The sequence below is a fragment of the Lycium ferocissimum genome, chromosome 9 (assembly GCF_029784015.1).
Source record: "Lycium ferocissimum isolate CSIRO_LF1 chromosome 9, AGI_CSIRO_Lferr_CH_V1, whole genome shotgun sequence".
Classification (NCBI taxonomy): Eukaryota; Viridiplantae; Streptophyta; class Magnoliopsida; order Solanales; family Solanaceae; genus Lycium; species Lycium ferocissimum.
Window position 1 is genome coordinate 28,316,070 of NC_081350.1, and position 135,878 is coordinate 28,451,947.

At 36.0% G+C, this 135,878-nt stretch overlaps 10 protein-coding genes, 1 long non-coding RNA gene and 1 pseudogene across 23 annotated transcripts; 7 read left to right on the forward strand and 5 right to left on the reverse strand.

The window, feature by feature from the left end:
* Positions 1-2,798: 2,798 nt before the first annotated feature.
* On the reverse strand, positions 2,799-10,757 carry LOC132030135 (inactive poly [ADP-ribose] polymerase RCD1). 3 transcript variants are annotated; one of them, XM_059419635.1, is made up of 8 exons: positions 10,445-10,756; positions 8,921-9,039; positions 7,291-8,534; positions 6,834-7,075; positions 5,426-5,523; positions 4,207-4,386; positions 4,026-4,121; positions 2,799-3,109 (listed from the first exon to the last, which is right to left on the reverse strand). In XM_059419635.1, the coding sequence occupies exons 3-8, from the start codon at positions 8,409-8,411 to the stop codon at positions 3,053-3,055; spliced, it is 1,794 nt and encodes a 597-aa protein (XP_059275618.1). In that variant the 5' UTR covers positions 8,412-8,534; positions 8,921-9,039; positions 10,445-10,756; the 3' UTR covers positions 2,799-3,052. The 3 variants fall into 3 exon arrangements, with proteins under 3 accessions (XP_059275618.1, XP_059275619.1, XP_059275620.1); XM_059419636.1 differs by lacking the exon at positions 8,921-9,039; XM_059419637.1 differs by lacking the exons at positions 4,026-4,121; positions 4,207-4,386 and having other exon boundaries at positions 10,445-10,757.
* LOC132030136 (uncharacterized) lies at positions 4,883-5,419 on the reverse strand. Its single transcript, XR_009407992.1, has 2 exons — positions 5,029-5,419; positions 4,883-4,964 (listed from the first exon to the last, which is right to left on the reverse strand). It is a non-coding gene; the product is annotated as an uncharacterized LOC132030136 (long non-coding RNA).
* Positions 10,758-14,684: 3,927 nt separating the features above from the next.
* Positions 14,685-20,896, forward strand: LOC132030137 (uncharacterized). Its single transcript, XM_059419638.1, has 5 exons — positions 14,685-14,913; positions 16,796-16,878; positions 17,746-18,338; positions 19,857-19,965; positions 20,579-20,896. Exons 1-5 carry the CDS (start codon positions 14,842-14,844, stop codon positions 20,613-20,615), a joined length of 894 nt encoding a protein of 297 aa, XP_059275621.1. The 5' UTR covers positions 14,685-14,841; the 3' UTR covers positions 20,616-20,896.
* Positions 20,897-24,674: 3,778 nt separating this feature from the next.
* LOC132030138 (uncharacterized) lies at positions 24,675-28,577 on the forward strand. Its single transcript, XM_059419639.1, is given in 11 exon segments — positions 24,675-24,789; positions 25,182-25,432; positions 25,547-25,630; positions 26,612-26,745; positions 26,833-26,930; positions 27,125-27,213; positions 27,290-27,393; positions 27,498-27,642; positions 27,717-27,788; positions 27,879-27,992; positions 28,168-28,577. Coding segments are annotated over 10 exon segments (1,308 nt in total). The 5' UTR covers positions 24,675-24,789; positions 25,182-25,192; the 3' UTR covers positions 28,396-28,577.
* A 518-nt stretch (positions 28,578-29,095) lies between these two features.
* On the reverse strand, positions 29,096-35,411 carry LOC132030139 (uncharacterized protein At1g32220, chloroplastic). The gene is made up of 7 exons (XM_059419640.1): positions 35,172-35,411; positions 33,183-33,282; positions 32,990-33,078; positions 32,771-32,826; positions 31,645-31,791; positions 29,935-30,060; positions 29,096-29,515 (listed from the first exon to the last, which is right to left on the reverse strand). Exons 1-7 carry the CDS (start codon positions 35,288-35,290, stop codon positions 29,235-29,237), a joined length of 918 nt encoding a protein of 305 aa, XP_059275623.1. The 5' UTR covers positions 35,291-35,411; the 3' UTR covers positions 29,096-29,234.
* Positions 35,412-37,713: 2,302 nt separating this feature from the next.
* LOC132031749 (dolichyl-diphosphooligosaccharide--protein glycosyltransferase subunit DAD1) lies at positions 37,714-45,053 on the forward strand. The gene is made up of 6 exons (XM_059421665.1): positions 37,714-37,727; positions 38,304-38,379; positions 38,479-38,526; positions 44,296-44,383; positions 44,466-44,509; positions 44,786-45,053. Exons 1-6 carry the CDS (start codon positions 37,714-37,716, stop codon positions 44,867-44,869), a joined length of 354 nt encoding a protein of 117 aa, XP_059277648.1. The 3' UTR covers positions 44,870-45,053.
* Positions 45,054-54,040: 8,987 nt separating this feature from the next.
* On the forward strand, positions 54,041-101,499 carry LOC132030143 (glycerol-3-phosphate acyltransferase, chloroplastic). Of its 6 annotated transcripts, none has more exons than XM_059419645.1 (13): positions 54,041-54,436; positions 58,890-58,987; positions 59,870-59,956; positions 60,066-60,163; positions 62,708-62,765; positions 63,482-63,583; positions 63,672-63,733; positions 63,816-63,926; positions 64,551-64,629; positions 98,652-98,771; positions 98,848-98,958; positions 100,228-100,406; positions 100,512-100,808. In XM_059419645.1, the coding sequence occupies exons 1-12, from the start codon at positions 54,130-54,132 to the stop codon at positions 100,360-100,362; spliced, it is 1,368 nt and encodes a 455-aa protein (XP_059275628.1). In that variant the 5' UTR covers positions 54,041-54,129; the 3' UTR covers positions 100,363-100,406; positions 100,512-100,808. The 6 variants fall into 6 exon arrangements, with proteins under 6 accessions (XP_059275628.1, XP_059275627.1, XP_059275629.1 ...); XM_059419644.1 differs by having other exon boundaries at positions 100,505-100,807; XM_059419642.1 differs by lacking the exons at positions 98,652-98,771; positions 98,848-98,958; positions 100,228-100,406; positions 100,512-100,808 and adding exons at positions 65,834-65,953; positions 66,030-66,140; positions 67,394-67,572; positions 67,671-68,053 and having other exon boundaries at positions 54,046-54,436.
* On the reverse strand, positions 72,958-83,465 carry LOC132030141 (uncharacterized). Of its 3 annotated transcripts, XR_009407994.1 has the most exons (7): positions 83,097-83,465; positions 78,578-78,671; positions 78,422-78,498; positions 76,268-77,975; positions 75,376-75,473; positions 73,676-73,753; positions 72,958-73,263 (listed from the first exon to the last, which is right to left on the reverse strand). XR_009407994.1 is itself a non-coding variant. In XM_059419641.1 (2 exons), the coding sequence occupies exon 2, from the start codon at positions 82,116-82,118 to the stop codon at positions 79,812-79,814; it is 2,307 nt and encodes a 768-aa protein (XP_059275624.1). In that variant the 5' UTR covers positions 82,119-82,145; positions 83,097-83,442; the 3' UTR covers positions 79,534-79,811. The 3 variants fall into 3 exon arrangements, 1 of the variants encoding a protein (XP_059275624.1); XR_009407993.1 differs by lacking the exons at positions 75,376-75,473; positions 76,268-77,975; positions 78,422-78,498 and having other exon boundaries at positions 73,676-73,808; XM_059419641.1 differs by lacking the exons at positions 72,958-73,263; positions 73,676-73,753; positions 75,376-75,473; ... (1 more) ...; positions 78,422-78,498; positions 78,578-78,671 and adding an exon at positions 79,534-82,145 and having other exon boundaries at positions 83,097-83,442.
* Positions 84,945-86,439, forward strand: LOC132030142 (cysteine desulfurase, mitochondrial-like; annotated as a pseudogene).
* A 6,560-nt stretch (positions 101,500-108,059) lies between the features above and the next one.
* Positions 108,060-114,319, forward strand: LOC132030145 (plastoglobulin-1, chloroplastic-like). 4 transcript variants are annotated; one of them, XM_059419649.1, is made up of 5 exons: positions 108,060-108,519; positions 108,910-109,117; positions 112,890-113,085; positions 113,294-113,607; positions 113,835-114,319. In XM_059419649.1, exons 1-4 carry the CDS (start codon positions 108,204-108,206, stop codon positions 113,600-113,602), a joined length of 1,029 nt encoding a protein of 342 aa, XP_059275632.1. In that variant the 5' UTR covers positions 108,060-108,203; the 3' UTR covers positions 113,603-113,607; positions 113,835-114,319. The 4 variants fall into 4 exon arrangements, with proteins under 4 accessions (XP_059275632.1, XP_059275631.1, XP_059275633.1 ...); XM_059419648.1 differs by having other exon boundaries at positions 113,909-114,319; XM_059419650.1 differs by having other exon boundaries at positions 113,759-113,887.
* Positions 114,320-119,024: 4,705 nt separating this feature from the next.
* LOC132030146 (probable calcium-binding protein CML18) lies at positions 119,025-121,352 on the forward strand. Its single transcript, XM_059419652.1, has 2 exons — positions 119,025-119,944; positions 121,027-121,352. The coding sequence occupies exon 1, from the start codon at positions 119,434-119,436 to the stop codon at positions 119,923-119,925; it is 492 nt and encodes a 163-aa protein (XP_059275635.1). The 5' UTR covers positions 119,025-119,433; the 3' UTR covers positions 119,926-119,944; positions 121,027-121,352.
* A 353-nt stretch (positions 121,353-121,705) lies between these two features.
* LOC132069361 (mitogen-activated protein kinase kinase kinase 20-like) lies at positions 121,706-122,930 on the reverse strand. The gene has a single exon (XM_059462728.1). The coding sequence runs from the start codon at positions 122,713-122,715 to the stop codon at positions 121,750-121,752; it is 966 nt and encodes a 321-aa protein (XP_059318711.1). The 5' UTR covers positions 122,716-122,930; the 3' UTR covers positions 121,706-121,749.
* Between the last annotated feature and the right edge of the window lie 12,948 nt (positions 122,931-135,878).

Consider the following 135,878-nt stretch of genomic DNA (forward strand, 5'->3'; position numbering starts at 1 on the left):
GGTGGTTATGGTAGGATGAAAAAGAAAGAAGAAAGAAAAAAATAAAAATGAAGGGTGAAGAAGATGGTGGGGGGCGGGGTGGGGTGAAGAAGGGCGGGGCGGGGGCGGTGGGTGGTGGAGAGAAAAAATAATTAATTATTTTTTAATTATATATTATTTATATTTTATTTTTTAATTATATATATATATCAGCGGGCCCACCTTTTTATATTTTTCACTCTCTTAATTTTTTTTACTTTTTTTTTTTTGCCACGCTACCTCTCGGTGGTAAATAATTGGGATGAAAGTTGTTAAGGGGGGTAAATAACATAAGTTGTTTAGTTCTTCAAACCTAGCTTTTCGCTTGCTTCGAGGTACAAATGATGTTTTTTCTCATTAAAAAATAAGACTTTGGCTTTGCTCCGACAAAGACCGATTGATTATCTAGAATGCCCTCAGAAAACTGTGGTTCACACAAAGGCCGTTCATTTGAAACCAGTTTCCATTGAACGGTGTAATTGCTATGGAGAAAAGAAAATCTTTCTCAATATGTTTGGTTAGCTCAAGTGTTAAGAAATTATCTTTTCCTCGTTCCCTAGCATATCTAGGGAAGTCATTTTTGGTATTTTGTTAGTTCTTTCAATTTATCTGTATTAGCTATTTACTCGTAACATTAAGTCCCCGTGGTTAACTTTTCTTTTTAGGCGTCAATTTGATGTTTCTTTTTGTTCACATATTTAAAAGGGAAATTGGAAAGAAAAAGAAAAAAAACTCAATTGAATAGATGCTACTGAAGTTTAGAAAAGCAGCATTACAGTCTGAATTGTAACTTTTTGGACATTGACGGACTGTCATTTGTTTGCACGGATTGCCCTTCTTTTGGGATGGTCTTTAAATTTTGCCCCTCATATTTGTGATCTTTAAATTACGCTCTCATATCATTTCTGGCCTAGTTTTTGCCCTTCACGTTGTAACCCTGAGCTTTCACGCAGAAATCATGAGGTTCAAGCATAAATTAAAAAAAAAAAATTGCAAGGCAAGATTTGGGTCGCGTGTATGCCGAACCCGGCATACTCATGCCTTATGGGCAGATTTGGCAGGTCCGCATAACTTTGGTAAATCCTTAATAAGTTTATACCGGGTCCGGCATACTTATGGGCAAACTTTTAGTTGTCTTAACTAAAAGTCTTTTCCTTAATATGCCTTATGGGGCGTACTTTTAGTTAAGACACAACTAAAAGATGCCTATAAGCGCATAACTAAAAGTATGCTCCATAAGGCGGAATTTTTCCTTAAGGCATAACTAAAAATTTGTCTTATAAGACAAAGTCTATGTCTTAAAAAAAAAGTTATGCCTTATGAGACATACTTTTAGTTATGCCTTAACTAAAAGTCTGCCCCCATACAAGCATAATTCAGAAAAAAGACTTTTAGTTGGGCTTAACTAAAAAATTTCTCAAAGTACGACCGCATAAACTTGTGAAGGATTAACAAAGTTATGCGGACCCCGTGACCAAGATACTTATGCCAAGTCCGTAGGCTATAAGGCATAAGTCCGCATAACTTTGGTAATTCCTGCTGTTCGTATCGCCAAGATAGCGAAATTTAAATTTCGCCCTCGCGAATTTTTTTTTTTTTAAAATTTTTGACTGAGTGGGAGTTCGAACCTGGAACCCATGGGTTTTAGTCGAAGGGTAAAATTTAAAGATTTCAAATATGAGAGGCAAAATTTAAAGACCACCCCAAAAGAAGGGCAATTCGCTGCACGGAGGCTTTTTTCTTTTTGCCCTTATTTTGAGCTATCTCTATGGCTCATCAATATTTTTCCGTTGAAATGGAATTTGCAGGATTGGCCTTCGCTGGGGGTGGTCTTTAATTTTTGGCCCTCAAATTAGTGGTCTTTAACTTCCCCTTTTTTAATTGAGCTAAGGTTCGAATCTACAGCCTCGGAGTGTTAGGCGTTGGGCAAAACTTAAAGACCACGAATTTGAAGGGCAAAAATTAAAGACCGCCCCAAATGAAGGGCAATCCGCGCTAAAGAAAAAAAAAAGACATTATTTGGCTCATCATTTTAAAATTTAATCCAATATAGCATAGACACGTACAGAATTTATGGGATAAAATGAATTACCTCCACGATAACATTACAAAGCATTTTGCGTACCTGTGCTAAAAGCTTTGATGGAAACATGAAGAATGATCAATACTTGATATACATTTAACTGGTAAAGGAAAAGCTAATACCAAAAAGCATAACACAAGGGGTGCAAGAGTAAAGATACTAAAGTGGTTTGGCACTCCTAGTCAACTTTCATTCTAAATGATATGCACAATTGAGCGGTTGTATGAGTGTCCAACTGTCCGAGGGAGTACAAAACGAGTTTGTCAATTTTGCACTTTCAATTCATACAATATTCGTTCAAACTACTACACCCCTAGTTGTATCATTCATTTGGGAAATAGCCCGTTCCTTCAAAAGAGAATTAGCCCAAAATTACCACCTCATTACTGAATCTCCAAGATTTAAAAGTTTTTTTTTTTTTTTTTTTTGAGGAAGTGAACTATAAGAATGTGACGCCGCAAGTAAAACAAACACCATGGAGGCAAGGTCAGATTATGCATCACGAATCCCAAAGGACAAATTGCAACCTCAAGCCTAACGCCCCTCTCCTTTTTTATACAATGTCTTATGTTTTACTATAATTTTATTCTCTTCAGGGCTAGGGAGGAGATAACTAGCGCTCTTGTAATTTCTGCCACCTAAAATCAATCTTATGCTCTTGAAACTTCTGCCATGCACCAATTATTGTCATCACAAATAGGAGAGAATGAAAGTCGCACATAGAAGAGCAGAAAGGGTAAGTTTTGACACCACTGCATCTAATGACCATATGTTCAACGAAATTCAACCTACATTAACACCCAAGAACAAATAAAAGACAAGCCAAAGAGAAGACGACGACAATGCATTGATCGTTAAAGATGGAACTCTTGGCTACCAAGTAGCAGACCACCTTTCTGGTACAGCCTCAACAAAAACTCTCGCCGCTCGGCACACCTTCCTGGTACAGCCTCAACAAAAACTCTCACCGCTCGGCACACTCGAAGAGCACGGAGATGTGGAAGGCACCTGCAAACAAAAGGACAGACTTTTTACACCTCAAAACCCATTCTATACAATTCATTCAGTAGCCTAGGCAGTCTAGGCATATGTATAGGCACTGATCCTTTTTTTTTTTGGCTGTCCTTATCTTTTGTAATACTCGCATCTTGTTGATGCCATTAGTGAAACTACTTCACTAAAATGGATTTTCTTAGGAAGAGGAGAGTACCACAAATTCTTTCCTCCAATAGGATATCTGGAAAAATAGGCCCAACATTATCCCCTCAAGTGGGTTAACATGGGATAAGACATAAAACTTTACATGACATCCCTTGTAGCGACGCAAGATTAGAGTTTATCATCAGAAGAAATGTTTGTTCAATACATGGACATGACATGCATGTCCTACATAAATGCAATCACATTAAGGTGCTGTAATCTAGCGTTTAGATTCTAAATTATCTAAAGATTTTTTAAAATGACCACACTTGTTTTGATGTTAAGATAATTTCATCCATTAGCAAATAGTGGATCAGTACTAATACAAGAAAAGAATTCCATCATGCCTTTCTGTAATCCACCCCTGTACTTATGAGCTTTCCTGTTATGATGATATCACATCAGTATGAAGTTCACTTCTTGAAAGAAAAAAAAGTGAAACATAATGGAGACCAAAATAATAGTTCAGCCACAACAAGGGTATTTTAAAATTTAGAGGATAGATTCCTGGACCAAAATGAAATATAAAACAAACAAATACATGTGCCACCTAAACTTTTTTGAGAGAAGTATGTTGCTTACTAAGAGCAAACCATTTTGTCCCACTTCTCTTAAACCCAAAATTAATAGATCAATTTGAGACAAGTGCACTTGTCAACAAACGCCCCCATCTAAGTACCAAACTACCGAATTATATATGGATCAAAGCACATTCCTATCATACCTTGCATTGAAGATTGGTCACGGTAGACTTCAATAATTGATCACCCACTATCAATCTCAGCTTTTTAATGAAATCGTTCCGGGAAATTTTCTTGCTCTAAGAAAAAGACGGAGGAGAGAGATTCAGGGAGCAGGAACAAAGTTAAAAAGAATTGTTACACACAACTGACAACACAACATACCCTGAACAAGTCATAGTGTGCATGAACCAATTTCATATCTTGGGGAGAGACTTTAGCTGAAATAGCTCCAAATAACATAGAGAAAGGCATCCAGGGCGATTTGGGGGCTTTATTTCTACTCATACCAACATCATGGGATTGCTGTAGGTTGCTTACAAACTGATATTGCTGACAATTTCCCTAATCGCATAAAACAAGAAGTGTTAAAGAAAGACTATTAACTTAATAGGCCAAAATCCAAGGAAATTCCCATGCTTCTTTGCACGTGAATGATAAAATTATTAAACTAAATGACAAAAATCAAGCAAACATGAAATGACTTGTTTTCCCCAAAACCTCTAACACTAAAAGAAGGCGGAGGCTGAAAATAGAGAACATCTTTTGACTAGGTTGTTTGTTATAAACACGCAAAAATGCCTTGCCACCTAATAGTTTCTGCACGTAGATATGCTATGCAAAGCAATTGCATCGACAATTTCATTAACATGTCCACATCAACGTATGTCACAAGCCAAGAGAGAAATTTATCACCCAGATTGCTTCTTATTTTGTCAAGATATCTTCATGCCAAATGCTCCTTTAGCTAAAACTTGCGAACAGTCCCTCACTGGGAACTACACCCTTCGTTTATTAATCCAGACTCTGAACAATCAACTGAAAGAACGGAACAGGAGACTAGATCATTCTCTTTCTTCCTATAATTAAGATTACCGTAAGCGAGGAAATCAAGTGCAACCATGCTTGACATCCAAACATTTCTGCTGACAAAATGATCAAAACTTTAGAATTCAGACATTCTCTAAGAAGCTAACTTTAATCCACCTCTTACAAGTTCGCCAGGGTCTGTCTGTGTATGAACATTCATATATATAGGCGAAAATCTGTGATGCTGCAAAGCCTTCAAACATCATATTGCAACTTCTTGTGCGGACCCGCGGCAAAATATACAATCTCAAGTTAAAGCTCAGTTTCTGAAGAGGAGAGCACAGAAGGTACCCACTGAAGCAATCAACTTGTGCCAAGAGAAGCACTTCATGTTGCTCCATATTGATGTAGTAAGGCAAATAGGACACATGTTAGTTACTTTTCCCTCAAAATATTTTTTGTTCACCTATCATATTAGCAAAAACAATAACAAAGACAATTTCTCTTTTCTATTTTCATCACGCTACTGTGGGAGGGGATCGGGTGGAATGAGGGGAGTCGAATGAAGGATTACCAATTCTATAGGCAATTTATTCAAGTCCAACTGCTCTTCATATCCCTGAGAAGTAACTCCGGAGACATCAAGCCTACTTTCTTCCTTTATTGGAGCCCCTGGGGAAACAAAATGCAAACTCAGAGCCACTTCTGAAATTAGATTGGCTAAACAAACACTACCAGAAGTAAAATGTATTTGAACCTGAAGATTACTCATTCAGCACGCCAACCATCAGTAAGTGGTAGAAAAGCATAATTATGATCGGCACATTAAACTGACATAAATTGTTCTGTGACTAATTTTTTTTTTTTTTGCCTAGGATAAATAAAACAAAATGTTATGCTGTAAAAGAGGTTGAAAATCTTATCTATCCACTTCAGATGCCTTTAAGCGGTGAATAATATGATTGCAAGTTTCTGTCTCTTCTAATCATTGATAAGCTATTCCTACTCGAGAACCTTCTCCACAATGATATAAAAGTTTATAGGTATCAAAATAATGCGTCATGCTTAACGTCCTGAAGAGCCCATCAAATATCAATGACGTATGCCAAAAGCCCCACAGACATTTTAACAACGGGATATCACAACCCAATTATCCAAAAAAGACACCAAACAGGTTAATCTGTGGTTTCCAAGCGATGTTCCATCAAATGCTGTCTTCAGCAGTTACAATATTTTTTAAAAATTTATTAAAAAATAAAAAATAAAAATAAAAAAATAAGCTAAACATTGTAAGGATGATCCTCAGAGCATAAATAGTTTAGAATCAAGATCATTCAATGTGAGGCACTAGAAATAGAACAACTACATAACAAGTCCAAGAAATATATGTCATTGTCATATTGACCCCAATCCTTCAACTTTAAATGTGGGGAAAGTGGCAACAACCTGATAATTGTTATGAAAGTACAGAGTGATTTACTTTACAAAAAACAAAATTATAGAGTTGCACCTCATGTTTTTTTGATAAAGGAGAGTTGCACCTCATGATAATCATTACAAGGATTCAAATATGTGTTCAGAACCTTTCTCAAGGAGCAAATATCTCAAAACCCCATCTTTATATAGCAGGTAAAGTTAGAGTAACCCATAACATGATCGCCAAAGCAGTGCAAATCCAATTTTAATATGTTAGTTGATAAAGCATAGTAATTGTATTTATAATGTAAGTTTTAATAGGTCCCCAAATGTAGAATTCACAGATACTTTTTAAGTGATTTCACAGCTAAAATGAGAACTGAAAATTCTGTTACTTTGAAGTCTGAAGAACCGGAATATTCAAAATAACAGGAAATGGTGTAGTTTCTCTTTAAGGAAAGGTGCGACATACTTAGAGTAATTAACAGTTAATACATTCTTTAGTTTCATACTAATCATGATACTCTGACAATTAAATGTACCGAGAAAAGGAGATAAATAGAGACCTTCTGCTCCTGAAGACATCCTGAAGCTCACAACATACTCTGGATATATGTGTGTATTCATATTCATATTCCAAACAGTATAATAAGTAGGACTCTCCAGATCATCAACACCACTATCATATTTCTCATTGCTCGGATGAGATTGCTTAGAGCCAAAATGCAAAAGTTCTTCATTGCCCAAAATGACACGACAAAGAACCATGTAACGAACTCCATTTTCGTCAATATCACAGCCAGCAGCACTGAGAGGCAAAGAAAAAAAGAAAATAACCACAAAGATTAATGAACTCCATGAAGCTACTGCATAAATTTCAAAACAGTTCTAAAAGCATGATTTTTTTTTATTATTATTTTTTTTAAAAACTGGTAACATTCTAAGTGTATGATATTGAAACTCCAAACACTAATGAAGAAATCATCAATAAAAATGATGTCACAATACAAAGTATTATCCAACCTTTTAGAGGCACAGTCCTGTGCAAAGAGATGCACTCCAACTCCAAGATTAGTCTTCTGTCTAGGTACCCCAAGCGCAAGGCCATAGTTCATAATTGTGGATATTACCTCTTTGGAAGCGGCAAACCAAGCATAACGGACATTGGAATTTCCGCGATACTTTTGGGTTATCTCAACCTGCTTCTCGAACAGTTCCAAGCGGTTTTTCATATATTTACTTGAGCATTGACTAATTTCGACTATATCCACCTTATGAATGGTATTCATTCCCTTAACAAACATAATTTTAACAGATTCTCCATCCACCAACTTTAGAGTATCTTCTAATTTAGGAGACCGACTTTCCTGATTCTGTTGATTTTCTGCAACTATTTCCATTTTAGTATCTGATTTTTTATCAACAGCAAATTCTTGATTATCTTTAAAAGGATAAACTTTAATCCTTTTAAAATTAACATTCGACTCTTCCACGCATTCTTCCAAATTGCAATTGTTCTGTCCATTAAAGTCTATGTCAAGATGCAACTTGATTTTAGTTGCCCTATCCGGCTCAGCAGCACTGAATTCTTCAGTTCTCTGTGAGTGGATTGCAAAGTTGTCATGCGTTTTACAACTGACGAGACATAAATCGGGGAAGAAACAGCCACCTGCTTCGTCTATCCAGGCAATAGGCTTCTCTAAACCAGTTACCAGATTTACCTGAACCATATATAGAATATCAAGTATTACATGAAAGCCACCAAAGTTCACCTCAATCACAGCCTTCTTTGCACGGAAGTCCTCTTTAACTATACGAACAATATCTTGAGGGAAATCATTCCATTCACCACTCTGATGAAATAAAACACGTTGGGGCAGTCCACTTTTCATGAAATTTGAGTAGTTCTTAAGTATCGACTTCCTGAGATGTGATCGGCAATCAGACTCACCATCTACAGTCCTTTTCCTCTTCCCAAGCTTGTTATAAAATGAGCTACAGTTTGATTGAAATGATAGCTCGTCAAGCTTCTCAGTGCCAGCTCCAACTATATGTGCCACAAGCTGAGATGCTACTTTATTTCTTGAGTAGACTGCTGCTGTCCTACGGCCACTATCTAAAACTTTAACCCAGTTTGACTCCATTTATCTACAGGCAACTACTATTTACAAATCACTAACTGAAAGACTAAATCCTAGACTAGTATAGCACGGGTCTGCCATAATAAATTTCTGAGAAGCCATGTCATGGAGAACAAAATGCAAAACCTGGCAAGAAAAAGAAGGCAAATAGAAACTCACTCATACGAGATAAAATGGACAAGAAATCTTTTCATACGAACATCACGATACTCAGCAAATAACAGAACATGTCATAGTTCATAAGCTACAAAGCTAAAGTAATCTAAATAGACTAATACCAACTGAACGATCCTGAACTACTCAAGCAATAGAGGTAAATTTCATACTTTTTGTGAAATAGAAGTAAATTACATATTAATTTGTGAAATAAAGGTAAGTTTCACACTCCTTAATGCATCTGATTTGGTGTCAGATTTATTTACTTCCCGTCAGTGTGAACATCTCTCCCTAAAAAGCCAGTAAATTATTTATTGTAATGCATATGGCATGCCAGCTAACTTTTAGAAACCTACCAAATTCTGCAATGAGTGGCCATCTCGGCAGAAGCTCGTTGTCGCCATAATGTTTGTGTAAAGTCAACAAATTTTCCTTTATACAAAGGTCACTTAGAAGCTAATCAAATTCACCTCCGCTGAAAACATAAATTTTGTTAGTATTGGTAGATCAAAAAATATGACATATAAATGCTGAAACATAAATTTCCGGATATAAAGAAATAAATAAGGAAAACAGAATTAAGGGCTATCATTAGCTTTCTAACAAGAAAATCAAGATTAGCATTAGCATTACCCTTCAAATCTCTCACTTACATTCAGCTAATATTAAACAATGAACAGTCACCCAGAGAAACAGCTACATGACCACTCCGTTTTTTTTTGTTTTGTTTTCAAAACCTTCTGGAATGGACCTTTAATTAAGCAAACGTGTAACCACAAAAATTGAACTACGAGATGCGTGCACGCACTAGGACACACACATACACATATATATACATACATATACATTTATGTATATGTACATATATACACACATACACACACATAAATGTATACATATACATGTATATGTGTGTGTGTGTATATATATATATATACACACACAAATATATATACAGAGAGAGACGACGAGGGAGACTATGAGGGACCAAGGTTCAAATCCCAAAAGCTAGGTAATTTCTTCACATTTTATGTAACAATAGACACTATACAAGCTTTTGTGGAGCTACGGCATTGCTAAACTAGGTTAGCATCATTGTCATTTAATTCTTAAAAATGCATATTAACAATTTGGTGAAGTAACTCTTTCAGTGGTCAAATGCCTCTATATAAAAACATTCTTCTCTCTTCCTTACTCGTACTACTCCCCCCGTCCCAATTGTAAGTGTCTTTACTTTTTGATATGTCGCAAAAAGAGTGCCTCTTTCTATATTCAATAGGTTACAATCAAAACCCCAACATGGCAAGTTTAAAACCAAAAAGTCAAAGGGCATTTTAGTACATTGCACACATCTTTAATTTAAAAGCACAAGATTGAAAAGTATCCCTCACTTCTTAAACTCCATATCCAGTTAAACTAAAACACTTAAATTAGAATGAAGCAACAGTACTTCCTTTCCTCAACAAATTGGACACACAATCCACATGTCACACAAACAAGTGTCTTCAAAGTTAACTATTTGGCTCAAATTTACAAATCCAACCCTCAATTAATTAAAACGAAATGGTTTAAAAGCAAATTTCAACTTTAAAAAATCAAAACAACGCTAACCTTCTCTCCAATGATTTATCATGCCACAAATAAAAATCCAGCAAAAATTCAATTCAATTTATCATAAATTATCTAACAACCAAAAAGTACAAAAAAATCCATAAATTAACAATAAAATCGGAAAAAAAATTATCACAAATTAATTCCAGGGAAAAAAAAACAAAATCCGAACAGATCTACCCAAAACAAAGCAAATCGAAACAAATCAGTTCAGATCCAAACAGTAAACAGTAAAAAAAATAGTTTTACCGTGTTTTTAACAGATATACCTTTCATTGATTAAACGCCGTCGTCTTTGTTGGATGAAGAAGTAAACGATAGAAGAGATAACTGAGGAGAGGAAAACAAAGCGGCGTAGATCACGAGACGACGGCGTTTAAACGGAGATAAGGGTTTACTCGATTGCTTGTGAAATTCATCAAACTAACTTATTAGAGAAAACATTTATAGTTTCTGAGAAAATAAATTCAACGCGTTGAATATTTAGAATTGTAAGTTACTTGGGGAGAAAGAAAGAGAAAATAAATAAAATATATTTGGAAGGAAAGAGAGAAAAATCGGCGACATTACCTTGTAGCTTCCATTATTGAAAACCTACTACCTATGTAACGGGTGTTTAGGTGTAGGGTAAAAGCAAACGATGTCGTTTTGATATTGAATACATGCAAACGATGTCGTTGTATATGTGTTTGTCGTGTTGTATACTTTTTGACCTTTTATTAGACTGTTGAAAGGTCTTTTCACATAATTTCATTGTTTGATTGAGCCAAAAGATATTTCCAACAACAGCCCGTGAGTAGTATAAATAGTAGCTTCCTAACAAAACCTAGCAATATTACCAAATACTTTTCTTTATTTCACTAAAGTCCCCTAAAGTACTTAAAAATTAACCGCATAGTATTAGAATGGTAATGCATAAATTGAATAATGCTTTGAACAAAAAAAAAAAAAACAAATTAGAGCCTTAATAAAAATAGAGAACATATATATATAGCAATGAGCAGAGATAAAAATATTTGATACTACTAAGTTACTTGTTAAACAGGTCTTAGGATATGGTAGAATTTGTACCGGGAATTTGCTTTTATATGTTATACTGAAAGTTTAATCACATTTCTCAAAATATTTAAGCTTTAGTCTAAAGAAGCGAACTTCAAATAACTACAATTTATTCTTTTCACATACTATGACTAATTTTCAATGGCAGACAAGATGAAGAGCGAGGCTGAGGTGGTTCGAGCATGTGAAGAGGAGGTGCGAGAATGCACCAGTAAGGACGTGTGAGAAGTTGGCTATACCAGAAGTTAGGAGGGGTGGAGGTAGGCCGAGGAAGAACTGGGGGAGGTGATTAGGCAAAACATGGCACAACTTTAGCTAACTGAGGACATGATTCTAGATTGGGAGGGATGGAGGTCGAGAAATTAGGGTAGAAGGTCAGTAGGTAACTAAGTGTTGTCGTTTCTGTATGGGGAGGGAGGGGACTGAATCCGGAGAGTTCGATCCCCTCCCCCTCCCATTTATCCTTTAGTAGTAATATTCAGCCATTGCATAGTTTTCTATTCCTTGAGGTTTATTACCGTCTATTGCCAGTAGTAGTTTGTATCTTGTTATTATGTATCTTGATATTTTGCTTCTTTTTTTTTTTAAACATTACTGTGCAAGGTATCTTTTCTGAGTCGAGGGTCTATCAAAAACAGTCTCTCTAACCCCACAAAGGTAAGGGTAAGGTCTGCGTACATCTTACCCTCCCCAAACCCATTTGTGAGATGATCTTTGGGTTTGTTATTGTTGTTGTTGTATACTATGACTACTTCTATCACATTTCTTTCTTTTTCTTAGCATATTTAACTTTCCTATCACCCACTTTTGAATTGAACACAAAGCAAACTGATTAATAAAGATGGTCAAGAATATATAAAATGCAATAATATATTGAATGAACTTTTCAGCAACATTCATTTTACGATAACGATACCGAAAACACGATAACAATAAAGGTTATTTTGAATGGCGTTATTGGAGTCAATCGCTCATTTGCTAACTTTAAAAGCATAATTGAGGGATTTGATCTTGTCGATTCTTTTGGGAAGGGTATTTGGATTGGCTTATTTCAAGTGCTTATTGACTTTTAAACCTTTTTCTACTTTTTGTGGTGTTAGAAAAAGATTAAAAAATGCTTTACTTTCTTTTAGGTCAAAAAGTACAAAAATAAGTCAAAAGCGTAAATTGCATATTTCAACTTATGGCTTTTAGCAAGGGTCAAATTTACCCCTCGTACTTTGAACTAGGGGCAAATTTACCCTGTACTTTGAACTAAGGGGCAATTTGCCCCTACTACTCTAAACTTTTTACCTCCTACCCTACCGTTATCAAACTTTGCAAAATATCTTCCCTAACAAGATGCATCTTGGCCCAAAGTGAGGTGGCACATGTCATGTTAGCCACTCCGGGTAGCCAATCGCATGCCGCGTGGATTTTTTTTTAAAATAAAAAAATATTTTCTTAAAAAAATAAAAAAAACTGATTTTTTTAAAGAAACAAAAAAATAAAAAAAAAGTATTTGTATAATTCTTTTTTAAAAAGTATGTTTTGTATAGGGACCTATCACCATTTTGTGAGTTACTCACAATCTTTAGCCCAAGGGGCCTATCATCATTTTGTCTTCTTTATACCATGATTTTTTTGTGCAAATTTATTATGTTTTCTTCATTTTTATAGTAGAATGAATTAAAATGTAGGGAAAAAAATTAATGCCTAATAACTAAATATTTGATAAATAATTGAATTCCCTATGATGAGATAATGAATTTTCGAAAGGATAAAGTACGTATATATACATATTAAGGAGGGAGAAATATTTACTTAAACATGAAGATAGTTTTCTATTTACAAAACATAACATTAAAAATCCTATAAAAACATACTTTTTTAAAAAGAATTATATAAATACTTTTTTTTATTTTTTTATTTCTTTAAAAAATCAGTTTTTTTTATTTTTAAAAAATAATTTTTTAAAAAAATTTCACGACAAGCATCTTGACCTACGGGTGGCCTAACGTAAACCACCGCGCAGCCAAAAAGCATGCCGTTAGTATCGGGGCTATTTTTGCAAAGTTTGATAACGGTAGGGATTGGAGTGAAAAGTTTAAAGTATTAGGAGTAAAAAGTTTAAAGTATTAGGAGTAATTTTACCCCTTAGTTCAAAGTACAGTGATAAATTTGATCCTTTTCTTTAACTTTTAACTTATAAACTATTTTTATAAAGCTAATCCAAACACCATAGTTAGCGGAAGTCTTTAATCACATCAAAATACCGTCACATGTGATGAACCTGTGCAACCCACTAAAATTCTCAGAGCATGAGTCATGACCATTGGACTTCATGCCAGTAAAAAAATCTATATTATATTGAAGCAAATGAAAAATCAACATCAGTCTTTTATAGCGAGGATTTTATTATAATGGGTTGGAATTTTAAACTTTTAATTTGAAATTCATTTTAGCCAATTCACAACTTAAGACCTTTGGTTTAAAGTAATTTTTTTTTTTTTTTTTTATGAAAGATTAAAGTTGTGAACTAGCAAAGTCTAATTTCAAACTCAAATATCGTTCAGTAGGTTTGAAGTTAAACTTTGACAGAGTCTAACTACAAAACTCTAAGATGTCGTTTGGTATGATTGATAAGGAAAAATAGGCTTGAAATAAAATTTTAGTACCACCTTATCCCTTATTGGTTACTAATCCTGGAATAAGTTATCTCGAGATTAAAAATTGTATCGGGATAAGTTACCTCTGGCGGGGTGAAATAACAATCCAACGATAAAACAATGAAAATGACAAAAATAGCCTTAAGGTCCCCAAAACATTTTTCTACTAAATAAGGTGGAGGACCCTTTTATAAGCAAACAAGTTTTTCTTAGAAATTTTACAATGCATGTTACTTTTAATACAACAAACAAAACAATCAATAAAAAATGATACAGTATAACTAATACAAATATAACTTGTCTTCAAAAAAACGACCCCAAAAGCTTGAGATTTAAAACTGCGGCTTTCAACTTCAATCTTGCAAGTTTGAATTTATTTAAGGCGTTAAACTTTACATATTTTGTAAACTTCGAATTATTTTTTAAACAGAAAAGGGTCAAATATACCCCTATCTTTGTCAAAATATGTTCCTGCCGGGTCTTGAAAACTACAATTTGTGCATTTCCCGTAGGACGTATGGTGGAGTAAGAGACTTGAAAATAACACTATAAATTTTAAATCGAAATGTCTAAGCTCAGAAATACTAATCTCTCTATTTCAATCTATGTGAATCTATTTGATTGGCCATGATATTTAAGAAAGAGGGAAGACTTTTGAAACTTGTGGTTTAAAATAAGTCTTGAAAATTTGTGTGGCTGTAAATAATTTATAAAGTAAATTTATTTTTAAATTAGGAAAGAAATTATTTATTTTAGTACGAATTAAAAAGAAAATAGGTTCAAACAAATTAGAGAGTATTATTTATGTGCAAAAAGTTCAAAAGCCTTTAATCCTTATTTTCAGGTGCTAATATAGTTAAATTCATGCTTGATATAGGCCAAGAGAGTAACAAAGTTAAACCCTTGCAAAACGCAGCTTAAACCCTTTTGCTGCAACACTCATCGAGTAGAAAGCGAAAATGGGTAAAGATGATCTATGGGATGATTCAGTCCTCATCAACGCCTTCAACGATGCTGTATCCAAGTACAAGGTATTCTATATATGCATGTGACCTCTATTTTCATTTTTCTATCTTTGGTTTTCAACACTTCTGCTCTTCTACTGAACCCGAACCCGTAATTTCTAGGTGGATTAGTGATCTAATTATTCGCATTCTTTCTCTACTTGGCCATAATTTTGGACTTTCTTCCTATATTTTTGGCAAATGAATCCCAAATGGAGCGGAATAGAGGATTCATTTAAACTACTACCAGTTTTTGAATTGAGGGTAATTGTTGTTGTAGTATTACATATACAATTGCCTGATTTTTCTTTCTTCCCCACATATCCTTTCACCATCATGAAACAGCACAATACTTGCTTTTTTCTGTTTACGAGAATTATGCTTCAATTCATGGCATTATGGAAGAACATTAAGAAAACCCCCTTTTTGGTTTTCCTTGTTAGTATGGACTACCAACAAGAAATTCCTAAGGGCTAGAGTGTTGATCCCATTGTATGTGGGAAAAAAAAGGAACATGGTATGTGATACTGAAGGAGGTTTACTTATGTAAGACTGCCATTTGGTCTTGATGACGGTTGTTTTCGGGTCATCTCGTGCATGCTTCGACTATTCCATTAAGTACCTGCTAACACCTACTAACACTGTAGCACAAATACCAGGTAACTTCCCATCAAGGCTTAGGCAGATGGAAGGAAATCCCTTAGCATTTTCAGGTTAGGTTTGTGTTGTTAGCAACGTGGTTAATTTATTTTAGGAAGGAAACTTTTTTTGCTTGACAACTTTTTGGTATTGACCTTTAGTCTAGCGCAAAGATCTGTGCAATTGGATATTGTGACGAGATTGGAAGCATTAAGTTGGACAAGGAAATGATATTTGCATGAGGACCCATTGTATATAACTTGTAATCGTGCTTTCATTTATTCGACTTTGGTTTCTAGTATATCAAGTGGTTAGGGGCTGAGTTATGGTGCTCTCTGCTGCTCATGTTACTGAAATTATCGTTCTCAAGTGATCAGTGTATAAGATATGACGGGGTAGATAAAATAATAGAAGCGATGTGGCTTCCGTTATATTGTGTGTAGGAGTAGCACTAGAGAATTGTGTAGTGCTGGAATAAGGAAAAGAAGAAGGAGGGATGAAGAGGGGGAAAATGCTGCTTTCTGTAACCAAAGTGAAGAAAGCATTTCCTACAAGATATGTACTAGAGAGCAACGCTCAGTGATGAAGTTCTTTTAAAGTACTTTTTGGGGAATAGGGAACTACTCCGACAAATAGTCCCGTTAAAAGAAACTATCAAGGATGTAGTTCATTCTATTTACTATGTACTAGGTGTGAGGATGTTATGAGAGATGGTGTCTTTATCTGAGCTTAAGTAGAAGTTTCCAGGGTGCATCTTCCATTTTGCAGGCTGTTTTCACATGTGTAGTTGGTATACTAGTTTCTGTTCTGTCATTCGTACTTAAAATCGTGTTGAGCCCGAATTTCGAATTTCGTTTGTTTTTATCTCTGGGATGCTGGATGCGACAGTTGAATAAAGTATCTTGGCTCCCCTTTATCCCCCCTTTTCTGTTCCTTCTCCTTCATGATCATCATCCGAGACATCCTTTTGACTCCACTGCTGTTTTGCATCTGCCATAATCTTTTGACTCCTCCTAACTTCCGTAGCTTCCATACAGCCTGCTTTCTCTCAATCTTTCCAAATCAATCTTCATTCCGACCCCTTCCATAAAGAGAGTCAAATTTAAGTGACAACTGCTATTGCAAAGAGCCTAGAGGCAAACACAATACTTGTTTACTGATTGTTTTCATTTCTTTTACTTGTTTACTGATTGTTTTCATTTCTTACTCGTTTTTGCTTTCTAAGAAAATTTTGTATATTTCTCTTGATGTTCTTCTTTCTAATTTCCAGATTATGCATAGTAAAGGAGCCAAACTTAGCAGCAAAGAGGAGAATTTGGCAGCTCTTGATGACCGAAGCAATGAGCTTAAAAGGTTCATTCATGATTTGAATAGAGTGATATATCTTTTTATTTCCTCTTCGAGCTATTTTAGTGGCTAAAAAATTAATATAAAGGAAAATGCTACTAGCTGCGAAGACTTGCACATCTAGCCAATTGGAAAAGCTTGTTGTTTTTTTCGTAACTCTTTTTATATCATTATTCTTTTATAAATTGATGCATCTTGATTTGTCTGTTAGGAGTTAATGCTTTCTGCTAGGATGTCAACTTAGAGCTATGTTAAGTACTTTTTACTCTGCCTTCCTATTGGTGGCTGATTAAAGTTCTCACATGTCTGCTTGGTAGACTTATAGGTCAGGTATCGATCTTTCTGATGATTTATTATAGCAATAAGTTGCTTCATATGCCACAACGTCCCCTGTTTATTGCTTTATTATTAAACGTTATCGTCCTCCCTGTAGCCATTTTGTTTCTTTTGGTTTGCTTCGCATGTGCCAACCTGGGTAGTAAATATACAGAGCTATCTGTCTGACCCAATTTATGTCAAGGAGTTCGGAGTACGAGGGTCAAAACACTTAATTTACAGTATGAATTCGAGTACGGATTCTTCAAATTTTTAAAGTAAATTTTACATATTTGAAAACTACTAGAAAAATACTACAAGTTAACATAGCTAATGATTCAAAGTATTAAAAAAAAAAAAAATTGAAGAAAATTGTATTCAAAAGAAAAAACTATTTGACTCACCCAACTGTAACACCTTCACATAAAATGGTACGGGGGGAGTACTTCTTTTGATAAACCTTTTCAAGTTACATCAGGAAAACAATCATTTAATTGTTTGGAGACTGACATTCTCCATGATTCCTCTGTGTTTTGTTTCTTTCATGTGTGGATGAAGCAATGGGGAGGGAGATGATAACAGCAAAGTTGCACCAGATACCACTACAGAAACGGGGGATGCAAGCAACCTTCCATCAGTAAAAGAAAATTCCTCTTTTGAGGCAGTTCCTCCTGAAAACCATACTGGTCAACTGAATGAGCAAAACACCCAGGATAAGGGCTTAAAGAGCGTCAGTTCACAGAGTTTAGAAGATTACAACCAGTTACTGTACAAATATTATGAACTTGAGGATCAAAGGCAAAAGATTTTGCAGCAACTTAACCAGTTTGGCATCTGGGGTGATCAAAATTCTGGTTCTGCTTCGCAAGAACATCAAGCTTATGCAGCCCAGACTTCATATCCAGCAGAATCTTCTTTTTACTGCCCATATGGATGCCAAAGTTGGGTGTCTCCATGCACCACATCACCTTGTTGTATGGGTGGAAATCAGGATGACAAACCATGCGATGCTTCTTTACAAAGTGTTCAAGAAAAGAAATCTCCTCAAAACCCTAATCTGGTTAATATAGCAATGGGAGCTGCAGAAAAAGCACTCTCCTCTTTAAAGCAAGCTTCTAACACGGCTTCACTGAATTCATTTGCAAAGCAAGGTGAGTAGCTCTCTGGATATTTGAGTGCATGCCTGTTTCTTTTTATGTCTAGGGTGTGATGTGGTAGTGACTGGAAGATCCTTGCATTGTATATAGCATAATGAGATGAAATGAAATACGGACAAGAAGAAGACAAAGGTGGATTACACAGTAAGAGATTTGCTTTAGGAAGTTCACAATGAAAAACCTTCTATCAGTAGAAGGCAATATTTCAGTATCTCAGGGTAGCAGGGCAATCGAGAAACACTAAGTTCATTGATGCGAGGTCCTGCTATACTGAATATCATCTATCCTCATCCCGTGAGGTTGGCATGCGTGTTGACGACTTACTTTGGGAGAGAACAAAAGAAATTATGAGACTGAGATATACACATACATCCCAATAAATCATGTTAAGATTAAGTTGATTTCACATACAAAAATGTGTCAAACTTTTTGGGACTAATTAGAAAGGGAAGAATGTCACATATGATGGGGCGGAGAGAGTATTTTTTCCATCTTAGCTCGCAAATATAACACTACTTGAGCTGCAGCCGACAGATTTCTGACATCAGCACTAAAGCTTTTTCCTTTCTTAGTTGTTCCACAACTAGGAAATATAGTTCACAAGTTGATAGCACTCCTTTCTTGAATTTCTTGTTGGTCATAACTATATTTTACTTCAATAGGCTTGTGAAACTGGTTTATACACAGCTAGACTGCAGTTCGAATTGTGACTCCAAGGTTCAAAACAAATTTTCTCTGTCCATTCTTAGTTCCTTTAGATGAACGGAATGAACTCCTACCTAGATACTTTGGTTTGGAGACCTTTTGGTAAACAATGTCTATGGGAAACAAATTTGTTCTCAACTCTTACATTTATAAGGAATCAGGGAAAGAGCAGACCCTGCTATAGTTTGAGGCTTTGAGCTGAAGTCATTGATCTTCTTTCTACCTGCAAGTAGAATTCACTGCAAATTTATGAGGTCAGGATCATCTTCCGTTTATGCAAATGAAAAATAACTTTACTGAATGTGGTGAAATTGATAACCGACTTAGCTGGTAGCATAGGTATCAGGACGGAAAAATCACCTAAAGAAATATCCTAATTTTTCTCTCGCTTTGTTGATATTCTGGGACTTTTTCTCTAATAAATATTAAGTTTGATGCTCTGGGCCATAATTTAGCTGGCATGACAGATTTCTTAGATTTGTTTACACTTGTTTAATTTGAAAGCCACCTTTTATCATTTGCATAGGAGATAGTAGTTTATTTTATTTGAGCAAGTAAATAGTTTATTAATGACCAAAAAAAGAAAAGGGAAACACCTCATATACGAGAGATGTGAAATTGAAGAGATGAGAAAAAATATGAGGACTGCTAGGAGCACCGGTATCATATTATAAATGAGGATCTCAAATGTGATACAGAATTTGAGAAAACAACAAAAAGTCCAATATGATGTGAGAAAGAACTTTCAATCTCTAAAATGTCCTTCTATTCCTTAAAAAACTTTTGTTTTACTTATTCTAATTTCAGGAAAACAAATAGAGATGAACCCTGTTGCAGCAGAGAAAACTGAAGGGTTGGAGACGGATCTAACGGAAGTGCTGAATGCATGGTACTCTGCAGGCTTTTCCACTGGAAAGTAAGTTTATGTGAAGTGCGATTCTTAAATGGATGATCTGATTTGCTCCAGTGTTCCTTTTTGTCGGAACTGGTAGTTAATGCCCCGAACTCTTGCAGATGTAGTAACTCAATGAAAACCTAAATTTTCTGGTTGAAGTTAAAAAGGATCCATATCATCTCTTCGGTTTAGTCTGATAAAGATTAGCTGCATGTAGTGTTCACTTTGCTGGCCAGTAGAGACAAAATATGGTGGGTGATATCTTCTCATCTGCCTAAGATTTAGTGGGTAGAATTACCTCGTACATCTGCTGGTCGGAGGTAGTGGAATAGTCGAGGCGTGTCCAAGCTGGTCAGAACACCAGTGTTATCAAAAGAAAAAGAAAAGTGTTCGCTTGATGGAACCTTTAAATGCACCAGTGTAAAAATTCCAGGTGTAGGTTAAAGTTAGACGATAACTGCTATTGTAAAATCTTTTAATACTAGTATATCTTTTCTGGCGTGAGTATTTGAAGTGCTCCCATAGCAGGTTTGGGATAATGTTCATTAGAAGATAACATATATTAGATCATATTAGTGTTTCCTTTTTAGTTAAGATTTCTAGCTCAGCCCCCGACTTTTTGGATCTGATGCAGGTATCTTTCTGAGCAATCCAACAAGAAAGATGGTTAACTTTGAACTCTTTGAAATGGAAATCAAATGTTGCTGCTCTGCAGTTACCATGAAATATTGTTCACTTGTCACTGGCTCTTGTAACTTGGAAGCGATACCGAGTGTGCTGCTGTCAAATTGACAGATATGTTTAGCCAAGAAAAGAAATCATGCATTAATGTTACCGAGACCTTTCGTATAGATGTTGTATGTACAGCACTTCTGGTAGGTCGATATTTAGAAATATTGACATGACGGTTCTTTTTTGGGATCATCTCAAGTATTAGAAAATTTTGCCTATCGATTTTAGCTTATCACATAAGATAATATCATAATATATAGTTATATGATTTTATTGCTGCGTGATCTTTACAAAAAAGGTGTCGTAAAATACTTTATCAATTAAACGTTCCTGGTTCAATGATGAATATTTGATACAGTTATATAGCTATCTGGAAAGATACATTTGAAGTTCACATTGGAACGATGGACTTCTATAACTAATAGACTTCTATAACTAGCATGACTTGTTTTTTTTATTTAATTCTTTTAAAATTCTCTTTCTAATTTGATAATACTGTACAGTTTGAAAGATATAAATAAAACATTTTAAGAAATAAGACCTAAGCTGTAAAAGGTATGCGGCTGGCGTATAAACCCTTTTCACAAATAGGGACAATAAAAAAGTGTCATATAGATCTAAATGGAAAAAGTAACAGATGTTACAATCATCCTACTCTGTGTGACCTTTAACAATTCAACAACAATAACATACTAGTGTAATCTCACGAGTGAGGTTTGAGATGATAGAATGTACGCAGATTTTATCTCTATCTTTGCGGAAATTTTATTTTCGATGAGCTCTTGCTCGAAAGAGATGTCAAACAGCGACCGTTTACTCTTCATAGAATCAAATTAGTTAGAAAATTTGATGATTTGTATTTTTTAGTTCGTTTCAAATAATTAATGCTCTAAGAAATAGATTATGATAAGGGTAATCCAGTGTACGAAGCATATCAATAGATGATTATCAAAATTTGATGGTTTGTATTTTTCAGTTCGTTTCAAAATATTCAGGCTCTCAGAAATAGATTATAATAAGTCACATAAAGACATTTTTACCTTTGTTCCAATGCTCTCATTCAGGAATTAAATAATTATATAAGATAAGAATTAATCAAGTCAAAATTCTCATAAATAGAAGTTGTACTTTTCTTTTATGGAAATTGAACTAGGTCATAAATTATAGAGGAACGTAACATGATACTCATGGCGCATGCATCATTTTCCTGTTTTGAAAAACAGTTTTTTGTGTTAAGTATAAATTGCTAAAATTCGAAAAATATTGAACTTTTAGGGATTATAAATTTATGTGAGAAGTAGCATCTAAAAATCTGTCTATGAAAAGACAATCCAGTGAAGATCCAAATTCGAAATACATTCTTGTTAACTACAACTAAATTGGGTTAACCGCATGGACTCTTAACATATTTGGCTGCTCGGTTAAAATAGTTTCAGTCGCTAACCAATTATATAAAAAGAGATATGCTAATTATGTATATAACATATTATATTTTATGTTTTATATTACTATATTATATAAGGGCCAATCCAACTTTTTTGTAGTACTTAGTTGGGGACTTTAGTTACATTACAACTAAGCCTTACCAACTAAGAGGTTCCTTCTTCCAAATTTGCCCCCCATAATTGTCTTTTATTACTTCATTACTATATTTTATAAGGGTCAATCCAACTTTTTTATAGTACTTAGTTGGGGACTTTAGTTACATTACAACTAAGCCTTACCAACTAAGAGGTTTCTTCTTCCAATTTGCCCCCATATTTGTCTTTTATTACTTCATTTACTATGTTATATAAATATTAAGCAATTTCAAGTCTTTTTTGGTAATACAAAATTCCTTAGACTAACTTTTTTGAAGATGATGTAACATGTACTTGAACTTTTTCATATGCCACATCTTTACTCCTATATTTCTTTATTACTTAGGGTGTCACACTCAATTTTGATAAATTTAGAAAATTTCAAGCTCCTTTTGAAACACTTATAAGAAATTGTGGAACTGTGGTGATGTCAATTAAAAAAAAAAAAAACGTCAGTGCGTATAACTTGAATGGGAAAATGCACCACATTTGCAGTTACCTTAATTTAAACATGTATTGCACACAAGAATTGAATTTAATTGTCCAATGCGAAACTTTAAAATTTAACGAGATAAAATTGATCTTCGTTTGAATTAGATATTGTTATCTAATTTGTTTATTTTATCTAAATTATTTGTTAACAATATTGAAATTTGAATCTTTTCATCAACGTGTTGTCTTTGGTTTGTACGTTGATTAGCTATATCGTTCATGTTTAACAAAATTAACTTTTTTCAATATTATTTGGTATATTCTAATATTTTTTTTGAAATGCATGCGTACTTAAATATTACATAGTTTCTAAAATGATAACATAATGAACAATGTATGTTGTAGCTTATACTATAGTTCAAAGAAAAAAAAAATAGTGTCACGCACTACGCTGTATGATGTGAAAACAGATTTTCACTAAGGGTGTTAAAATATGAAAAAGTAAACACACAAAGAAGCTAAATGGGGTTCAAAGTCTAATATATATACATAAAAAATAATTTTAATCATATATAAACAATGTAATTTTCAGCTGAAAGGGGTTCAGATGAACCCTCTTGACCCTTCCTCCCTCCGCCTCTGACTACGCGGTATGAATTCATAAATATATTCCTTAATATAAATTTACACTTTAAAAGTTACATAAAAAGAAACTATAATCCAAACTTGATGGATAGGTAAAAATGTTGAGAACATCTTTGAAAATATGTAGTTAATGAAATAATTTTTTAATTTTTCAAGAAGTAGTAATGTCAAACAACTTGTGATAAAAGGGAGTAAGTTTTTTTTTTTTTTTTTTTGTGATTTTGATTATCATTTTTTTGGGGGTGTGGGGGTGTGGGAGGGGGTAATAAATGTTAGGCAGTGTTTGCTAGCATAGTGAAACATGGTTAAATGAATCATGCAACATTGAAGCTTCATTTGTGTTTGAGAAAATAATCAAAATATATATTTTATAAAATAATATTCCACTTAAACTAACAAAAGGAGAAAATGTCATTTTCTTATTACATAACTTTAGAAAGTCAAAGGAAAGTTTAATTATATTGAGAAAAAGAATTAATTTTCTTCATATTTTCAACATACTTTGTATAATTTAAATGAATTGACATCTACAGCTATTGTAAAGTATAAAATTTTATCTAAAAGTTATCTTTGTTTTATAAGTAACCTCATCAAAATCTCAGTAAAGAATAAATATAGCATATAACTGATGTTTCTAGAATCAAATTATTTTTCTTCTTTTTGGAAGAAAACGTTATAGTTCATAATGAATGTTGTTAATCACACATATGCTATAACTAAGTTGGATTTCCAGAAATTATCAAAATCTAAAATTTAAATAAAATTCAACAAATAACAAAAAATAAGAGAATTGATGAAGGTAAAAAGAAAGTCCAAAGTAAGGACAAAATAAATCTATTTTCAATTTTTAAGTACTTTTTTTCAATTTAAATATTAAGTCTTTTGTTTTTAAAAGTTTGCAAAGACTGTCGAACTAATTTTTCAATAACTTAATATAAAAAAAAAAAAGAGAAAAAAATAATTATAAGTAATTAAAAATATAACTTTTAATTTTAGTAAGCCCGGGCCAAATGCCACTAGTATACACATACACACACATTAATATACAATAAAAAATATATATATTTCTCAGTTATTATATAGTATAAAAATAGCCAATTCTCAGTGCCAATTGGGTCATTTTGTCCATGAATTGGGCTAATTTCTAATGACAGGCCACAAGTATTTAAGCCCAAATATAAACGAGGTTTATGTCTCTGCCTTTAACCCTTCACATTCCTCTGTTCTTGCTGTTTGCTGTTTCAGGTCTGCACACTCACTCCATCTCTGTTAAATATAATTCAAAGCTAAAAAGGAACAAAAGAAACATTTACTTCAGGTATTTTCCTTCACTTTTCTTTGTTTTTTTTTTTTCCATGTTTATATAAACTGGTTCTCTGTTAAAAATTGAGTCTTGGTGATGGAGTTCTTTTACTTCACTTGTTGTTAATTTTCCCAGTTGGTTCTTCAACATGAAGTTTTCTTTCACCCCTTTTCTTTGTTTTCTTTCATTTTGATATCAACTTGTCCTCTGTAAAAATTGAGTCTTGGTGGTGGAGTTTTAGTATTTTTGCTTCTTGTAAATTCCCTTAGTTTCATAGTTGGTCCTTTTTGTTTCCCAAGAAATTGACATAAATAGCCGCCCACCGAGATAATAGCGAGAAAATGTATATCTTTCTGTATATTAATTTATAATATACATGAAATATACATGTTTTATACATAATAGTGTATTTTTTTTTGTATATTTGGCTAGCGAATGTAATTATTTTTTGGCCGACAGGCCAAATGTGTAACTTTCTCTTTATTTTTCTGGGGTTGTGATTTTTTTCTGATATTTATTTATTTTTCAATCATTTACGAGCATAGTTTAAGACAAAATGGAGGAAGAAATTTATGCTGAAAGAAGCGGAGGCTCTTCAAAGTTGAAAATTACACTCCTTGATGAGGAAGATCAAGAAGAGGCTCAAATTGATGACAACCGAGATGTTGATTCATATGATGATGATGAGGATGAGGATGAAGACAAAGAACCTGTGGGGTTAGGGGTTCTCGAAAAGCCTGAGAATTCATGGTCACTGCGACGTGAGTTATTTCCAAGCAAAGCTGGGGGTACTCCTGTATGTTTAAAAAAGTTTTCTTGTTGATTCGTATGTGCTATTTTCCATATTTATTAGGGTGAGAGGTGCTTTCCAATGTTGATTGAGTTATAGTTTTTATTTCTGTAAATGTAGGCTTGGTTGGATCCAATTAACTTGCCAACAGGGAGATCGTGTCTTTGCGATTTCTGTGGCGAGCCTTTGCAGTTCATGCTTCAGGTATATCTCTTTTCTGTTCCTGTGGCTTGTGAAAGTTACATTTTGTTGTATGTTATATCTAGATCCTTTAGCCTTGAATTTTGTGTCATGGATAGAAGAACACTGTCTGATACAAAATGGAGCTAGAAGTGGAAGTCATAGGATTTTCTTTTTTGAAATTAGGGAATAATATTGATTGTTCTAGGAACATATTTCATTAATTCATATCACAACTCACAACATGCATAAACACTGAATTAATTACCCAAATAGCAGAACGGTTAACACAATCCAAGTTAAAAGTCTCATTCTAATTTAGAGAAGACAATGTTTCCAATCTATCCTGACGTTACACGGCATAAAAAAGTCTAAATCTAACTGTAGAACATACAATTAGAGGAGATACAGTTCTTTTTTCTTATAAACCTTTTGGAGTTGGTCAAATTGTACTTTAGTTCTTTCTGTAGGTTTAGGATCTTAATTGATAACTACTTCTAAATACATAAGGTGGGTACTCTTTGCCTTCTATTATAAGGCAAAATTTGTTTATCCCTCAAAAAAATTAAAGAAATGACGTCTGACTTGTGTCCACTAAATGAACCTCTCCACCAAAAGTGCATTTTCCTCAGTGTTGAATCTCAAATGCCATTTCTTCAAGAGGCATTCTTTAACTTAACTCTTTAGGTTTTTTATTCCTAGTCCCCCATTATTTTTGTCTCTGTTCACTGTTTTTCAATTTGCAAACCACACTGGCATTGTTTGTTCATTGCCTTGCCATAGAAAGTCTCTCCTTAGTTTGTCCATGCGCTAACCCTATTGGTTCCATTGCTGCCTATTTTTCAATTGTGTATTAGTTATTTCTGCATCACATGGGCTCTGCATCTACTTATAGGCTCTCGTTTCTACCATTTCTCCTCTTTTTATTTTTTCATTGTGGTAAAAAAGAGAGTGGAAAGAGGAAACTGAATTAGTGTTTTTTCTTTCTGTTAATTTCACTTCAAGGTTTACGCACCACTCACAGAGAAGGATTCGACTTTTCACCGCATTTTATTTCTCTTCATGTGTACATCAATGACCTGTCTCCTTAAAGATCAACATGAGCAGTGGAAAAGGAACCAAGACAAGCCATCCAGGAGGTACTTATTCGCAACTGAATGTTGTGACTACAAAATACCCTGCTTATGTTTCCCTTCTAACTCTGGTAGCTGAATGTGTTTTTCCAGTGTGAAGGTCTTCTGGTGCCAATTGCCCCGTCATAACTCTTTTTACTCCAGTGAGCCCCCGAGAAACAATGGGAAAGATAAACCTTCTAGTGCTGGAGGTAATTCTTAGGAAAGATCTACTTTTTCCATTTGGTCAATGACTCAAGTTGACAGTTGATTTCGATTAAGTATTTGTGATTATTTCTCCAAACCTTTGTCCTTTCCTTTTCTTTCAACTTCATATTAATAGATCACCCAAAAATATTCACATTGTCCTGGATTTTCGCAATATAACTTGTCTTGCATTTCTCAGCTGTTCTTTGAGGCTGGTGTGGTACCTGGAAAGGAGATAAAGTTTGTGGTGGTTGCCGAAGAGCACATTACTGCTCTGAGAAACACCAGGTGAGCATTGTATACTGTGCTTCCTTTTCTCCTTTCTGTTAGGAAGGGAATTTTCCTAATTGAATCCAATTTGCAGGCCGTTCATTGGAAATCGGGTCATAAAAGACGCTGCTTACCCTCGAGCATTTCTCAGGAAGCATCTGAACCTAGTAATAATAGAACTGTTGGAGTCTTGGAGAGGTGCAAGAAGATAAGGGTAATAGATGTGGTGTTCATATATTAAGAAAAACAGTAAGAATGTTATATATATTTAGAATAACACTGCATGAGAAATCCTCGAACAGTTGCAAGCGTCTCTGGCCAGAATATGAGATTGCAATTACTGATGAATGTGAGGATAAGGCTTGTGATGATAATGGACAAGCGAACTCATTGATTTCTTCAAGCCGAGTGGATGATTCAATTGAGTCACTTATAGCCAGCTTTGAGGTATGGAAGGCTATTCTAGTGATTGATGGATATATCGATTATTATTTTCAGCTCAAGTAATTGTTTCTACACAGGGGGAAGATGACAAGAAGAGTTGGACATCTTTCCAGGAGAGGATATCCCGTACCCCTGAGCAAGTGTTAAGGTGATTGAAACACTTGCACTTCTTTTTGCTATATTACTTTTGAAAACAGCCGCCTTCTTTGCTATCCCCTAATAATTACGGTCACATGACTTGTTATTGAGATTCGATCATGTTCTTGTGGTGGCCAACATCAACTGGCCAGCCATCAAAGGCTGACATCCCTAAGCGCACCTATTGTGGTGGCCGTAGGGCTTTTGAATTTCAGGTCTAATGAAAGCTTTTGCTCTGCTTACAAGTCTAGCTAGTTTCTACCTTCAAACGAATTAAATTAGTTTTATGTCTCTGGTTGTGTTGTAAAAATTGCCTCCAAATTTGTTGGTTGCCTAGCAGGTATTTTAAATTAGCTTTCGAATGATGCTCTTTTTATCTGCTGCTTCCAGGTTTTACCACAAATACTATATTATTTTGGTGTGAAAAATGATGTGCATTCTCTTGACTGGGCTACTATTGCTGTGTACACCTGTGAATCCTCGTGTGATGAACATGTAGCTTACAAGGAGGAGTTTGCTTGGGTTCAAATTGCATCTCAATCAAGCACAATGCACAAGATGACATATAGCGCGTGGTTTGAATCAAAGATGGATAATGGACCCGCTCTCTACCCTTAACTTTAAACACAAGACTTCTGGCTTCCCGCAAGGTTTGACTCGTGACGTGTGCCTAACGTGCACACCACGCGTTGCTCTAAAATTTTGTTTCCCTTTTATTTTTTTTCTCAAATTATTTGAAATCTCCTTGTTAATTTGCAGACATTTTGCATTACTACGTCAGTTGTGAATGTCTTGTTGTAGTAGTATGCTTTTCTCACCAATCAAGAGGTGTTCAGCGCGATATTGGGATCTTGTGATTTCAAAAGTTCTTGCAATAGGTGTTAAACCTCTTTTTAGGAAGAAAAATATTTTGGAGGTTTATGCAGATAACAGCTCAAGAAATATCTAAATAACGACATGCATGCACTCAAAAGATGCGCAAAACTCAGATATATATACTAAAATTATAGGTCCTCTTTCAACCAAACAACTAAACATTGTAAAGTTACTCTTCTGCTGGTTCATTAGCTGCAATCAAAAGAACGCGCGCTTACCTTAAGAGGTCTCTCTTCGACAAGGTTTGATGAATCGTTAATACACGAATACACATCTATTTAAATATGGTAATGTATATTCAATTATGCTATAATTTCAATCTCCAATACATGGTGTTTTGCAAGACGCAGTGTTGCTTTGCTCCTCCTACAATTCAGAATACATAGGAAAATAAGGTAGATTAACAAGATGAAAGTACGGTAATACTCTGCCTTCACAGCTATTTTGGCATCAAAAGGTCCAATATCTGCACTGTATATACTTTACACTGCTCTGGATAGCATAAGCCAGAGATTTTACATATTCTACACAAACACTTCCGTTACAAGACGTATATCGTTTTTCTTTTAAATGTAAACCTCTTACACCTTAGCTCCTTTTGCTGCTTCTTTGATTTGGTCAATGGTGAAAATGCCAAAACAGTCATCATCCTTAACAGCATTTATCACTGCATAAGCAACATCATCCACACTAACAGGAGGGGTTAAAACTAAATCGGATGCTGGCAGCGAACTCAATGGCTTAGTGAAGCTTTCTGTTGCACGTAACAATTTCTCAAGAGGTTCTCCAATCAAATCTAGAGGGATCTCAAAGCCGTTAACCTTCCTCTTCCCATATATAAAGCCAGGTCTAAGAACAACACCTGTTAAATTTAAGTGAGAAATGTAAGTATCTAACCAACAAAAAATTGTGGTTGCCCTAGTTTAGAGTAAGCAACAAGCTTTGTTTTTTTCTTTTTCTTAGTAACAGTTGAAAGCACATAACTAAACTTGTCATATGGCACATAAGTTTAATCCCGTAACTTCAAGTTCTTGAGTGCTTTGAGATACTTGCTAGGAGATAAAACTCTTGAACAATGAAGAGGAGCAGGACTGATCTATTGTCCATGATTAATTGATATTCTTTCCTTTTTATTAACAAACTTGCTGCATACATGGTATTGTTGTACGCAATAATTTCAAAGAACTACACTAGGTTTCTGCAATTTAGAACAATTTGTGGAACCGTAAGCTTCAAACTTCCACGGTGCCACCAAAAAGAAGTAAACATCTTATGGAGTACCTGAGTTAGGGAATTTGGAACAAATTTCTGATTCTGCTTTTCTTTTCCCTGTGAAGTAGCCTGATTGAAGGAGGAATGATGGTAGATTGTAATCATGCACAGAAATAAATATGAACTTAGGAGTCCCTGCAAGAGTAACAAAATAAATATTGTAAGTCACATTGAACAGCTATAAATCCGACACTTGGCATGAGTAGTTATGGAGAAACAAGGGGACAATGACAAAACGATCTTGCAAATTATGCACGAAAAATAAGGTGTAAGATGAAGTGGCAAAACCTTGAGTGGGAGAGATGACAATAAGCATTGCACTTGTCTCAAATAAATGAAATTGCTTTCCTATTAGGACTGTCGGTCCATGCCACCCAATACCAGAGTAATCAACCTCGAGTTGATTCTCAAAATGGAGGATTAGCCAAAGTTAAATAGCTTTTGAGGTAATATTTTCCAAAAAAAAAAATTGGTCGGGAAGAGCACCAAAGGAGGTGAATCAATTATGAAACACTTATTTACCAATCTACAAGTACCAAAAAACTAAAAGACCCAAGAATTAAAGACTTACCAGCTTATCCTTTCTCTGTAATAGCAGCAGACTCAAAAAAATACAGAATTGACATCATACAAAAATCCTACTTTCCTTTTTTTGTTCTAATATCTGTATTTTTGCGACACTCAGGTTGGCCACTTTTTTTCCCTACATTGCCGCATTTAATGTGCGGTAATATAAGATTAGACAAGATTTGAAATGTTAACATTCTTCAGAAAATGCAAAAACACAACGATAAAATGAGAGGTCTCTTTGGTTTTATCTGTTTTATGTATACCCCCAAATGCACCGCTTCATAGGTGTGAAGCATAGTCACTGAAGGTAAAAAAGAGGACGAAGTAGACCTAAAATAACATGAAAAAAAGTTGTCTCGAAAGACATACAATCTCTAGAAATCTATGCGGGCTTAGTGAGAAAAAAAAAAGAAAAAAAAGATGGAAGCTAAACATCCATGTAGATGACGATACCAACTAGTTGGGATTAATAATTGGTCGAGATGGTAAGTTTACATTAGTTCCAACTTTTGCTGGGTCATTTTAATTTTTGTAGGTATTTGCATGTTAGTACAAAATGTAGAGAGCCTCTGTTTGAGACAATCCCATATTATTGAATATTGGAAAGAAACAAGTATAAGTGAAGCGAAATAGATCATGAAGACATAGCCAATCCCAATTAGTTTGAGATTTAGGCATCGTAATAGTTGTTTGATAGGTAAGGTAAGTTTTATTAATAAAAATAAACAGACCAACACCAAGCCAATGCAAGAGAAATGCAAAATATCTATAATAGCATTTACTTCAGCTGGTAATTGTCAGTAAGTTAGAAGCGACATGAGCGGAATTTTCTCTCTTTAATGCTTAGAAAACAAGAAATAACTTTTTAGCATCAATTTTCTCTAGCAACATATATCTGTAGCTCTGACCTAAAGTAAATAGTGGAGTCAGCCATGCCTCACACTTCATCACAGGGATGCATGACTTATCTGATTCATTATATGTTTGCAAGTTGAAGTAAAAACGAAACAGAGAAGATAAGCCCTGGAAAAATTATCAGCCACAAAAAATTTATCACTTTGACATTAAATCAAAAGCTTATGTTTATACTTTTAAAGGTCTCTTCAGCTTTACAGATTTCTTCATATAAATAAAATGAAAGCTACTGACCATATTCTTTAGCAGCATTGACAGCTACAATATTAGCTTCACCATTGATCCTCTGCATTTGTTCGTCAGAACCAAAACCTCCCAAACTTGAAACAACTGCAGTAGCCCCAACAAGTACTTCATCCCAGTTTGCATAGAAAACATCTCCTGTAGGATATCAAGATCAGATGAGTAATCTGGATTGGGTGGAAAACTATCTCATTGATATGCAAGATTTTTTTTTAGCCAAAAGTCAAAACTAGACCAAACACAGATACATCTGTTAGTTTTATTCTTTTTGTGTGTGTGTGTGTGTGGATAAAATAAAGTAATTTTAACTGGGATCCTCTTAGGAACCAAATGCAATACCTGGAAATTTAGTTTGTCAGTCTCGATTGTCAAGGTGTCTATGTTAGCTATAACATCTACTGAATTACGGTAATACCAAACTTCAAGTAGATATGACTTCAATAGGAGAGAGAGGGAAGGGGACACTGCAACAGTGTTTTGTTTGACAGGAATTCCGTAACGACCAGACGGGGCAAAACAATCCAGTACTTCTAGATTCTTGGCACTTCTTTGCTCTTGTTTGGTCCAGGATTCAGATTGTTTGAAGGAACTTTAAAACTTGGTTCTTTTGTAAATTTTCACCTATGGGCTTTGGCAAAGATTGAATATCCAGTTTTGGAAAACATGTTTTGACTTTTAGGCTAGAAAGGCATTATTCTATTCCTCTTTTTTCTGCCATCACTAGTTAATCCTCTATGTCCAAATTGTAATGCCGGATTTGATCATAGCATGAATAATAGACTATTAGATTTGTCTTTTAAATGGTGGCAAAATCAAACTCTGCTTGCCATTCATCTTTAAGGGCAAATCAATTTTTTCCTGGTGACTAGAATTTTCAAGTGACAGAGTTACTTTTTAGGAAGGTTTCTTGATTATCCTTCAGGTTCTCTTCTCTGGCCTGCCAAAAATGATCATTCACATTGTCTCGTTTCCCATTATTCATTCAAGAATAACATTGTTATCCATTCTCAATAAACTCAATGGCATTCAGCAGAGGAAGGGCTTTTCACCGATGTGACATTTTCACTTGATTTCATTGTCATTCTTCATTAAGGGTATGATGAAGAGATGAACCTGCCTGTCATCCAATTGACTTGATCCACCCATGAGCCTGTGTAAGAGGGACGACCCGACCTGTGTAGGAAATACTAAAATTTGAGAACCCATTATAGGTAAAAACAAAATAGAAGGATAGGGCAATTGTTTGGATCCTTATGAATTAACAGAAAATGTCTGTAAATAGTCAATTTAGAAATTGAAATCCCTATTGAACTGCTCAGTCAGATATTGAAAACACCTGCTCAGACTTGTGACCTCTATACCCTCTGATACTGCAGCCTTGCATATTGCAGAGCCAACAAAGCCGCTGCCTCCTATAACTACAATCTGTTGAAAAACAAAAAGAGTGAATTACATCTAGTTGCTGAAATTGAGAAAGTTGTAAATGGATTTTTATCTAAAAAGAAGATGCTTAGGTCATGAAGTAATACTCGTTCACTCTTCACATCTGCTTCAACATCAATTGCACCCGAGTTAGTATTCTCTCTAACAGCTTCAGCGTAACTGCTTTTGATACCAAATCTGCAAGAACTAAAACGAAGAGAAACATCGCTAACATATCAGGCTAGATATCTGATCAGCCAAAAGAAAATCTCAACAGTTAAAAACGCAGCAAATGTGGGGAAATCGCAAGTACAGAGAACCTTAATCCAGCTCTCAGAAAACTAGCTTAGACTTCAAAGAGTATAGTTTTTTTGTGCAGGTGTACATATCTCACTTGTGCTGTGGAAAAAAAATTAAAAAAATCAATCATGCCTAACAAGGAACTAAACATTCAAAAAATTCATCCTGAAAATGATATGCCAACATTTTGCTATGCTAAGTAATTAACAATCTGAATGATCACTCTTTTATTTCCACATTTACTTACGATATAAAGTCTTAGTTTTCTTTGTATTATTATTTTTTAAATCTGTAATTCTAACGGTATTATTTGCATTTTTCAACTTTGTTAAAATTTAGAAAACCAACTCCACATATGTGAATTTCTTTTTTTGAAACAGAACTCCACATATGCAAGTCTTGCAAAGCCTCAAAACCAGATAAAGGAAGAAGGTTATTGTATGTTTGACGGCCAGCCAAAAAGTAGTAACTATGATGAATCTTCTTAAATGAAATGGACCTTTAGAGAGCGAAATGTCTATCCCAAACTAATTTGAGATTGAACGATAGTTTGGTTCAGTGATTGGTTGATTTGGAACAACTACATTTTATGTGGACCATTTATAACTGATCAAATGGTAAATGTTTTCACTAAGATCTCTTAAAGTAAATAAATGGTGTGAAATTTGAGAAGCCTGCCCATGTAACTCTATAAGAAACTAAATTACTACTATTAGGTTAGGGGTTGAATAGTACTTCCTTTCTCTCTTCCTGAAGCAGCTTGATTTTCGTTTTTAGTCATATTATTATTCAATCAGCAAGCTCTTTTTAACAAATCAAACTATCAAAGAGTAAACTTCAGCATATGTTAGACCAAGTGCCTCGCCTTGGGGATACACATCATCATATGTTACCCCATTTATTGCTAAGGAATTCCAAGTAGAGTCAGAAAATTTGCTTGAACCATTTTATGTATCTACACCGGTTGGTGAGTCAGTTGTGGCTAGACATGTCTATAGGGGTTGTCCGGTTAAGTTATATCATCGAAACACCGTAGCCGACTTAGTGGAGTTGGAAATGGTAGACTTTGATGTAATCATGGATATGGACTGGTTGTCATCATGTTATGCTAAAGTAGGCTGTAAAACCAAAGTTGTAAGCTTCCAATTTCCCAACGAACCAGTCCTAAAATAGAAGGGCGATGCAGTAGTGCCCATGGATAGGTTTATCTCCTATCTCAAAGCCAGAAAGCTGATTTCTAAAGGGAGTATTTATCATCTAGTCCGAATTAGAGATGCAAATGCTAAGGTTGCTCGACTCTTCTAGTTGTGAATGAATTTCCAGAAGATCTTCCCACAGTCCCTATCGGGAGAGAGGGAGAATGAATTTGGAATGGATGTATTTACAGATGACCTTCCCAGAGTCCCTATCGAGAGAGAGGGAGAATGAATGTTGTTGTTGTACTTCCCGACACTAAACCAAAATCGATACCACCATATAGAATGGCTCCAACAGAGTTGAAGGAGTTAATAGCTCGGTTGAAAAATCTCTCAAATATCCTTCTATTCCTTCAAGAACTTTTGTTTTACTTTTCGTAATTTCAGGAAAATATAAATTTGATTATTAATACTTTATATAATACTAGTTATTTAATGATAAGGGTAGTGCTGAAAGAAAATACTAATAAATTTCTCTTGATTTGCTAAAATGGAGCAAGTAAAAAAGAAAAATCTATATTTTTAGTATAAAGGCCAAGTAAAATGAAAGGCTATAAATATAATAAATAAAAGATCAATTCTAAATAAAGGAATACTAACCGAGAGGGAGAGATTTGGGAATGAGTGCAACTGGGGTAAGTAGGAAACAGAGCTCTAATACTAAGAGAAATAGGAGATGTAACTTTGCAAATGGCACCTATGTTTGAGAAACAAGCCATTGTAATGTTATCTCTTCCAACAAATGAGATTTGAGAAGAATTTGTCTATCACTGAAATAATTGAAAAGCAAAGAGCCAATACTTGAACTTCACCAAAATGCCTTTCCCAAACTTGGTCCCTGTTTTGCTACATTTATGGTGAGGTGGGGGATGGGGGCTAATGGTTGAGTGGTAGATTTGATGAATTCATATTTTTCTGAAAAAACAAGACGATTTTTTAATTTCTCTTCATTGTTTGAAAACAGAAAAAATCAAAGAAAAAGTGTCAGATAAAAATATGCAATTATGGGATTAGATTTTGGAAAGATCGATTGGCTCTTTGCAAAGCATGACATTAATTCACGTTTGTACAATCTTGAAAGTTCTTATTTTGATAATAAAAGATTTTTTTTTTTTTTTCTTTAATTTTTTAACTTGTGATTTAGCATAACTTGTTGAGAATAAAATTTGTTTGGTCATTTAAATTCGTATAATTGAAAGTTAGAATAAAATTAACTCACATCCTCCTAAATTTTTAATCATAACCCAACAACGAACAAATAATTTTGATATTTTATTAATTGTTCGAAAGATATCTATGATATATTATATCATAGAGAAAACGTGAAAGATAATGGTTTAAATTCATTTGCTTTAAAATTTGGAGTATATAATTATTTGTTAACTTCGTCTTTTCTTTCCTTTCAAAAAATTATTTAAAATTCAAAACAAATCAAGTATGAATTTCTTTTTTTGGTAATTAACAATTTTATCCTTGTTGAACAAAACATATACAAGTCTATTCATCCTTTTTTTTGTGCTGGCCTACAACATCTTTTTTTTTTATTTTTATTTTTTATTTTTAGAGTCACAATCAAATAGACAGTTTTTGTTGGGCAAAACTTCATTTCAACTTTTACAAGAATACTTTGGGACATAAGTAAAAGGAACTAAATATATCTCGGTAAATCTGTATGAGCAACATGATATGAGGGAAAAGATTAATTATGTGGCATTATTCATTGGTTTGTAACCATCATATAGCAGAAACTAAAAAGTATGGACGTTGAGCTAAACTTATTTGATGATGTTTCATTCGTCGTTGTTAAATCTTATAGTAGTTATTTACATATTAATTTATATCTTACTTGAGCTAATTTGCCCAATCCACTTTTTTTTTTGTCTTTCATTGTCAAATTATCATGGTCGATGATGTTAATTAGGGTTTGCGTTAATTTCAATCATCTTTTCTATCAAGGGTCATTTGAATTTTTTGTAATTGTATTTTCTTGAAAATGATTTATTCAGCGGACCCCTAAAAAAAGATACCGAAAAGTGTTCTTTGTGGAAAAAGAACATTCATACAATATAAGCCACAAACAAAGTATCCTTTTTCTTGGAGATGAAGTTTTGCACCTATATAAATTGAGGATATTCCATAGTTTTCAAACAAAATATTCCATGGAGAGAACAAATAAGAATGAGGACAAAAGATCCCCCTGTAGCCCTTTTTTAGCCTTGAAACGTTTTTGTTTATGGGAAGATTTTTCTCTTAAAAGGTTTTATGCTTTTATATTTTTGTTTACAATTTTTTTTTTTTTTTTTTTTTGAGTATCAAATAGATCAGCTTTTGATCAAATTTCATATACTTTGGGACATAATATAAATATATCTGTAAATTTGTTTTAGAGGGAAAAGATTAATGTGGCATTTCCATTGGTTTGTAAACATCATATAGCACAAATAAATTATCGTCATTTTGAGGTTTGTTAATTCTTAAAGTAGTTATTTACGTATTAATTTATATCGAGATCCCAACGTTTTTTTTTTTTTTTTTGTCTTTAAGTCAAACTTGTTTGAATTTCACCATAGTTGTGTAGCTTCATTAATCCTCGTTGATTTTTTGTAGAAACTATTTGCATATTAATTGATATCTTATTTTTTTTATGGGGAGATTTTTCTCTCAAAAGGTTTTATGCTTTTATGTTATCTTGATCCCCAAATTCTTCTACATGTTTTTTGTTGTCATCGATTTGTCATGTTTCTACATGTCTTCAATTGTCGTGTTTCTTGTGTTGCTTTATTTTTCATACGAATCTTTACCTCTCTCTCTTTGATCTTTTAGTGATCGAAATAAGACAATATGAATGCATGTGTCCGCTAGTCTACATGTGTTCGCTAGTCTACCGTTCTCTCTCTATCTTTTAATGATTTGGCTCACCGGTATCTTAGTATCACTCATAAAAAAAGAAACGATATATTATAGTCGACCCCCAACTCGTTGAAGCCAGACAAAGTTAATTTTTGGCGCTTAAATTCACACGTGTTCTGAAGGATATTCAAGATAACACAAAATAAAAGGGGTTGATATAAAATGATAAATGCACAATCTCACAAAAGTCCAATGATAATTCAATAATAATACGCAGTATCACTTATAAAGTATGAAGAAAGAGAGGTATTCCAAGTTGGGTTTTTTTTTTTTTATGATGTAAATGGTTAAAATGGATATAAATTCATAGAAAAACTGAATTCAAATTTCAACAAAAAAAAAGTTGATTTCTTTTTATCTCACTATTTAGTTTTTGGAGGACAAAGTTATTCGATGTACTGGTTAAAGGTAACATGGACATGAAATAATTGAGTCACGCACAAATCGACACTTTCAACTAGCACGAATGGAAATTGTTGACCACACTAGTTCACAACACAAAAGTTATTCGGTAATAATTAAATTTTGTTGCTATAATATTGTATCTTGTCTTTATCAATACAATCTTGGATTTATAATAACATTTTTTTTTTTTGCTTAGATTGATTGTATCGTACTGTATTTGTAGTAACGATACAATACAATACAATGAGTAACAACGTTCCAAACACGATGTTAATTATTTTATGAGCACTTGTTAGATTCTAATAGTACAGATATCGAATAAATTATATTCTAAAAAAGTAAACAGATAAATAGATAGAAATCACCTCATTTTTTTAAAAATTAATATCGTGATTTAAGTTCAAATTTTCAATATAGAATCTATCTCAACAAAGAAATAAGGGAATTCCAGTCTCTCCGTTCTGCTTATTCCGCTACTCCCACTAATCTCAAGGTCACCCTTCGATTTCTGTGCACCAATTTACATACATAACTTTCAAATCTATACACTTAGTTTCAGTTTACATATAATAATATTGTTTTTCCGCAACAGATCATTGATCTATATGTCGTGTTTGCGATCTTCACTGCCTTAATTCAGGTATTTACTTAACAAGTTTGCTGTTATTGATCTATTTGATTTTGATGTCTCCATGGGGTTAATCTTATTGCTATAGATCTATGATTACTATGTTGTTACTTTGGTTGTCTTGGTAAAACTTTGGATGATCCACTTTCTCTGATAAGCTGTTTAACTTTTTATTGGCATTTGAAATTTTAATTGAAAATGCATGTAATGGGATGCACCCAAGGGTGTGATCTAGTGGTCAATCAAGTGGACGAGAACTATGGGTCTTGGTCAAATCCCAGCGCTGACAAAAACACTAAGCGATTTCTTCCCATTTGTCTAAGCATTGGTGGATAGAGATTGGTATCCCGGGGAATTAGTCAATATATGCAAGTTATGTGATTTGAATACGGATGGCTTAATGATGTCAGTTCAAGCATTACCTAGCTTAATTTGATCTTGGTGTTGTCTTTGGTTTCATTGACCATCTGATGATTAGAGGTATAATTTTTTATTGCTACTGGCACCAGTGGCTGAGGCATAAGTTTTTTGGGGGAGGAGGAAGTATTACAAGGAGATATTGAGGGTTGGGGGGTGGGGAGGGGTATTATGTTTTAGTGTTTTAGGTTTCTCTCTAATAAGGGGTTGTTTGGTACAATTAGGGGTGTCAAATGTGCGGGTTGGGCTGAGATTGGGCAAGTCAAAATGGGCTGAGTTAATAAATGGGTTGGGCTAAGATTGACTCAAAAGTTATTTGGCTGAAATTAGTTGGGCTGAAATGGGCTAAAAATGGGTTGGGTCATGACCCGCCCAACGTGACCCAATTTTTTTGAAGGGTCTATTTTCTAGATGTTATAGATGATGAATCAATTTCTTTTATATGACTGTCACTTTATCTTTGTTAGTGCAAAAACAGTTTCCGTGGAAAATATTTTCTAGAAATACATTTTTCATGGAAAATATTTTTGAGGAAAACAGTTTCCGTGGAAAATATTTTCGAGAAAAAACATTTTTCGTGGAAAATATTTTCCTTCACCCCAAGCTCATAAGATACTTGATACAAGAAAAGTGAATACATAGAAAAAAATTAAGTAAATCTCAAGCAATAAACCCAAATTAAAGTAAATCTTAAAAATGGGCTAGTATTGGGCTAAATTGGAGATCACTTTAAAATGGATTATGTTGGTTGGGCTTAAATCAGCCCAATATGAAATTATCTTGAGCCCAACCCATAAAATTTTGGGCGGGTTGGATGGGCCATCAACTTTTGGGCTATGGTTGACACCCCTAGGTACAATGGTGGGATATCCCATGGAATTAGTTATCCCACCATTTTAGTATATAAGTTATTCCGGGATTAGTTAAAACCTCGAACCAAACATGGGATAAAGTTAATCCCAAATCTTATCCCGGGATTATTATCCTTATCCCATGTATCAAATGACCCCTAAGAGTTCAGAATATTAAGGGGTAAAATTAGGGGTGTCAAATATGGTCCAAAAATTGATGGCCCGCCCAACCAGCCAAAAATTTTATGAGTTGGGCACAAGATATTTGCATTGGGTTGATTTTTAGCCCAACCCAACATAACCTTTTTTAAAGTGATCTCCAATTTAGCCTAATTCTAGTCTATTTTAAAGATTTACTTTAATTTTTTTTTTTTGAAACTGATCAACTATTACTTTAATTTTCTCTATGTATTCACTCTTCTTGTATCATGGATCTTATAAGTTTAAGGTGTGTTTGATACGAAGGGAAATATTTTCCCTAGAAAAAAAATTCCATGGAAAAATGTTTTTTGTAGAAATTATTTTCCAAAGAAATTTTTTTTCTAGAAAAAACATTTTTCCGTGGAAAGTGTTTTTTCTAGAAAAAATTTCCCTTCAACAAAGTTGGGTCAAGTTGGGCGGGTCATGACCCAGCCCATTTCAGCCCAAGTAACTTTTGGACTAATGTTAACCCAACCCATTTATTAGCTCAGCCCACTTTGACTTGTCCAAATTCAGCCTAACTTGCCCATTTGGCACCCTTAGGTAAAATTACCAAAAATAATATTATGGGGTAAAATTCTAAAATGTGAAAGCTAGGGAGGGTGGCTGCACCATAAAATCCACCAGGTATGATAGTTGAGCTTACCGTTCTGCAGTTCGCAGGAAAAGGTATAGGAATTTCTTTTCGGGATGATACTGGTACTTTGACGTCCTCTATGCTGTTTTATCTGGCTAATATGTTTGTTGAGGCTTTGTTAGAGAGTGGGTATTTAAGGTCATTAGAGAAAGCCAGCCTAGACACACAATCATCAAATGACATAAGATTTGGTACTTTGACTTCCTCTATGCTGTTTTATCTGGCTAATATGTTTGTTGAGGCTTTGTTAGAGAGTGGGTATTTAAGGTCGTTAGAGAAAGCCAGCCTAGACGCACAATCATCAAATGACATAAGATTTGAGATTACATGTATAAGTGCGAGTCTGCAAGACAATCAATGATTGAATTAGTGTTTCCGCTGCTGTAAATTTCAGGAACTACAATTATTTCTATTACTAAAAACAAGGTTTTTACCTACTCTTGGAACTTAGTTCTTCGGTTTGAACGTTGAAGAGAAGGGGTAGAGACGATGCCAACTGGGGGGGGGGGGGGAGGGTGCTTTCCTTTCCAACTCTTTTGTGAAGTAATACAACAATAACATACCCAGTGAAATCCCGCAATGTGGGGTCCGGGGCAACTACTGTGAAGTAATATGGATCTTTTAAAACTTTGCTTTATAAGCTTTTCAAGATACTCTGTGAGAATCTTTATGGTGTGAGACACGGTTAAAACCATTAATTTGTACCATAGGACATTCACTATTTCATTATATCTTCTTTTTTCTTTTTTAATTTGTTGGTGGAACGTCAATGCAATATAATGCATCTGTTGATTCATATACATATTTTTAAATGACTCTGACTTCTTCATTAGTGATTCACAATCAGTAGCGTTCTATTGCCACCAAGGCTTTCGTTCAATGTTAAGGACGTAGCGTAATATGTGTTGGCTGGGTGCACGCCACGAGTTCGAACCTTGCCACTTACACGAAGTCTGGATTTAAGCGGGGCAAGGTAGATGTGCGAACCATAACCCCTTGAGTTTTGAACCTGTGGGTCAACTGAGGTTGGGCCAACTAACTTGAATGGGATTTTCTTGGTGTAAGAAAATAGTGATGTTTTATTGTCTTTTGCCGGTTTGAAATTCTCCCTGTGCTACTGGCAAAACTAATATTTTATTCACTTAAAAGATTAACTCTGCTACTGACACGAAACTTGGTATTTAAGTGAGAGCAGGGTAATGGGAAGGACTCATACTCCTCCAAGTTTCTAACCTGGCTTAACATCTAAGGGGTTATTTCTCAGTCAAAAGAAGCTAATCTATGCCCTTAAGAATAGCTTATAAAGTAAATGATTTTTTTCTGCATTTGATGATTAGAGGAAATTGATCTCGTTTCCTGAGTTCGGTTGTCAGTAAAGAAGAATCAAATTCAATCCTATCAATTGTGCAAACAGCACCAATAAGGTTAGATAATATTTATTTTGAGAATCTGTCATTTTGGTTTGTACTGAATCATTAGCCTAATCAGAGCAAATATGGGAGGTCTAGTAGGCTCACTATTCCCTTTGTTCCAATGAAGATTCATTTGGTTTGTGTCAATTCTGTCATGACTTCCCAGTTCCAACTTAGAAGTCTGCCGACATGGTAGGTGACTACCTCTCATGGATTTTCCTATTAGTATTATCTATTAGCTACTGTCCTATTCCTCTAATCCTCTTTTGTATATATCAAATTATTATTAATAAGACCACAAGACAGTATCACGGTTCAAGAGTATGTTTTTACAATAAACCTCCAAAAAATTCCGTCCAACTTCGGTGCTATATAAAATATCCTTTTTTCAGTAAATAAAATGGAAATAAAGGTCTATTGCATCTTCATAATAGACCCTCTATTGCTACGGAAGTTATTCCATTCCTTTATCTCCATATCTACCAAAAGACACAGAGGTGAAGCTACTCTACATGTCCTTCCTAGCATCTATTTTCAGGTCTCCGCCTCTTCAATGCTTCCGTCAGAGTCGCAGGATTAGGCTGATATTTGACACAGGATGCACCAAAATAGTTCCATTGTGAACTAATTATAACCATCTCCCTCTCAAGCTTCTGCTGTAAAAGATGGCTTTGTATGCTGCATACCATGTGAAGAAAGTTACTTTCTTTGGTACGTTTTACTCCCATACTGATTTTTAATGTGCGTTAAATCAGCAACTGTGAAAAGACAAGCATAATACAATTGATCTTTTCCACATTACTCTATCTGCTTCCCAAAGCAGCTATGTTTTTTTTTTAAAAGTTATCTACATCGACCTATTTCCACTGTTCTATGTATCTCCTAAAAAGTAAATTTGTCATTACTTGGCTCCCTTCTCTTCTGAGGAGTTCTGCTACTGATGCTTCTTTGTCAGTTGTGACAAATATAATCGGGCAAGCTTATTTTTGTTGGATCCCAATACCATGCATCCAATCAAAATTGGATTTGGTTGCATATTCTTACCATAAAACCGATTAATTTGGAAAATCCAGTCCTTCCCTTCATGTTTCCTCTCTGTAAGCTCATCTATTACGACGTAGTACCTCCCGAACTATCGATTTTGACGACACCAGCATCTAGTAACAATCACCTTCATTCATAATGTATCCATTTGACTCGAACATCTCTACTATTTTTCCGGAAAAGATTAAATATTACTCAGGCCACCCAACTCTAGAGGGCCTATCACCTTGTCCTATTCTGCGAATGATATCATTTCTCTTCCTTAGTATCATATCATAAGAAATCTCTCATTAATTTTTTTGCTTTATTTTTCCAACTGTGAGGGATAGTGAATAAGGACATAAAATGAGGGTACAGGTACATGTCGACTTCATAAGGGTCTTTCCTCCTGCTAAATACTGCAGTTTCCACCTGTTCAATCTGTTTTCAATCTTGTTGAATCACTGGTTGCCAGAGTTCAGTATCGTTAACTATTTTTATCCCATATGCCTGTGTTAACCCTTGATCATAACAAACAATTACATGACTCCTGTGAAACATGCTAGTCCAGCTCCTATAAGCCCAATGGTGCCACACCACATCTTTTACCTGCTACCTGCAACTTTCTGCTCTTTTGCAGTGATGGACAATAAGGATTGGGCAAACTACCCTTCTGCTAAATATAGTGCATGCAAAATCGAAAATGACGACCAAAAACGCTGTTAGATAATCACAGGCCAAGGCGATCCCCCCCCCCCACCCCCCCCACCCCCCCACACACACACACACTCTCAGAGCATTTTTGCATAAAAAGCTTATCCATGCACCTATTTTGCAAAATTCTCATATTTAGATGCCGATTACAGTTTGTATTGTTTCCATTTTCCAAGGAGCACTCCTTTTACACAAGTTGCTATTTTCTTTTTCTTTGTTATCCTATTCTTCCTAAGGTCTTATCTCTGTGATGCTTAATTATTTGTGAACACCAAGCTGTGTGAGAGGATCATTTCCTGTAATTTGTTATTTGAATGTGCTTTTTTATGAGAAGGCGAATATAATGTGCCACTCTCATAAGGCAGCAATTTGCCTGTGTAAATAGCTCCTCTGCTAATTCATTTGTTGCCAATTTGAAGAGTAAAGACATGATTCAGTGTTTGAGAATTAAGATATCGTTGCTTGATTTGTTTAATCCATCTGGTTGATGGTTGACATAGTTTTCACTTATACTGGCAATAATCAGGTGGTATACATGGCTCTTGTTGGATCTTTCCCATTCAACTCTTTTCTGTCTGGGGTGCTTTCTTGTATTGGTACAGCAGTCCTTGCTGGTGAGCTAATTAGTCTATATAGATACACTCCATTTTATGAAAATTTTGATTTCAACTGATTGATTAGTCATCTTTCTTGCAGTTTGTCTTCGGATCCAAGTAAACAAAGAAAACAAGGAATTCAAGGTAAGCATTCTTGGGATAGGATCTCTCATTTTACAATTTTACCTTGAATCTCCCCTCTACTTTAGTTGTGTTAAAAGATGTTGCGAAGTTGTAGATTAACAAGGAATCTGTAGCATATTCGGCACTTCTAGTTATGCGGTTTCCTCATAGAAGAAGAGAAACATAAAGAGAGATAAAAATGAGGCAGCTGGCCTTATGTTTGTTCTTTCCGTTCAAATTACTAGTGCTTACAGGGTATGTCAATGATTCTCATCACTTGATATTTGTCCATTGCAGGATTTGCCTCCAGAACGTGCTTTTGCAGATTTTATTCTCTGCAATTTAGTGCTCCATTTGGTGATCATGAACTTTCTTGGCTAGATTGAGGCACCAAACCTCGAAAATATGTTGCTTTTACAAATCTTGGTGATTTATATGTAAGAACAATATTGAGTTATTCCTAAGGATTTTGTTAGGCCTTTAGAAATATTAAGCTTCTCATGCATGACACTATATCATTTGTGAATCTTATAAGAGTATCAGTGAAGTAGACAAAGTTTGGCCCTTTTGAGTTCTATACCAAAAGAGAAACGGACTTTTTCGGTATCAAATTTCTTTTGCTTTTTTCTTTCCAAGTGGACCGAAAAGGTGGCACCAGTAGCCTGAACGTGTAGAAGATTCTAACACATGATCATGAACTATGTGTGCATATCCTAGGCAGATTCCTCATAAATACTCTATAGAGAGGAACTTTATGAGTCATTCTTTTATTGGTATTTTTTATATCACTATAATGTGGCTAATTCAATTGGGTACTTGATGATGTTGACTGGCAACAATGTAGTGGGTAGACCGGTGTTTAAATTTCAGCAGAGACAAATGCTAGGTATTTTCTTTTCATGTACCTAAGCTTTGGTGGCCAAAGTAACTCGATACCTCGGTTTCCCTTGTTCATTTGAGGAATTTCATTGCTTCTGGTAATAGAAAATTGACCACGAACTATTGCTGTCTTTCTAGGACTTGCGTGTGTTTCCATACAGGTCCTATTGGAATTGATCTGTCTGAGAAAGACAATTGACCATAGTTTTTAATCATTTAATTGGCCAAGCCTATATGTTTCTTGCAGTAGTGATTCTGTAGTAGTAATCACCGAGGTTCTTTATAGTCTGTTAGTTTCCATTAATCATGTACAGATTTTTCAACATCATGTTGCTCAGTTCTCGCACAGAAATTTCTTCACTTCCAATAGAGTTTTTTTTTTTTTCCTTTCTAAAAGGAGTTTCCATGACTTTAGCATCTCTTAGATATGCAATATAAATTTGCCTGCCTGCGTGTTCTCTTAGGTTGCCAGTTGTCATGTGTCCGCTGCTGAATTAATAGTAACTATCTTGCATTTTCTCTTATTTTTTGTTTTTAACTTCTATATTCCCCCACTTGATGGGTTAATTTTATGAAAGGTCATCGATTAAAAGGTTTTTGCAGCAAAGTCATAACTAGTTTTATAAAAAAAAAAAAAGACGTCTTATATTAAGCATAAATTGAAAATCGTTCAATCCGGTGACATAAATTACAACTAAGTTGTCACATAACATAAGATAAAATTGCTAAATAAGCAATGTCATATCGTCAACACGTAGTTAAATTAGTAAATTCAATTTTTATATCTTATGCTCGCGGATAAACTTTAGCTTCCAGTCTAAAGGGGTGGGGTGGAGAAATATTTAGCTTAAATGGATGGGGAGAAAATTGAGAAAGTGGTGGCACGTGAGTTATGTCGTTGATTGTTTTGTAGTGCTAATAACATGGGAGTTCTTATTTGGCAATTGACATTTTAGTTGTTATTTTTGACGCCAGATAGCTGAATTACCGAAGATTTTCATTTTAAGCGAAATACAAGGATAATTGATGTACATTTAATTATAAAATTTAATTTTATGACTTTGCTACACTAAAGATGGTTTGATCATTTCCATTAAAGATGGTTTGATCAGTTCCATGACTCTCTGAAATTAGTTCCTTATTTAATTCCTGATCTCTTTAAATATAGCTATGTAACAATGGATCGTAGAACTTGAGCCACCAAGTTTACCTTAGTTTTTTTTTTTTTTTAGGGTTGTTTGGTTGGTGGGATAAGGAATAACAATTCTGGAATAAAAGATGGTTATGATGTTAATTAGTCTCTGAAACCACTTTATACTAAATAGTAGGATTATCTATCCCATATAGAAGATGGAATAAGCTAATCTCAATTGATACCTCTATCTCATTGGTAACCAAACGATTATTACTTCCTCCTTTTTGTAATTTATTTCATTAGTTGTGGCTTTTTTACTTCAAAGTGAAAAAGAGTGATTCAATTGAGAAATGTTTTATTACACGTGTAATCCAATGCTCCCGCTCCCCCCCCCCCACCCACCCCCACCCCACAAAATAAAAAAGAAAAAAAAAGGAAGGTTGTCCGATATGTCGATTATAGAGCCTAACATTGATCATTGGCATGTTAATAAGTAGTCTTAGCTCCAGTCTCGACAAAATTATAGTAATCTTTTAATAATATCGGATAAAAAATATTATAGTTCTGTATGATATTAGAACAACAAAAAGACTCTATTGAATATAATGTTTGAGATTATGAGACCATTGTCCGCTAGATAGATAAACGACAAGTGCTTAAGAATTTGGGATTAACGATATAAACCATGCAATGGTTAGAGACTTTCCTAAAATACAAATTAACATAACGTAATTTTGTTTCGACTCTAAGACATCCCAATCTTGTCGGATCCTTGTTGATTTGATCGCATAAGTTTTGGATAATCATTGCAAATTGCAACAAAGACAAGTTAGTAATTAGTTAAACTAATCTTTGATATATACATATTAAATACATAATGGTGGAGGAAAATATATAGGCAATGTAGCTATCACGACCATAAGTGTGAACAGAATGTATGTACACGTTATCAACGCAATATTAGTATCATAGACATTTGTCCTGTGAGGCTCATGGTTTGCATGGTTTTAATTGATCCAATCGCATGTTTTTATTAAAGATAAAGTATCACTTGAACATTCCCATTGGAAGTGTGTTTGTTTGAATAGTTTCTAAGTTTTTTTTTTTTTTTTTTTTTTTTGGTTCTTTTTCTCTGAAAAATTAGTTTTAGCCTGAATTAGTTAGGTAAGGCCATATATAGCCTACTTTGTTTCAATAGAGATCATCTCGCTTTTTTTTTTTTTTTCATATTCTTTTCCGCAGTTTCCTTCAGAAAATGAATCTGCTAATGAAGGTTACAGATTCGGTCAAGAGGAAGAAACTTATAATATCGTAGCTGCTCATGGTTATTTTGCCTGATTGATCTTTCAATATGCTAGTTTCAACAACTCTCGTTCGTTACAATTCTTCCTAGTTGCTTGGCCTGTAGTAGGTATCTGGTTAATCACTTCGTAACAAGACGAAGTGGCTAGTTTTCGAATTTGATTTATGTGAGAAACTAAATTCGGAATGAGTGTTGTTTAAACTTGTTGGAAATAGTCTAAGAAGATTGTCTCCAAAATTTGAAGTCATTTGATGGAGGTTTCAAATGATTTCGAACAAGATTTGCAAATGCAAATCACAAACGAAGTCCGTTACTATAGATAGCAACATTTCTACAATCTTATTCATTATTGTACACTTCTGGTACATTTTTATACACTATTGCACAAGGTAGATGTTGAATATCGTCGGGCACAATAGTCGGGCACAACTTAAATTTTATTATTTCAAAGTAAGGACCAGCTTCGGTCTTACAATTTCTTACACTAATTTTTTTTTTCTTGCACTTACTCTAGCAACTCTCTTTGTTTCTCTCTACTATTTCTTACTAGCTCTCACACTTCTCACTTCTCACTTATCACTTGTAACTTTTTCTTACTTACAACTCAAATGACCACCTCTATTTATAGGTGGAGATGGAATGATCTAGTGAGAGAGATATTTACAACTTCTCTAGAATATTCCTAAATATCTTTTTCTAGAATCACTCTAGAATTCTCATTCTAGAGTGCTCTTCCCTATTCTCTACAACTCCTTAATTATTCTAGATTCTTCATGAAATATCTTAGATATTAATTAAGTTGGTGATGAATTCTTAACACTCTCCCTCAGCACCAACTTAATTTGTTCTTTGTGACCGTTGTGAGCGATTCCTGAAACTCTGCAGACATCATGATGTCCATGCCCTTTGGGAATATCTTCTTCCGTCGGATTACTCCGGTCCCTACTCTTTGAAGCTTCTTCAAAGGTAGTAGTCTCTTTGATATTGACCACCTCAGCTAACGATGCATCTATATACTTGGGGTTTGGATATTTTATCCGTGTAGACCTCCTTAGCTGCGGTTGTGGTGCTTTTTGGACTTCCTCTTGCAGCATGTCTGGAGTTTCACAAGCTCCAGTTTGCCATGAACTCTTCTTTTCCTTTTGTGGAGATATTTCTTCTGTATGTGATTCATGTTTTTCACCTACCTCTTGTTGTGATTCTGCTTTACTTTCCTGTCCTTCTTCTTCAAGCTTGTGTTGTAGTTTTTGCTCCCATTCTCTTGAATCTGGTAATGTGACTTCTTCGGACCACCATGATGATGCTTCATCAAATACCACATTTCTTGACACATATGTTCGATTTGTGGTAGGGTCATAACACCTCTATCCTTTTCTTTGTTCGTCGTAACCAACAAAGATGCAACAGACAACTTTTTTTTATCAAACTTTCTGCGGAGATGATCTGGCACAAACACATAGTACACACAACCGAAAACTCAAAAGTGACCTACGGTAGGTATCATCCTATTGAGCTTCTCGAATGGTGAGATAAACCCCAATCTTGCTTGTGGTAGCCTATTAGTGATGTGGACAACAGTCTTCATGCATTCTGCCCAAAATCTTCTTTGGTACATGCATACTATGTAACATACTTCTACATATCTCTGCCAGGTGTCTATTTTTCCTTTCAGCTACTTCATTTTGTTGTGGCGTATTTGGGCAAGTCAATTGTCGCCTTATCATCTTCTCTTTAAGGTAGTCATTGAACTCACGTGATATGTATTCTCCCCTATTGTCCGTACGGAGACATTTGATTCTCCTTCCAATATTATTCTCCACAGTATGTTGGAACTCCTTAAACTTCTCAAATACTTCAGACTTCTCCTTTAATAAGTAAATCCACACGTACCTTGAGAAGTCATTAATGAATGTTACCATGTATCGGTAACCACTGATAGAAGACTTCTTTATTGGTCTAAACACGTCTGAGTGTACCAGCTCCAATAGCTCCTTGGCTTGATACTTTGATTCTCCATAGAGAAGTTGATGTGCTTTTCCGTATTGGCATCCAGCACATACCATGTCTCCTCTAATCTCAAGTTGAGGAAGGCCCTTTAATTTAGACTGTTGCATCATGACTTTTAATTTGCTGTAGCTCACGTGCCCAAGACGTGCATGCCATAGATCAGCTGTTCTTTACTCCGAGTCTTCTCCACATAAGCTGTCTCGACTGACATGACATAGATTGACTCTAATCTTTTTCCCTCCATGATCAGCGAGTTTGTAATTTTCAAATTTTGATATACTTTTACGTCATCTGGCCCAAACACGACATAGTTGCCTGAGGCTGTAAGTTGCGACACAGATAATAAGTTCTTCTTCATACCTGGAACATGGTAAACATTTTGAAGTTGCACTTGTTTTGAGCTGTGACGAGGCACGAACACCGTCTTGCCAATATGAGTTATTGGCAGTCTTGAATTATTTGGTGTCACCACTACCCATCCACCCTTATATTCGCTCATATTGGTTAGCTTCTTTATATTACCGGTCATGTGATTGGAGCATCCCGAATCAACGATCCAATCATGTTCATAATCGACTAGTTTCTCACTTGCAGTTGCAAGTGCTAACTCCTTTATTCGTCAGAGTGAGAGGTGACAAGCTCTTCCTGTTGATTATTTTCTTCAACTGTATAAGAAGTCTCGAAATCCCAAGCTTCTTCTTCATCTTAATTGTTTTGGGTAGAAGTAGCTACGTTACTTTTGGCTTTCTTGTACCAGCAATCACCGGTCATGTGATTGGAGCATCCCGAATCAACGATCCAATCATGTTCATAATCGACTAGTTTCTCACTTGCAGTTGCAAGTGCTAACTCCTTTATTCGTCAGAGTGAGAGGTGACAAGCTCTTCCTGTTGATTATTTTCTTCAACTGCATAAGGAGTCTCGAAATCCCAAGCTTCTTCTTCATCTTGATTGTTTTGGGTAGAAGTAGCTACGTTACCTTTGGCTTTCTTGTTCCAGCAATCTCTGGCGCAGTGTCCTTTCTTTCCGCAATTATAGCACTTGTCTCTTTGTTGGTTGTTGAAACTTTTGTTTGCCAGCTTGTTAGATGGCTGATTCTTCTAGTCTCCCCCTGGCCGGGAGTTTCTCTCCTCATCCCTTTTTCGGTAGCCTTGCCTTTTCTTTGATGAGCGCCTTATCTTCATCTTTTATAGAAAGACTTGACAATGGCTTATCCAAGTCTTCTTCATTTGCCAACAGATTTTCCAACTCAGATAAAGTTGGTTCTGTGGCCCACCCTCGTGTAGCCGTAATTATGCCTTTATATTCCTGCCTTAGACCATGAACAATGATTCTCCTCATCCTTGTCTCTGTGATTGCATTCTCTGGATCTAATTTTGATATTTCATTACATAAGGATTTTACCTTTGATAAGTATTGATTAATCGTCATGTTACGCTGTGAGATCGACAAAAGCTCATTTTCAAGCCTTTGTAATCTCGCATCATTCTTCTTCCTAAAAATTGTTGCCAGTGTGTCCCAAGCTTCTTTGGGTGTCTTGGCGTTCTTAATCCGTTGCAGGAACTCATCTTCGATTGATACAGTGAGAGCATACATGGCCTTTCCAGCTTTAACCTTCCATCTTTTTGTTGCTTCGGCATCAGTTGGCGTTGTAGTCTCTGAGCCACCAACAATATCCCATAATTCCTGGCTGAGAAAATAATATTGCATTCTCGTGCTCCACGATCCGTAGTTGCTTGCGTTGAGCTTCTCAACGCAATTGAGAGTGCTTGCAAAATCCGCCATGGACTAGTGCCTTCTGACTTGTAGCCTCCGACAATAGCTTGTAGAATCTCCCTTGAGTTGTTACCTAGCTTGATCCACCAGGCTCTGATATCACTTGTTGAATATCGTCGGGCACAACTTGAATTTTATTATTTCAAATTAAGGACCAGCTTCGGTCTTACAATTTCTTACACTAATTTTTTTTCCTGCACTCACTCTAGCAACACTCTTTGTTTCTATCTACTATTTCTTACTAGCTCTCAACACTTCTCACTTCTCACTTCTCACTTATCACTTGTAACTTTCTCGCTTGCTTACAACTGAAATGACCACCTCTATTTATAGGTGGAGATGGAATGATCTAGTGAGAGAGATATTTACAACTTTCTAGAATATTCCTAAATATCTTTTTTAGAATCACTCTAGAATTCTCATTCTTAGAGTCTCTTCCCTATTCTCTACAACTCCTTAATTATTCTAGATTCTTCATGAAATATCTTAGATTAGATATTTACCAACTTAATTAATAACAGTAGATACATTACTTAGTATAGGAGTGTATAAATGTATTGAAAAAAAAGAAGACTATACAGTATGAACTGTAAATATGGTTACGTGAGTGCAATATATTGCAAATATATTGTGTTGGATTGTATATTTTGAACAGTTTTTAATTTGTCAATTTCAAGGATCCCTCTCCAATTTCATCCTAAATCCTAATGAAGCAATGCAATTATGATAACAGCCCTCTCATTTTATTTATATTCGAATTCTTCTTACTTGTCTTAGATTTACTTTCTTGTTGTGCTTTTAGTTACATTTGGATCGAGTAAAGGAGGTATATTTCAAAGTATTTACTGGCTATAGAAGTTAAGATTCAAAGACAAATAAACTTAAATCATGTTGACATCAAACTAAATGCAGAACAACCGCTACCCCTCAAAGACGAGAATATAAAGTATTTGTTTTGTCAATAAGGGGAAAATTGCACATGGAAAAAATTAATGTGAAATGATTCAAGTGCGTATGTATATTAAATGCGACATATAACTTCTTGTACGTCTGTTCAAATCTTCAAAGGTTTGCCCTTTTCTTTGTGTCCCACTCCATAAATTCTTGATTTGAAGTACTTTTGTATTTTCCATTTACAATTATGAGATATACCTAAAGAAGATAATGTAAGAAACATTGTTCATATTTCATCCTCACTCAACCCCCCCCCCCCCCCCCCCCAAAAAAAAAACCCCACCACCACCACCACCATGTATTATTCATGTATTAATGTATAAGTAATAATGTATTTGATAGCTAGTTATGAGGTGAGTTATTAATGTATAGTTAAACCCTGCATAACTAATACTTATATAAAATAACAATACATAGATTCTCTCATAACTAATCCACATATTACTAATACATGCATAACGCTAACCAGCTACCAAACGACCCCTTAGTGGAACGGAGCGAGTATTATTGATTTTTTGGAAACTTATTATTGATTTTTTGGAAACTTATTTTAACTTTTAATTCAAATGTAAAATTCTTTTTTTTCCTTGCAAAAGGTTTAAACCGGCATTTGTGAATTGATTGATATTTGAAAAAAGTATCCATTGAAGTTATACTGAAAAATGGTATTCAAAAGTTAATATTATATCTGAACATGAAAACACAATTGAAAAATTATGTGAGTGCAAACTTGAAAAAATTTCAAAAACTTATTTTCCGGGCTCCAAGTTTTATATTTTAAATTATAATTGAAATAATGGTTAATCTGATAAATAACTCTTATATTTGAAATAATCTTCAAATATATTTCAAAATGCTGAAAAATATGGACAAACAGAAGAATATTTACAAAAAAATTGTACTCCTAGGAGTAATTCAAAAGAAAAAAATACATTGAATTCTTTTAGTAGACGTTTGGCCATAGAAATCAGAACTTTTTCATTTTTTTTTGAAATTTTAGAGTTGGAGTTGGAGTTGAAGTTGTGTTTGGCCATAATTTTTGCAGATAGTATTTTTTTATTAAAATGTACTTTTTCAACAAGATTTTAGTTGTGAAAAATAAGTATTTCTTGTTTTTCAAATTCCAAATACAACTTTAAATTGTATTTGGAATTTTATGGCCAAACGCTAATTTTTGAAAAAAAATGAAAAAAAATTCTGAAAAAAGGTGAATCCAAACGGGTCCTTATTCTGTTGGAGAAAAGGTTCTTAAAGGTAGACCCCAGCAAAGCCTATAATAGGCTATTGCCACTATTCCAAAAAGAAAGGCGTGTGGGTGTTACACGTGTCCAGATAAGTCTAGCACTAGCCTGGGTCCACAGTCCACACTAACCAATGAAATAAATGAAAAGGGATACTCATCCAAAAAAAAAAAAAAAAAAAATCAATTAACCATTGGGCGATGGAAAGCACGTGCTCCCTCTCATAAATAAACTCTCTCTCTCACTCTCTCACTCTCTCACACACACACACACACACACACACACACACGCATACAATATTCATTTTCCCCCTCACTTTCTCTCTCTAAAACAAACTCTGGTGGTGATGTTGATTCTCTCTTCGTTTTCTTCTTCTTCTTCTTCTTCACACATGCCTAAGCCGTTATCTTCATTTTCTTCAACTACTTCTTGTGTACCAGCAATAGTAAAAGCTAGTGCTGCTGTTACTAATGTTTGTTTTGCAGCAACTTCGAGGCTGTTTCCGATTTCATGCTTAAGGAGTAGTGTGAAGATGAGGAAGTTAAGATGTGCGGTTTTCTGTTCTTATTCAACTGCCGCAATTGCTGTTTCTACTTCTGAGAATCATGAGCTTCCTCACTCTCCTGCCTTCCTTGATGCTCGTACTGGAGAAGGTTGAATTCTAGTTACTCTTTTTTTTTATTTCAATTTGAAATGTGTTGTGCACTTTTTGTGGTTTATATTACTACTCTCTACTTTATTTACTTTTGAATTTGAAGTATGTTTTGCATTTTTTGATATTTAGGTGCGGTTATGTTGAAATATCTTGTGCATTTTGTGGTTTTTATTTCTACTCTCTACTTTATTTCCTTTTGAATTTGGAATATCTTGTGCGTTTTTTACTATTTTGGTGCGGTTATGTTGAAATGTCTTGTCCACTTTTTGTGGTTTATATTTTTACTCTCTACTTTATTTCCTTTTGAATTTGGAATATCTTGTGCGTTTTTTACTATGTAGCTGCGGTTTATTTTTCTCTTTATTTCTATGTTGAAATATCTTGTGCATTTTCGTGCTTTATATTTCTACTCTCACCTTTATTTCCTTTTGAATTTGGAATATCTTGTGCGTTTTTTGCTTTATATCTCTGCGCTCATCTTTATTTCCTTTTGAATTTGAAGTATGTTGTGCATTTTTTGCTACTTAGGTGCGGTTTAGTTTAAATCTAAAACTCTGGTTCTGTGTTGAAATATCTTGTGCGTAATATGTCAGTGACTATTATTGTACACATTTGCACTACGATGTCGTTTTCTTTGGAATGCATTGAAATTCTCTGTATTCTTCATAACTAACGATGCTAAACATATGAGGTGCATTGGCAGAAATGCATATGTATTTTTTCTTTTCTATGGGAACTTATTTCTGTTTTTCTTATTCCTCAACTTTCGTTTGTTTGTTGGGATGAAAAATGTGTTGAGCCGATTGTTAAATAGTACTACTAAAATTTAGCATAGAGTTTATTATGAATTTTGTCAAGTGATAATTGCTTTGCCGCGTAAACTAGTGTCCAAGTTAAAATAAAGTGATAGAGATCTAAGGTGCTTGTCTGTGGAAGATGCTTAACAGTTCAAACACAATTTCAATGAGTTTTTTAACCTTGATGTGCTGAGTAAAGTATGTTTTGGTCTTCTAGTAATGTTTGATGATACTGATTATGACAGACTTACTGTGAGCTGAATGAGTGTTATTTTTTTGATGGTGAAAGGATGTAATGTCTATGAAGGACATCAGTTGGTCTTTGTTGGTTCTAACTTTATTGGGACATCTCAAACGAATAACTAGCAGAACTAAACTTGAGTACCGGTGCTATTGGAACGCGAGTCCATCTTGATGAAAGTGCTCGATAACCTAACCTGTGGATGGTGAAAAACTCGAGACAATAATTGGGGATTGGATGATGGAAGGATATAAATTGAAGATAAAGTCGAAGAAAAGATTAGGAGGTGGAAAACCTTGTATGAACACCAAAACAAACAGGCAAACAGACAGACTTAGTGGATTGTTAAAATAGAATTAAGAAGCTTATTGGTTTCTGTTCCTTTTTGATTTCTCTTTCCCACCCCCTTCCTCCCCTTTTTTTGATCAAGTAAAGTACTTCATTAATAATAACAAGGCCTAGATGGCCATATACAAGATATACCCAAAAAAAAGGAAGAACCTACAAAATATGGTTCTCTCTAAAAGATACCCAATCATCTATATAACTAGGAACTACATGGGTGCACCAAAAGAAAATAAGGGAATGAAGGCCACTCCTCAATTGAGCAAAGCTCATCTCCATCCCTTCAAAAGCTCTCCTATTTCTCTCTCTCCAAATTACCCACATTAACGCAAGAGGAGTAACATTCCAAGCCTTTTTCCTTCTTCTTCTAGCTCCAGTCTTCCAATTGAACATCAACTCCTTCACGGATCTTGGCATCACCCATGAAACACTGAACCATCTAAAGATATCCCACCATAACCTTGTTGCGAGATTGCGGTGCAACAAAACGTGATCTACGTCCTCACCCGTCTCCTTACAAAGGAAACACCAACTAATGCAGACAACCTTCTGTTTCCTAAGATTCTCTGCCGTCAAAATCACTTCTCTAGCAGCTAACCAAGTGAAGAAGCACACCTTCCTCGGCACCCTAGGAATCGACACCGAATCAAAAGGAAAACGATCTTCCGACCTAACCAGCATCTTTTCGTAGAAGGACTTGACAGAAAACAATTTTGTTACTCCCCACCTCCCAGCACTAAGAATCGGGTCTATCAACTGGTTCGCATTGCTTATGAAGCGTCTAGCAATCGAAACCCCTCTCTCCTCTGTTTGGTCTGAAGGAGTAAATTGTTGTGAGGTAGAAGCTATAGACTGGTTTGCATTCATGGAGATTCCATTAGTATTCAAAAAATGGAAGTTTGACCCAATTGGGATTCTTTTTTCCTGGAAATTGGAAGCAGTTATTCATTGGAAGGGGTTACTAATTCATGATATGGCATGTACATAATGAAAACTTCATTCTCGGTTCTAAGAGAATTTTTATTGATAATCTCCCAGAAGTTGGTTAGACAACAATCCTTCTCCATAGAATTACAATTTTGTTTCTAATAACAAGCTTTCTCTTGACTGTTTTTCATATTTGACACTATGAGCTCATGTGGTTATTGATTGATTCTGGAATCACCAAGTTACATTTTTCATGTTTGGGACATTGTAGCCACCAGCTAAGACCTAAGACTAAGGACATCAATTCTTGACATCTGTTGTAGTATTCGTTTTTAGCACTCTTTACAAAAAGCTATTGCTTTACAGTATTTCTTGCTCCCTGTCTTTTACAGTCACCATTCAGTCTCTCCATTTCTTCATTTGAATGCTTTCTTGTCTTCCAATATCCATGCTTAATCCGTTCTATTATCGCTTGTCAGCAATGTATAGTTGGTTCCTTTTCTGGACACACAGTATGGTTATTAAGGTAACTTTAGTTCGGTAAAGTAATGCTCGTTAGTTTTTGCATTTTGACTCTTTTTTGTTTTTAATGTACAAATCTCCTCTTGATTGACAACAAAGACATTACTTTGCATGAAGCATCCGTGGATCTTAGTTTCGAGCCAGCTTACAGTTCCATTTGTCGTAGCTTACAAGTCTCAGAACACACTTATACTGTGTTTGCATGTGGCTTCTAATTCTGTTGGGAATAGAGACAAATACCAATTCAGAAGCACTCGGTGTTCTATATGCTATTCTTATAGTTTTTTCTTTTTGACAAGTAGTTTATAATGTGAAAAGGATTAGCTAAGTTTTCTTTCTGATTTTGGTCTTCAACTCCTTTTGGATCTTCCCTAAGCTTTCTGGAGCATTTCAATTCGCCTCCTAGTTGTCATGATGTCATAATTGTTACTCCCTCCATTTCATTTTGTTCGTCTTAGTTTGACTCGACATGGAGTTTAAGAAAATAAAGAAGACTTTTGAATCTTGTGGTCTTAAACTAAACATGTGTGTAATGTACCAAAATGGCCTTTGAATCTTGTGGTCTTAAATATTCCATATAGGTTGTTGGGTATAAAGAGTTACTAAATATAGAAAGTGGTATTCTTTTTGAAACAAACTAATTTGGAAGTAAGACAAACAAATCAAAACAGAGGAGTACTAGCTTATTACATGTGAAAGTGTGCACATAGCGGCATAAGGGAAAAGTCTATGTAAAGTAAAGCACTTTAAACTAGTTCATCTCCAATGATATGTTCTTATGTAGACTATGCAAATCATATACTAGGGGGACTCAAGTGGAAGATGATTATCCAACAAGAAGTACATTTAACAGGAGAAAGATTTCCCGTTCCTTAGTCGGAAAGATATGTGGCCATGAAGGAGGGATTAAGTAGAACAAAATTGACTGGGTGGTAGAGTCGCGGAAACACTTGTTTCTTTCATATTTTGGACCTTAGCTCCATGGAAGAATATGTTACTGCTGAAACACGGAAGAATTGAAATCTTAAATCAAAACACTATGTATGGATGGTATGAACCGTCTAAGCAAGACTTGAACAACAAACAATCAGTTTAGATATTCACGACTAAGAAGTACTTGATTCTGTTTCACTTAGTGCTTCTTTGGGTTTTGAGATATCTCATAGGTTGATTTGTTAGGTGGTGTCTAGTGTCCTTCGGATACTTGTATGCTTTAAAGTTTATGGTGCATTACCATCGGGAGCTTTTTTGTTGATAATTTTTACCTATCAAAAAGAGAAACTGTGGGTATCTTACTGAGGGTTGGTATTGCAAGTTGCAGTTCAAGAATGGCAGAATTGCTGCAAGATTCTAGAAAACCTCGTCTTAAAAGGATTTAGAAACCTACTAGGATGTTGCGGCAGTTGCAAGTGTAAGACCTTTGCTGCTGATGCTTGTCTAGTCACCTTGCCATCTTTTAGTGTCTTGATTTTGTTTTGTTTGCTGAATTTAAACATACTGCTCAGCAGATGATTGCCTTGTCCTTGTGTAGAGACATTATTTTGGTAGATCACTTCTAATTCTTTGGAATGAACCTTTTCTGTTTCCCCCCTGCATTGAGTGTTCTATTTTCTGTGCAGACTTGCTATCTGCTATTCGAAAAGCTGTGGAAGATGAAAAACTGCCCCTTAATGTTGCTGAAGGAATGGAGGAGTTGTATCATAACTATCGGAATGCAGTAAAATAACTTTCTTCGGACTTATGGATTAATGTACTTTTTGGGTGTTGGGTGCTTTCTTCACTTAAATGTGTTTGCTCATATGTAAGAGTCTTCTTGCATGAACATACTTTCTGGGGTATAACATACTTTCTTAGGTTACTAAAGAACAGTATAAATATAAGATGATGAATATAAATTTTGTTTCTTCTATTGTATTTGATCATTCGGATTTTACTGGCAGGTGTTATATAACTATGTGCTCTTGGTATGAAAAAATCAGTTTGCGCTTCAAAATCTAGGCATCAAAACCTTTTTCTGTAGTGTACCAGTAACAGTAGTTAACACTCTGGAGCTGGAAAAGCTAAAACGCACAGAGAAGCCACAATTTGCCATGTCATGACCTTTTTGTAACCAATTATGTGCTGGAAAGACATATGTATGGGGCCAAGTGTTTTCAGAAACTGACCTCAAGATAATAGGTCAAGCCCTTGTGAAGATTCTAAATATAGTCTGACACTTGACATGTTCAGTATCATTCTGGAGCATGAAAGATATGACCTTGGGATGGCAGAACTCTAACAAAGATAAATTCTCTTATTTGCTGATTTGCCACACGTGTCTTTCTTGTTCCTACATCTTAAGCTATATCTGAATTTAATTATCAGGGAAGAACTCCACTACTTGCTTCCTCTTTCCAACTAAAATGTAGAGAACTTAATTTATTTCATTTCAGAAAGACTACTTCTTTTAGACTTAATCCTATTGTATAGATTTTCTTAGAGAGAGAATGAGGCTGTTGAGACCTGGAATCATTAAGCATCTTCTTTTTTGTTTGTTTGTTTGAAACTTCTTATAGGCATGTGCCTCTCTTGATTTTTCCTGATTTTTTTTTTTTTTTAGGTTTTACGAAGTGGAGTCCCCAAAGCAGATGAGATCATTTTGTATAACATGGCTCTTGTATTTGATCGTGTTTTTGTGGATGTGAAGGTATTCCTCTTCCTTGTGGGTTTTACAATTCACACTAGATGTTGGGATCTATATATTTGTTTCTTTTTACTTCATCCATCCATATAATGTTACAACGCTCTTATTTCAGGATTCTTTCGAATTCTCGCCGCATCACAAGGCCATTCGTGAACCTTTTGACTATTACACTTTTGGTCAAAATTATATCCGCCCTTTAGTTGATTTCAGGTGAGTCTCAATTCTATTAGTGTTAAGGACCATGTAATAGTTTGACCAACTTAAAAATTGAGTGTGGTTCTGTCATTCCAGTTAACAACTGAATGCACAGGTATTATTCCAGTAAACAGCTTAAAGATATCCTTTGATCCACATCTTTTTGTCAGTTTAACCATTTGCTTGTCGAGATCAACGAATTCAGACTTGGAGTGCTATATATGTCCTCTTAATACCTTGTAGATAATGGAAAGATAGGCCTATATAGATTTAGTTACAGGTCAGCTAGTGCTAGTTCATACAAGGTCGTGGCGAGGATTTGAGAGAATGACATGTTGGAAGATTGGGTTAAGGGCAGATAGTAAAACTACTGAAATTGTTTATATCTGAAGGGGAAAGGGATTATGTCATGTTAGAATGATTGTTCTAAAATTCTAACAGCTAGCAGAAAATCATTTTGATCATTGATGAAAGGGATACCTAAATTGTTTGCCTTTATGTATGGGGAAAAATAATTTTGTTATTACCTTAATTATTTCCTCATTTTTTTGATCAATTAAAAGTACGTAATTATGCCAAAAAACCGGCCGTATTCAAGGGATATACCAAAGCGTAAAGATTCTACAATATGATTCTCTACAGACTCTACCCAATCCTCTATACAACAAGGAACTTCCTGTTTACACCCAAAGAAAATAAGGGAGTGGAGACTACTCCTCAACTGAGAAAAACTTGACTCTACTCCTTCAAAAGCTCTCTTGTTTCTCTCTCTCCAAACTAACCACATCAATGCAAGCGGAACCGCGTTCCAAGCCCTTCGTCTTCTTCCGCTCTTCCAACTGACCATAGACTCTTCCACAGTTCTTGGCATTGTCCAAGGAGTGCGGAACCACCTAAACATATCCCACTACAATATTATTTCCTCATATTGTAGGTATAATGATGTTATTTTCGCAATTGGTTGGAAAATCCTCCAATCTATTTTTAGCTGAAAGGAAGAGCTAAGTTTTTGCAGTATAGTTGCCTAGTTGGTCATGCCCTACTGCCTGCTTAGCATTTTTACCCAGTGATGATCCTATTAACATGTCTCATAGTAATCCTGCAGTCCAAAAAGAATGTCACGATTCAAAATACTGGGTGTCTACCAATCTAACTATCCATTCGATCAGACCTTATTCCATTGATTTTATGATCTAAATACGTATACTCGAAAACGACATAAAAAGTATTTTGGTCTTTTAAAGATGAAAAATATAAAAAATGATAAGGAAATCATAATTAAAGAAAAATGTTATTTGACTCTTCAAATAGTAATTATGTAAAACAAAATGGGATAGAGGGAGTATGTTGGTTTTGATGACTTATCAATGGAGGAGAAACCTATTATAGTTTTCTAAATTGGTTGTGTGTCCATTGCATACCATTGCTTTAGACTAGTATGTAGATAGAGTATTTGGGAAAAAAGGATGTAATGAACCTTCTGAAAAGAGGAACAATTAGCATAATACTCCCTCCGGATCAAAAAGAGTGTCCACTTAGCCATTTGCACATCCCTTAAGAAAATACTAACTTCCATGTAAAAATAGGTAATTTGACTAAATTACCCCTAATTAAATAGGTATTGGAATTTGGTCACTTAACACTTAATAAGGGCAAATCTGAAAAAACAAGGTTAAGCAAGTCTGAAAAAACAAGGTTCATTCTTTCTTGATTTGGTAACTGGACACTCTTTTTGAATTAAAAAAATAAAGGCTAAGTGGACACTCTTTTTGATCCGGAGGGAGCTTAGCAACATACTTACAAATTGAAGTCCTGTAGTTGATTTCTATTTGTTTGTTTAATAGCTAGTTAGTCTGTAGCACTTCGCTGAGTTGTGCGGGCCGAGTTACCAATGAAGAGTCGGTGTTTAGCCTTTCGTGTAAAATGACTATGAGTGTGGGGATATATTTTGCTCCATTTCAATTTTATGTGTCTTCGTTTGACTGGGCACGGTGTTTAAGTGAGGGAGATTTTTGAATCTTGTGATCTTAAACTAAAGATATAGGTAATATATCAAAATGCCCTTGATTCTTGTGGTCTTCTACATGCCATGTAGGATGTTGGAATTAAAAGAGCTACTAAATTACAAAGTGGCATTCTTTTTGAAGCATACCAAAAAGGAAAGTAAGACACATATTTTGAAACAAAGGGAGTATTACTTTCTGTTTAATAGTGAAGTTGCACATTATTGAGTAGTGGATAGGAAATTCAAAATTTGTAATTCTTGTGGATAAAGTATGACGTTAGAGGGTCTTTCATATGAAAAAAAGTATGATTTTAGATGGTTGTGTTGTTGAAGGAACTCCCCGCTTTACCTCTACCTGGGGCGCTGACGAACAATATCTCTGTTATGGACAAGCATGGCTTTGCTCTAGAATTTTTTTTAAATCAGCTTTAGAGAGTGCATGTGGTTATTAGAAATTGATCTTCTTTGGCTGTTTGCATCGAAGTAAAGCCTTGTGCCCTGCAGATCTCATGATTTACTTCTGACTCTAACCTCTAGTATTTTTGAGTTTTTAGGAGTTCTTATGTTGGCAATATTTCAGTTTTTGGTGAAATCGAAGAGAAGCTTAAGCAGGTTTGTTATTTCAGATTGTCAGGGTGTTTGTTTTTACTATCTTCTTATGTATATATGCTAATTAGTACGAATAATTAGGGAATAGCTATTCCATGGTCAATGGTTTAAAGTGAAACAGTTGAAATGAAACTTTATACTTGGCATGCATGAGATCTCACTGGACACCTGCCATGAAATAATACACCCAAGCATAAAAACACTTTTGTTGTTTTGTACTGGTTGGGCTCTGCTTCCATGTGGCTCTTTAAGTAATTATATGCTCATTATTTGAAAAAGAGATATGATAATAGTATTGGCTCAAAATGTTCTGGGTGGACCAACTATTTCTATATGGCCTGCACAACCATTGGTTTACGTATAAAGGATGTTCGTATTAAGTTGAAGACCAACTATTTCTTTATCGCCTGCACAACCACTGGTTTACGTCAAAAGGTTCTTCTTATAAAGTTGAATATTCTTCGACGATGTTGTATCGCAGTAACTATACATGGAGAACTCTTGAGTGCTTATTGTACAATTTATCCAAAAAAGGAATCTTACTGTAAAATTTTATGTCTCTCTTGATATTCATTGTTATTTCACTTACTAATAATAAAGCTCAAACTTAGTCGCCCGTATGTTTGCCCAGTTCTTCTGTTGCATGGCTTTTTATACATTGTCTTGATCGTTTTTCCCGTTGCCCTTACTGAATCACTATATCTTTATACTAATTTCAGGGTGATAATGTTGTCTTGATGTCAAACCACCAAAGTGAAGCCGATCCCGCGATTATTGCTCTGTTGCTTGAATTAAAGCACACATATATTGCTGAGAACATTGTTATAACCTTTTTCAACCTATTGCGCTTTATAAGATAATTATACCTCAAGTAGCTTAACTCACTACACTATGTTTATTGGTAAACAGATCTATGTTGCGGGAGATAGAGTTATTACAGATCCTCTTTGCAAGCCATTCAGCATGGGAAGGTGCTTACTTAGATAGCATTGTCAGAGTATGTACAGAAATTATCATTTACTTTTAGACATTTGACAAACTTATTATGTCTAGGAATCTCTTGTGTGTTTATTCAAAAAAACATATGAATGATGACCCTGAACTTGCTGAGATGAAAAAGAGAGCAAACACTAGAAGCTTGAAGGAGATGGCTTTGCTATTAAGGTACTGCTATTGCTTTGTCTTTCTTGGAGTATTTTGGTGAAGCTTTTACATTGCAAGTTGTAATACCAGGTAGTCTTGGGGTTCTATTCTGGAGATATTAGTATTCAATTTTATCCTGTGCAATCTCTCAATATGATTTTTTCTGCTAAGTGTTACAGAAATAAATTGGAAGATCCTCTCTTCTAAGCTCTATGTGTATTGGATGTGATTAAACGGAAAGTTAAACCTAATATTGCATGTGTAGTCCTCTTCATCTTCTTCTGCTACTGGAAAAGCTTGTTTGCTTAGATGTATGATAGTTCTTTCATGAGGGGGTTTCAACCCTGCTTGATTATTTGCATGGGAGAAAATCATAGACCAAGTTGCGGTAGAAATGATTTCTAATGTGGAATGTGTAGAAGATAAGATCATGGATATGTGAAATTCAGTCATCGTCCACTATATGAATGCTTTATCGGGTCCATACTTTAAGTCTTACTTAACTGTTGGTTGAATAAGCACAATAACAGAAGAGAACATCTGAGGACATCCAATGATACATGTTTCTTTGACAATTTGAGATAGCTCTTTGTTGCTCTTTTTGATGGAAGCATACATCTGAGGATATATGTAATTGTGGTCCAGGGCTGGATCAAAAATAATATGGATTGCTCCTAGTGGTGGAAGAGATAGGCCAGACGCTGTTACAAAAGAATGGTATCCAGTAAGATTCTTTTTTACATTTAACTATTGTTGTCCTACCCTCCCCAGACCCCACTTGTTGGATTACACTGGATATGTTGTTGTATTTTATTAGTGGTGGTAGTATAAGGAAAAAAGAATTAGATAGTGGTTCAAAAGTTAGTTTCATGAAGAAAACGTTGAAACAAATTTGAATTGGAATAGTTAAATGAATTTGAATTCTTGAAAGTTGTATAAAATAATTATAAGTGGAGTGGTGAAAACATTTTGGGAAGTCCCAAAAGTAGAAAAACTGTCACTAATTGAAATGGAGGAAGGAAGTGTTGCTACCTTATTCATACTTTAGAATTTTGATTGAGTCTTAATTCATTTATGGTGTAATGTGCTTTTCCTGCCTAGGAAACAGGGGAAGGCTCCCACATCTTCTGGATTACATCTGTTGCCAATTTATGTCATCTTAAGATTTTTCTTTCTCTGATTTAATTGTCTGTTATTCTTGATTGCTTCCATGCTGGGTGAACTTTTTAGAGGGTAAGTTAGAGTTGTCTGACCTATTGTGTCAACAATTTGTGTTCCTGACCCATAGCCGCTTCCTAGGTGAGGTTGCTCATGAATCTTTACTAGAATAGTCGTATGCAGATGTGTGCGGGGGCACTTTATGATTCAGTACCCAGAATTTGGTGGCATTATTTGCCTGAAGTAACATTTAAGGGAGAGTTAACTGTTTGTGTATCCTATTGAGATTGCATGGGTACATGCTATGGTTCACTGCTTCTTCCCATTCTGTATGTTCAGCAATAAACTTCTCCATTACATTTGCCTTGTGATAGTTTTAGGGTGATATTGGTAAGCTGTGATAATTTCTCTTTTTCTCTTATCTATCTATGATGGACAGTTGGTTTCAAAAGTTTTGGTATTTTTGCCTCACCATGATGCTTTAATCAAGAGGTATTTTTCTTATTTAAATCTATTGTATCAAATTAGCCAAGGATCCATATAGGTAATGCCAACTAGTTGAGACTAAGCTAATTATTTTTTAAGGAACAGGTGTTTGGTTTAGAGAACCCATAATTTACCTTAAAAAGGCCAAATATTTAGCAACGAAATGGACCTGAATGGATATAGAGGAATCACGTAACAGATTCCAACTGACCTGTGACTGATGGATAGTTGTAATTGATTATGAGAAGCTTGTGGTTGAATCATTTTGTTTGTCTTTCTTTCAGGCACCATTTGATGCTTCTGCGGCAGACAACATGAGGAGGCTTGTAGAACATGCTGGTGTCCCTGGTCACATTTATCCTCTAGCAATATTATGCCATGATATTATGCCCCCGCCGCCCCAGGTTGATCACTGTGCCAATTATGTTTGTTTCTGTAATGGTTTTATGTTTTTACATATCCATGCTTGCTTATGTACAGGTTGAGAAAAATATCGGAGAGAAAAGAGTGATTTCTTTTCATGGAACTGGCATATCCGTGGCACCCAAAATTGATTTTCATGAGGTTGCTGGTGCTTTGGAAGACTCTGAGGTTAGTTGTTAAGGGGTTCCACTTTGGTTTAATTATTGTACGCTCTTTTTGAACTAAATTCTGCAGCCTAATGAGAGGTTTAGTAATAGTTGTTGGGGAACTTGGGAAATTTATTCTATTTAATAGAGAATGAAAGGAGAAGAAGGAAGGTTGGAGAAAACTCTTTTTGCTTTCCTATTTGTGACCAAAATGAACAGGTGATCTATTTGATCTTTGCTAAGAGGCCCTTGTTCAACAGAAATTTTGATTCCTTCAGTTGAGCTATTCTCTTGTTGGTGGAGTAAAGCTCCAACGAAACTATCAATGCAAGTAAAGCATTCATTTAACACTGTTTGGTTTTATTCTTTTTTTGTCAAGTTAATTCTATAAACTGAAGCTAAATATGCATCTGTAGCTTGCTGAGGATTGTTAAATCTGTCTCCAAATCAAAGGAAAAGAAAATGAAGTAATGATGGAAATTTTGTCATACTTCTTTTCCTTTATAAATAAAATATGGAAACTTACCTTCCAATGGGCCACAAAAAACAGAAATTATTGGCTTCCATGAAATTCAAATGAATGAGGACTTTGCCATTGTTGAATTATATAGGAAGTTGGTCGATGAGACTTCAGTTCCACTAGTTGGCAATATAAAGCCTCCTTTAGGTGTAGACTGCCTTGTTCTGACTGGCCACCTTTTTGTCTGTGTTTTCTCCTTTTATTTTAAGCTACCTAAGCTGCTGTACCTTGTGCTATTAGTTTTTCTACCTCTGACTTTTGTAGTTTCAGTTTTTTCTGTTGCAAATTCTTCTCCTCTTCCCACATCCTTTCAGACCTTCAGCTTAAAGATCTTCCTTTTGCCTCTCTTTTCTATCATTCAATAGAGAAGATAGTTTAACTAATTTCAATGCCTTCAGACTGTAAGCTCAAACATTCTCCACTTGCCTCTGCTTCCTATGTTCACTAAAGGAAATGGTTTCACCAATTCACACTATTCTTTCTTTTCACTGCAAGAATTCTCTTTAATTTTCTATTTCCATGGTTCTCCAGCTTAAATCAATGTCCCATTTCACAGCCAAAGATTTGCATCTTGTGAGATGTTGGCACTTTTGTTTGCTTTCAACTGTCATCATTCAAAGCTGCTTAAGGAAATGCATTGTGGTTGGTCTTTTTGATTAAGGAAATTAGAGATGAATCCAAGGAAACTGCAGAAAAAGAACTTAATTGCATCTAAATAAGAAGGGTCTTAAGAGTAGATACCGTTCTTAATGCAGGCTAAGATGGTATATACAAAGGCACTTTATGACTCTGTAAACCAGCAGTACAACGTGCTAAATGCTGCTATACATGGCAAACAAGGACTGGAGGCATCAACTCCTAGCGTTTCATTATCACAACCATGGCAATAGCTTCTGTTTCAACTTTATTTTCCAAATCTTGTTGCTTTAGTCAGGTATGTACTTCACCCACAAAAGATCTGTTGAATAAATTTAAACATTTGGCTTGCGCCCTTGTGTGTCTGATTCTATTTTTGTGGGTATATATTACTAGTTTGCAGGGTGTTTGTTTGGTAGTTATAATCAAATCAGAAGGATAACACTCACAACCTATCCACACACCACACTTGCATGTGGTTGGTCTATGCAGAGAGTCGTCCAGTTGATACAAACAAGTAATTCTCGAAGTTACAGCCTACATAACCCGAAGGAATTTTTTTGGCAGGGCTTAGATATTCTTTTGATACGGATGTACAGTTGCTTTTACGTTGTATCTACTAAATGTTGGATCTAAATCTGTTAGTAATGATAGCTTTCAAGCACTGTCAATTCTGACCTTTTAAGGTCAAGTGTATGTAGTTATCCTAGATTGCTCTTCTCGCCTTTGATATGGTAATCCAATTTGATTGAAAATATAATAAATGATGCTCTGCGATAGTTCTGTTTGTGTTGTAGTTTCTGTAATTGTGAGATGATGTTTTATTTGACGCCATCAAATGTAGTCTGCTTTAGTTTATATGGTAGTAGCTATTAACACTTTTCCTTTAATTGATTGGGGTCTCTAATTTTCTCTACAAAGAGGTAAATCCATGATGCAGATATAACAGCAATAATCTAACCTGAAAACTTTTGGCTGCGTAGTGGTGTAATGTTTGGAATAATCTAACCTGAAAACTTTTGGCTGCGTAGTGGTTTAATGTTTGGGCCTTCTAATCAAATCTGAGTTGCACTTTTATTTGATCGAGTATTCACCTTATCAAGCAAGTTGTTGAGAAATGGTAGCTACAAATTACAATAATCCTACGGAACTCTCAATGAAAGAACTTGAGAAGAGACCCTTTTGGCATAACGCCTTATGACCCCCAATATTTGGAAAAATTCCCAAGATGCCCACAACAGCATGTGTATTGACAAGGGTTCTCATGGCTAATTCATTTTCTCCTTTTTATGCCTGTTCGTAATCTTTCTCCATTTCTGCTTCCAGTAAATATCGCCTTGTCACTTTACATTCCTGTTGGTTTTCTTCTTATTTGTGTCAGCAGTGGACCCTTCTTCCATAACTGGCTTTTGCGTTTCAGTTTCAACCGAAGAGATTGTTTTTGTTAGGCTTAGGAAGAACAGCTCTACCAGAATGAAAATTTTCAGATATAACAAATTCAGAGAAGGGCAACGTGCTATTGACATTCTACGATTTTCAATTATTTTCAAATTGTACTATTTTACTTTCAGAAAGAGATGAGACAAGCATATCAATGTATTTTTAGAACTTGGTACCACTAGTAAATTGTCGATTGATCATGACCGAGACCGACTGTATCTGTATTAAGCCTATTATTATTGAATTTGATCAATCAACAATTTACGCCTTGTATTATTTATTTCTAATTGTCAATTTTATTATGCCTAGTACCATGTATACTGGTACTCTTGGACAATATCAGAGCTAACAAGGACATGCATGTGACAATATCATTGGTACTCCAAGACAGTATATTTCAGGACTAACAAGGACATGCATGCATGTGAATAAATTGGTACTCCGATATAAATTCAGGATTAACAAGGACATGCATGTGAATATAATACAATATATATAATTGAATTGAATATGTGAAGCTTATTTTATTGTATAGGACTCCATTTGTACTAATTTTTTCAGGATAGTATCACAGATATCGTAGAATTTTATGCGAATAAGTTGACGAAAGTTGCTCACTAAATAAAAGAGATACAGAAATTTGCATGGTTTTGACTGCCTAGACCTGTTTGTACAAGTGATGAGGAGAGCAAATTCATTACTATATCGTAGAAGTGCAAAATAGAGTATACAATTAGAGTTCATGTCTATTTAGATATAACTCAAGAGTCAGAGGTTCACTGAAATCATTACTGATTTCAATAACGGATTTCTACATCTATGATTGAACTTATCTAAAAAGAGAGCCTAATTACAGGGGTTTCTGTCAACCTGTAAATCTTTTGCAATTAATTAAATGCAGAAGCATATTCACACCTCATGCTTCATTAATAACTTCGAAACTCTTCCAAGCAAATTTTCAGAAAGTCAAATGCACGTATTAATGAGAGCAATGCAAAATCTTGGAGTATTGCTTCAATCAAGAGAAAAAGACACGACAAAAAACAATTAAAGCCACGTAAAAACAAGGTCTATTTCGAGAGGAACAAATGCCACCACTGACAAAAGCGATATGTTTGTTGCATGATGAGATCTTCACGGAATGTAAAATTTATCTACAACTTAAGTCTCTATGAGATATTCTTGGCACTCCCTTTTTATTTTTATTTTTTCTTCCTTGGTAAGTTTATTCAATATATTTCTACTATTAAGAAGAGGCAGTTGAGGCTCACTTTCGTCGTCCGGTGGGCCCCTCTTCTTAATAGTAGAAACAACAACAAAATAAATTGTGGGCCCCGCTTTTTAATAGTAAAAAAATAATAACTAATATTAAAAAAAAATAATGGGTCCCATATATATTTAAAAAAATTGGGGGCTCCATATATATTAAACAATAACTAATATTAAAAAAATAGTGCAAATTAATAATGTAAATTTCTACTATATTAGAAGCACCGGTTGGGGTGCTTTTCGTCGTCCGTTGTGGACCCCCCAATAAATTGTGGGCCCCGCTTTTTAATAGTAAAAAAATAATAACTAATATTAAAAAAAAAATAATGGGTCCCATATATATTTAAAAAAATTGGGGGCTCCATATATATTAAACAATAACTAATATTAAAAAAATAGTGCAAATTAATAATGTAAATTTCTACTATATTAGAAGCACCGGTTGGGGTGCTTTTCGTCGTCCGTTGTGGACCCCCCATAAAAAAAAAAAAATTTTTGGGCTCCATATTAATCAAGCCCTAAAAAAAAAAAAATCATAAAAAAAAATTGTGGGCCCCATATTAAACAACATCAAAAAATTTTTTTTGGGCTCCATATTAATCAAGCCCTAAAAAAAAAAAAATTGTAAAAAAAAAATTGTGGGCCCCATATTAAACTTAAAAAAAAATTGTGGGCCCCATATTAAACAACATCGAGTATTAAAAAAAAGTGGAACCCACTACATCCAAATTCATGGGAAAAAAAAAGTGGACCCCATATTAACAAAATCAAGCAATATTGAAAAAAAAAAGTGAATCCCATATTTAAAAAACAAACACTGTTAAAAAAAATGTGGGCCCCATATTAAACACGATGCGTATTCGTAGCAAACACTAATATAATAAAATTTTAAATACGGAGCACAAACTGCAATGTTATATTAATCGTGTTTTGAACATAGTATCCTATATTGACAAAATTACTACTATATAGAAAGGTGGGTTTGGGCACTTTTTCGTCGTCCGTTTGTCCCTTAAAAAAAAAGGAGTGGGCCCCATACTAAATAACACCGAGCAACTAAAAAAAAAAAGGAAGAAAAAAAATTGGAACTCACCATCTCCAAACTCATGAGAAAAAATAAAGTGGATCCCATATTAATAAAATCAAGCAATATTAAAAAAAAAAAAAAATGAACCCCATATTAAAAAAAAATATAATATTAAAAAAAAGAAGTGCAGACTTTGTATTCGTAACAAACACTAATTTAATAAAGTTTTAGATACAGAGCACAAACTACAATATTATATTAATCGTGTTTTGAACATAGTATATGTATATATATTATATGCATAAAAATAGTGCAAACTAATAATGTCCAAAAAAAAAAAGTGCACCCCATAAAGGGTGGACCCCATACTAAACAACATCAAGCAATATATATAAAAAAAAAAAAAAAAAAAAAAAGTGGAACCCACCATCTCCAAACTCACGATAAAAAAAAATGGACCCCATATTAACAAAATCAAGCAATATATAAAAAAAAAAAGTGAACCCCATATTAAAAAAAAATAATGTCAAAAAAAAAGTGCAGACTTTGTATTCGTAGTAAACACTAATATAATAAAGTTTTAGATACGGAGTACAAATTACAATGTTATATTAATCGTGTTTTGAACACACACACACACACACACACACACACACACATATATATATATATATATATATATATATATATATATATATATATATATATATATGCATAAAAATAGTGCAAATTAATAATGTCCAAAAAAAAAATGCACCCCATATTAAAAAATCAAACAATATTCATGTAATTTCCAAAGTATCTCATTAAGTCAATAATGATGGATTCATTGCCACGTGCGCATCAATTCATTAGTGGGAGCAAATGAAATTGCTTTTCTTCAAAAGGTTAGGTAGTCAAACCATACAATTTTCTTTCTTTTTTTATATTAAACTGAAGAGATCTAATCTAGCCTATTAAATCGTCAGTATTTGCTATTTCAAAAGGTTAGGAAGTCAAACCATACAATTTTCTTTCTTTTTTTATATTAGCCCGAGATCTAATCTAGCTATTAAACGTTGTATTTGCTATTCCGCCATGTCATTTATTTGTTATGTTTACTAAAATAAATATACTTAAAATATTTATATTTTAAAATAAGATAGAATTTAATTACTTTTTTTATTTTTATTCTTACTCCAATAAATGTGAAAAGAGATTAATGTCGTAGAAAAATATATATCAAATGGAAATTAAATAATGAATAAGGTAAATTAGTCAAATTATAATTATAATCGACGTTTTCTTAAAAAATCATGCAAAAGACAACATGACAAGTAAAATGAGCTAAACCGAGAATATTTACCAAAAATTAAAAAATAGTATTTCTTCGTTTAAATAGAAAATCAATTTCTACTTTATTTTGTTTTAAACATGTAAAATTAATTTAATAATTTAAATTAGAATTATTTAAATTAGAATTATCCAAATCAAAATTTGATAAAAAATAATAAATATTTTACACTTTTAAATTAATCGAATTAAAATTAAAAGTATCAACCGATGCTTAAATATTGCTATTGTTTTATCTCAAAGAGAGAGAAAATAGTTTCTTTTTAAACAAGTCTTCTCTTTTAAAAAATATTAATAAATTTGCCGATTTTGTATTCGTAGCAACCATTAATATAATAAAGTTTTAGATACGGAAAGACAAACTACAATGTTATATTAATCGTGCTTTGAAATATATATATATATATATATATATATATATATATATATATATATATATATAATCATTATTCAAAGACAACTATATACACATAGATGCACTATAATCTAAAGTGTTGGGCCCGTGCGCAGCACGGGCATAGACCGCTAGTATTAGTACTACTAGATACCTGATGTCCGTGCGCATGTCACTCGAGCACTTTTTACATTTTTGGATCAAAATTACAGCGATGCACGAATGGAAATTATGAACTTATTGATCTTGAATGGACAAAAAAGAAACTACGAATTTTGCTAGTCTTGAATGATGTTGCAATCAGACATGATCAAGCTATAAATGTAAATTTCCTGTAGGAACATTGAAGAGGAACTTAATCAAACAACTACACTCCTTAAGTGGTACACTGCGGTGCAAAACGTACTTCAAACTTCATTAGATGAAACCAGAATCTAGTAGATGTGCCTGTCCTCCCAAAATGGGACCTCATTCCAAAAAACAAATTTCCTCTGTCCATACGTATCGGCATCATTCCTTTAACCTATCTGCAACAAAAAATTTACACCCTTCAATGCATATAGTCATGTAAATTACTGGCGAATAGTTGGACCAATTTCTAGTGAAACTCACAAGTTCAATGTGAAAATGACTGTGACAATGGCAGGTATATCCCCAAAAATTTCAAAGAGCACAGCCACTTATTTGATGCTGCAACTTAATAAGCTAAAGCCAAATCTGAATTTGTACAAACACGATGAAGAATATTTCTCCTACCTTCTAAATGATTTTTTTTTTTTTAAACAGAGAAGGAAGAAATTATCTTTCCATACAATCTAACAGATTATACATATAACACCTTCATATTAGGATGAGGATACTATTAACTATACACATACATCAATGTAAATAAGTTTATATATAAAATCAAGTGACATGAAGGAAGAGATTGAATTACACCTGTATTATGCTCTTGATGATTGAGATATCTTCAGCAGCATATTGTGAATATGGAAGTCCCAAAACTATAAATTTTTTCTCTCATCGAGAGCATATACTTCTGATCATTATTCCATTATCAAATGTATATTACCTTAAAGGGAATCAGCAAGTTTTTCCAGGTTTGTACAGCTCAGTACCAGCCCATACAGGACAGAGAATCGTGATAATAAAACATAGGTGGAGGCCCCAACTTATCAACACAATAGTATGACACACACTAAGCTGAAGGTAAGGATGAAGATCATGGCAACAATCAAATAGACTTGTAACATCTAACATCTGAAGGCATCACTCAAACTACGTCAGACAGATTGTGGAAGAGCTCCCAATATTACTTGACAACTTTACAATGAATAAAAAGGTGATTGACTGATTCGAGTTCCTCTTCAAGAAGATAAACATCTACTAAACATAAAACTTCTCCTCTGCAAGGTTCCAATATTTTCAGTGATTATTTAATTAGCACAACAAATAACTTTCATAGAGTTAACCTACAACAATTTTTATTGAAATTTTATCGGGGTATCTTGAATTCGAAAACAGATTACCTTCAAAAAGTAGAACACTGCAATATAAGAACATGTAACTGGAGATGTGCATACATACCATTGCAACTTTACTAACCTAACCTTATACACAAAGTCATGGGTTTTACCTGCTATTTATAAGCACTTAAATGATTAGGCATACATGCTAATGATAAGTAATTTGACATTTGCAATGCAACATTATCCGTTATATTTCTGCCACTTTTACACTCAGAGAATGGTCAAATAAAATGTTGTACGAAATGGTGGTTGTACACATACCAAAGCCATTAACATTATCAAGAAAATAACAATTAATAATAATTTCACGTAATTTGGTTAACCTTAGAACGCCAAATAACTAAAAACAGCTACAAACTGAGTGAGCAAAGGATATGAAAACCAGAATACAACATTCAAGCCAATATGAAATTCACTTAAGAGGTTGGCGAAATTATCTTAAATGAGCACTCGCACAGAAGATCTGATTGAATTGGTTTTAATCAAGCAAGTTTAAGCTGCAAAAAACAAACCAACTGATAAGTTCTCGAAAGTTCAAGGTCAGTCAATAAAATTGCAAATACGAAAATACATAAATTGGTGACAAAAACTGACACAGATTAAAAACCTATGAAATAAGAAAGACAATATGAAATCAGACCTAATTTTAACTATTATTGTAATTCTTAACAATATAAGAGGGAACCCAGTGTTAATAACTTATTATTCGGTGATGGACTCCCCCCTAGAAGTTCCAATGTAATCTGCAAGCTGAATGTGTACGCATTCACAAAGCCAAAAAAAGGTTGAATAAGAGAGGAGTTAAGACAGAGTAAATAAAAGAGAGAAGATGGATGTGAATGGCGTCGAAGGAGGCAGTTGAACTTGAACACTCGATGAAGCGAGCATGAAGAAAGCGAGAACACTTTGGAGAAAGGTAGAAAAGAGAGGCATCTGATTTGCACTTTCCGAATTTACTTAATTTCCTATCAGTGTTGCAACTACTTAATGAGGATTTTGAATGCACGTCTACCCAACTAAGTTCTATTTGATGTTGTTTGTTGGAGAACACGCAAATAATATTCAAAACTAATTTTCCGTAGTGGAAGGGAAATGACGACTTTGTCTTACTGTAGTCGCCACAGTTCTTGCTGCTCTATGCTTATGGTTAATCTGATTTTGTATGAGTGATGATCTAACAAGCGTGCTATATTTCAGCTTCACACTTCCTGTACAAATCCCAGATAACAACATTTAGTATACATATCGACAAACATATAACTAACATAAATATTGAAATCTTGCGGCTGTTTCCTAAACTCCAAACCAAATACATCAAACCACCTTTTAGAATGTTTTCAAAGTAAACTCACTAAGCCTAGCATCTGCTTTCTTCATATCACGAAATATAGACATCTCTCTCGGGTGTTAAATATAAATCTTTAAACCTAAGCCTAAGATAAAAGACATCCTAAAGTTCTGTTCAGTGGGATGTAGCTCCTTGACTGTTATGTGCGTACTTCGAAGGGAAATGAACAAGAAAGCCTTGAAAGTGTGGAAAACAATTTTGTTTATGAGGGCATGTCTTCGACATCTAGTGTAAATTCTAGTGCACTTATGAGGACTCAATTAGTATAGATATTTGGTTGCTGTTTGTAGAGAACCAATTTTTTTAAGGTTTTATAATCCACCAAAAAAGAGATTAAGTCATCAGATATTAAGGAACTACTGAAAATCGTATTTAGTTTTAAACACAAAACTGTAGAGAATCTCACAAAAAATTGTTTTTTCTTTCAGAAGAGGTGAGGAAACCTATGCACAAGAGACCTGTAGTTTAACTTGTTATAAGAAGCTTTCTAGTTTCATCACCATATCATACAAATCAGATTAATCTATCAAGCTTCATCCATTTTCAATTTATGAATATAGCTTTGAATGCACAATTGTTAGCGGTACTAATGAAAAGAAAATTTCAGTACTGAAATAGAGATGGGACATAGTTCAAAACTTCAAATGGAAATACCTGATATGATAGCTATATTGTAATACTTTTTACCAGAAACATCAGCCCTCAAGATAACCATAACCTGGTTTTCAGCACAAAAGATAACATGTTATAACCAACCTTGGAACTCTAGTTATCTCACTAGGGCAAGATGTAAGTGAAGTAACTAAAAATAGATCATCTCAGGATAACTATTCAGATATGTAACCTGAAATAGATCTCAGTAAGTCCCTCAATTAATTTTTTAAAACCTCTGCAAATCATTGCAGTTCAGTATGTACAAATAATAAATACTCAGGCTTTCAATAGATAACGTAAGACCTACAATACCTCTATTAAGCATCACAGAACCATATAGCATTTAATTATGCCAATAAAGATCATACACACAAATGTACGTATGTACATACTGAAACAAAACAAAATTTCCCTCCTCAAGAGGAAGGAACTAAGAAAAAAAAATGAAATCTAATAGAAGAGCAATACTTATCAGACTCCGAAGTGTTGAACAGATTCACAAACAGACAACTACCACGACACGCAAAAAACTGAAATAATGAAAGATGAAACAAAACAAACTAACAAAAGTACCAGTATTAGACAATTGCAAATACCGAGAAATCAAGAAGGAATTTTTTCCTGGCCTAACAAGCTGAAATCCCACTTTCACTATAGTATTTTCACCTGCAATAACAAAAAAATCCTGTGTCTTTAACAAACAACTTATTAAAGCATCTGATCGAGTGGTACTACTGTAATAAACTGATCAATATGACCTTCCTTCCTTTTTAATTACAATAAATTAAATATATTATGTTTCATATCACCATAGCCACTACATTACTGATAGAATATTGCACGCGTGTATATAGAGGCTTGTGATAGATAAAATCTAAAACATATTATTTTCCTCCAATGTGGCCTCATCCTAATCAGAAGCTACAAATAGACAAAAGTGTTATTACGGAACCAGGTTAGAGATGCAGCACCCTCCCACGCTTCCTCTTCACGTTATTGTATGTATTCCCAGTTTGCGTAAATGATCCTCAGGAGTTATCAATTAACACCAAAACACCCTGTAATACTAATCAGGTATTGAAAAACATGGATAGCAAAATTTCAAAGGAACTTACTCTCCTATGAATGAGCATTGCCTCCCTAACAAAGATCAATCCACGGAGGAACTCTTTTCTCCAAAATTTAAAAGAAAACAGATAAATAGAGGAGGACAGATGCTCCCTGCCAATGCGAGCTGTTTGACAGGCACGGGCATGGATAATGCGTATTAAATTGAACTCAAGAGTAAAAATAGTAAACATTGGGCAGGAGAGATTTTACCTGCAGATAACGTTATGAAACCCAGAACTGCGAATGAAATAATGAAACTCAAATGCAAGCAGCAATTAATAAGAAAAGATAGCTGCAAAGTGTAAGGTAAGATGCATGAGATATCATGAAGTTTCATACCAAACTGACTTTAATGTCATATCCATTGCATGCAGGTCAAATAACCTCATGAATTTTATAAAGCCGTTTTATGAGAACAAACCATCACACAAGATACTTCTCTGACATCAGAGAGGAACGTGTGGTTACATATAATTACTTGGTACATGAGAGAGAATGCTGAATGACGTGCTCTGGTATTATCGGATAGGAAGTCACAAATATTCTTGTTTTCAGACATTTGCATTAGATTTCTTCAGCAAGTCATAATGACTCTGTGCTCAAATCATGTTCACGACATAATTTGACAGTTGACGTTTATTCAACGCAAGATATGGTCTACACGCAGCCGTTTAAACCAATAATAGAACCCTCAGAAGTAAAATGTATATGCAATTAGCTTTTTATACGATTATTGATCTGAAGTGGCTAAAGTTCCTTTGAGCTAGTGCTGACTTTTTTCCAACTGGCATTTCCCTGTAAGTGCTACATCATCTAAGGTTTTTTTCAGTATTTTGGGCAGAAAGACATGAATGTCCAATTGTTTTTCATGTATCCTCTCGTCTGCTCAATTTGGGTTGAGTCCGTCTTTATTTTATTGCGAGACATCTGATTGTCAAGTTTTTCATAACGTTCCTTTGTTAAAGTTGAAGTTTTGTAATCTTAATGTTTGATTTGTAATTAAAGTACACATGTCTATTTAGGATAACGTGGAATATAAAGCACAACCATTTGGTGTTATAATCTAACAGTGGAAGTACTTTCCTGCTTTCTCCGGCTCGGGCAAATTTGAGTTTCAAAACCTGCAAAATCCAAAGTGCCAACCATTATAATCCAACCGAATGAGAATAAGAATGTTTCAGAAGAATCAACAATTATTACCTTGCCCATAATTGAAGCTTCGGCATAGGATGAGTATGCCTTCACCCGGAAAACCAAGCTTGCCGCGGATGCCACAGCAAGAGTAATCCGTTTCCTGCAATTCCAATTAAATTGAGGATAAAATTAATTTTTACTCCTGAAATTAATTATGAAAGGAATGAAAGAACAACTACACTCATGCAAATAAAAGTAAATTGAAGGCAGCAACCCGTCTATGAAAGAACCAGAAATAGAAGGGAAGGAAAATAGAACTACAACAATACCTTGTAAAATTGCGACAAAACACCCGAGAAAGCACAATATCAAAATGCGGACAGAGTCTAATGCTATTGTATCTGATGAGAGGAGATACATCGAAAGCTGCTGGGAAGAGTTGACTCAAGAGAGAACACCAATCTTTGCAGGTTAACGGACTACCCTGCAAAGAAATGGATGTGTAAACTGTCCAAATGGATGAAAACACTAAAAATTACCCAATCAAGTCCCATTACCAACAATCTTCTACATTGAACGAACAAAGAATACAGAAAATTCTACAATCTTCTACAAAGAAAAAGTGGAGAAAACTCACCAGAATTATCCAAATGGAGACACTTTGAAAGGAGACCAAATAAAAGGCAATAAGAAACTAAGATGATGAGCAACAGTATGTGTGACAGAGATAGAAATACAGTCGAATGGAGAAATCTCCAGATACAGAGGTGAAATACTTTGAATGCAGTGGCTCTCTAGTCTTAGGGTTAAATGACACGTTGCATTTTTGTCTACCCTGAAAAGTCTAAAATACCCTTGAACAAAAATAATTTGTCTGCAAGCAGACATGTTGACGATCCTGCTTCAAACCCATGCTTCTTATATAGTAGAAATACAATGGTGAGAAGCACCTACAATAGCAAGATGCCACTCCAAAAAGAATAATTCAATGAATAAAATTGACCAATCAGATGTAGGCAATATGTTCTAAAGACGAAGAAACACTCTATCATTAATAATGCATGGAAAATTGCATGATCCAGACATGGCAGATACACATTTATGGGATAGAGATAATCAAGTCATTAAGTTCTGGCGGAACATAAAACTATATATTTGTTACATAATGGCTCTTCGGCATCGACCAGCAAGCAACCGAAGTTATCTCACTTTCAAATTTGCCTTGGACTTTGAAAAAGGCTACAAGAAGAAAGAATATGAATAAAACCGTGGCATAAAAATAGTACTAGAGGTATCTATGTTACTCTGCTGCAGCATCGTTGTGGCTGTTCCCCTCAGTTCCAGTCTGTGGCAATGTTCCCAGATCAGTACGAGCCTCTGTCTCTTCTTGAGGAAGAGCAGATTTGGTCGACTCGGCTTGGTTTTGCTGGCTATCATCAGAATTGCCATTTGAGCTGGAAGAATCAGTCGATTTGTTTTGATCTGGGTCTGTCTCGTCATTGTCATTTGAGGGATTTATTTTGTTTTCCGAGCCTGGATCAGAATTAGCATCTAATTTCTGGTTTACCTCATTCTGATCGTTCCCACCTCCTGTCGACTTCTCAGTTGCACCAGCTGTTACAGAATTGCCATTTTGGTCAACTGATACAACAGATTCAGAGCCGTTTGAAGTTGTTACTGATTCTTCATTTGCTGAGGAATTTGAATACTTTTTCTCAGAATGCTGCTCATTTGCATCGTTCTGTGTGCCATCTCCAACAGAAACGGCCTCCTTAATTGAGATGTTCTCATTTTGTGTCGTATGAGTGGCAGAACTGTCATTTTCCTGCTTCTGTTTGTTGGCATCATTGTTTCCTTCAGCTACATTAGAGTCTTCACCAGAGTTCTTCTCATTTTGTGAGGTATGAGTGGCAGAAGTGTCACTTTCCTGCTGCTGTTTGTTGGCACCATTGGTTCCTTCAGCTACATTAGAGTCTTCAGCAGTGTTCTTCTCATTTTCTGTGGCATCAGAGGCGGAACTGTCATGTTCCTGTTGCTGCTTACTGGCTTCGTTGGTTTCTGCTGCAGAATTGGAGTCATTTTCCTGCTGCTGTTTATTGGCTTCACTGTTTCCTTCTGCAAGATGGGATTCTTCACCAGAGTTCTTCTCATTTTGTGTAGTGTCAGTGGCAGTACCTTCATTCTCCTGTTGCTGCTTATTGTCTTTGTTGGTTTCTGCTGCAGGATTGGAGTCATCACTAGAGTTGTTCTCATTTTGTATGGTATGAGAGGCAGCGTTTTCATTTTCTTGCTGATTTTCATTGGCTTCATTTGTTTCATTTTGAATGGTCTCGGAGGTAGAATTGCCAGCTTCTGTCTGCTGGTTAGAGGCTTCATTGGTTTCTGCTGCAGCATTAGAACTATCGTCAATGTTGCTTCCATTATTCACTTTTCCAGAAGCATTTGCATCTGCAGAACTATTTTTTTCAAGCATCTTATTTTCTCCAGCATCTGAATCCGGCTTGTTCAGACTTTCATCACTTGCCTCGTTCTTGTTTTTCTTGTCCTGCAACTCATCTTCTCCCTTCTTGGATTCCTCCTCATTGTTCAAGGCTACATTACCATCTCCTTCTGTCCCGGTCACTTTTTCAGAATCTAAAGTCTCTTCCTTTCCATTTCCTACTGTTGAAGCCTCATTAGTCTTGTCATTTTCATCATGAACCTTATCTTCTGATGAGCCAGATTCTTCATTTTTGCTTTGGTTCTCTTCCTTTCCGTTGCTGGCTTCATCGTTCTCTTTGCTATCTCCCTCGTTCTTCTCTTCTTTGCTCTCGTCGTTCTTTTTTACTTTGTCCTCATTACTTTCCTCCAACTCCACCGACTTCTTTTCGCTTTCATTTTCAGCAACTTCTTCGCTTCTATTCTCAGAAGTTTCTTCACTTCCACTCTCTTCGCTTTGTGCCTTCTGTTCTTTCAAATCAGTTCCTGCATCAACATTTCCCTCAGTTCCCTTCTCTTCACTTTCATTTTCCCTGTCATTGTTCTCTTTAACATCCTTGTCTTCCTTTTCTAATTTCTGTTCCTTACTTTCTTCACCCTCAACGCCACTTTCCTTTACCCGATCTTTTTCACTATCTTCTTCTTTGGTTTCATTAGTTTCACTTGTATTCGTGTCAGTGGCTTCCTCAATACTCTCGCCTTTGCCATCTTCAGTATTCTCTTTGCTTTCTTCTTCAGCATTATCTTCTCCTCTCACTTCCTCTTTATGCTCACTATCCTCTGCTGATTTTTCTAGATCATGGTCGTGTTCCTCCACTTTGGTGTCATCATCAAAACGTTTAAGCTCGTCTTCCTCTGTAACCTCCTTCAGCTTCTCATCATCAATATCTACTTCCTTCTTTTGAGGTTGGAGGTCCTTCCTTCCTAACCTGATATTAACGTCATTGTCAGTTTGTACCTTCTCTGAGACGGTTGCGTTTTGTTCAAAAGATGCTTTCTTGCTACGTGAGTGCTGAACTTGGTAAAGCAGCCAGATACAAACACCCACAAGTACACATATCTGAAGAGCATGCTTCACCTTGAAACCTTTATTTCTTTGGTTCCTACTGCGTGGTGAGTACTTGAACATGATGATTTTCTTCGAATCCAACCACAGCTTCAAAAAGGATCCAAAAAAGAAAGGGCAAATTAGGGCCTCGTGCCAGAGAGAATCCATGATAACAAGAATTTTAGGAGCCGTTTGGACATAGAAATTTTATCTTTTTTTTTTTCTTCAAAACATCGTTTGATTATACAGCGGACCGATTTTTTGGTTAGTTCTTGAATATGAGTTTTTTCAAGTATGAAAAACGGTCAAACAATCTTTTTCCACTCACAAAACTTTAACATTTTCCAAGTGAAATGCATGTTCTTCAACTTCCAAGTACCATTTTTCAACTTCAAAAGCTCTTTTTTCCGAATTCATCCAATCTAATACTAGTATATGTCCAAACGCTTAATTAGCTTCACAAAAATACTGATATATCAAGAGAGTAACAGTAAGGTGGTACATCTAAAGAAAACAAAACAATGATACTGGTTAACAGAGACCTCAAAGCGTTTAGAACCATTTGCAGACAATGTTAGACAATCAAATTAACATGGTTAAACAAACATTGGCTACTTTATGGATCTAAGTTGCTACTTAATTACTTCCATTCAGATCTAAACAAAGGCCATTGGAGCTAAGAAATTCAGTAACATATACTGCAATAAGTTTGGCAGATGCCATAGGAATTTGGATTCAAGAAATTGGTCATATCACAGTATACATATGTCTTTCTTTGAATCAACAAGCAGGTTCTCAATCATCAAGCACAATTCATTTAACTGTCGGTGTGTTATAATCAAGTTCTAGTTTTACATATTGAAGGCGACCCACCACAGATTAATTGAAACTGCAACAATTAAAGCACATTGAGAAATGCATATACATTGTTTTCAAAAGATCTGCATTTGGCAATATGCACAGAACAGTATAGGATAATAACCTAACCAACTAGTCCTAAATTTGAAATCTTTCTACAAAAACTAAAAGAGAAAGAAGAAGAAGAAGAAAAAGGCATACCTGATACACTAATTTCTCTGAGTTTAGATGCAAGATCCCAATTGTAATGAAGCAAAAAGTAGTTAACTTTATAGGTAAATTTGGTCAATGATTAGAATAGAAGAAAAGGTGGCACAGTTGATCCCTTAAGCCGCAAACTTAGTAATAATAACAACAATATACTTGTATTAGTGGAACCCCATAAACAATATTGGGCAAAGGTAATGAATGGTTTAAGAGTTTTATGGGTGGCAAGTAGTTTTTGTAGAGGTTGAATCAAGAACTATCAGAAGAGGTGCACCTTTTTTTTCTTTTCAGTTTACAGATCAAGATCCACTTCTTTTTCTCACTTTATTTAAAAATCACAAATATTACCCTCCTTTTATATAATTTTAAACAGCTGTTGCGTTTGCACTGGCATCTCATCTCCTTATCACCCCCTTTCCACGTACGTACAATTGATCCAAGAGAGTTAATAATTATGATATTTTTAATTAGTGAAGTACTTCCGTTCAAAATAAGTGTCCACTTAGATTTTTTCACACATCTTAATAAAATACTAACTTCTAGAAAAAATTATATGTAATATGACTAAGCTACCCTTAGCTATGTAAAACATTTGCTTATGTATTGTTTCGAGTAGATGGAGCAAATCTGAAAAAATAAAATTAATTCTTTCTTGATTATATAAGTGGATACTTATTTTGAATCAAAACGAAAAGGTTAATTGGACCCTTATTTTAAACCGGAGGAAGTAATTTTTCTTACTTAAAAAAATATACGGGATTCAATTTATGACATTATGTGAGTATCCATTATAAGATGTTACTCTTGAGCAAATTTAATTGTATATTGTAGATAAATTAATCAGATTGAGTGATTTTTCTAGTTTTTAAAAATCGAGGATATAAATTATATTTCACCTTTTTATTAGAAAAAATATATTCAAATAATTAAATATCCTTTTACAAAAAGCATAATTAAACCCAACTTCAATCCAAAAATTTCAAATAATATTTGATTTCCATTGCCGAACCCCTACTTAAACAATTATTGCATTTAAACTGGATCTCTCCTACTTATATCCCTATCCAAGCGCGTACAATTGGTGTCTGTTGCCATAATACGTCAGCGTTTAAATTGATTACCCTGTCGTTCTATTCGACCAAGGGCTATTGCAAAGTGGAGAAGCTGCCACGTGTCACCGCATAAATTAAGGTAGTCTTCGTCGGTGAGTCGGTGTTTACTGCTCCCTCCGGATAAAAAAAAAGTATCCACTTAACCTTTTTTTGGATCAGAAAAAGTGTCCACTTATCAAATTAAGAAAAAACTAACCTTGGTTTTTTTAGATTTGCCCCTATTAAGTGTTATATGATCAAATCTCAATACCTATTTAATTAGGGGTAGTTTAGTCAAATTAACTATTTTTATCTAGGAGTTAGTATTTTTTTAAGGGACGTATGTGCAAATGGCTGAGTGGACTTTTTTGTTTTATCCGGAGGGAGTATTTCCTCTGTTTGATTTAAGCATCTTAATTTGACTAAATAGAGAGTTTAGATTTTTTTTTTTTAATCTTGAAGTTCTGAATTAAAATTGTGTGTATGCATTAAAACAAGTGTTCACTTACCTAATCAATAAGAAATTAATTTTATTTTTCCAAATTTACTCTTACTTACTCAAGACAATAAATAAACAATTTTTTTTATTAATTAAAAATAATTTAGTCAAAACACTTATTTTTTAAAAGTAGTGTTTTTTATAAAAATTGATATTTTTTAGGAAGAGTGAAAAGGGCTAACTGAACAATTATTTCAAATCGAATCAACTTACTAAATGCAGAACTACGTGTTTTCTAAACAGACCAAAAAGAAAACTAGAGAGTTAAATTGGGAAGAAAGGAGTACTATTTATTTGCGTTAACAAACCGCTAAGCTAGAAATCGGCGAGTCGAAAAGATGTTCTCGAAATATCTAGCAATAGCTCTACACCGCAATATCCCTAAACCCTGCCACGTGTCCCACCATATCCGCCCTATCTCCACCGCAGCAGCAGCGGCGGCCGTCGGAGAACCACCATACGAGGATGACACAACCGGTATAACAATAAAAGGCGTAAAAATCTCAGGTAGACCATTATACCTAGATATGCAAGCAACATCACTAATTGATCCTAGGGTTTTAGACGCTATGTTACCTTATCATCTTTCCCGTTTTGGAAACCCTCATTCAAGAACTCATCTTTACGCTGTAGAATCGATCGTGCTATTGAAGTTGCCCTGGCCCAAATTGCAACCCTAATTAAAGCTTAACCCAAAGAGATTATTTTTACTTCAAGTGCTACTGAGAGTAATAATATATCTGTTAAGGGTGTTTTGCATTTTTATAAAGATAAGAAACGACATGTTATTACTACTCAAACTAAGCATAAGTGTGTTCTTGATTCTTGTCGTCATTTTCAACAAGAGGGGTTTGATGTAACTTATCTTCCTGTTGAGTCTGATGGGTTTGTTGATTTAGAGAAATTTCGGGCTGCAATAAGGCCCGATACGGGGTTGGTTTCGGTTATGATGGTGAATAATAAGATTGGTGTTATTCAGCCTATGGAGGAAATTGGGAAAATTTGTAAGGAGTTTAATGTTCCTTTCCATACTGATACTGCACAGGCATTAGGGAAGATACCAATTGATGTAGAGAAAATGAATATAAGTTTGATGTTGTTAAGTGGCCATAAGATTTATGGGCCGAAAGGCATTGGAGCGCAATATATGAGGCATAGGGCGAGGATTAGGGTTGAGCCTCAAATGAATGGTGGTGGACAGGAGAGAGGGATTAGGAGCGGGACCGTACCGACACCGTTAGTTGTAAGGTTTGGGGCAGCTTATGAACTTGCAATGAAGGAAATAGAATATGATGAAAAGAGGATTAAAGGTTTGAATGTGAGGTTATTGAATGGTATAAGGTTAAAGATTGATGGGGTTGTTGTGAATGGAAGTGTTGAAAGGCGATATGCTGGGAATTTGAACATATCTTTCGCGTATGTGGAAGGTGAGAGCTTGTTGATGGGGCTGAAGGAGGTTGTTGTGTCGAGTGGAAGTGCGTGTACCAGTGCAAGTTTGGAGCCGTCCTATGTGTTGAGGGCGTTGGGAGTTGAAGAAGATATGGCTCGTTTGTCAATTCGATATGGAATTGGGAGGTTTACAAGAAGAGATTGATCGTGCGGTTGATCTTACAGTCAAGCAGGTTGAGAAGTTGAGGGAAATGAGCCCACTTTATGAAATGGTTAAAGAGGGCATTGATATAAAAAGTATACGATGGGCAAAAGACTAGATTTGATTCTTCCCGAATGATTGAATTGGGACGAGAGTTGTCACTACATGAGCATATGGAATGAAGTTGATTGTACGGGTTCTTGTTCTAATATTTAATGTGTGTTCTTTAGCTTCGTGGCTATTTTTATGAGTTAAGTTTCTGCAATAAGACATCGTCGTTGATTGTTAAGTTGACGCGGTAATTGTGTATGATATAGCCGCGAGTTGCTTTAGTGACAGGATGTAGAGTCTATTATGGTAAAATGATGGGTGTTTCTGTTAGCGCTCCAGTGGTTTTGGGCACCATACTTGGCTAATATGATGTCTCAGAAACAGAGAACCACATGGTGTAGGGTTTGGAAGCACATCAACAACCTTCAAGAGGATTTTTTTCAAAAAAATCTCCTTCAAGGCGGGCAATAGTCTCCACATTAAATTCTGGGAAGATTTTTGGCTAGGTGAATCTACTCTTAAAATTGCCTTTTCAAGGTTTGGCAGATGCCATAGGAATATGGATTCAAGAAATTGGTCATATCAGTATACATATGTCTGAATATCTTTGAATCAACAAGCAGGTTCTCAATCATCAAGCATAATTCATTTAACTATCGGTGTGTTACAGAATTTATAACCAAGTTCTAGTTTTACATATTGAAGGCGACCCAGAACAGATTAATTGAAACTGCAACAATTAAAAATTAAGAAATACATATACATTGTTTTCAAAAGATCTACATTTATCAATATGGATAGAAATGGTATAGGATAATAACCTAACCAACTAGTCAAAACAGCCTAAATTTGAAATATTTCTACAAAAACTAAAAAAGAAAAAGATAGAAACGAGAAAAAGGCATACCTGATACAATTTCTCTGAGTTTAGATGCAAGATCCCAATTGTAATGAAGCAAAAAGTATAGGCAAATTTGGTCAATGATTAGAATGGAAGAAAATGTGCACATTAAGTTTATAGGTTATGAATGGTATAAGGTCTAAGATTGATGGGTTTGTTGTGAATGGAAGTGTTGAAAGGCGATATGCTGGGAATTTGAACATATCTTTCGCGTATGTGTAAGGTGAGAGATTGTTGATGGGCAGTGGCGGATTCAAGATTTTCACTCAGGGTGTTCGGAAAAATAATTGAACCTAAATATACATCGTAATATATGTTCGTGTGTTCAAAAGTTAATATATGTACATAAACACATAAAATTTACCCTAAATATATCTTTGTAATTTTTTGTCCAGGGTGTTCGGGTGAACACCCTGGACTCTTGGTACATCCGCCCCTGTTGATGGGGCTGAAGGAGGTTGCAGTGTCGAGTGGAAGTGTGTGTACCAGTGCAAGTTTGGAGCCGTCTTACATGTTGAGGGCATTGGGAGTTGAAGAAGATATGGCCTATACATCAATTTGATATGGAATTGGGAGGTTTACTACTGAGGAAGAGATTGATCGTGCGGTTGATCTTACAGTCAAACAGGTTGAGAAGTTTAGAGAAATGAGTCCACTCTATGAAATGGTTAAAGAGGGCATTGATATAGAGTATACAATGGGCACAACATTAGATTGATTGGAATTGGGACGATAACTCTCACTACATGAGCATGTGGAATGAAGTTCATAGTCCAGGTTCTTGTTCAGAATATTAAATGTATGTTCTTGAGCTTTAAGGCTACTTTTATGAGTTTAAGTTTATGCGATAAGACATATTATCGTTGACTGTTAAGTTGACGCTGTAATTGTGTATGATATAGCCGTTGAGTCGCTTTAGTAACAGGATGTAGGATCTATTTTGGTAAAAATGATGGGTGTTTCTGCCCTTGAATTTTGGTTTCTCATATTTTGCTTGTGACCACTGAAAAGCTTATATGATTTAGACCCATTTGTGTTTGCACGATTATTTCAAGAAAGTTTATGGTGTTTATGATTATTTTACGAATTAATTTAGGGTGTTTACTGCATTCATCAATCTGCATTCGCTGCCTATACCATACACATCAGGGTATGTTAAGATTTGGTGTGACATCACTGGGAATTTTATCATCTTGTTGTGGTTGAATTCTACTGAGTTATGTGCTTTGAGGAGAAATATCAACTCTCCACAAAAAAATCATGCTTCCTCATCGATTTGGAATGACCCGTTTGGTTAAAATGCGCATAAACATGCTCCAAAAATCAAAGGCAACTTCACAATGTAGAAAAAGATGGCCAGGATTTTCAGCTTTTTTTTTTTACACATATAACATCTGTTAGATAGATGAATTTTCCTTTTCATCAAATTATTCTGAATAAGGCATGCCTCTTTCAGAATCGTCCAAGCTGAACAAATGACCTTGGGGGTAGGGGGGGGGTTTAGTTCTCCATATAAAATTCCAAGGCCAACTATCCACCATTTGATTCTGGGCACAGAGAGATAAGTATCTTGTCGTGACTGAGTATGGGCTATCTGGTTTTGTTCCCCATCTGATAGTGTCTGCTTCCTGCTCATGGATTTTGTAGCTCCCTAGTTTGGCCAGTGTTGACACCTAATTTTCACCTCATAAGACGCGTATTTTAATTCTCAAAATTCTCGAGTCAAAGACGGAGCAAGGATGCACCTTCAAAATTTTAAAATTTCACAATCCCGAGAAAATTGCAAAAATTGACATTTAATTAATTATTCTGTAAAAAATTGACAATTGTAAGAAAATTAAGAGTTATTTACTTTCATAAATATAATTAAAAAAGAAAGTACATATCCCACTCCGTTTAACTCGGGAAAATTGTTAATTAAAGACGACCTATAAATTACCGCTCATTTTTACCACATTTGTTTTCATTTTGTATGTATGCATGTTTCGTTTTGTGTTTAAAGGCCTTGGATGAAATGTGGGGTGATAGGGGGAAAAACTGGACAAAAAACGACCTCACTGCCCAAAATGTACTGCTAAAGGTGGGATTACGCCAAGCGGTGCCTCGGACCGCTTCCGCCGCCAACCACTTCTTTGGTGGCCGCCGTGGCGTGAATGTGGACCGTTATGATCGCAGGGCGCTATGGAAGGTGGAACCGACCGCCATAGCGGTCGACGATAAAGTTGGGGACCGGCCGCGGCCGGCCCTGGCGACCGTGCGCGGTCGACGTGGGGCTTGGAATGCGGGTTTTAAATGTCTTAGTTTTATTTTATCATTCATAACACCCCAACACACTTCCCAACAAACTCTTAGAGAGAATTGTCAAGCTAGGGCAAGACAATCATTTGAGGTAAGTTCCATTGCTTCCATTCTATCATTCCATTCCCCTTCATGATTATAATCATCTTCATGGGTCCTTAATGGTGAAATTGAATTAGAAATCCTAGAGTATTAATGAAACTTCTAAACTTGTTGGGTTATGATTATTACCGCTTAGTTATCATCTAAATGCGTTGGTTAGTTGTTCTTGATCATAAATTGAACATTTTGAGACATAAACTAAGTGATTGGAGACCTAGAATTCTATAAAAATGGTGTATTTGCCATGGAAAACTGCTTGTATGGGAATATTGATAGAATGTTGTTATAAATTGATGATTAATGATTACTAAGGGCCTAAATAGGTTGTTTATAACTAAATAGGTTGTTTATAACCTAGAAAATCATCCAACCCTTGGAATGGGGTAAGGGAAGGGTATTCTTGCGTTGGAACTTGCGATTGAGTATTATAACTCATTGGGCCCTCTATTTCTAGACTTTAAGCGTTCTGAGGCTTTGAGGAAAGGAAAGGCTGTAGCAGAGTGACTTGCATTGTTCCAGCTCTGCTTTGAGGTAGGTTACGGTTTAGCTTTGAGTTAGACTTTGGTTAGTTGAATGTATGTTTGTGATTTCATTAGGAGAAAGTATGTACGTATTCATTATATGGATGTCGTGTGGTTAAGCTCTTTTGTGTGTTTACGATTAATGTTATGTAGGCTTCGTGCCATTATTCGTGTGATTTAATTTGCGATGGTTGTATTGTGTGATGAGAAGTTAATATAGTCTTCCTCGAGGGTATTGTGACATGAAATGATGAGGTGAATATGGATAATGAGGTAAGAAACACTCCGTTCCGAAAAGGTATGACAAGGCACATGTGGCACAGATTATGGGCTCGTGGTGGAGGATAGTTTCGAAATGAGAGGTTTATTGTTATATCCCGTGTCCGAGGTTCGTTCGGAGTGGAGGTTGTGCCCTGTCCGAGGAGTGTTCCGAAACGAGTGGTAAATGGACACCATGGGTCCCCTGCAGGTCATGACTATTGAGCTATGGTATCATATAGCATGTGTGTACAGCGAGTGGGGTTATAGTGGTAAATTATTCTCCGTGTGTTTGACGTGTTTGTGATTCTTGGAAATTTGGTGATTTGTTGTGATTGCCCGTGGTTGACTTATTGTGATGTATTGATATTCGTGTATGATTGACTGGCTTGTTTATTTTAGTGATTTCATATGATATGCGTGATACTAATCTTAGTCCGCCTATGATGCCCTCTTGGCACATAGTGTTTGTACCGATACTACCTTCCGTATTCTTTGGGTGCGTATTTTGATATAGAGGCGCTCTTTCGTCCCTCACATCTAGCGTGGAGGATATTTGTCGGACGCAGATGCTCGCGAGCTCCTTCTCAAGCCAGGCCGCTTGAGGATCTTTTACTTATGATGTCTTTTCTCATTCTGGACATTATGGATATTTATTAGATAGATTTCAGTTCTTAGACGTGTTTTTGGCTTAGAGTCCTGTACGATGACTTTCGGATTTTGGGGAATTTGTAATAGTTAGACTTCCGCATTTGTTTTAGTATTTTATGGCATGACTTACCCAGTTTATTTGATGCGTGAATGAGTATAATCGTTGACTTGCTTAATATAAAATCAGACTTGAATGGATAGAGATCAAAATCAGACTTGAATGAATAGAGATCAAAATCAGACTTGAATGAATAGAGATCTTGTGTGTTGGTCGCCCACCAGATTTAGTTGCGCTTTTCTCGCTTATGCGGGTTGGGTCGTGACATTTTATCTTGTCAAAATATTACTTTACGAGGGCATTTAAGAAATTAATTTAAATTATATACTATACTTTTAAAAAATATGTGGTATATTTTTAAAGGGGGGAAGTAAATAATATACTTACCCCCCCCCCCCATTTATTTTCCTCATCGGGCCCGTCATTTTGTTTTTACCCTAAATGTTGCCCTTCTCTCTTCTTGAGAGAATTCAGTTGTGGCGCTAGGGTTCCACCACTAGCCACCGCCCCTCCACCGTGTTTCCACCCATTTTTAGCCTACAACGCGTATTTCCCCACCCTTTTTGTGGCGTGGGATGTCATGGGATGCCATGGGCGAGCCTTAAAGGCTTTAGCCATCTTGTGCTACCACACCACCCCAAAAAAAAGGGTGTGTGGTGATTTGCTCGACGGCTGTGATGTTGTTTGGCTATGTGTACGCCTTGGATGAGGTTTTAACGGTCCTATTTGCTTGTTTGTTGGTCTAATTTTATTATTTTGTGTGTATTGGGATACGATTTGCCATCTGGTATGTACAATCTGATTTCGTTTTGTTATTCCTTGTACAATTTGCAAAAAATTAGGGATTTTAGTACAATTTAGTACAAATGTGTTGTATTATTTTGTCATTACTCGTTTGAATTGGATTTTGTATGACGGGGTGGTGAATTTGGGGGGAAATCTGGTTGGAAAAACCTAGAATCTTCCATTTCCCTTAAGTTGATTTGCATGCTATGAATAGAAAGTATGTGTAGAAAATGAGAGGATTCCTTTTTTTTGAAAAAAAAAAAAAAAACCGACCACTACTATTCGACTGCTAGGGTTTGAGTCTCTTCATAATTTACCCAAAAAATATACTACATATATACCTACATTACCAATATATATATATATATATATATATGTGTGTGTGTGTGTGTGTGTGTGTGTGTGTGTGTGTGTGTGTGTGTGTGTGTGAATAGATATATTACAATATACTACTGTAATACATAGGATATTACCCGAAAATAATATATTTTATCTTGAAAATCAAGAAGAAAAGGTTTGCAAAAAAGGTTTTTGAGTGTTTGTTGTTGAAGACTTGATTCAATCTCCCCATTTGATCTTTGGGTTGCCTTTGTAAGAGGTAATATCTCTATACTACTCTTTATTTCGGTTTCAGTCTTTATATGAATTTAAATAATCACATTGTTGTTTAAATATGTGTTTTGAGCTTTATTTCACTGATTCAAATGCATTAATCCCTTAGTTTAGTTGATGGTAAAGTGTTGATGTTGCTTAAACTGCTATAATATAACTGGATTTTTCTGAATCATGTTGAGGTTTTGTTTTGTTGTTTTCCTCTTGGAATTTAGGAAATAAATGTGATATAAAGGATGGTTTTTTTTTGGTCTAGTCTTGTTGGATTAAGTTGTTTAAGGTTCCAGCTCTATTATATGGTACTGTTTCATTAAAAAGTTTAAGTGATTGGTCTTGTTCTTGTGATTTTTTTTTTTCATCATGTTGTGAGGATGGTCTTGTCTGATAATAATGGATCAATTTTGTCTACTAGTTTACTTGTTTGATATGGTTTTGGTCCTAGACATAGCTTCAGATTGGCTTTACTATAAAAGGCTTGAATCTTTTTCTAGAAATCTGTTAAGTCTAAGTTTTAGAAGTTAAATTTGATCCTTTTCCATCATTTGTTGGTTCTGAATCACTCTTGATGGTCTAACATTTTTTAAAAGGGGCAACTTAAGGTTCTGAAGCCTCATTGTTAGTTGAATTCTTTGAAGTCTTAAAGATTATTTCTAAACCTGTGTACATTGCTGATATTTACCTAGAATCTGCTTTAAAAGGAAAGAAAGAGGGTGTTTTTGCTTAAACTATTGTGTGTGGATCTCATTCTTGTGATAACAAGTTTTCTTTTCCTTTTATTAGCCATTTACCTAGACTATCATAGGAACTGTTATGTCTTAGTTTAGATTTTGAAGTGCTAAATAGGTAGGCTTCATGTACTCTTGTTGTTGAATAAGTAGAGGTATAAAAAGGGATTATTTTAACCAAACCTAGAAAGTAAAAAAAAAAAAAAGGCAGAACTTAGTAGTGGCTCGGTCCTTTGTTCTTTCCCTCTATGTGCTTGGTTTCTTGGAAACTTGATCTCTGATTAAAATTTCTCTTCCAAAACAGTGTTAGGAGTTGGTTAAGATTTAAACCTTGCTGAGCTTACTATCATTTGCTTTTAAGAAATTGAATAGGTGACTTACATGTGATATCTGTGTTGCTTACAGTTTGCTTGTTTCTTCTTGCCTAACATTATCACCTAATAGACTAAGAATAGGGATTCTAAACTAGGATTGAAGCTGTTTTAAGAAAACTGATGAGATACTTGTTTTTATAACACACTCCTTTGCTGATCACTTATAAAATTTGAGACTGCCTCATATGTTTCTCTTGTTCCTATTTGCTTGTTTAAGACTAAACTATGACCAAAATGCTATGGGGAACCTAGGATAGTGCCATGCCCTCTTTAATAGTTTTGAAACCCCTGGAATACTAAGTGCTTTTATGTGAATTTTTCCTTCTGACCATATTGGATTACAACCACTATTTATACCTATTTGACCTTTATTTGTAATCTTGACTCACTGTTTGGACCATATAATGATTTGAACTCTATCAATGACTTAAGATAACATCATGTACCTTTTTTTTTTACCCTATTCTAGACCTTTGAACCTGTCATTGCTCTTATTTGAAACTGCCTAGTTGCTGAATTCAGTGTAATCCTAAGTTGACTTATAGCTTGCACATGGAATAACACTATGCTCCTATCTCTTTCTTTTGGACTGTTTCATCTTGTATTGATTATCCTTTGCCTAGAATTCCTTGTTGTTTGTTTGATGTGGTCCTATTGATCTTATAATGGCCCCCTTTAACTTCTCTGTGAATTAGACTAAGCTAAAATTGTTTTGAGAATTTGCTAATTATTTTTGAAGCTGGCTATGAACTGAGATGACTTCTATGACTTGTGGGATTATACTATGATATGGAGAGTTTAACCGGGCTTGATGAACCTGATAAAATTGGATCTTGTTGAACTTAGTGCAAATGCTAAAACTGAAACAAAGACTGCTTTTTAAAAAACAATAGGTGTAGCAGCTGTCTACTTGCACTTATCTTGGTAGTTTGTTTATAGATTTCTAGGGTTCGTATATATGTCTCCGCACCTCTATTTGGTTGCTTGTAGCCTGGACCTGTTTAACAGGGTGTTTTTGAATTTTAGGCCAGTATCATGAACCTTTAATCATGGCTTAGGTTCCCATAGACCTGTGATGATTCCCATATGAGTTTCCTACTGTTTGAGACTTGTTCTGGTAACAGTTGAGTTATGGTTGCACTTGAGATGACTTCATGCTCCCTTTTACTCTCTTGTAGACTTGTTGGTCACATTTTGATTGCCCCTTATGTCCTAATGGGACCCTATTTGATCCTATAGCTGTATTGAACCTGTTTGTTTTAGTTCTGAGAATAAGACTAAGTATAAACTATTAGGCCCTATCACTGTCTTCGATGAGATTGTTCATATGCTAAGATAATTCTTGTGCTTAGTTGAGACTTTTGTAACCTATGATTGAACCTAAACTAGAGTTTAAGAACCTGGGGAGTATTTGCAAACCTGTGACCTATGTTGCTTGGTACTTGGACCTGTTCAGTTAAAATTGACTTGGAAAATAGCTTTAGAATTTCAACTTACTGCGGACCCGATCAAAGAATAAATAGGCTCTATGAATGGGCTTTTGGGCATTAGTTTAGTTTCTCATAAGTTGAAATGAGCTCTTGATTGGATATTTTAAAAACTCTGTCTCTTTTAATTGTTGATTCCCCTCTAAAAATTTAAGAACTAAAATCATGCGTGTGGGATTATGGTCTTAGCTTGTTTTCTCTCTTTTACACCTCTTAAACCTGCGTGGCTTTGCTTCCTTGCCCCTCCACTGTTAAAACGGCTTGCTCTATCACCTAAAAGTGTGTCATGCTCCCCTTGATTATGCTATGACTGTTTTTTCTGAATTTTGACACTTGATGTGCTTTTGTATTGCTAAACATCTGAATTACTTAAGACTGCTTGAATTCTTTGTTCCTGTGACTAGTTGAATCTTTCTGTGACAATCTTGCCTTATGTGTGTTGAGATTTGGCATTGAAGTTGTATACTGTAGAACTCTTACTTATTTGTTAGCTTTGACTGATAGTTAAATGCTTGGCTTTTTGAGAAAAAATGAGGAATTTCTTTTTAGAGGTTTGAACTTGTTAAGTGACCTGAATGTGATAGTTTAGAGTTAATGTTAATGAAAAATGTAGCGTATATCAAGTGTATATGGAGGGTATGTCCCCTTAAAGGGTTTTGCTCTTCATGGGAATACTAATGGTACGTCGCGTATATAATAGCTTTGACACTTAGAAAATTTGAGAAGAGAATGAGTTTGGGCCTGTTACTTGCGATTTTCATACCTGAGCCGCTATCACTGTTTTGGGCTTTCTTTTGCGATATTTGTGACAGTTTTTGAGTTGTTATCATATGGGCTTGGCCCAAATCTGATGTAATTCATTTTTTGGCATTGTAATAATTATCATAGCTCTTTAATTTTGTACTTAGTTTAATTTGTGAACGTATATTAATGTCATGTATGTCCTTTACCTCTCTGTCCATCCAAAATCCGTTGGTGTATCTAGATCGAGTCAGCCCAACTTGAAGCGAAATGGAGCATACGTTGGAATTAAGACGAACCCGATTGCATAAACACTTTTCTTTTAGGCTTGGTCGGCCCAAATTCTCTATCTCCTTTAATTATGCACTTTAAATTATTATTTGCGCAATTATTATGTCAATTGGAACCCTTATGAGATTGTCGTATTTTAAAGTCGCCAAAAATGAATTTACTACAAAAGTCAAGACTAATTTTGAGGCATCTATGCAAACTTGGGACTGATTTGGATAAAAGGACTAAAACTGCCGATTTTGCGAAATTGAGGACCAAATTGAACATTTATGAAACCCGTGGACTTATGACATATGGACTGATTTGGACCAATATTCAAAACTTGTGGGACTAATTGTGACTATTTAGACTTAGACTAAAAAATAAAACTTGGTTAAAACTTGACCAAAAAATAGAATAAAAAAATGGATTATATATGTAAAATATGATTAATATATGGACTATAATAGTACGCCTAAACTTATTTTCCTAAAAACTATTTTCTATACTTAAAAATATTTTTTCAAAACTGTTTTTTGGGTGGACTTACGTAGAGTCCTACTTAGGCTAAGAGCCTTCGGGTATTAGCCTAAGTGTTATAGTCTGACACCCTAAACGCTCAATTTTGGGCAAATTTTTACCACTTTTGTTTCTTGAAACATGGTATATTTCGCATGAATGACTAAAATCTTTTGTTTTGGAAATATAAACCGAAATAATTTTTTACCATAAACAATTTATATCAACAAAGATATACCATTAGAACCCGTAGGTCAACCGTATTTTACGGATCCTTAATACCGGGGTGCCTAACACCTTCCCCGGGGGATCACCAGAGCCCTTACCCATACTTTGGTTAGATTAGGATTCTTTTAAAATTTAACAGTTTTGAATGAATCCTTTTCGAACTGGTTTTCCTAATTTCCTAAAAATTAGGTAGCGACTCTAAAATAAGTCCATTTAGAGCACCATCCATTTAGAAGTATATTTTTTCTTTTTTCCCGGTACGATTGACAACCGTACTTCCCTGGGACACTTTCCTTTTTAAATGAGGCAATTGCAAATACGAATCGGAAAAAAATAGAACCGCTACACAATTATTTATATGTTTGTATTTTACGTTCTTGGTGGATTCAAACAAGTCATAAAGTCATTGCAATAATCAAGGAAGTTGTTGCAACAGATTCCTCACATGTTGGAAAAAAATCAAAAAGTTGTTGAGGTTTTCCTCACCGCTGCTACCATTATTATTACTTACAGGGTTGCAACCTCCTAGTCCAATGGTGGATACTTAAGCATTTAGATAGGAATGGCATGTCTACCCATCGAGATCCAGAAATTCAGAGAGGATGACTTGGGAGTCGCTGCTATGCCTTGTGGGGTTCAAGATAAGAAAGGATGGGCTCACATTTTTTCCAGACTGAGAGAAGAACATATCAGGTGGAGAGTACCTGATTTTCATTCCAAGACTGTTTGTGTGAAGAGCCGTAGGCGTCCATATCTACCGCTTATGGGCATTAGGGGAATCAGACCCTACGCACCATTGAGAGTACTTAGATAGTTTGGTATGAGACAGGTTATTCCGAATGTGAGTAATATGGGAGAGTTTGTACGAGATTATGAAGAAGGTCGCATCGAAGGTATAAAAGATGCTCCAAAAGATTGGAAGAATGTGATAAAGGAAGATAAGTTGGATGAAGATCCAAACAATCTAAGTCATGATGAAAACTACTACGAGTGGCTTAAGGTTGAACTAGCTGGTACCGCTATTCCAGGGTTGTATCTGTACAGAGTTCCCGTAGATAGGGAAGCCGCGAATGCAATTCAGGTTAGAAGAATGAAGCGACAAATATAAGGAAGAGAAATGGATCATCAAGCAAAAACAGAATATGGCCAAGAGATAATTAAGAGTTTGACAGACGAGGCAGATGCCTCATTGAAGAGCTTGAAATGGCTCGACACTTTTTTGAAGGAAGCCAGAATTTGGTGGCATTATTTGCCTGAAGTAACATTTAAGGGAGAGATTACTGTTTGTGTATCCTATTGAGATTGCATGGGTACATGCTATGGTTCACTGCTTCTTCCCATTCTGTATGTTCAGCAATAAACTTCTCCATTACATTTTCCTTGTGTTAATATTAGGGTGATGTTGGTAAGCTGTGATAATTTCTCTTTTTCTCTTATCTATCTATGATGTACAGTTGGTTTCAAAAGTTTTGGTATTTTTGCCTCACCATGATGCTTTAATTAAGAGACATTTTTCTTATTTAAATCTATTGTATCCAAATTAGCCAAGGATCCATATACGTAATGCCAACTAGTTGAGACTAAGCTAATTATTTTTTAAGGAACAGGTGTTTGGTTTAGAGAACTCATAATTTTCCTTAAAAAGGTCAAATATTTAGCAACGAAATGGACCTGAATGGATATAGAGGAATCATCTATCAGATTCCAAATTACCTGTGACTGATGGATAGTTGTAATTGATTATGAGAAGCTTGTCGTTGAATCATTTTGCTTGTCTTTCTTTCAGGCACCATTTGATGCTTCCGCGGGAGACAACATGAGGAGGCTTGTAGAACATGCTGGTGTCCCTGGTCACATTTATCCTCTAGCAATACTATGCCATGATATTATGCCCCTGCCGCCCCAGGTTGATCACTGTGCCAATTATGTTTGTTTCTGCAATGATTTTACGTTTCTACATATCCATGCTTGCTTACGTACAGGTTGAGAAAAATATCGGAGAGAAAAGAGTGATTTCTTTTCATGGAACTGGCATATCCGTGGCACCCAAAATTGATTTTCATGAGGTTGCTGGTGCTTTGGTAGACCCTGAGGTTAGTTGTTAAGGGGGTCCACTTTGGTTTAATTATTGTCAGCTCTTTTTGAACTAAATTCTGCAGCCTAATAAGATGTTTAGGAATATTTTTTGGGGAACTTGGGGAAATTTATTCTATTTAATAGAGAATGAAAGGAGAAGAAGGAAGGTTGGACAAAACTCTTTTTGCTTTCCTATTTGAGACCAAAATGAACATGTGATCTATTTGATATTTGCTAAGAGGCCCTTGTTCAACAGAATTTTGATTCCTTCAGTTGAGCTATTCTCTTATTGGTGGAGTAAAGCTCCAACGAAACTATCAATGCAAGTAAAGCGTTCATTTAACACTGTTTGATTTTATTCTTTTTTTGTCAAGTTAATTCTATAAACTGAAGCTAAATATGCATCTGTAGCTTGCTGATGATTGTTAGATCTGTCTCCAAATCAAAGGAAAAGAAAATGAAGTAACGATGGAAATTTTGTCATACTTCTTTACCTTTATAAATAATATGGAAACTTACCTTCCAGTGGGCCACAAAAATAAATTATTGTTTTCCATGAAATTCAAATGAATGAGGAATTTGCCAGTGTTGAATTATATAGGAAGTTGGTCGATGAGACTTCAGTTCCACTAGTTGGCAATGTAAAGCCTCCTTTAGGTGTAGACTGCCTTGTTCTGACTGTCCAACTTTTTGTCTGTGTTTTCTCCTTTTATTTTAAGCTACCTAAGCTGCTATACCTTGTGCTGTTAGTTTTTCTACCTCCGACTTTTGTAGTTTTAGTTTTCTGTTGCAAATTCTTCTCCTCTTCCCACATCCTTTCAGACCTTTAGCTCAAACACCTTCCTTTTGCCTCTCTTTTCTATCATTCAATAAAAAAGATAGTTTAACTAATTTCAAAGCCTTCAGACTGTAAGCTCAAACATTCTCCACTTGCCTCTGCTTCCTATTGTTCTCTAAAGGAAATGGTTTCACCAATTCGCACTATTCTAATGGTTTCACAATTCACACTATTCTTTCTTTTCACTGCAAGAATTCTCTTTAATTTTCTATTTCCATGGTTCTCCAGCTTAAATGTCCCATTTCATAGCCAAAGATTTGCATCTTGTGAGATGTTGGCACTTTTGTTTGCTTTCAACTGTCATCATTCAAAGCTGCTTAAGGAAATGCATTGTGGCTGGTCTTTTTGATTAAGGAAATTAGAGATGAATCCAAGGAAACTGCAGAAAAAGAACTTAATTGCATCTAAATAAGAAGGGTCTTAAGAGTAGATACCGTTCTTAATGCAGGCTAAGATGGTATATACAAAGGCACTTTATGACTCTGTAAACCAGCAGTACAACGTGCTAAATGCTGCTATACATGGCAAACAAGGACTGGAGGCATCAACTCCTAGCGTTTCATTATCACAACCATGGCAATAGCTTCTGTTCCAACTTTATTTTCCAAACCTTGTTGCTTTAGTCAGGTATGTACTTCACCCACAAAAGATCTGTTGAATAAATTTAAACATTTGGCTTGCGCCCTTGCGTCTCTGATTCTATTTTTTTGGGTATATATTACTAGTATGCAGGGTGTTTGTTTGGTAGTTATAATCAAATCAAAAGGATAACACTCACAACCCATCCACACACCACACTTGCATGTGGTTTGTCTATGCAGAGAGTTGTCCAGCTGAAACAAACAAGTAATTCTTGAAGTTACAGCCTACATAACCCGAAGGAATTTTTTTGGCAGGGCTTAGATATTCTTTTGACACGGATGTACAGTTGCCTTTACGTTGTATCTACTAAATGTGAGATCTAAATCTGTTAGTAATGATAGCTTTCAAGCACTGTCAATTCTGACCTTTTAAGGTCAAGTGTACGTAGTTATCCTAGATTGCTTTTCTTGCCTTTGATATGGTAAAATCCAATTTGTTCGAAAATATAATAAATGATGCTCTGCGATGGTTCTGTTTGTGTTGTAGTTTCTGTAATTGTGAGATGTTGTTTTATTTGATGCCGTCAAATGTAGTCAGCTTTAGTTTCTATGGTAGTAGCTATTAACCCTTTTCCTTTAATTGATTGGGGTCTCTAATTTTCTCTACAAAGAGGTATTTTCTCTACAAAGAAGTAAATGCATGATGCAGATATAACATCAATAATCTAACCTGAAAACTTTTGGCTGCGTAGTGGTGTAATGTTTGGGCCTTTTGGTCAAATTTGAGTTGCACTTTTATTTGATCGAGTATTCACCTTATCAAGCAAGTCGTTGAGGAATGGTAGCTACAAAATTACAATAATCCAATCGAACTCTCAATGAAAGAACTTGAGAAGAGACCCTTTTGGCATAATGCCTTATGACCCCCAATATTTGAAAAAATTCCCAAGATGCCCACAACAGCATGTGTATTGACAAGGGTTCTCATGGCTAATTCTATTTTCTCCTTTTTATGCCTGTTCGTAATCGTTCTCCATTTCCATTCCAGTAAATATCGCCTTGCCACTTTACATTCCTGTAGGTTTTCTTCTTATTTGTGTCAGCAGTGGACCCTTCTTCGATAACTGGCTTTTGCGTTTCAGTTTCAACGGAAGAGATTGTTTTGGTGAGGCTTTGGAAGAATAGCTCTATTGGAATGAAAATTTTTAGATATAACAAATACATAGAAGGGCAAAAATGCCCTTAACGTGCTATTGACATTCTACGATTTTCAATTATTTTCAGAAAGAGATGAGACAAGCATATCAATGTATTTTCAGAACTTGGTACCACTCGTAAATCGTCGATTGATCTTGACCGAGACCGACTGTATCTGTATTAAGCCTATTATTATTGAATTTGATCAATCGACAACTTACGCCTTGTATTATTTATTTCAAATTGTCGATTTTATTATGCCTAGTACATCCATGTATACTGGTACTCTTAGACAATATCAGAACTAACAAGAACATTCATGTGACAATATCATTGGTACTCCGAGAGAGTATATTTCAGGACTAACAAGGACATGCATGCATGTGACAATAAATTGGTACTCCAATATAAATTCAGGATTAACAAGGACATGCATGTGAATATAATACACTGCGTATAATTGAATCGAATATGTGAAGAGTATTTAATTGTATCAGACTCCATTTGTACTAATTTTTTCAGGAGAGGATAGCAGATATCGTAGAATTTTATGCGAATAAATTGATGAAAGTTACTAAATAAAAAAGAGATACGGAAATTTGCATGGTTTTGACTGCCTACACCTGTTGGTACAAGTGATGAGGAGAGCAAATTCATTACTATATCGTAGAAGTGCAAAATAGAGTATACAATTAGAGTTCATGTCTAGTTATCTCGTAAATAGACTAAGAGAATACATGCCGAAATAACTCAAAGTCAGAGGTTCACTGAAATCATTACTGGTTTCAATAATGGATTTCTACATCTATGATTGAACTTATCTAAGAAGAGAGCCTAATAACAGGGAATTCTGTCAACCTGTAAATCTTTTGCAATTAATTAAATGCAGAAGAATATTCACACCTCGTGCTTCATTAATAACTTCGAAACTCTTCCAAGCAAATTTTCAGAATGTCAATTGCACGTATTAATGAGAGCAATGCAAAATCTTGGAGTATTGCTTCAATCAAGAAAAAAAGCCACGACAAAAAACAATTAAAGCCACGTAAAAACAAGGTCCATTTCAAGAGGAACAAATGCCACCACTGACAAAAGCGATATGTTTGTTGCATGATGAGATCTTCACGGAATGTAAAATTTGTCTGCAACTTAAGTCTCTATGAGATATTCTTGGCACTCCTTTTATTTTTCTTCCTTGGTAAGTTTATTCAATATATATTAGTACTATTTATTTATATGATTATTCAACTAGTTAAAAAGCAAAGATATATGTCAATGAAATAAAATAAACGTTTTAGTAATTTTGAGCTATCCTTTTTAGAATTAAATGAACATTCTAGAATTATTCGAAATATTTTTCACTCTTCCATTTTCGCTATCCTTTATGTTTTCTGTTTTGTTTTTCATCTCAAACTTCATTCACATAAGTAGAAGAAAAATACGATTTAACGTTCTCCAAAATTCCAAAACCACAATTTCTAGCAACAACCCTAAGACTTAAATATATATTAAAAAAAGCCGAATACATCAATAACCCCCTTAAATAGGGTCGTACTTTTGTAACCCAAAAATAAATTTTTGGAACCAAAATAACCCATTAAAAAAAAAAAAAAAAGAAAAATAGGCTTTACGCACTGCATTACGTGCGTAAAAAGGACTAAGTGTAGTTTTACACTTGTCACTTTTACACACTGTGCGTAAAAGATCTTAAATATACGGGGCCTCCTTCTTCCCCACAACTGGTCCCCCACGATCAAAAGGAAAAAAAAAAAATCAGCCATTAAAGGTGCATTTCCGAAGTCCCACGCGATCAAAAATATCATTTTCTTGTTGATTTCCAACCAAAAAGCCAATATTTTTGGTATATTGAAGTTTAGGAACAGGTTTCTTCACAATAAAGCGGCGTATAATTCAATTCAAAAACTCAAAATCAAAACTTCAATCTAGGTATTTTACTACGATTTTTCTATTACATTATTAACCTAAGCATTAGTATTGTACGAAAAAAAAAACTTTTTCGCACTTTTTTTGTGCGCAAAATGGCTGTTTCTGCCCGTTTTTTCATTTTTTTTAAATTTTTTTTATTTGTTTATTTGTTGTTAATTTGTTAATTGTTTATTTAGTATTTGTTAATTGTTAGATTAGTTATTTCAATTGTTAGACTAGCTAATTATTTATTTAGTTTTTGTTAAGCCAATTATTTATTTGTTAATAATTTGTTAATTATTTGATTAGTTACTTAATTGTTTATTTATTAATTATATGCTAATAATTTGTTAATTATTTGATTAGTTAGTTAATTTTTTTATTTATTAATTATATGCTAATAATTTGTTAATTATTTGATTAGTTAGTTAATTGTTTATTTATTAATTATATGCTAATAATTTATTAATTGTTTGATTAGTTAGTTAATTGTTTATTTATTGATTATATGCTAATTGTTTGCTAGCTAATTGTTAATTTTTTGATTTGTTAATTATTAATCTTTATATCTTTAATTGTTAATTTATTTATTTGCTAATTAGAAATTGAAAATCGTTAGTTTAGGATTCAATCCTTTGTATAATTTCTCGGTAAAAGATTACATAACTAATACTACGTATTAGAGCTTAATTAAAAAAATAATGGTTAATTTAAAATGCGTAAAAAATATACCACTTTAATCCTTACTTCATGTATTAATGATTAATTTAAAATGCCTAAAATAGATAGAACACTTCCATGGAGCCGGGGTCCTTCGACAATAGAGGGGTACTTTATCTACAGCATGAGCATAGGTCCCAGTATGTATGGGATGCACTGGTATCCTCTAGTAGAGTGGTCCATACCCGTTCGGGGGAGTTAGCATGGGATATTCTAGAGGTTATTCCCATACATCCTCGTGTTTTAGATATACTACGTCGGGACGGTATCTACCGGTGCATCGAGGTTGGTCGGCTTGTGCACGATAGGGCTCTAGTGACGGCCATGATTGAGCGGAGACCCCGTACGTTTCATCTCCGCACTTGGCGAGGCTACCGTCACCCCTGCCCGGGGATGTCGAGGTGATTTATGGTGCACATATTGATGGACGAGGCATTGTATATAGTGGAGCCTCCGCCGTACCGTCGTATCCCCGGATGTTGACTAGGCTCACTAGTTTCGTGCCTCGTGGAGGGATATGCGTGGACGGAGTCAGTTATTGCGGTCCTCCCTTCATGCTCACTTGCGCCTCGTACATCTGCAGCATCCGATTGGCGAGGCGACGCCTCAGGTTGATGTTAACCGACGTGCTCACTTATATCTTTTCATCATATTCGGGAGCATCATGTTCCCGAACACGTAGGGTGCAGATATGAGCATGAGGCATCTGCTCTTTATTGAGGATCTAGACCAACTGGGATGTTATAGTTGGGGTGCCGCTGTCTTGGCTTACACGTACAAAGGATTTGATCGAGCCTCTATGGGCGAGAGGCTTGAGGTCGCTACATTTAGCCCTCTTCTTCAGGTAATATATTTAAGTGTGTGTAATAAAACACTAAATATATTTTTTCGAAACGACGACTCATAAATAATTTTTTTGATGATTATGACAGATATGGGTGTGGACTAGGTTGAGACCTTTTCAGCCCATAGCTACTCACCCTCCCGATGACTATGTTTCTGAGGATATGCCATACGCGCGGAGATGGTCGCGAGGCGTACCGCAGAGGGTGTGGAGACGCACTATGTCATTCTCCCATTTAGGGATCAGTTAGACCGCATGACGGCGCCCGAGGTAAGTTTTTTTTATTTAACATTAGTTTGTTATTTTTGTTAGTCTTTTATTGTTAACTAGTTGAATTCTTTTTATAGGCTTTCATATGGACGCCGTATGATCAGATTTTGGGTCGTACGGCGTTTTGTGGGGGCTGGTGAGCACGTGTGGATGGCACGGTGTCCGTTGATCCATATGGACATCATTGAGCATCACGCGCCCGACCGCGTGTTACGGCAATTTGGGCGTGTACGAACATACCCGCGGCTACACGTTGGGAGCACACCCACATACCGGGGACAGCGTTCGATCGACGGTGCGACACGCACGAGCGCGTACGCACCGGGAAGTCGATGCGTGGAACACGAGGATAATGACTCTACGGGTGTCGGACATAACACTCGGTCCGCAGTACATGACGTGGTACATGCATATCACTCGCTCCTTGATTACCAACCCCTCAACGCCGCGTCCTGATGGCCGGGGATATGCATCACTCTCAGGAGCGTATGAGGCGCTGGTAAGTTTTATTAGTCTTAAACTTAATCCATCGTCTTATTATGTATTACTTTACGAATTTATTCAATTCTTAAAATTTGTAAATATATGCAGCTACGGATGACTCTGATGATAAGCCATGAGAGCATTCCCCGTACGGAGTCCATCGACGACGAGGATAGCCGCATATGCGGCACGGATAGTTCGAACATCGGGACACCTTTGGTATGACACGGGCACAGGAGTGGCATCGTGTCGATGAGGATGTTCCAGAGGGTGGTAGGGCTAATAGAGGTGGTCGGGCTGGTAGAGGTGGTCGGGCTGACAGAGGTCTAGTAGATGAGCCTGACGATATAGCTCGTCAGGCTTCGTCGGCTACAGATATCCCGTGGACTTCTTCTTTCAGGCCGTCGACTTCACAGAGACCTGGATATACGCCAGAGATGTTCGCACATTATGATCCTTGGTCATCATTTCCGCAGGTGCTAGTTAGTGATCTACATATGAGAGACGGAGATGAGGACATAAACTTGGATATTATTTTCGATGACTACTTTCTTCGTCCTACAGCCAGGCTTACGGCACCATCTGCATCTCGGCTCCGCGGGCCGCTCAGGAGCCCTCTCACATGCCATCTCAGGAGCCCGTCGACACACAGGTTTATTTTTTTATAATAAAATAATATATTAATTAATTATTTTATTAATCTAAACTCATCTCAGGAGCCCGTCGACACACAGGTTTATTTTTTTACAATAAAATAATATATTAATTAATTATTTTATTAATCTAAACTAAATTATTTACATGTATTATAGGTTCATTCTTCTGCGCTTTGGGACCGTCTCCTCTTGTTCCGATTGACCGTCTCCCACCTCTAGCTACGCTCGGGTAGCGCTCGGAGAGGCGAGTTGAGGGAGCCAGCTAAGGAGCCCTCTGACCAGGCATCTCAGGAGGCCGTCGACACACAAGTTTGTTTTCTTTATAAAAAAATAATTTATTAAATAATTGTTTATATGTTATTTCATGTTTAGTTAATGAAACATTAAATTGTTTATATGTTATTTCAGGTTCATTCTTCTGCTCCTGTGGTCCTGTCTCCTTCGATTGAGTCATCTCCTGAGGCATCTAATGAGGCTACTCAAGTGGAGACCACCGCCGTCTCCCACAGGAAGCATATTTTCACCCAGGGCCTGAAGAAGGGAAGAAAGGATGATCATGGCATAAGTCATCCTGTCATTAAGAGGAGGAGAGAGGATCATGATGATAGTGAGGGTGGTGGGGTTAGGAGGATCCTTAGGCCTTAGGAGATTATGTATTTATAAATAAAATGTACATTTTATGTTAATGTTATATATATTTTTGGGTATTATTTTTTTAATGATAATTAGTTATTTTAGTATTTATTGTCGATTAATAATAACTCGTGCGATGTCCTATATTAATTAGAACCCTATAACGACGATCTAAATGTATATATATAACAAGTTTTCAAACTTACTTCGAAAGACTTTACAACCCCTAAAACGACGATCTAAATGTATATGTATACTTGATGTAATGAGTCGATATTATTGTACACTAAAAAAAAATATTAAGTTCTATATAAAATACTTATATTATGTGTTTTGAAAGGTGACTAATTTTCGGTCAAAGTATGAAAAAAAAGCTTAATTTTGAGTTTGATTTCCAAAGAATAAAGGCTGGGGTGGGGGGGGTGGGGGGGGCGAGGGGGTTTCACGCACAGATTCTATGCGTGAAAGGACCAAACTGTAAATGTACACTTTGGTCCTTTCACGCACAGAAGCCTACTTTGATTCTTTTTTTTTTTAACAGGTTAGTTTGGTTCCAAAATTATTTTTTTGGGTTAGAAAAGTTCCGGACTCCCTTAAACATGTATGTATATTACATTTAGACACTCTACGTAGTAACTTTGACATGTTCTAATTGAACGCCTAAGCACATGATAAAATGTTACTATTAAATACTTCCAACGAAATTTTTTTGCACGTGCGTTTAAGCGTCCATCACGTAGATAATCTAACTAATTAATATAAGTCACATCTTTAATTATTCACATTAAACTCAATAGGCAGTAAAACTTCAGACATTTGTCAACTTATTGAAACATGTTATCATATGTCAAAGTGAACAAATCTTATTTCAAGCGCCTAAAAGAAATTTAGCGATAAATTTAATCGTTGTCAATGACAAAAATAAAACTAAAAAAGCAACCAGTCATGGGTCACTTCAAATTTTGTGAAGCAGAAATTTAATTCAAATCAACGTGCATAAAAACGTGGCAAATCCACCTCCACCATTCTATAAAACCAACGGTTTCAAATCCGCCACTTCCACCATCATCTCCACCGTCCACCACCACAAAACACTCCTCCAAAAATCAAAAATATGTCCACTCTCTCCAATCCTCTAATTTTCACCGTAAAAAACCCCAAAATCGCACTTAAACCCCACAATTATCTTCTTTCTTCAATTCCCACCCCTAAGTTTCGAAAATATCCCAATTTCTCAGTTCGATCATCCAATGACCCGGAAAAACCGACCTTTATTACACCGGACAGTTATAACAAAGCTGACAATAAAAAGGCTGAGTCCGTTGATGAATGGGGAGAGAAGTCGGAGCCTGAGCCCGACCCGGTTACGAAGTTATCGGATTCGGATCCTCCCATGTATGAGGATGAGTGGGGTAACGGCAGTGCAGGTAGTAGTGTCAATTGGACGGGTCAAAATGGACTGAATTAATAAATAGGCGGTCAATAATCCAGCTAAAGTGGGTTGGCGACTTGGCCCAAACGTTATTTGGGCTGAAATGAGGGTTATAAGCCAACCCGCTCGATTCTTGCTAAGTTTTAATTTTCCTAAAAAATATTATTTTTGGCTTTATATAGCATATCAAATAAAAAATATTTTCTTGAAAATATTTAGACAACATTTCTCGGTGAGTAATTTGGGCTTCATATCACCACAAGTTTTGTTGGGCTGAAATGAAATGAGCTGAGCTAATAAATGGGTGGACTAATAATCCGTCCAAACTTGGGTGGATTATGTTTTCGATTATGTTTTCATGGGCTAATTTTAACACCTCTAAGTGCAGGGGTTGATGTGAGTGTTGGAGAAGATGAGAAGCTTCTAGAACTTAAAAGGTGTTTGGTGGATACGGTTTATGGGTCGGATTTCGGGTTTCGGGCTTCATCGGAGGTTCGGGCCGAGGCTTTGGAGTTTGTTTCTCAGTTGGAAGCAGCTAATCCTACTCCAGCACCAAATGAGTGTCCTGAGTTGCTTGATGGCAACTGGATTTTAGTGTGAGTTTTTAATTCGCTGCTTGATTCTTTGGTTATTCTATGTGGCACCGTTTGATTTGACACGAAGTTTAACAGAGGAGGAAACACTTTTGAAATTGTGGTCTAAAACAAATCTTGGGTGGCTATAATCATTCCATTAAGGTAAAAGAGGAATTTTAAAGTTAAGTTGTTTCTAATTATAGAAATGTGACATTTATTCTGGACAAGACTAAAAAGGAAAGGGTGCCACATAAGGACAGAGGGAGTTCTTTTTTTGACTTTGTTTTCTCCATTTATGACCTTTTCATTGTTATGTAGGTATATTTTCTGTAAGCATGCTGGCTTTTGTTTGTGGAAACAATGAGTGGTTTTCTAGGACAGTGCGAATTACAATTTCTAACAAATTGATATTCGTCTCACAGGGGGCTTCTATTAAAGGGTAATTGGTAGTTTCCGGTAGTCAAATTTACCTGGATTTCATTCATTATGGGAAAAAGGGGTTGATGGTATCGGTTGTGGCATGCTTATCTTGAGCATTGACACCACAGAGCAAGTTGCTCTCCCCCAATTCCAGGTGCATGGTTAGAAGTTAACCGTAAATGTGGGCATTGCACCAAAGCAGTAAAGAAGAAAGCTAGAACTGTATGGTGGGAGTTCATTATACAATCGGGATAGGTACATCATAACACTTTAAAAGAGGGAACTTGAAAGTTGAGATTGGCCTTCAATAAGAACCTTATGAGGTGAGCTGTTACTTGTCTATATGCTTGCTTTCAGCTGTATCCTTCAGTTGTTACCCACCGTAGTTAGAAGACCATATCTTCTTCGGTTCTTCCTGTAATGACATGCCTTGGGGTTTAATTCCGAGAATTCTATAACTATTTACCCTGTTAATCTGGGAATGTTACTTCGGACTATGTACATTGTTTAACTTTGCAGGGAAATACTTGCTCTCTCAAGTATTTTCCAAGAATTCAAGACAAGACGAGCCAATGCTTCTAATATATCTTAATCTTGATTTGATGTCTTTTCAACTAAGTATCACATGTCAACTAAATAATTGTCTGCAAACCGTAATATGAAATATATTTTAATCACATTTCAACTAAATAATTGTCTGCAAACCGTAATATGAAATATATTCTAATTTTCTTCTTGCCCTTTTGGCTAGTCAAACTAGGATCTATTTAAGAGTGCAGGAAGTACTGGTCGAAAATTTGGAGTAGTAGGTGGAGCTTGATTTTACGATTCACATTCATTCTATGGTTTTCACATTTGAGTTTAAAGCCTCCCGGTTGCTGCTTCTATCTTGAAAGGGAAGTTTCACTTGGCTTTCCTCCCGTAAAATTCTCTTCAACAACTAATAACAATGTTACCACTAAACCTACGATTAAGATTTTCTTTATCAAGCCTTTTCTCTCTTCTAAAGTTAAACATTTTTCATTGTCTACTCATACCCATATCTGTTCTTATACCATACCATAGGAACAATTTAGGGCCAAACTTGCTTTTATATTATACTGAGTTATTAGCTCCTCATAAAGCATAGGACCTAACCATTAGGGCATTGGTTGCATAATATGACTTTTACTTCTCATACTGTTACTTTATAGATGGTCATGACTGCATTTTTTGGGGCTTCCTTCTCGAAGCAAGTTTTTGAAAGGAACCAGCAGTTTGCCCCCCCCATATTCTCCACCTTCCAAAGAAAAAAAAAAAAAGCACTGCTGTCTATAGTTCCCAAATTTCTTCTCGTTTGAATCAACTTCCTTTAAACTTTCGAAAGAGGGAAGGGTTTTAAGTTTTAACTAACTTCCTATAAAGGGGGATTATCTTAATGGTATAGTTGTTTGTTCTCATCGCCAGCATAACTCTTATGTTTTGTTGTTGTTATTATTATTATTTCCCTAGTTCTACTGGGAAGTGGTGATAGACTGGTTCTAATAGTTTTGAAGTATAATTTTATAGGATTTGATCTATGATCTTAAGATTGCTGACATTTACTATCATGGTTCACATATCACAGAATTAAATCTGAAGGTTGAAGATATGCTTTTTAAGACAATATTTATACTAGAGTTCCTGTTCAGAGTTTATTCTTCTATAGCATAGAGTAGGAAAACTAAATTGGGGCATGAATGTCGATGATACTTTGTGTGACAGAGAATTGCTATGCTTTATTAAAAGTTTATTGCGTCATATATTTCTTTTAAAGATTTTTCCAAATCCCTAATCATTTTCCCTTTCCTTATCAACAACAACAACAACAACAACAACCCAGTGAAATCCCACAACGTGAGGTCTGGGGAGGGTAGAGTGTACGCAGACCTGACTCCTACCAAGGTAGGACGGCTGTTTCCGAAAGACCCTCGGCTCAATAGAAAGCATAAAAGCATAAAAGCATAACAAGAGGTCAGATAAGGCCAAGAGATTATCAAAAAACGGATTTTTCTTATCAAAAAACGGATTTTTCCAAATTCTTATTGAATGACCTGTCTTTAGGGCATTGTCATATTTCAAATGGTTCCACAAACAGCCTGTACTTCTAATCGACCACTCTCTTCTCTAAAATGTTGGAGCTTACTTCTACTATTACCTTTTAAGCGAGTAGGCTTTGTGGATGTTGGATGGATTTCCAAGCCTCACATCATTCCTTTTCATCGTCAGACCATGGACAAAGTCTTCTCGACGCTTACAACCCTCATTATGAATCCTAACAAAAACTTCTTTTGAAACTGAAAGAAGAGCTGGAGGACCCTAACAAGAAATTATGATCGATATTGCATATATTCACATTTTGAATGGTCTGCAAACAGCCTTCTGCTTCTAACTTCTACCATTCCATGACAGTATTCTGTAAAAATTTGAGCCCACTTATAGGAGCTTCTATTTTTTCTAAGTAGGCCTTGTTGACGTTGGATGGATTTCCAACCATTGCACCATCCCTTTCATTGTCAAACCATAGAGGAATTTTTAACAACAGTTAGAACACTCTGTAGTCTTTCGGGTTCCTGACAAGAGATAATGATCTATATTGGCATTCGAGATTCCTAAGAAGAGACTATGCTCTATCATCAAACTTCCTCTCTGTAGCTTCTGAAGCTTTATGTCTTTTTTATGTGAGCATGAGTTGCCAATGCCTAGCAACAGCTGTACAAATATTTGGTTGGTGCATCTGGAACTGTGCTCTAATTTCACCTGGTACAATTATTCAAATGAGAGTTAACTTATCTTTCTTTAGTAACATAGCCAAAAGTTTGCTTGACAAATTTGTATTTTGTATTTATTGAGATATGAAAAGGGCTTTTTGAAGTAATTTTTGTGATAGTGTTAGTTAAAAAAGTTTCACCATAGGAAGTGCATATATTTTGGACAGCCAAAAGGTCAGTATAGTGAATCTAAAAATGAAATTTGAAATGTAGTGTGTAGTCTGGATTTTGATTTGGGCCAAGAATCTCTGTAGATAAAGATCTTCGCTTCTGTTGTTGCGATTTTAGTTGGAAGAAAGGTCCAGACTTGCCTATATGACTTGGCATTGAACTGGAAGACTGTAGCTCTATGCCTCAATATGAAAGGTGCATATTTGTTAACTGTCACGTACCAAGTTCCCAAGTGTTAACTGGGTGCTGCATTGCTGATAATAGTTTCAATGAAATAATGCAATCTTACCTTACTGTTAACACTGAAGAATGTGATCTCTTGTAGTGAAATTTCATGCAGAAACTGCTTTGAAGTAAATGCTAAATGATGTATTTGCAGCAAACAATCTTATATTTCTTCCTCAATGTGTCAGGTTCACTGCATTTTCTGAGTTGTTACCTCTTCTTGCTGTGGGCAACATACCTCTGTTGAAGGTAGAAAAGATTAGCCAAGACATAAATTCGAGCAGCTTGACTATAGAGAATTCGACTACATTATCAAGCCCTGTAGCCACCTTGTCTTTTAGTGCTACTGCCACTTTTGAAGTTCGAAGCCCCTCTAGAATACAGGTACCTTTTTCAACTACAATCTAATTTCTTTAGAAAGGTACTTACAGCAATATCCTGCGCAAAGAGAAAGAAGTTGAGTTAGTAGAGGAACTAATTGTGTAAAATATCAGGAAATTGTAGATTGTTTTCTTGAGAAATTTTCGCAGGGTATTTTGGGGGATATTTCAATTTTCCTTCCGTATTTGGCTGACAACTACTATTTTTGCAGGTTGAATTTAAGGAAGGGAACTTTAAACCTCCAGAGATAAAATCAAACATAGATCTGCCGGAAACTGTGGATGTGTTTGGGCAAAAGATTAGTCTCTCTCCAGTACAACAATCTCTAGGTCCTCTGGAAAATGCTTTTGCAGGCATAGCACGAACTCTTTCTGGTCAGCCTTCTCTCAAGATCCCAATTCCAGGCGAAAGGACAAAATCTTTCCTTCTCACGACATACCTTGATAAGGATATGCGGATCTCCAGAGGAGATGGTGGGCTTTTTGTACTAGTTAAGGAAGGGAGTTCTCTTCTATATTAGTAGAGGTACCCATCATCCTGTCTTATGATTTACAGAGTTCTTAGCAATGGCGGTGGTATCTACTGCTACATCGATTTAGTGCAGAATGTAGTATTTAATCCACCTTAGCTGTAAAGTGATACACGTCTTTATTTTATTAATAAGATTCTATTATAGCTTTTACTTGCAGATTGAAGGTGGCAAGAAAAAATATCCACATGAAATTTGATTTATATTTTTGATATCCTCGTAGAATTTGGATCGAGCAGTTATGAGAGCCTACATTGCTCTGCTTTCTGTTGATGTCAAATTTGTGTCCGATTGCAGAATGGTAATCTCACTTTTGTTAAAGGTGGATACTCTTTTGGGGAGGGAACATGTTGGAATGCTTGAGTATTGGTACTGAATTATCTCAGGATCAAGCTGAGAAATTACTTTAAACAGGTTAAGCCCGAATCACCATTATCCAGTGTTAGATAATGTAAAATTTGTTATAGTTGAAGGGCTGCTGAAATAAAATGTAATAGCTTTGGATTTCCAAATTTCGAGTATTTCATCATTTGGAGGTCAATCAGTAATTTCAGCTTATCTGGAAAGAAGAAAACTTACAATTACATTTCATATACATGATAATTGGTAACTACTCACGAAGGATGCCCTTCTCACTTGTTTTAGAGAAGACTGCAAAAAATAGTTGCCTTTCATAATACATGTCTCTCATCTTTCACTTGGATTTAATATACTGACAGTGCAGAGATTTTTTTAATACATATTAATGTAAATTAACTTGTTATAGCAGGTTAGTTATCATTACTAGGTTATTAATTGATTTTATTATAGAGATTTATCTGCGTGATCGAAGTGATTAGATTGTAGAGATAACTTCTACGCAGTGAGTGCGTAAAACTTAAACTCTATGCACTTAGCTATCAGAGTCGGCCTTGAAAGTCTACTTGATGAAAGTTGAACTTTTCTTTTGTCCCCAAATTTAGATGGGAAAACTACATATATATATACATGTTAGGGAGAAATATTTACGAAACGTAACGATAGTTTCCTTATTTAAAAACATAACGATATATTACAAAACATAACGGATTTTCATATATTTTTCGTTTTTTTATTTTTTTTCCAGAAAATATATATATTTTTTATAAAAAATATATATTTTTTTAAAAAAATAATTTTTATATATATTTTTTTAAATATTTTTTTTTTTTTTTTGCTCAATGGCTTAAAAAATTACCTAATATTTATGTGTATGAAAGTTTTATGAAATTTGTATGTGTGAGCAAAATTTTTAATATAATTTTCATATACAAAATTTTTAGCGAAAACTTAAGCTTGAATATTGTATGAAAATTATTCTGATGTTGTTGTAGTTGTATTAATTTTAGAAACCTAATATGAAATTTATATACAAACAATGTGAATGAAATTTAAGTCTTGAGAAGATATCTGCATTTTCATACCATTAAATGCATAAAATTTTAAGCATAATGTTTAAGCACTTGATCAAGATATACACATTTCATACATTTTTCATACACTAAATTTTGAGCAAACTTTTTAAGTCTTGGCGAGATATACACATTTCATACAACTTTCATACATAAGTTTTTGAGCAAAAAAAAAAATATTAATTTTTAAAAAAAATAAAAATAAATTTAAAAAAAAATATTTTTTTAAAAAAAATAAAAAAAAATATTTTTTTAAAAAATGATTTTTAAAAAATAAAAAATAATTTAAAAATAATTTTTTTTTTTAAATATAAAGCATGTTTTGTATAGGATTTGTAATGTTATGTTTTGTAAATATAAAACTATCGTCACGTTTCGTAAATATTTCTCCTTAAGATGTATATATATGTCAAAGACCCAATTTAGATAGTAGTACTTCAAGTGGTTGAGTAATTTCTTTCTAGAAGTCAACTGTAGTATTGCTTTACAACTAAGTCAAAATTAACGACTTCACTTTACCAAGAATTGCTGTTCAATGTAGACTTGAGCGTCTCCAGTCAAGATTAAAATCTTTGATGTATTGTTTATACTTGTGGATTTGAAACTTGACGAATTCAGAGCCACTGTTTGGGGATGGGTCCTTTGGATTTTTTCCTGTTTTATTAATTTGATGTCTTTTTTGTTTTGTTTTAAGTAAACGAATTTCACAATCAGTTGGTACTGTGCGGTACCTTCTTATAAATTTCAGCTGGTACTATAGAATAAAAAAAATACTATCTAGAGTTTTTAAAGAAAATCGTTTTATAGGTTATTTTAACAAATTTACCTTTATATCTCAGCAAATTATCCTATTTTTTCTGAGAGAGATCATTTAATTGAACACTGCTAGACTTGACAAAAAAAGATTAATGCCTTCTTGGTTCCAAAAATGAGACTTATTTTGGATCGAAATTCAAGGACAAAAACGACATTTTCGGGTATAAAACCTATTTTAATTTTTTGAAAGTTAATGATTGTTCCTTCAGTAGTAGATTAGTTAGTCACATTTTTTGGAAAAATAAGTGATTGTTTTGTCAAGGAAGTTGTTTTTTCCAATATCCAAATGATACAGAAAAACAGTCCCCTTTTTGATATACAATCAAGTGAATTAGCCTTTTTGATAAAATCCCAAACAAGTACTATTAAGTAAGTATTACTCCCTCCGTTTCAATTTATGTGAACCCATTTGACTGGGCACGACATTTAAGAAAGAGTGAAAACTTTTGAAACTTGTGGTTCAAAATAAGTCTTGAATATTTGTGTGACTGTAAATCATTTCATAAAATGAATTTGTTTCCAAATTAGGAAAGAAGTTATTTATTTTGGCACGAATTAAAAAAAAAAAAATTCACATAAATTGAAACAGAGTGAGTAGAATGTTTTCTTAAAGGATATCAGGAAAAATTATTGGCAGCTTTTTAAATTAGTTGATTAGTGATCTGATCTTTCATCGGACGGCTCATTTGGCGGCTGCATTGTGAAGACGTTAATTTGTCAGTAAAATAGGAAGTCACATATCACATATCATATGCCCTAGCACTAGTTAGCAGCTTGGTTTCACATAATTTAGTCAACCATGAACGTATTGCTAGTGGAAATATGATTTTAAATTTACTGGGCTTTGAATAAATTATTTACATATATTAAGTAGATTAGATTTTAACACAAAATACAAGGTTCGGGCTAAAAACATTGAATTCTGTTGATCTCGTAAATAGAATTGTACTCGGCCACTGCAATTCATCAATTTGATATTTATCTAATTACTACTACTAAGAATTAAGATTATGAAGGAAATTCTGATAAGGGTATTACTTTAGATGATTAAGAGGAATGTGTACAAGGGCATTTATTACTATTCTCCTATGGAGTTAACCCAACGATCAGGATGTACGACAAAAATGTAGTGTTTACAAGTTTGAATTCAATTGTCTTCTAACACGATGATTGAATTTTTCTTTTCTTCTATTAATCATATATAAATAAAAGAAGGAAAAACAAACATAAAGGAACGTTAAAATGAAAGTCTTCCAACAATTTTTATAGCTTTTCAATTATTTTATCAACTCCGCCACATCGTTCCATCATTATTCTTGACTTCATTCCAATCAAAAGCTACCAAAAATCATACATTAGTATTTTTGTCAACAACTCTATATTCTAAATTCAGAATCATTGAAGGCTACTCACAAGCTACCAAATGTCCTACCAGCAGGGTCATTGTTTGTTTGTGACTAGAAAATTCTCTCCAAAAAACAAAAACTAAAAAAAAAAAAAAAAAAACCTGCCAAGACAAGCCAATTGCACAACTCTTATTGCAATTCTCACGAAATGTCTTTGGATTCTCCGCATAATCTTTAATTATTGACTTTTTCGTAATTAAACTTGCCATTGACCCCTGTTGATAATCTGTCATTGTAATTTTCCCATCATTTTGTAAGAACACTAAGGGCTTCTTCAAATGATTTAATTGGAAAAAATAAAAAAGGGAAGAACACACCCCCAATCAAGGGCTGAGCTAGGGGTGGAAGGGGAGCTAAACCTTCTCTGATAGAAAATTCTACTGTAAATAAAGTTAAAATTACCTTTAGTCTTTATGTATTATATAATAGATGTTGAATTTTCTTGACTCTTACAAATGTTTACTTCCTTATATTTTAAAATATTTTAATAAAAATCCTATGCTCCACTTAATCAACTACTCCACCTTTTTTCCATAAAATATTGAAAAGCCAAAACAGGCCCACACGACATGGGAAAGCTGCCATAATGAATAAGAAATCTAGTCTAGACCAAAATAAAAATAAAAATGAAATTAATAATAATAAGAAGTGTAGAAGAATATGGCAAATTTAAAAAACAGTTGACAAAGTCATTACCGTCATTATCCTCCAAAATAGCGACGTGCCCTTCTTTCCTCACGAAACTCCCGCGTTTGGTGCCGCAACCTTTTGCCTTTTTGTCCCTCTTTTTTCCTCTTTTCAAATCCTTTCATTTCATGTTTCATCAATCATCATGATAGTTTTACTTGTCCAAAAACTAAATTAAATAGAAGAGGAATATTGACTATACTTTTTTTCTTTGTTGCTTGTACAAAAGAAACTAAAAATTTGTCATGTGTGTTCTTCTCATATGTTGAAGTATTTGTTCCTTTTTTTTTTTTTTTTTTTTTTTTAATATTAGTATCAATTTAGTGCATATAAATATACTAAACCTCAAGAATATTATCACTAATGACTAACCTTATCATCTTAACAAGGTCTCATTGGCAATATTTTGTTGTGATTGACTAATTGTTTATCACTACTATTGAGTAACTGAATTACCCGAGTGTAAATTTTGAGTTACAAAATTTTATACAACAAGTATTTTACTTTTTCGAGGGGTTGACCTTCGTAAATATCACAATTAATAACCTCTAGCCTTTATTATAAAATTATGTGGTAGTTGAACATTCTTGTTTGTTATACAATTCATCATGGAGAAAATTATTTTTGTAAATATTCATTACACCACTAGGGAGAGAACGACACAAGGAAATGATCTCCTACGAAGACTTATAATTTGATTAAAGAAAATAATTTTATAGATCCTTTTTATATTATTTTTAGATCTATTATGTATAAAAATAAAATTTTCTCATAAAAAAGACGTAAAACTAAGACATAAAACTAAAAATAAATACTCCCTCTGTTTCAATTTATGTGAACCTATTACTATTTGGGGAGTCTTCAAGGTGGTTCGTTGATCACATTTTACTTACTTTTTACATAGTTTCTGAATAAATAAATTTTATTTTTACAAACTTGGTAAATTTATGTTTAAATTTATGGTCAAAATTAAAAAATTTAACTGTCGTACTCCGAAAAAATTCACATATATTGAAATGGAAGGAGTATATAAAAGACAACAAAATCAATTGACCTAACTTTGCCCTGTTTAAAGAAACAATATAAAAGGTCTCTTGAGGGACAAATGAGAATAATCATCTCCAGTTCATTTGGGGACTCACCCATATCTTTTTTTCAATCTCGATCTTACAAATCCGGATAACTTTTCCTTGTAATTCGGATAATCCATCGAACTTAGTGAATCCATTGCCAAGTCCAAGAGAAGAAGTTACACGAAAGTGACACAAAATTGAACAAAGAGTAGTCAAAAAGTCAGTAGCCAACAAAAGAAAGAGGATAACACGAATAGCAAAAAACGAGAAGAACAAAACCCAAACCCCATTTTTGAAGAAAAGAAAGAAAAGGGTATCCATTGATATTGATTTTCAAGAGTAATTTAATCTGCAGATCAAGAATTGTACAGTGCACATCAAGTGTTTGATTTATTGCCTCACAGAGAAATATGAGTAATAGACCACCTGTGAAGTTAGATGATGAGCAGTTGGCTGAACTGCGAGAAATTTTCCGATCATTCGACAGAAACGATGACGGAAGTTTAACACAACTCGAGCTTGGTGCCCTATTAAGGTCTCTCGGTTTAAAACCAAGTCCTGATCAGCTTGAAACACTGATTCAAAAAGCCGATAAAAACGACAATGGACTCGTTGAATTCTCCGAATTCGTGTCACTTGTTGCACCAGAGCTTCTTCCAGCGAAATCCCCTTACACGGAAGAGCAGTTGAAACAGTTATTTAAGATGTTTGATAGAGATGGAAATGGATATATTACGGCTGCTGAGTTGGCGCATTCGATGGCTAAACTTGGACATGCTTTGACTGCTGAAGAACTTACTGGGATGATAAGAGAAGCTGATACTGATGGAGATGGAAGGATCAGTTATCAGGAATTTACTCAGGCGATTACATCGGCTGCTTTTGATAACTCTTGGGGTTGATATGTGAAAACGAATTTTGGTATATCTTTGTCAGTTTCTTGATCATCTAGTTTAGATATATGTGTTTTGTTTGTTAATGTGCTTTTTGTTGTATGTTTTTTTTTTTTTTTTTTTTTTTTTAAAGTTAGTTTACTTTGGGACTTTCGCTGTGAATGTTAAGGTTATAGTTGAATGTGTATATTTTTTGGAAGGGTGTTTGCTGTGTAAGTAAAGGAATGTATACTGAAATACCTTTTTCTACCTGATTTTTTCTCCCATTGGTTTGACCTATATGAAGTTTTACTGGATTTTGTTATTGAGAAATGCATAAATTTTACTGGATGAATCTGGACTTTGAATGAACATGAAAAACTGTACAAGTTAGATCCCGATTTTGTTTCTTTTACCGTTTGAATTTGTCAATAGGAAACGAAAAATCTTTTGTAAAAGTTTTGTTTTCTTAACACGATTCAGTGAGAACGAACACTGTCCCAGCAAAAAGGGGGTCAAGACTATATCTGTTATTTGTTTTAGTAATTTAGCACAGTTATAGTTAAATTTATGATGAACTGCTGTAACTCAGCAGTCAACAGACAGTAGGCAGATAATTTGTAATGGTTTCATGGAGTTTACTTCACTAAGCAATTTTGTTACCTTGCTTTTTCTCTAAGCCCTCTTGGTTCAGCCTATATATAGAGGATTCATATAACTGGTCATAACTAAAATGGGATTGAAATGTAGTTAAAATGGAAAGGAATGTTGTTTGGCAGCTGAAAGGAATATGTATGCAGGACGGTGTGTTGGGGGATAACCTTCTTTGTGCTTAACCTAACCATGAGCTAAGAAATTTATACTCTCCTTGCTAATTCCAACATAACTAAAATGGGATTAAGACGTAGTCTGAATGGAATGAACCTTTTCTGGAAAGGAATATGTATTGCAATGGTCTGGACGGTGGCATAGGGATCAGCCTTCTTTGTTTTCACCTAATCACGAGCCAGGAGATTCATACTCTCCTTGTTAATTCTAATGTGCAATAGATTTTGTACCGATCACATAGGAGAATAGACCAACTTATGTTCTATGTATTCTGATCAATGAATTTCAATCATCTACTTGTAGCAGGCCCTATTATTAGCAAAGTAGATGGAAATGAGTGTGTTGACCATGAAGAAGAAGAGAACTTCAGGTGCAGAGTTGGTTTTATCGTGCTTGCATCTTAATGTATTGCTTCTATCCGAGATGATGCAGCACCCTAGTTTAGCATCCGATAGAATGTTTCTTGCCATGATAGAGGCTTTTTTTGGTTAATCATGCATTTCCTTTATCAACAGTTGTACTTTCTTGGACTAAATAATGTTTGGGTGATAATTTCGTAGTTTTTTTTCATACAAGTGTTTCATTAGACATGTTTCAGTTTAATCCGTAGTTCGATGTTTTTCCTTTTAGGCAGATTTAAACACATATCTGCATTTATATTAACGCATTATCCCCTGAAGAAATATTAGTTGATGAACTCGAAATCAATCTTGTTCTTTAACACACACAACACAGAGATCAAAATGATAACCATTCCACCTATGAAGCATTAATGTTAGTACTGCATGCTCGTTCCGTTGAAGGTTTCAGAAATATAACAGCATTTTCTTCCCAGCATAACTAAAGTTAGTTAATCAGAAAAAAAGAAAGAACGTAATTAAATCTAGTTAGTAGAAAGCAACTGTTACACACTATTATAATAGAAAGAAATTCTATATCCAAGTAGTATTAACAAAATTTGTGTTCTGTAAAATAATAGTAATACATCATCAGCAGTAAATAAGTGCTTTTGCAATCTTATTCGCTTCATTGTATCCTTAAACTACTTTCGAAGAGTAAATTGATGAAGTCCTTCTCGGGAACGGGAACTTGGCAACCAAAAGGATTAACCCTTGCTATCCTGCCTTGAGTTTCAGGCATCGAATTAGACGAAGTACATAAAGATCTCTGAATAAAAGGATGTTGGAGTAGTTGTTCAGACGTCCATCTTCTTCGAGGGTCCTTTATGAAACACTTGTAAAAAAAATCTCTAGCAATCTCAGAAACATTACTCGGAATCATAGGGTTTTCATTCATAATCTGCCACTGCAAATCTTTAGTACTGTTGCGATAAATCCAGATGCGGCTTCCAGTCATCATCTCCGCCACAGTGCACCCTAGCGACCATATATCATAAGCTTTGGAATGAAAACCACATGACAAAGATTCTGGGGGCGCGTAAAGTAAAGTCCCCCGATTGCTCAACGTCCTTCCAGTCATATATGCCATTCCATCACCAACTCTCAGTGACAATCCAAAGTCGGCCAACTTCAACTTGTGCATCCCACCATGTTCATTATTATCATTATCGAAAACCAAAACATTAGCGGGTTTAATATCGCAATGAACCCACCCTTTCTTATGAACATGTTGAATACCCTTTAAGAGTTGATAAGCATAGCAACCTACTTCCAATTCAGACATCCTTGTTATTCCTCTCTTTGAATTGATCAAATCGTGTAGTGATCCACCACATGCATATTCAAGAAACAAATTATAAGTTGGAATATTACCGTCGATGCTTATGTCTGATCCAAAGAACTGGACCACGTATGGACAGCCTTTTAGAGTTGTCAAGATTTGCGCTTCTTGTTGAAGTGAAATTGAACGATTGATATCAGCGCATTTAGCAGCAGCAACTGAAGCAGATAATGAAAAAGAATCGATCTTCACAGCAAAATACACTTTTCCATAAGAGCCCGCACCAAGAACGTAAAGCTTCTTCCACTCCATAATTATATTTCTCTTTTCACTTTCTTCTTAATTACTTTGTAATTGAATGATTGTGAAAAATACCAAACGGTAGCTGCTTTCTTATACTAAATCCTTCAATCCTTATTTGATGCGGAGAAGGTTTAATTTCCTAAAACTAACCACCTGCTTTGTTTCTTTTTTTTTTTTCTTTTTTTTTTTTTTGGTAATTTTTTATTTCCAAAAAACAATCCATATTTGACATGGAGAGATAACTTCCTAAAAGTAACCGTGTAATTTTTTGGCAACTTTGTAGTATTTCCAAAAGAAAAAATCCATATTTGACATGGAGAGGGTATACAATTTCCTAAACGCACCAATTTAGAAATATATGGACCAAGTTTAAGTCTAAAAGCACTACATATGTATACGGTAAAAACCGGATATATGTAAGACCGGTGAGACCGGGGACCGGTGATAAAAAGAGACAGGCATGGTCACCGAGTCTTCCCTTAGAACTGATGGAATTGCACCACTGCGCCGACCCGAAAAAAGTGAAGCAAATCTGTTTGGTCCGATATCTCCAGACCAAACTCCGCATCATAGCCAGTCCGGTTTCTCGATGACCAAGTTGATCGTGGCCGTTGGTCCGGTTTTTCCATGACCAAGTTGATCGTGGCTGTTAGTGCGGTTAATCAGTTACGAAATCGCCACGCGTCAACATAGTTCTGTCACATTGTACCGACAACCGTACAGGTGTCAGACCGTACGGCCCAACCTTATCCTTTTAGGGTTTACTTTATTCTAAAAAGGCTTTATGTTGTATGCAAGGCCCATAAGGCAAAACTATAAATAGGAGGCATTTCCCTACTTTTAAGGGTTAGCTTTTTGGTATCTAGAGCATTGTAATAGCAATATTATTTTCTTTGGCCCGAATCAGTGGAATTTTATTGTCTTTAACTTACTCTTCTAACATCATTTACTTGATCATCCATAGCAACATATTTGTTCAAGTTATTAAAGCATATATTCATATATACAAGCCATTGCACACGATAATATACATATATTCCACGAAAAACCAAAATAGATTAAAGTTTGTCCAAATATCCTATACCTCACCTACAAATTCAATTGATTACCTAAATTCGAGGTAAACAGTTTGGCGCCCACCGTGGGGCAAGGATAATAGTGGTTTTTGATCTTGGCTTCTATCTCTTACCCGTTAAGATTGAAAAAATCTTTGTTCATCTCTGCGAAAACGGACAAAATGGCAAGCAGTGGACAATCTGGTCACGCCAAAAACAACTAGATTGTGGCAAAAAATGAGGACAGTGGGCTACAGGGCTTACCAGCAGATCCCATCAACCCAAACTTCGTTGATTCGATGAAGGGCCTCTCCGGCGTAACATCGTGACCAGAGAATGCCGCCCTACCGGCCGATCGATCCCTTAAATACTCACAATTCAATTACTTTGTCCCGGGCACAAGATCGAAAAGTGCCAGACACCCCGGATGATATTAACTTGTGTTTAATTTTTGAAATGTTGCAGGAACAGAGAGCAGCTATTGCCGAGCAAGGAGTCGCAATAGCCCAGTTGCAAAGCAAAAATGATGGAACGACCCCGGAGAAAACGAAAGGTGTTGCCGAACCCAGAAGGGACGAAACACGGATGATCGAGAGTAATAGGTCCGGAGCTGGTTCATCCACCGAGGTTCTGAGAATGCTCGAAACATTGACAAAGCGGGTAGACTCAACTGAGAAGAGGGTAGAAACATATAACTCTCGGGTGGATCAGATCCCGGGGGCTCCGCCTATTCTGAAAGGTTCGAATTCTAAGAGGTACATTCAAAGGCCTTTTCCTCCGAGTGCGGCTCCGAAATTGATCCCGAAGAGGTTCAAAATACCGGATATCCAGAAATATGACGGCACAACGGACCGCGCAGAACACGTGACTTCATACACCGTGCCATAAAAGGCAATGACGTCGAAGAGGATGAAATTGAATCCGTGTTGTTGAAAAAGTTTGGGGAAACTCTCGTCGAAGGGAGCATTGACTTGGTACGACCATCCGCCCGAGCATTCAATCACTTCTTTCGAAATGCTTGCGAATGCGTTCATAAAAGCTCGTGCACGGTGCCAAAAAGGTGCAGGCTCGTAAGGCGGATATTTTTCGTATAGCCCAAAGGGATGATGAGTTATTACGTGAATTTGTCAACCGGTTCCAAAGAGAACAGATGGAACTCCCTCCGGTTCCGGAGGAATGGGCTGCGCAAACTTTTACCAAAGGGCTTGATCCTCGAAGCTCGACGGCCTCGTTCAAACTAAAAGAAAATTTGCTGGAATACGAGGCTGTGACCTGGGCTGATGTTCATAACAGGTACGAATCAAAGATTCGGGTAGAGGATGACCAGCTTGAACTCCCCCCGGGACCTGTAAATATAAGCAAAAGCTCAGAGAGATCGAGAAAAAATTACGAGCCGGAGTCAAGACCATCGAGGGAAAGGTACAGGCCATACTCTCATTCAGAAAAGCCAAGCTTCAGGTCGAAAAAATCGAGGATTGGTCCCGCCATTCTCATCGGGGGTGATAAACGACCGAGCGCCATCGAACACCGAGGTACGTCATTTAGAAGTGATGCGGGAGCTCGGCTACCGACAGAGACCCGCCGAGGATATCGGAGTACAACTTCAGCGTCAATACCTCGGATCTTGTCTCGGCCATAGGTTGTATCGCAGAAGCAAAATGGCCGAGACCATTGAGATCAGATCCGATCAACGGGACCGGAACGTGATATGTGAGTACCACGAAACTCATAGGCACAGAACTGAAGACTGTCGCCAGTTGAGAGAGGAGGTGGCCCGGTTACTAAAAAATGGTCACCTTCGTGAATTCCTGAGTGAGCGAGCTAAAGGCCACTACAAGGAAAGGGAGTCAAACAAACGGGCTAAACCGTTAGAACCTCAGCATATAATCAACATGATAATCGGGGGTATGGATGCGCTTCGAGGCCCGATGATGAAACGGACAAAGGTTTCCATTGTACGTGAGAAGCGCAGCCGGGATTACATGCCCGAAGGTTTCATCTCCTTCAGCAACGAGGATGCAGAAGGCATCATTCAACCGCACAATGATGCTTTGGTAATTTCTATTCTTATTTTCAAATCACAAGTCAAGCGTATTTTGATTGACCCAGGTAGCTCAGCCAATATCATCCGGTGGAGAGTGGTCGACCAACTGAGACTACTCGATCAGATTGTACCTGTGGCTCGAGTACTCAGTGGGTTTAATATGGCTAGTGAAACCACGAAGGGGGAGATTTCTTTGCCGGTCAATATTGACGGAACTATTCAGCAGACAGTGTTCTATGTCATCGAAGGAGACATGAAGTATAATGCTTTGCTCGGTAGACCGTGGATACATAGCATGAGGGCTGTCCCATCGACATTACATCAGCTGCTGAAATTCCCAACACCGGAGGGGGTAAAAACCATTCGAGGAGAACAGCCCGCTGCAAGGGAGATATTTGCGGTTGAAGAAGCGCCACTCATTCCCGAAAAACCGGATCCGAAAGAGGACGAGCCAATCGGTGGCAAGGACTCTAAATAGCAACTAAAGTGTACGGGTTCGACAGCGGAGCAGCAAGGGTTGGACCAGGGGTATGAAGAAGATGATTTCGGTGTGCCTAGATCTTTCGTCTTACCGGACAACTCGGATGCAACCAAGTCTACGGTGGAGGAGCTGGAGCAAGTCATACTGTTCGAATATCGACCGGATAGAAAGGTATACCTGGGCACGGGATTAACCTCGTAGCTCAGGAACAAGTTAATTAAGTTTCTTCAAGCTAATGCCGATTGCTTCGCATGGTCCCATATAGATATGACAGGTGTGCCACCGGAAGTAACAACTCACAAGCTCAGCCTCGACGGGAGATTTCCCCCGATGAAGCAGAAACGGAGGCCTATGGCAGAACCGAAGCACGCCTTCGTAAAAGATGAGGTAACAAAGCTTTTGAAAATAGGCTCTATTCGGGAGGTAAAATACTCGGATTGGCTGGCTAACGTAGTGGTGGTGCCGAAAAAAGGTAATAAATTTAGAATGTGCGTTGATTATAAGGATTTAAACAAAGCATGCCCGAAGGATTCATTTTCGATGCCTCACATCGATAGAATGATCGATGCGATGGTCGGGCATGAGATGTTGAGTTTTCTCGACGCTTACTCCGGATATAACCAAATCCGGATGCACCGGGAGGATCAAGAGAAAACATCCTTTATTACCCGATACGAGACTTACTGTTATAATGTCATGCCCTTCGGATTAAAAAAATGCCGGTGCAACTTACCAACGCCTAGTTAATGGAATGTTCGAAGAACAAATAGGAAAAACAATGGAAGTTTATATTGATGACATGGTTGTCAAGTCCCCGGAAACAAGAGGACCATTTAAAACATTTGCAGAAACCTTCGATGTGCTCCAAATACAACATGAAGCTTAACCCGGAGAAATGTGCCTGCGATGTCCGGTCGGGCAAGTTCTTGGGTTTCATGGTGTCCAACCGAGGGATTGAAATTAACCCGGACAAGATCAAAGCAATCGAGGATATTGAGGTGGTAAATAACGTCAAAGGAGTGCAAAGACTCACCGGAAGGATAGCAGCGCTGAGTCGGTTCATATCGAGGTCTTCGGATAAAAGCCACCATTTCTTCTCCTTATTAAGGAAGAAGAATGACTTCGTTTGGACACCGGAATGCCAAAAAGCATTGCAAGAGTTGAAAAGGTACTTGTCCAGCCCACCTCTACTGCACACACCGAAAGCGGACGAACAGTTGTTTCTCTATCTTGCCGTATCCGAGGTAGCAGTAAGTGGTGTTTTGGTCCGAGAAGAATCAGGTACGCAATTCCCTATATATTATGTGAGTAGAACTTTAGGGGATGCGGAGACCCGTTATCCCCACCTTGAAAAGTTAGCATTGGCATTGGTAAGTGCTTCTAGAAAACTCAAACCCTACTTTCAATGCCATCCGATATGCGTAGTGACTACTTACCCTCTAAAGAACATCATGCATAAACCGGAATTGTCAGGTAGATTAACTAAATAGGTCGTAGAGATTAGCGGATACGATATCGAATATAAGCCTCGGACGGCCATCAAGTCCCAAATCTTGGCCGATTTTGTGGCAGACTTCACCCCGGCTATGGTCTTCGAGGTTGAGAAAGAACTTCGCTAACTCGGGGAAAAACTTCGGGTATTTGGTCGTTACACACGGACGGGGCCTCGAACCTCAAAGGTTCCGAGTTAGGAATCGTCCTTAGAACTCCCGCCGGGGATGCCATTCGACAATCCATTAGAACTATTAAATTGATTAACAATAAAGCCGAGTATGAGGCTATGATTGCAGGTTTGGAATTAGCTCGAAGTATGGGGCCGAAGTAATTGAAGCAAAATGCGACTCTCTCTTGGTCGTTAACCAGGTGAATGGCGTCTTCGAGGTCAAGGATGAACGGATGCAAAGGTATCTGGAAAAAATCCAAGTGATACTACACCGATTTAGAGAATGGACCATGCAGCATGTACCCAGGGAGTAGAACGGCGAGGCCGATGCATTGGCCAATTTGGGCTCTTCAGTCGAAGGGGAAGATATCAACCCCAGCACCATAGTACAGTTAATGAATTCGGCGATAGAAACCGGGCATGCTGAAATAAACACGACGGGTCTAACATGGGATTGGCGCAACAAGTACATCGACTACTTGCGAGATGGAAAGCTCCCGAGTGACCCAAAAGAATCACGGTCACTAAGGACAAAAGCGTACGATTCTCGCTAGTAAGACGGTCAATTGTATCGGCGATCTTTCTTTGGGCCCCTGGCTAAGTGTTTGGGTCCCGGAGAAATCGATTATGTGACGAGAGAGATACACGAGGGGACCTGCGGCAATCACTCCGGTGCATAAGCTTTAGTTCGAAAAATCGGCAGGGCCGATTATTACTGGAACCGAATGGAGGAAGATTCGAAGGATTTTGTCCGAAAATGCGATGGGTGTCAAAGACATGCCCCAATGATTCACCAACTGAGGGAGTTGCTACACTCGGTGATGTCACCTTGGCCCTTCATGAAGTGGGGAATGGACATTGTTGGTCCACTGCCATGGGCACCGTGTAAGGCCCGTTTTATTTTATTTATGACCGACTATTTCTCTAAATGGGTTCAAGTTGTGCCTTCGAAAAGATTAGAGAAAAGGAGGTTATTGACTTCATATGGGACCACATTATCCGTCGTTTCGGCATCCCGCCGAGATAACTTGTGATAACGGTCCTCATTTCGTTAAAAAAAAGAAAGTCAATGATTTTCTCGAAGGGTTGAAGATCAAGAAAATTGTATCAACCCCGTATCACCCAAGTGCAAACGGACAGGCAGAATCCACAAATAAAACAATAATTCAAAATCTAAGGAAAAGACTTGAAACATCAAAGCATCACTGGAGGGAGGTGCTCCCGGAGGTATTATGGGCTTACAGAACCACAAAGAAAATCAAGCACGGAGAAACACCTTCTCGTTGGTCTACGGGCCGAAGCCCTCATCCCCGTGTAGAAGTTGGCAAACCGAGTCTCCGGCTCGTATACGCCACGGTGAATCAAACGAGGAGGCCATGGCCGTAAAACTCGACCTCACGACGATGAACTTCGCGAAAATGCGTTGGTCCGAATTGCAGCCCCAAAAACGTAGAATGGAAAGGTACTACAATCGTGAGGGCCAATTTTCGACATTTCCAAGTTGGGGACTTGGTGCTTCGGAAAGTTACTTTGAACACCAAGAATCCCAACGATGGTAAGTTGGGTCCGAACTCGGGAAGAAAGGGCCGTACAAGATAACCTAATAACGGGTAAAAGGGTCGTATCAGCTGGAATCCATGGACGGACAACGGTTGCGCAATAACTGGAACGTGGCACATTTGAAGAGATACTACTGCTAAGGTATGGACACTTGCCCTTGTGTTATATTTTGCTCATCTTTCTTTTTCGCAGGAATTCAAGTACCGGATGAAGCTAGGTGTTAGGTCTGAAAACACGTGTTGCACTCTTTTCCTTAGTACGGTTTTGTCCCAAAATGGGTTTTCCGACAAGGTTTTTAATGAGGCAACAAGTACAACGTGTTACTTGATAAAAACAAAGTTAAGTGTCCGAAAACTCGGGGGTATACCCTACGAGTGGGACTGGATAGTGCTTACCCGATCATGCAGCTCAAATAAACACTAGGGGACTACTATACCCACATCGAGGCTTACCCCGGTAAACAGAAAACGAAGTAGCTCAACAAAGCAGAACGCCGTTAGGTCCTCAAAATTTTATTTCTCACCTTCGTCCAAAACCGGACCTTCTGTATTAGGTTTCGATGTAAGGACCAAACGATCAGAATGAATCGTGTCCACTTAGTATTAGCTACGGCAAAAACAGAAGGAAACGGACGAAACCCTCATATCATGTACGTGCAAATGCTTGCAATACAAAGATTATTGAAAATTCAGATTGTTGCATTTTGGATATGTTTTATTGATAAACACCCTACCCCGGTGATTACCACCGTATTCGCTTTATTCAGATACCCTACATCGGGGACTACAGTCGAAATTTGACAAAGACAATAAGGTTGCATTGAACCAAGCCAAAATCTTTAACACCCTCGAATGGGGATTGCTATATCAGAATCTGCTAAGGCCGGGATTCAGGTGTCCGAACCTAATCCACGGTAAGTGAACTGTCGAAAAATATCGACCCTAAAATGCCTAATGTGATTCGGAGACGTCTGAATTCACAGAGCATAATTAAGTCCCATGGACAAATCACTTGATCAAATCCCCAGACAAATTATACCGGACGAAGTGAAAAGCCGATAACGAGGCATAATCCGAAAAAATGGCTCCGAGCAAAAGTCATAATAAACACAACACAGATTAAAGAATAAAGAAAATCAACAAGAAAAATGCACATTCCATATATGTAAGGTTTTTTACACCTGAAATTCCTACGAAGTTGAAAAATAAAAATCAAGCCAAAAAGGCAAAGACAAAATAAAGGCTAAGTGCGCAGTGCCCCGATCTATCCTAAGGTATTGGATCCGAATGCTCGGATATCGTTCTCGCTCGAATCTTCGGAATCGCATCGAGGCTCTCTTGGCTTCTTCCTCGGTCCTTTTGGCTTCGAGTATCAGGGCCGGGAGATCCGCAAAACCATGTTCGACTTGCTCAAGGGTGGCCCTCCGGGACTTCCACCGTTCATACTCCACCGCAATCGTGGTATGAGCCTCGATACCCTCCACACTCCTAAGGGCTTCTGCCCAATCGGCCTCAGCCTGGGCCAGCTTGGCCACTAATTCATCTCTCTCTTCATCGAGGATTCTTTGGATTTGAGTGGCCGACTCGAGCTCGGCTTTGAGAAGGTCATTAGCCTCGTCGTCTCCTCGAGTTCGATTTTCAGCTGTCGCATATCCGGGCCCTATCCTCGGCTTTTTGCTCGAATACCCTCATCCTCTCCTTATACTTAGCACTCTCGGATTCAAGCAGCCGATGCCTCTCGGCCATGTTCACGGCATCAGTCTTGACCGAGTCAAGCTCCCCCCGGAGTTGAGAGATAGTGGTTTCGAGTTCACCAAGCCTCGAAGAAAAACGAGCATTATCTTGGCTAAGGACGACCTTGTCCGCTTCTAGAAGCCGGTTCTTCTCGACCATCTAGGCCAACTCATCCTTTAACCGAAGGTTTTCGACCTCCGCTGCTTCGAGCTAGGGTTGAAGGTTGGAAAGGGCAGCAGCTCGGTTCAATTGATCCTCCTTCACTTGCAAAAGGTGCTGGAACTTCTCCGTTTCCCGACCCTGGGCGTCCAGCTGGCCCCTAAGGTCGTCAACCTCTTGCTGAGCACGGATGAAGGCTTCATTGACGAGCACCACGCTCTGTGAAAGAAATGAGACATTAAACTTGGATAAAACGAGAAGGAAAAATTCACATCGAATTATGGAAAGATAGGCTGATAAGCTTACCCGGTTACCCGTGTGCATACCCTCATTAATAAGACTCCGACAGGGAACCCCGGTCATCTTCCGCTTATCTGAGTCCGAGACGAGGGGCCTTAGGTAGCTTGCAGCCCCCACAGGACGCGATAAAAAACTGCAGTCCTCAGGGACGGTAATCACGGCCGATCTTGTCCTTCTAGGTTCCACACTCGGGGCCGGGAAGATGCGCACCGCCATCTCGCACCATCTGGACTAGCTTGCGCCCGTGACTCGAGGATAGGGAGATGTCCGAAATTGGGAGGAGTATCCGAGAACATATCATCAAAGTTATCCGACCTCAAAGTTAGGAGTGGAGAAGCTCCGGAGTCGGGAGAAGCCCGAGCAGCCTCGGCAGAGGCAGACGGCGGAGGTTGAGGTTGCAGTTAGCTGTCACCGGGGACCGCATCCATTGGAGCCTCGGCCCCGGGACCGGCCGGCCTTCCGATCGGCTTCGGTACCGGGTGCATGCCCGAACGGTCCTTTGCGGGGGTCTCCTCGACGAAGCATCACCCGAAATGTCAATATATTCAATCGACCTTAGAGGCGGGTAAAGCGCGTGTGCAATGCCGGAGCTAACGGACCTTTCCCGGCTGAAGGAAGTGGTGGAATGGTGGTATCCTCCTCCGGAATAGAAGCAACGGAAGGGGTCACACCGACCCTCCGAACGGCTCTGTTTCATCTCTTAGAATCCAAACGACGCTTTTTGCCCTCTTCTTCGGTTTCTGCCCTTTGTCCGAGGGCTTTCTCCGCCTTTTGTTGGCAGCAGCAATGATACGGGATGTACCCGCAGAATCAAATTCAGGAGCCGGCGTTCGGCTCGGCGGCTGGCTCCGTTCTGGGTTCCACCGAACCCTTGGGTAAACCTGAATACCGAAGAGGTTATGAAAAAAGGGAAAGGAAAAGGTAGAAAATGCGATAAATTCCGACCCAAGCATAGTATTACCGTGGTTTTGAGCTACCCATCGGCCACGTGACAGGACTCCCCATGTCCGTGCTTCATGGGTGTGTTGGCTAAGGAGAGCACTAACCCATTCATTCATGTTCCGGACAGCCAGAGGTATCCACACCACGGCTGGTATAAAGAAGGGGACAAATTGTGTTAATACGAAAGGGCAAGCGTTTGACAAAGCATTCAAGGGTAATTATTAAAAGAATTGAGAAACTTACGATTATCATTCCACCTCTCCAGAAAGGGCATATAGTTGGCCGGAATAATGTCCGCGGTCCTCACCCGGACGTAGCGCTCTAGCCAACCTCGGTCTCTGTCTTCATCCATCTTCGAAAAGATCGGTTCCGCTTCGCTTGGCGAGCTTTATCACACCCCCTCGGAACAACCTCGGGAATATAATCGGATGAAGTGAGCCATCGTAAACTCCTTCTTCACGTTGTTGGCCAACCGAGGCAAGCCACGGTCCTCAGATCATCGGACCAACTCGGGCCAAGGTTACATTATATGTCCGGCACATATCCAAAATAACCGGGTCGATCGAGGGGTCGAGCTTGAGTGTAAAAGGATAGGTGTAAACGTACAAGAAGCCCTCCAGATGATCGGTGATCGATTCGTCGGGTCCGGGGGCAAACACTTGCACCAGACGGTTATCCCATCCGCAATCAGCCCGGACTTGATCAAGTTTGTCCTCGGTAATGGACGATGGATATCGCCTTACATCAAACCCTCTATCAGCAACTGGAGAAGGCTTCTCAACTTCAAACTCTTTGTTATAGTTGGGTTTGGACTGTACTATGTCCAAGGCAGTGGGTTCAATGACGGTTTTTCCCTTGGGTTGTGAAGTTGGCTGGATTCCTTGAGGAGAAACCGAGGGAACATCTTGGGAGGTGATTTCGGTGTTGGTAGACATTTGAATTAGATGATGAAAAAGGAGATTCGGTGAACTCGATAAGGGAGAAGGAACAAGTTACAAAAAATAATAAAGACCGAAGAAGAAGTTGAGAGAAAATTTCAAAATGGCAAAGTGGGAGAAGCAAAGTAGCACTTACAGTCAAAAGAACGACAGTAGAGAAGTTGAAAAAGTTGGTCTTTTTATGATCGAAACAAATAGGAAGGGGGATGATCACGATCAAAGAAGAAAAATGGAGAGAAGAAAGATCAGTGGGTGAAAGAAGTGAAGAAGGGGAAGTGAAAATAGTGAAAAGATGGGGTTAAAGGCCTTATATAGGCATGGGAACCGAGACGGTTATAGATCCCAGCCAACCGGGGGATGCCACGTGTCCCACAATTAATGAGACGTGATTTGAAACGACATGCGTTACGGCGGTTACCAAAGTTGGTTGTTCGGGATGAGACACGTGGCTAATGGCAGAGGGACGTGACATAACTGTTCCCGCCAAAATGAAAAGATAAGAACGAGCTTATGGAACCACCGGTTTCGTGACTCATCCACTTCCCGTTACTCCGGTAAAACTACGGTCCGGAAAGTGTGGGGACTATCTGTATACGGTAAAATCGGATATATGTAAGACCGTGAGACCGGGGACCGCGATAAAAAGAGAGCATGGTCACCGAGTCTTGCCCTTTAGAATCGATGGAATTGCACCCGTGGCCGACCGAGAAAAGTGAAGCAAATCGTTTGGTCCGATATCTCCGACCAAACTCCGCATCATAGTCTGGTTTCGCCGGATTGATCGTCCGATTTCTCTATAATCAAGTTGATCATGGCCGTTAGTTCGGTTTTTCCATGACCAAGTTGATCGTGGCCGTTAGTGCGGTTAATCAGTTACGAAATCGCCACGCGTCAACATGATCGTCTGATCGCCACATTGTACCGACAACCGTACAGGTGTCAGACCGTATGGCCCAACCTTATCCTTTTAGGGTTTTCTTTATTCTAAAAGGGCTTTATGTTGTATGCAAGGCCCATAAGGCAAAACTATAAATAGGGGGCATTTCCCTACTTTTAAGGGTTAGCTTTTTGGAATCTAGAGCATTGTAATAGCAAATCAAAATATTATTTCTCTTTAGTCCGAATCAGTGGAATTTTATTGTCTTTAGCTTACTCTTCTAACATCATTTACTTGATCATCCATAGCAACATATTTGTTCAAGTTAATAAAGCATATATTCATATATACAAGCCATTGCACACGATAATATACATATATTCCACGAAAAATCAAAATAGATTAAAGTTTGTCCACATATCCTATACCTCACCTACAAATTCAATTGATTACCTAAATTCGGGGTAAACAACATATACACTGGAATCTATACGAAAGTAGATGTGTATTTAGTAATGCACGAATATGTGCACCTATTAATGTGTACTCTCTCTATTCCAATTTATGTGTCATGCTTTTCTTTTTAGTCAGTCACAAAAAGAATGTTACATTTTTATAATTAGAATAACTTAAATTTAAAATTTATATTTTTACTCTTAATGAAATGATTTATAACTACACAAATGTCTAAGATTTACTTTAGACCACGAATTTTAAAAGTATCCCTTTCTTTCTTAAACTTTGCGCCAAATCAAATAGTATCAAAGTGGGACGGAGATAATATTATGTTTGACCTTCTTTCATTTAACTTGTTTTATGAAAATCCAATAAATGGGTTTATCTTATTTGAATAGGTGTAGCTACATCAATGAGATTTGTTTTTTAATAAACAAAACTTGCAAAATCACAGATAGATAGAGTGAAGTATGTATCCAGTCCAGGATCCTATTCCCGAGTAAATTTCACGAAAAGTCACTTAGTGAAATTTCTTTACCCTAAAAAGGTACTCCCTCCATTCCATATTAAGTAACCTTTTAGATTTTTTATTTAGTTTTAAAATAAGTGACATTTTAGGATTTCAAGAAGAAATTAATCTTATTCTTCCAAACTTACTCTTATTTATAATCAAGAATCATTAAATAACTTTTCTTTTTCTAAGCATTAATTCGGGGTAAGTAAAAATACTCATAATTTTTTAGGAGTAAGTAATTTCGTAAAGGGTGTGCATAGGCTAAAAGAGTCACTTATTATGGAATGGAGGGAGTACCATTTAATTTATTTAGTGATTTAAAGGATACGTGAATTGATTTGTCATCGATTAGAATGATTGCAAACGACAAGTAATGAAATCAAGTAATTATAAGATAAAAATGTAATAAAATAATCCTGGGCCGTATGAGCTCAGAGGAATTCCTTCAGT

Bases quoted from the DNA above. Each gene is read 5' to 3' on its own strand.
- LOC132030137 (XM_059419638.1), top strand. From the start codon at position 14,842: ATGGGTAAAGATGATCTATGGGATGATTCAGTCCTCATCAACGCCTTC. The intron at 18,339-19,856 runs GTGAGTAGCTCT...TTCTAATTTCAG, and splicing joins GAATTCATTTGCAAAGCAAG to GAAAACAAATAGAGATGAAC. The intron at 19,966-20,578 runs GTAAGTTTATGT...GATCTGATGCAG, and splicing joins GCAGGCTTTTCCACTGGAAA to GTATCTTTCTGAGCAATCCA.
- LOC132031749 (XM_059421665.1), top strand. The intron at 44,384-44,465 runs GTGAGCTAATTA...TCTTTCTTGCAG, and splicing joins TGGTACAGCAGTCCTTGCTG to TTTGTCTTCGGATCCAAGTA. The intron at 44,510-44,785 runs GTAAGCATTCTT...TGTCCATTGCAG, and splicing joins AAGAAAACAAGGAATTCAAG to GATTTGCCTCCAGAACGTGC.
- LOC132030135 (XM_059419636.1), bottom strand. From the start codon at position 8,411: ATGGAGTCAAACTGGGTTAAAGTTTTAGATAGTGGCCGTAGGACAGCA. The intron at 4,387-5,425 runs GTAATCCTTCAT...TTATGCGATTAG, and splicing joins ATAAATTGCCTATAGAATTG to GGAAATTGTCAGCAATATCA. The intron at 4,122-4,206 runs GTATGTTGTGTT...TCTTTTTCTTAG, and splicing joins CACACTATGACTTGTTCAGG to AGCAAGAAAATTTCCCGGAA.
- LOC132030139 (XM_059419640.1), bottom strand. From the start codon at position 35,290: ATGGCTTGTTTCTCAAACATAGGTGCCATTTGCAAAGTTACATCTCCT. The intron at 32,827-32,989 runs GTGTTTTCAATA...TTTCCTACACAG, and splicing joins GAGGTCACAAGTCTGAGCAG to GTCGGGTCGTCCCTCTTACA. The intron at 30,061-31,644 runs GTCAGTAGCTTT...TTACTCTTGCAG, and splicing joins CAATGCTGCTAAAGAATATG to GGACTCCTAAGTTCATATTT.
- LOC132069361 (XM_059462728.1), bottom strand. From the start codon at position 122,715: ATGGAGTGGAAGAAGCTTTACGTTCTTGGTGCGGGCTCTTATGGAAAA.
- LOC132030141 (XM_059419641.1), bottom strand. From the start codon at position 82,118: ATGTTCAAGTACTCACCACGCAGTAGGAACCAAAGAAATAAAGGTTTC.
- LOC132030145 (XM_059419649.1), top strand. From the start codon at position 108,204: ATGTCCACTCTCTCCAATCCTCTAATTTTCACCGTAAAAAACCCCAAA. The intron at 108,520-108,909 runs GTAGTGTCAATT...CTCTAAGTGCAG, and splicing joins GGGTAACGGCAGTGCAGGTA to GGGTTGATGTGAGTGTTGGA. The intron at 113,086-113,293 runs GTACCTTTTTCA...CTATTTTTGCAG, and splicing joins GAAGCCCCTCTAGAATACAG to GTTGAATTTAAGGAAGGGAA.
- LOC132030143 (XM_059419645.1), top strand. From the start codon at position 54,130: ATGTTGATTCTCTCTTCGTTTTCTTCTTCTTCTTCTTCTTCACACATG. The intron at 60,164-62,707 runs GTGAGTCTCAAT...TTGAGTTTTTAG, and splicing joins CGCCCTTTAGTTGATTTCAG to GAGTTCTTATGTTGGCAATA. The intron at 98,959-100,227 runs GTTAGTTGTTAA...TTCTTAATGCAG, and splicing joins GTGCTTTGGTAGACCCTGAG to GCTAAGATGGTATATACAAA.
- LOC132030146 (XM_059419652.1), top strand. From the start codon at position 119,434: ATGAGTAATAGACCACCTGTGAAGTTAGATGATGAGCAGTTGGCTGAA.